The sequence below is a fragment of the Dendropsophus ebraccatus genome, chromosome 2 (genome assembly GCF_027789765.1).
Source record: "Dendropsophus ebraccatus isolate aDenEbr1 chromosome 2, aDenEbr1.pat, whole genome shotgun sequence".
Classification (NCBI taxonomy): Eukaryota; Metazoa; Chordata; class Amphibia; order Anura; family Hylidae; genus Dendropsophus; species Dendropsophus ebraccatus.
In genome coordinates this window covers 16,538,012-16,682,190 of record NC_091455.1, presented here as the reverse complement: position 1 = coordinate 16,682,190, position 144,179 = coordinate 16,538,012, and positions in this window count along the sequence as shown.

The window sequence follows — 144,179 nt, the reverse complement described above, 5'->3', positions numbered from 1 at the left end:
ACCTCAGTCAAATAGGTTCTTAATATATACAACTATACATCACACCCAAGCCCTGGTGCCATAGGGGAAAAGGTGCAAAGGCAGCAGTCACACCTACACCCTGGTAACATAGGGGGATAGGTGCAAAGGCAGCCTTCACATCAAAGCCCTGGTGCCATAGGGGGAAAGGTGCAAAGGGAGCAGTCACACCCAAGCCCTGGTGCCATAGGGGGATAGGTGCAAAGGCAGCCTTCACATCAAAGCCCTGGTGCCATAGGGGGATAGGTGCAAAGGTAGCAGTCATACCCAAGCCCTGGTGCCATAGGGGGAAAGGTGCAAAGGCAGCAGTCATACCCAAGCCCTGGTGTAATAGGGGGAAAGGTGCAAAGGCAGCAGTCATACCCAAGCCCTGGTGCCATAGGGAGATAGGTGCAAAGGCAGCAATCATACCCAAGCCCTGGTGTCATTGGGGGACGAATACAAAGAGCAGCAGTCACACCCAAGCCCTGGTGTCATAGGGGGATGAATCCAAAGGCAGCATTCACATCCAAGCCCTGGTGCCATAGGGGGATAGGTGCAAAGGCAACGGTCACACCCAAGCCCTGATGTCATATAGATGGACCCGGTTATATCTGTGACAATAGATATGACAAGAATGCAGAGAATGTTTCTATATATCTCGATGCCGTTTCCTGTGTGATTCACTATGAGTCAGCCCTCTTACCTTCTAGGAAACATCATTTAAGCTAAAAGCCGACTATCAAAACTGTCATCCCCCCGGGACTGCGCTCGGCATCCTGCAGCACTTTTGGGATAATATCCAGAACATGTTTAACAATCTGAAGCTCAGTCATGACGTCTACCTTTATATTGTTATTCTATGAGACATTAGGCTAAAAGTTTACAAAGACGAGCTGGTAGGTGTACAAACACAATGGCCCAGGAGACGTTTTCTGCAATCTACGCCTTCTACGCGCTCTTAGAGGGAATGCATCATCATCGGAAGATTACCTACTATAGCAGGATTTCATTACAAAGATTCGGAATATCACGGTGAGCGTTAGAGTAATCACAGTACCCTGACACTTCCTGTAATCTGTAGCTCACTTGTAAGCTTAGCTGTGTAGACTGTGACATGATAAACAGGAAATGCATCATGAGAAGTTTACCTACTATAGCAGGATTATATTGCAAAAGTTTAGGAATTTTGCAGTGATAACGAGACTTATCACAGTACCCTGACTCTTCATGCTATCTGTAGCTCACTTGTAAGCTTAGCTGTGTAGACTGTGACATGATAAACAGAAAATACATCATCAGAATATCAAAGCTCCCAACTGTCCCCGATCCCGCGGGACAGTCCCGATTTCGGGGTGCTGTCAAGCCGTCTCGGAACAGTACTCATAATTCTTAATTATGCCAGCAAATCTGTCCATGAACTGAACCTAAAGAGAATGTGGGTCATACAACGACCCTAAGGGCACAAATCATTCTACCATAGAATGGGCAAAAAAGAGTAACATTAAAGTTTCAAATTGAGCAAGCCAACATCCTTATCTTAAAGGGGCACTCCAGTGAAAATCTTTTTGTTTCAAATCAACTGGTTTAAGAAAACTGCATACATTTGTAATTCAGTTCATTTTAAAATTCTCCAGTCTTCCAGTACTTATCAGCTGCTGAATGTCCTGTCTGACACAGTGCTCTCTGCTGCCACCTCTGTCCATGTCAGGGACTGTACAGAGCAAGAAAGGTTTTCTATGGGGATTGCTGCTGCTCTGGACACTTCCTTATATGGACAGAGGTGGCAGCAGAGAGCACTGTGTATGACTGGAAAGAATACACCACTTCCTGCAGGACATACAGCAGCTAATAAGTACTGGAAGACTGGACATTTTTAAATATAAGTAAATTACAGATTTATATAACTTTCTGAAACCAGTTAATTTAAAAGAAAAAGATTTTCGCCGGAGTACCCCTTTAATCCCATAGAAATTTAATGGAAGGATCTGAAATGAGCAGTCCATGGGAGGAAACCCCTCAATGTAACAGAGATGAAGCCGTCCTATGTGGTGGAATGGGATACAATTCCTCTGAGCTGACATTGCATTGGGATATTGCAGCTTGAAGTTTCAGATTGGGTCAAAATTTCTCCATAACCAGAAATAACACTCCAGAAGAGCGGAGATATCTGGAGAGCCATCAGTTGTTCATATGAAAGTTTTTAGTGGGAAAAAAAAGGAAATTTATGTCAAGACTGCTAATAAATTATTTCACTTGGAAAACAGGACAAAAAAAAACCCTTTAAATTTAAGTGAGATGTGTCATTGAGTCTGAAGCACAGCAATTAACTGGGACTATATTTGGAAAACTGAGCATCTGCTTGAAGATTGCCACCTGCAGCATTTAGCAGCTTCATACTGATCCTACATTTACATTGCAGAGAGAAAATCACCGCTAACGACTCTTCATGTAGGACAATCTGACGCAAGAGGTAGAGGAAGAACTCCGCCTAAAGTAAACACTTGTGACTCCACCCGCGATGGATCAGCAGAACACTGCGAGACGTCTCAACCTGTAACTACACAGTGGAGTCATGTTATTAGGACCGACAGATAATAAATTCAGAATGTGCGGCCCGGAGAGCAGCTAGACGGGTCCGGAGTGACTGTATAAGGTCCCGATAGGTGTGACGGGTATCTGGACCATGCTGACTCCATCCCACAACTGCTGGAGGGTCTGTAGATTGGATATGACCATTGAGGTGGTTCCATAGATGACTAATTGGGTTCAGGTCTGGGAAATTAGGGGGCCAGGGTAGTACTGGGAAGTCTGTGAATGTCGGAAAGATCTAGCCATGTCACATTGTCTTGCTGGAAGATCCCATGCGCTCTAGAGAAGACCATCACACCAATGGATTCATATCAAGATCGGCCTCCACATGGATGAGAACATCTTCAGGCCATAATGCTGTCACCATCAGCTTATGTTCTTTCAGCCATGATTACAGGGTATTTGTTCTCTGATGTCTCCTGACACGTCAGTGTCCATGTGTATGAAACCAAGACTCATCAGAGAAGAGAACCCTTTACTAGTTATTGTAGAAGACAACCCTTTTAAATAAACCTTCTACTATGTCACTATCCTCACCTACCAAATATTCTCCTATGTCACTATCCTTACCTACCAAACCTTCTCCTATGTCACTTACCTACCAAACCTTTTCCTATGCCACTATCCCTACCTACCAAACCTTCTCCTATGTCACTATCCTTACCTACCAAACCTTCTCCTATGTCACTATCCTTACCTACCAAACCTTCCCCTATGTCACTATCCTTACCTACCAAACCTTCTCCTATGTCACTATCCTTATTTACCAACCCTTCCCCTATGTCACTATCCTTACCTACCAAACCTTCTCCTATGTCACTATCCTTACCTACCAACCCTTCTCCTGTCACCATCTACCTACCAAACCTTCTCCTGTCACTATCCTTACCTACCAAACCTTCTCCTATGTCACTATCCTTACCTACCAAACCTTCTCCTATATCACTATCCTTACCTACCAAACCTTCTCCTATGTCACTATCCTTTGCTACCAAACCTTCCCCTTTGACACTATCCTTACCTACCAAACCTTCCCCTATGTCACTATCCTTACCTACCAAACCTTCTCCTATGTCACTATCCTTACCCACCAAACCTTCTCCTATGTCACTATCCTTACCTACCAAACCTTCTCCTATGTCACTATCCTTACCTACCAACCCTTCCCCTATGTCACTATCCTTACCTACCAAACCTTCTCCTATGTCACTATCCTTACCTACCAACCCTTCTCCTGTCACCATCTACCTACCAAACCTTCTCCTGTCACTATCCTTACCTACCAAACCTTCTCCTATGTCACTATCCTTACCTACCAAACCTTCTCCTATGTCACTATCCTTACCTACCAAACCTTCTCCTATATCACTATCCTTACCTACCAAACCTTCTCCTATATCACTATCCTTACCTACCAAACCTTCTCCTATGTCACTATCCTTACCTACCAAATCTTCTCCTATGTCACTATCCTTACCTACCAAACCTTCTCCTATGTCACTATCCTTACCTACCAAATCTTCTCCTATGTCACTATCCTTGCCTACCAAACCTATCTATAGCGATCGTGGCATTTAAGGTACTCAGTGACAGGACAAGCTGCGGGGGGCACGATTGAATGTACCAACAGCGGGGTTAAGTCACTTACCTCCTTCCTGTTGGCTTGCTCTCAGACAGGCTCTATGCATAGATCACCGATAACACTGATCTATGCTGTGCTATGGCATATGGCAGATCAGTACATTATGGCAGATCAGCAATTAAGGATGGTCAGAACCTGCCGAGGTTCGGGTTCGTATGAACCTGGACTCTCAGCAATGATTCCCGCTGTCTTAAACCTCCGTGGAGAGGGTGGATAAAGCGGGAAGACCGCCTAGAAAACTGGGATACAGCCTATGCTTGTATCCCGGTTTTCTAGTCGGTCCTCCCACTGTATCCACCCTCGGCAGGTTCGGACCATCCCTACATGCAATCTAATGATTGCATGTTTTACAGTGAAAAAAAAGTGTTAAAAAAATTGTCATAAAAAAAAAGTTTTTAAAAGTATTTAAAAAAAAACACCTTACAAACCCCGCCCAATAAAGGTTTAAAATACCCCTTGCCTATTATAAAATTAAAAATATAAAAGAAATAAATAAATAAACATATTATATATCGTAGCATGTGTAATTGTCTGATCTATGAAAATATGACATTATTTTTCTTGCACGGTGAACGGCGTAAACGGAAAAAAAAAACACTGAGATTGCTTGGTGAAAAAAATTAATAAAAAGCGATCAAAATGGTTTTGCTACACCAATATGATATTAATAAAACTAGAGATCATGGAGCAAAGCATGACCCCAACCAGCCCTGTAGGTGGAAAAATAAAAGCACAATGGCTCTTAGAAGGCGAGGAGGAACATTGCATTAATTTGACCCGGACATCCTTGCATCAATGGGCTCGGTCTTGAAGGGGTTAAAAAAACAGGACCTAGAACAGACCCTTGTGGCCGCAACTTCTAACCAGTCTCTGCTCGGAATACACACCATTACCAACAACCCTCTAATATCTATCCTTCACCAACCACAAATCCACTGATTCATCCAGGAATGATGTCTAATAATAAAGTAATGTCTCTATCATCTCTCTATGGGGAACTGTATTAGGGTCTTTGCTGAAGTCCAGATAGGTGATATCCATGGCACCTTTATCCAGCACTAATGTGACATAATCCTAATCCTGAGATTAGTCCGAAGCGTTTTAATAATTTTTAATCCTACAGATGTTAAGCTAACTGGCCTGTAGTCACTGGGCTTCTCTCTTCTCCCCTTCTTGTGGATGGGTATAATATTGGTCGTTCTCCAATTATCAGGAACATCTCTGGTTAGAGTGATTGGTTATACAGATCCTTCGGCAGGGCAGGAATCACAGATCCGAGCTCTTCAATAACCCTCGGGTGGAAACCATCTGGACCCATTGCTGTATTCAGTTTTAAATTGGCCGCAACTTCAGCCTCTAAAAACACTGGGTCTAAACCCATACACCTGCCCTCCATACCTCTCCCTCCTGCTTGTCTTTTCAAACTTGTAATATATTTTTGGTGAGTGCCTCAATTTTTTTCTTATATTTTGAGATTGTATTAATTATATTGTTCTAAATAGAAGGCAGTATAATAGCAGTATAACCGCATTATCAAGCACTTTTATGAGATACTCAGCAGCCAGTGAGAAGGAACACAAGAGAGACAAGAGATGTTGAATTCTTATAGAAGGATACTTTAATATTAATCACTTGTATTTCCGACCGTCTTTAGATGTCTGTATGATATAATTGCGCAATTATTAGCATTGATGTGAATATTAATGGCGATAGAATCTTTCTGTCTCTATAGCAGACCGTTCTCCGATTGTACAATTCGGCAATTAATATGGGCGAAATCTGGAATGGAAATTTTAAAAGGGAATTCTAAAATTCAGCCCCCCCCCCCAAGTCCCAGAGCAAGTTCAATAGGTCCCCACACGTCCGGATCTCTGGAGTCACTTTCTAAAGCCTAGAACCCAATTTGGAGAAAATAAAGGAAGCATAAATTGTAAAAAAAAAAAAATCTACTTATGAGCAGATAAGCATCATTACTGATAACAGATAAATCCCGCTGTTAGACGTATATACAGGGAATGAGATCGTCGAGAAAAGGTAATTGAGTGGAAACACATCTCCACAGTAACCGCTCAGAAATATCTCCAGGTGAAATTACTAAATGGAAACGAAATATTCCAGACAGTATAAATGAGACTAATAATAATGACGATAATGATAATTAATAAAATAGCAATTCAAATTGTATAAAAAAAAAATGTAATGTGCTAATAGAAGTGACTAATTAGGAGAATGAGATATTATTTGTTTCTAAATCTATAAAGCGGAAATTCAATATTTCATTCTATGTAATTGAATATAAAAAAAATAATCTTTTGTAATGGGAAATTTACATCTTTCTTATGTTACATTGTTACCAACAATGGTGTGAAATCTGCCTTGATGCCGCCCTCAACCCTTAGGCACCCCTCCAAAATACACACTTAGTAGAGTCTACATACCCCCCCCCCCCCCCTTAGGTACCCAGTACATTGTTTTTTCCCAGTTATAGAGAAGGGAAAAGATTTGCACCAAATCAAATTTGTTTCTAGTTTTTTAAAAAAAATCTTATTTCTCCAAATCCACTTCTTTTTCCTATGACTTTGATTCCAGTAGCGAAATAAAAGTCAGACGTCCCTGCTCCTGTATGCACTGTATCTGGCCACTGGTCACGTTTGCTGGGCCAGTTTAGGCCTCCCAGAGGTGAGCGATGATGCTGTATGCATGTGTGCTCTCTCAATGAATACAGTGTATGCCTCCCCTCTCAGGACCTATAATACAGGAGCAGGGACACCTGATTTTTTTTTTCTTTACAGGAGTCCCTGCTCCTGTATACAGGCCCAGACATGAGAAGCTGGCCAAATCTGGATTTGGAACAACCATGTCAGCAGCCATTCTTTGACAGTAGTAATCTCGAAGGAGGAGGGAAATATTATACTATTTGAACTCCGTTCCGATAAAGCCCTTAACCATCCCAAACACACATAGAAACCTCACCAAAATGCCCACTTTTTGCCAGAGTTTACATAACCCCCCCACCACCTTTGTGACCCAGTTTAAGGGTTTTTCCTAGTTATAGATAAGACTAGAGATGAGTGACGATTCCGTGACACTTGTGGTCTCTGATGAGGACAACTGCTGTCTAAAATGTTGGTGATGGGGGGGGGGGGGTATTTTATTTGGACACATATTACTTATAAATTTATCATATGGGGCGACGCAATTCAAAATGTCAATATACTACTACATTAGTATGCAGAGCCCAGGCTCTTACAGCTAAGCTGGTTGCTGCCTCTATAGCACCTTCTATTCATGCCGCTGCACATGCTTTATAACTAGTGATGAGCGAGTACTAAAATGCTTGTTTCAATGAATATCTCCCGATGAGATGAATATCTCCTGATACTCGAGTGCTCGTTTCGAGTAACGAACCCCATTGAAGTCAATGGGAAACTCGTGCATTTTTGCAGGGGACCCAAGATCGGTAGAGGGAAGGTCGTGTGAAAACCTGTCAACCTCAGAAAATGATGGAAACACAACGGAGAGGGACAGGAAACAGCAGGGGCAGCATGTGTGGATGCCTCTGAGGCTGCCTACTGGCACCATTATGCCTAATTCTGGGCAACAGATGTCCCCTTTCTGCCAGCAGCCGATCACCAGTGTGCTGCTGAAATCATGGTAGCTGCACTGCAAGTCCCAGCCAGCAGTCTGTAGTTATACAATTTAAAAACGATTTGAAGCCCTTACAAGGGCTGTTTGGTTGTTTCGCTAGTATTCCCTGCCTACTGGAACGCTAATTCCCTCCCTAACGCTCTCCCTGACCAGCAGCAGCTCTGTTCCTAATCTCTTCCAGCATACATTTGAAGCGAGCCCTTTTTTTTTTTTTTTTTTTTATTGCACGCAAAAACTTGGTCAATCACATTTTTGTGTACGTTAAAAAAATGGATCTGTTTTGATCTGTTTTTTGATTTTTTTTTGGGGGGGGGGGGAATAGAACTCAAGGAAAAAAATGGATCAAATGCATCTTTTTTTTTTTTTTTTTTGACTGACTGCAAAAAATTTAGTGTGAACCCAGCCTAAGACTGATCAATGAATATATATATATATCTATATATATATATATATATATATATATATATATATATATATATATATATGTGTATATATATATATATATATATATATATATACACACATATATATATATATATATATATATATATATATATTCATTGATCAGTCTTATATATGGGGTTAAGCTGCATCTGCATCCTGTGAAATAGCTTAGGGCATAAAATGCAGCATCCAGGAAGAATGCAGTTACCCAGGTTATCTGGGCCAGAGCGCCCCCTTCAGTCTGATGATTGTAAGGGCTGCATGCCCCTAAGACCAGTATAGAGACCCTATAGCAGCCATATATGCCTGTGTCCTATGATATGGGATGTAGTCCTGTCCTACAGCTCTGCCCTCTATGATAAGATGCTATTGCAGATATTTTTGTGACCGTCCCTCTCCAGTCTGACACAGTGCTCTCTGCTGCCACCTCTGTCCATGACAGGTGATGCGACATGGAGAGAAGGGAGCTACACCCATGACTGATACTAATGCCGCTTGGCTAATTTTAAAAACCAACGCCAGGATGTTGGTATATAATTTGATCAAACCATACTGCCCCTTGTACCTGTCCATGTCAGGAACTGTCCAGAACAGTAGCAATTTTCTATAGAAAACCTCTCCTGCTCTGGACAGTTCCTGACATGGACAGAGGTGGCAGCAGAGAGCACTGTGTCAGACCGGAAAGAATACACCACTTCCTGCAGGACATACAGCAGCTGATAAGTACTGGAAGACTGGAGATTTTTTTTTAAATAGGAGTAATATACAAACCTATATAACTTTTTAAAAACTGTTGATTTGAATTATTATTATTTTTTTGCTGGAGTACCCCTTTAAAAATTATATTGTTCCTATATTATCGCCGTATAGCAGAGCTGGGTTTATAATGATGACATGACAGTGATCACAGTGTACTGACAAAGTGAACTGCTCCTTTCTGGATGTGGCTACCTGGCGGTGTGTTTCGGAGAAGAAGGGTGCGGTGGATGGCGGCCATTATGGCAATCTCCGGAGTAATAGGATGTGACACGTAATGAGGACTGTCTGAATAAATGAATGTTGTGTTATTTGTGAGCAGAGATGATTCAGTGCTTTGCAATGTTGCGGAGCAGATGTATAAATGCTAATGACATTACTCTGCACCCAGCCATGGCACATTGTGCCTTGTTACCGCGCCGGCCGGCCTCATTGTGCTGCCGCCGTGTCAGCTCCGCTCAGCACGCTGTCACATTTCTGTCTGTCCGACGACAACTTTGCCCTAATTTCCTCTGTAACATTTGAGTCGCTCGGAAAATGTGACATAATAGAGAGTGACCTGGAGGGGAGAGAATCGGACCGTGTTTATGATTGTATCACCGGCGATATCCCTCAGTGTCATCACCATCAACGTGTGAACAAGAGGGCAAAACCCCGAGACATCATGGGAAATAATCAGCCAGGAGATAATGACGGCTGAAGACATGGGGAATAATTATACCGGCCTACAGACCTGTGCCGGGGTCTGAGAGGGTCAGCATTACCATGGATGGCGCCCTGTACTGCCCCCTCCGCTATATGGTGAAGTGGGCAAAGACCATATGTGATACAGTGCTAATGCTGTATCACATATGGGATAAAAAATACCGCTATGCAGCACTGAAATAATACTAACATATAATAACCAAATAATAACAATATACAGTTCTCAAGTCATTTCATTATACAGTGATTAAATAATACCAACATACAGTGACCAAATACCAATATACAGTGACCACATAATACCAATATACAGTGACCATATAATACCAATAAAGTGACCATATAATACCGATATACAGTGACCACATACCAACATACAGTGACCATATAATACCAATATTCAGTGACCACATAATACCAATATATAGTGACCAAATAATACCAACATACTGTACAGTGACCACATAATACCAATATACAGTGACCACATAATCCCAAAATACAGTGCTCAAATAATACCAACATACAGTGACCACAAAATCCCAATATACAGTGCTCAAATAATACCAACATACAGTGACCACATAATACCAACATACAGTGACCACATAATACCAATATACAGTGACCACATAATACCAATATACAGTGACCACATATTACCAATATACAGTGACCATATAATACCAATATACAGTGACCACATAATACCAATATACAGTGACCACATAATACCAATATACAGTGACCACATATTACCAATATACAGTGACCATATAATACCAATATTCAGTGACCACATAATACCAACATACAGTGATGACATAATACCAATATACAGCGACCAAATACCAATATACAGTGACGACATAATACCAACATATAGTGACCACACAATACCAATATACAGCGACCAAATACCAATATACAGTGACCACATAATACCAATATACAGTGATCAAATACCAACATACAGTGACCACAAAATACCAATATACAGTGATGACATAATACAATATACAGTGACCACATAATACCAATATACAGTGACCACATAATACCAATATACAGTGACCATATAATACCAATATACAGTGATCAAATACCAACATACAGTGACCACATAATACCAACATACAGTGACCACATAATACCAACATACAGTGACCACATAATACCAATATACAGTGATCAAATAACAACATACAGTGACCACATAATACCAACATACAGTGACCACATAATACCAACATACAGTGACCACATAATACCAATATACAGTGAGCAAAATTTTCCACCATAAGTGAACAGAGAGGAGAGATCTTTGAGCACATTCCGGCGGGTCCAAGCATTTGATTAGCGGTGGCTGAAGCAGTCGGATGCTCTCTCATAGATTAGCAGGATGATGCGTCTGTGTACTGCTGCTATGTGACCATATAGGAACACCCTAGGGCGGTATTATTATTTATAGTGTGGGTCATTATCTTCTCCCTCTGCTCAGTCCCTATGCTGTGGTACGACTTGGATATAGCGGTATTATTCAGGAACAGTATGGTAGTATTCAGAAAACATGTATAGTAATAAGTTACCTCGGTGTAGAGGAATTATTTGCTCCATGATCCTGAGATTAAAGAGCTTTAGTGTTTTACCAGGAAGGGAAAGGGGGCAACTAACAGAGTTAAAGGGCTAATTCAGCAACACTTTTTTTTTCTTTCAAATCAATTGGTGCCAGAAAGTGCCAGAGATTTGTAATTTACTTTTATTAAATAATCTCAAGTCTTCCAATACTTATCAGCTGCTGTATGTCCTAAAGGAAGTTTTATTATTTCCAGTCTGGAGAGCAGGAGAGGTTTTCTATGGAGATTTGCTGCTACTCTGGACAGTTCCTGACATGGACAGAGGTGGCAGCAGAGAGTACTTCAGACTGAAAGAATACACCACTTCCTGCAGGACATCCAGCAGCTGATAAGTACTGGTAGACTGGATATTTTTTAATAGAAGTAAATTACAAATTTCTGGCACTTTTTGGCACTTCATATACTAAGATACAAATATATCTGTATTAGGACATTTAGGGAGAGTGGGGTGTGAGTACAGCATGCTGCCTGGTGATGAATGACGCTACAGAAAGAGCAGACTAGGAATTGAATACAGTAGGTGCTGCAACCTCACTGTCTGCTGTGAAATTGGAACTGGCTGGAGTGCTGGGGGAGATGAGTAGGCAGGGTGGGAGGACTGTGACGTGCAATACCAGGTGCAACCACTGCTCATTGAATGGCGCTGTGCCTAAGAAACTGTGAATGGGAGTGGAGTTCAAGTCAAGCATCTGATTGGTGGTGGTGGTGGGGGGGGTCTTGGGTTTAAGAGTTGAAGAAACCCTTTAAAACATGAAGCCGCTATTTGGCAGCTACCCCAGTCCTCCAGGTTTCTTCTTGATGTGAACAGGTGTCTCATTCATTGATGCAGGTCTGGGTCAGTATTATTTGGGGGATCACAATATGGCGGCCATTACTTCTGCCTGACATAGCCGTCGTCTTTGTATGCAGATGCCGCTGTCTTGTACAATGACTTGGTAAGAGAGAAGATTTTCTCCATCACTTCTCCACCCGCTGAGCGGCGTCTTGTGAAGTCAGCTGCTATTTTTGTTGCTTTCGGTCCTGTATATATTAACTGTTCATTTGCAAATGCAAAGGTGTTTTTCTTTAAATACACGTGAAGTATTGTACACAGCGGCGCTAAAAATAAGGATCGCAAATGTTAACCCCGTAGGGACTGGAATCCTTTGAGTCGCTGCTGGAGGACGGCCTGAGCAGGAAAGCATACCTCCCAACCGTCCCGCATTCCGTGGGACAGTCCCGTTTTCGGGGTGCTGTCCCGCGGTCCCGGAACGGCCCCCAGTGTCCCGCATTATATGTGGCCCCAGCAAAAAAAAACAATAAGCCAGTAACTCACCTGTCCTCCGGTCCCAGCAGCTCCTCTCCCGGCAGAGCGCGCACTCCCATCATCCTCCGGGGCGGGCAGCGGGGTATACAGACACTGACTGTACCGGAAGTGACCTGCAGCCTCTATCATGAATCACTTCCGGTACAATCAGTGACTCTGTACCCCGCTGCCCGCCCCAGAGGATGACGGGAGTGCGCGCTCTGCCGGGAGAGGAGCTGCTGGGACCGGAGGACAGGTGAGTTACTGGTTTATTGTTTTTTTCGCTGGGGCCACACTAATGGGGGGGTTGGCTACTATGTGAGGCACTATATGGGGGGCATTGGCTACTATGGGGGGCACTATATGGGGGCATTGGCTACTATGTGGGGCACTATATGGGGGCATTGGCTACTATGGGGGGCACTATATTGGGATTGGCTACTATGTGGGGCACTATATGGGGGCATAGGCTACTATGTGGGGCACTATATGGGGGCATTGGCTACTATGTGGGGCACTATATGGGGGCATTGGCTACTATGTGGGGCACTATATGGGGCATTGGATACTATGTGGGCACTTTATGGGGGCATTGGCTACTATGTGGGGCATATATGGGGCATTGGCTACTATGTGGGGCACTATATGGGGGCATTGGCTACTATGTGGGGCATATATGGGGGATTGGCTACTATGTGGGGCATATATGGGGGCATTGGCTACTATGTGGGCACTATATGGGGATTGGCTACTATGTGGGGCACTCTATGGGGCATTGGCTACTATGTGGGCACTATATGGGGATTGGCTACTATGTGGGACACTCTATGGGGGATTGGCTACTATGTGGTCACTATATGGGGCATTGGCTACTATGTGGGCACTATATGGGGGATTGGCTACTATGTGGGGCATATATGGGGATTGGATAATACGTGGGCACTATATGGGGAATTGGCTACCATGTGAGGCACTATATGGGGGCATTGGCTACTATGTGGGGCACTATATGGGGGGATTGGCTACTATGTGGGGCACTATATGGGGCATTGGCTACTATGTGGGGCACTATATGGGGATTGGCTACTATGTGGGGCACTATATGGGGGCATCGGCTACTATGTGGGGCACTATATGGGGATTGGCTACTATGTGGTCACTATATGGGGATTGGCTACTATGTGGGCACTATATGGGGGATTGGCTACTATGTGGGCACTATATGGGGGATTGGCTACTATGTGGGGCACTCTATGGGGGATTGGCTACTATGTGGGGCACTATATGGGGGGCATAGGCTACTATGTGGGGCATATATGGGGGGATTGGATACTATGTGGGGCACTATAATGGGGGACTGGATACTATATAGGACATTTTTGGGGGGTTGGATACTGTATAGGGCACTATTCAGTCAGCAGCATGTGGTGACTATATGGGAGTGGCTATGGAGGGTTGCTATGGGGGCGTGGCTATGGAGTGTTGCTTTGGGGGCGTGGCTATGGGGCGTGGCTATGGGGATCGCGGCGCACATGTCCCTCTTTGCTCTTTGCAAAAGTTGGGAGGTATGGGAAAGAGTTCTGCTAAAAGATGAGATTTACTGATGTAGCAGAGCTGAATGTGTAATGTGAATGGGGCTGAGCTGCAGTAGCACTCTCAGCCCACAAGAGTGGCGCCATCACAGGATCAGAGCCTGTACCATATACAGATGTGTCCATCTTCTTTGAATTTGTAATACTCTGTCAGGAGTTCTTTATGCTATATGGGGGAGATTTATCAAACATGGTGTAAAGTGAAACTGTCTCAGTTGCCCCTAGCAACCAATCAGATTCCACCTTTCATTCCTCACAGAAAGGTGGAAGGTGGAAAATGAAAGGTGGAATCTGATTGGTTGCTAGGGGCAACTGAGCTAGTTTCACTTTACACCATGTTTGATAAATCTACCCCCTTGTGTGTGTATCTGTGGTCACCTACTGGTTGCAGTGTGAATAACAACTAGATGAGGAAAAAGGCCCTAACCATTTAATTTTCCAGCAGCGCCACCACAGGGGAAATATGGTATTACATAGTGTCTATTAAAGTCAACGGGTTGTCTGCGTAATTCAGGACAGGTCCTCCAAAGCGAGAGACGCTCTTTGTATTTCTGCTCTGGCCAAGAGAAGAGGGTCATAAACAGGGCAGTCTCCTCTAGGATTTTTATAAATGAGACAATCCCTTTAAGTCATTTGATGTCGGATGACCTAGACATAATATTGTATAATGAGTTGATAGCTCTACCCAAGCTTTTAAAGTGTCACTGTCGTATTGTTTTTTTTTTTGTTGTTGTTTTTTTTGCAGAAATCAATATTACAGGTGATTTTAATCAACTTTGTAATTGGGTTTATTAAGCAAATATGCCATTATCTGCATTGAAAAAGACTTTCCCCGTGTCCCCCTCCCCCCTCCCTCCTCTCTCTCCTCCACTGCTCTTTATCAGGAAATCTCGACTGGTTTACATCAGTCGAGCCCTGTGTAACCTATGGAGAGGGGAGGGGTAAGGAGGGGGAGATTAGTCGCCAACAGAGAGCAGAGAACAAAGGATTACACAGCGGGAACTGTGTGAAAGCCAGTATTCAGAGGTCAGATAGGTCAGTGCTGACTGTCAGAGGAGATTGCCCAGTGATGTAGCTGTAAATTAACTCTTTGTTGTCCTGTTTTGGTGCCTCATCTCCCTCCACCCCTCCCCTCTCCATAGAGAACCATGAAGACAGGGGGGAGAGCTTCAAACTGCTTTTTCATGATAAAAATGCATTTTTCGGCTAATAAACCCAATTACAAAGTTTCCTAAAATTGCCTGTACTATTGATTTCTGCTAAATAAATTTAAACGACAGTGACACTTTAAGGACTTGTCGAGGTGTTCGGGAACATTCTCTTAACCCCAACACTTGGCATTTGACTCCTGGTGTCTGGAGACATTGGATGTTGGCCTAGGGCAGTGTTTCCCAACCGGGGTGCCGTGGCACACTGGGGTGCCGGGAGAATCCGCCAGGGGTGCCGCGGGATCCCGGTGGGAAATGTGACACTGTCTCTTTAAGCATCCCGAGAAGCTGCGGCCGCTTTTCGGGATGCACAGATCGCTTTGATGTTCCGCCCGCACAGTGAGCACAGTGAGCGGGCGGAACATTAAAGCGATCAGAATACAGGAGCAGGACCTGTCAGCGTCCTCCTCCTGTATTCTCTCCCATAGGCTGCCGGCACTTCATACCAGCAGCCTATGGGAGGCCGGGCCGTGACCTCTCCGGCAGGCGTGATCATGTGACGTCATCACGCCTGCCGGAAGTCCCGTCCCTGCGGCTCGCAAGATGGAGCCCGAAGAGGAGGAAGAGCTGCTGCCTGCAGCCACAGCGCGGATTAGGTGAGTAGGATGTTTTTTTTTTTTTAGGGGCACCTCTGGGGGCATTATTAGTTCATGGGGGCACCTCTGGGGGCATTATTAGTATATGGGGGCACCTCTGGGGGCATTATTAGTATATGGGGGCACCTCTGGGGGCATTATTAGTATATGGGGGCACCTCTGGGGGCATTATTAGTGTATGGGGGCACCTCTGGGGGCATTATTAGCTCATGGGGGCCACCTCTGGGGGCATTATTTGTGTATGGGGGGCACCTCTGGGGGCATTATTAGTTCATGGGGGAACCTCTGGGGGCATTATTAGTTCATAGGGGGCACCTCTGGGGGCATTATTAGTTCATAGGGGGCACCTCTGGGGGCATTATTAGTTCATGGGGGCACCTCTGGGGGCATTATTAGTTCATGGGGGCACCTCTGGGGGCATTATTAGTTCATAGGGGACACCTCTGGGGGCATTATTAGTTCATAGGGGACACCTCTGGGGGCATTATTAGTTCATGGGGCCTACCTCTGGGGGCATTATTAGCTTATGGGGGCACCTCTGGGGGCATTATTAGTTCATGGGGGAACCTCTGGGGGCATTATTAGTTCATGGGGGCACCTCTGGGGGCATTATTAGTATATGGGGGCACCTCTGGGGGCATTATTAGTATATGGGGGCACCTCTGGGGGCATTATTAGCTCATGGGGGCCACCTCTGGGGGCATTATTAGTTCATAGGGGACACCTCTGGGGGCATTATTAGTTCATGGGGCCTACCTCTGGGGGCATTATTAGCTTATGGGGGCACCTCTGGGGGCATTATTAGTTCATGGGGCCTACCTCTGGGGGCATTATTAGCTTATGGGGGCACCTCTGGGGGCATTATTAGTTCATGGGGGAACCTCTGGGGGCATTATTAGTTCATGGGGGCACCTCTGGGGGCATTATTAGTTCATGGGGGCACCTCTGGGGGCATTATTAGCTCATGGGGGTACCTCTGGGGGCATTATTAGCTCATGGAGGCACCTCTAGGGTCATTATTAGTTCATGGGGGCACCTCTGGGGGCATTATTAGCTCATGGGGGCACCTCTGGGGGCATTATTAGCTCATGGGGGCACCTCTGGGGTCATTATTAGTTCATGGGGGCACCTCTGGGGGCATTATTAGCTCATGGGGGCACCTCTGGGGGCATTATTAGCTCATGGGGGCACCTCTGGGGCATTATTAGTTCATGGGGGCACAGTGGGGGATCCTACATACAGGGGGCACAGCAGGGGATCCTACATACAGGGGGCACAGCAGGGGATCCTACATATAGGGGGCATCCCACATTCCTAGTCGCTTTACTGCACATAACAGCAAACAGCGCAGTTACTTTGGGAGCCTACAGGAGGGAGGAAGGAAAGGAAGTTGCTAGAAATGTGCGGAGCCTAAATTGTTTGTCTCGCAGGTTCTGAAAAGATGAAACATATCTGGAAGGAATCATCATGGAGGTCTGGGCCGGATGGAGGGGAAAAGGGAAAGTGACGCCTCAGATCAAAGAAGACGCCACCTGTGAGTCCCTGTATGACGGTTTTCTTATTTTGTAGAACATTATTTAGTAGGGATGCCCAAGGTAATTTTTTTTCCCAAGGGGTGCCCCGAGGTGGAAAAGGTTGGGAAGCACTGGCCTAGGCAGTCCTTAAAAACATGGATATAGGCCATAGGCCATAGGCTGTATCCATGTTTTCCTGGCAGCCATAAGGCGGCATCCAACTTCTCCAGCCACCGGTAATCCAATGCTGAGCATTCGCGTTCAGCCCAATACCTCATTGTAACAATTCAACATTGAATGCTAATAAATGATTCTTCTATATTGCGTCCTTATGGAACCATAGGGCCATGGAGCTCCAGACGACTATACGTGACATACACAATAGAGAGGATAATGCGAGATTACTATTCCTAAACCATGGCAAGATGAATGTAAAAGAAAAAAAATCCCATCAGTGTGGAGTGTTTAGCAGACAGGACTCGTGCTCCATAAATGACTTACAAGCAGAGGAATCGATAATCCTATGGCCCAGCATCCCGAACCATGTGGTTTCGATTCCACTCGCTTCTTCCTCCTCTAAACTTCAATTCTTGCTATTCCTGTCATGTTTACCATCTGTTTACCTAGATCCTTTGATTTAATTATCCCACTCTGTGCATACCAATGTGTTCCTATGAAGCCGGAATGCCAATTGAATTCTGTTGCTAGGTTCACGACAATGGTAAAGCTCGATTCCTATGTAAGAGCCAAACATGGAGCTGTTCCGGGAATCATAGGGACTACCAGGGGATAGCCTGTAAAAATGGAACTGCGTCAAAGAGCCACAAATTATAGTATATAATAAAAGTAGAGTTCACATGAACTTTTCAGGATATTTTTTTTAATAATTAACATGATGACTGAAGTTAAAGGGGTTATCCGGGCTCAGAAAAACATGCTAAACATGGATATTTAAATTTTTCCCCAATGTAACACTAGATGACAAAGTTATATAACTTTGTCATGTGATGCTATTACATTATCGGCTGGATTTACCATTTTCCGATCCTCTACCCCCCCCCCCCCCCAAACAGAAGTCCAGGCCCCATTGTGTAATCCCATGGCTATTTGGTAACAATGCAAAACACAATATTTGCAAAGTCTGGCATAGCCTCTGTCCCCTAGTAGGGCCAGTCCCCAGCTCTGTGTCTTCAAAAGACCAGGCTCCGATTAGTTATTAGGTGCAGTGGATGTGTACATAGAGGTACCAGTTGGGTGCGCAACCATGGGGATTGTAGACCACACTGCCGATACCACAAAAGACCGGGATGGACGTTCTCCAACCATTAAAAACAGAGGAATTGGGCTTCTAGTCTTAAAAAGGAGTGACGGTAAGAAAATATTTCAACATTGCTCCGACAATGCCAAAAAGAGTCACTTCCCATTTCCATTCTCCCGATAGCATGGTCATACAGAACAGCTTGAACCCCGCGGACTGTTGTTTCAGCTTCTTATTTACGGCAAGGAATGTGGCCCAAGTCATTGGGTCACCAGATTATACTTCTCTTGAATGTGACACACGTCAATTCCACAGAGAACTTGTGACACCTTTCTTGTGACCAGTAGAGGTCATAGTGGTCAGCTCCCCACCCATCGGAGACTTATAATTTACCCTATAGATAAGTATAACTATTGTAAATTCACCATTACCCCCGACTACCCCCGAAACTTCTTCCATTTTCTTCTACTTTATCTTCAAATTACTTTCCATAAACCTTAAAGGGGTTATCCAGCGCTACAAAAACATGGCCACTTTCCCCCTCTCTTGTCTCCAGTTTGGGTGGGGTTTTGAAACTCAGTTCCATTGAAGTAAATGGAGCTTAACTGCAAACCGCACCTGAACTGGAGACAACAGTAGGGGGAAAAGTGGCCATGTTTTTGGAGCGCAGGATGACCTCTTAAAAGGAGACCTGTCACCCCCCCCCCCCCGGCCAGGGTGAAGGCCGCCTGACCCCCTGCTAGAGACCCTTATACTTACCCCTTATCTCCAAGTCCTGCGTCTGGAGCCGGGACGGAAATATCCCTTCGGAAGCCTGGTGCGTGTGCTCCTGAGATGGACCCAGGTTGTACTCATCTAAGGAGCACACACGCACGGCTTCCGACGGGGATATCTCCGTCTCAGGACCGACTCCAGGCGCAGGACTTGAAGAAAAAGGGGAAAGTATAAGGGTCGCTAGCGGGGGGGGGGGGGGGGGGGGGGGTAGGGGGGGGGGGTAAAGGTTCCCTTTAAAAAGAATTTTCACAATCATACAGATCCCAGCTGATCATCACTACCTGACCTCCCTTCCAATGGAGGTTACTAAGCCTGAACAAAGTTATTATACTGAGGCTACGACTAGTGTTGAGCAGAGTTGCAAAACAGTTCAGGTTTGGCAACATTCTCCGAACCCGAACACTCGGCATTTGACTCCTAGGGCTCAGTGAAGTTAGATGCCACCCTAGGGGGGAGTCTTGGAAAACATGGATACAGCCACAGGCCATAGGCAGTGTCCATGTTTTTCTGGCAACCCTAGTGCGGCATCTAACTTCTCCAGACGCCGGGAGTCAAATGTCAGCGCTTGAGTTCAGAGAACATTGCCGAACCTGAACTGTTTGGCAACTCCGCTCAACACTATTTGGGAGAAGTTTTGTGTCCACTTCTGTAGATGATCTTATTCTCCAGAATCTTCTCCGGAATGCCCAAACTGCATAAAGAAGCCACAAAAAAGAAGTGTTTGTAACTTTCCATAAATGATAAGGCATCCAGGTTCAGCCATCCTTACCCTAAGTCCTTCTTATTTTTAGCTTCAAAAATGACTTTTATCTGTCACTGTAGCCAAGTGTTTCCTAGGCAACAACCCAATACCGCGTCTAAGATTAAGGGACCTCTGAAAGTGTTAACAAACACCTACATTATACACCGTACAACCAAAAGATGCTAAAAAGATTTACAAAAAGTTTCTAAGCATAAGCAAATAGTCTACTTTAAAGGGGTATTTCAGCTGAAGTTTTTCAACTAGTGTCAGGAAGTTATACAAATTCATAAATTACTTTAAAAAAAAATAAATCGCTAGTCTTCCCATACTTATCAGCTGCTGTATGTCCTGCAGGAAGTGATGTATTCTTTCCAGTCTGACACAGTGCTTTTAGACAGTTATTTAGATCAGATCTCCTGTGGATCCTCAGCAGAAAGTCCACTGCGACATGGTGTGTGTGAAGCTACCCTCAAGGGGTATTCCACTCAAACATACCTTTTGATACATTGCTGCCCATGGTAAAGCTAACAATTCCTTCCATACTTGTTATTATCTATTCAGTCTCCTTCCTCCAGTTCTGAGATGCTGCTTTCTGCTGAAGACACAAAAATCCGTGTGTGAGCTTTTCTTTCTGTCTCCCCCTCCTCCCCCCTCCCTTCTGAGACAGCTGATGTAAACAAGTCCCTGGCTGACTTTATATGCAACATTGTAGATTCTTTGTAATGCTGGGAGGAATAATCATAGTTTATCAGCAACTTAACCTCGGATTAACTCCCCCCCCCCCCCTCACCCCAGATGCAGATAAAGCAAGTCAGGATTTTGTTTACATCAGCCGTCTCAGAAGGGAGGGGGGAGGAGGGGGAGACAGAGAGAAAAGTTCACACCTAGATTTTTGTGTCTCAGCAGAAAGCAGCAGCTCAGAACTGGGGAAAGGAACTGAAAAGGTAATAACAAGTATGGAAGGAATTGTTAGTTTCACCATGGGCAGCAACATATCACAAGTTATGCTTGAGTGGAATACTCCTTTATGGTGCGTTCACACCTACAGGATCTGCAGCTGATTTTCTGCAGCAGATTTCATTTAAATAACTGAACACAGCATCAAATCTGCTGCATATCCTGTAGGTGTGAACGCACCCTTAAGAGGACTATACGGACCTGCTTTTTCTTAGTGCATGAATGAATGTGCATCTAGGGAAGTGGTGAGAACCTCGACCAATAAGAACATCTCCTTCTGCGCTGCTCTCCACATCTGCAGGAGAGCCGAGCTGGCAACGGCCTTTTAATTCATAGACAGTTCTTAGGAAATAAAATGCATTCATTAGTATTATCTTTCTTTCCAAGTGAGTAATTGACAAATAGCTGAGGGGTTCTCGGAGCTAATTATCCCATTTATATATAGAACACAATATGCATTTTCCTAACTAGAAGGTTATAAACTGACAATAACCAATTAGCTAACACAGCAACAGAAGATTCCGCGCAGTAAGAGCATTACTAAAATATTCCTCATACAGAAAAAAAAAGCGGAATATAAATGCAGGCGGCACGTGACAGGTTTGGGAAGGGAAGCAGCAGATTTTCCGGCCTTCTCCTCTCAAATTTCCCCTGCATTCAGACATTGATCGGATCGAGGTCTCAGCTACAAGAACCATCAAATTACGGGATCAAATCCCATAACATCACTTGATATTTGAAACATTGTATTACAAATATAGGGAATGTATTCTCTAATGTATATTGATTACAAGCAGGTACAGTGTACATATTGTTTTCCTTTTCTCTTTTTACCTTCTGATTGTATTTTTTTTTGTATTCTTTTGTATTTTTCACAGCAATTAGAGATGCTTTACAGCAGCCACATGGAGCTTTAGGCTATGTTCACACAACGTACAAATGCGGCCGTAGTTCTCGCCGCAGAACTACAGCAGTAGTTTTGCGGGGTGGAACAATGCCTATTGATGAATGGGATCCCGGCCGGAGCGTACACACATCGTATGCGCTCCGGCCGGGAGCCCATGCGGGGCCGCAAAAAACTGACATGTCAGTTTTCTGCGGCCGGAATTCAATGAAAAGACCTGTCAGTTCACACAGTGAAGCAAGTGGCTCCGGCCGCTCCTTCACTGTGTGCTATGGAAAGCTCTGATGTGGGCGCGCGCTGATGCGCCCGCATCAGAGTTCCGCGGCCGGACGGATCATCCGGCCGGCACTTAAGTACCGGCCAGGATGATCCGGGCAGAGACCGGCCGTTCCGTCTTTAACGGTCTTTAACGGTGTTTAACGGTGTGTGAACATAGCCTTAGTCTGAAAGTGATTCATTGTCTTCTATGGGAGAGTGTTGTAACAGTAACTTGGGGATGCTAGGTGGGGATCCTTGGGGTGTACCAACTAGGCACTTGTCACTATGCCCACCCCCGAATATACTAACAGTGGCTTTTTAAAGGTAGAACCAGGTGTGCAGGTGCAAAATGACCACAGAGTCCAGCACTTAAACAGGACGGGTTCAGTGCAATACAACATGTACAATTGGGGATAAGGTGCAATAAGTAGAATAGTCCTAGTGGAGTAGTTAGCTATTAGCTTGGGTGCTTGAGGTATCTGTAGTAAGCTGTTACTTATGTAGAATAAGGATAAGGGTCTGTCTTGGGGCCTTGTTTAATAATGCAGTATAAGTTAGTGACTTGCTTGAAGACTCTTGTAGAACAGACATATACTGCCTTCTGCCAGAAGAGCCCACAGAGTGTCAGGTCTGGTAGTACAAGTCCCAGGCTTGAACAACCAGGTGAAGCTAACCTCTCAAGGTTTCCCGAGAAGGTCAAGCCCGAATCAATGGAGTTCGTCGGCTTGCTTGCATTTTGCTCCACTGCTGACAGATCCTTTGTAAACGGATAGTCCTAAGCTGAAGAGGTTACCTCTGGTGTAGACAAGGTTTCCCAGGTGAGAGTTACCCCACCTGTGGGTTTAGCACTGCATACTTTTTATCACAGAATTCCAACAACTAATCTTCTCCCTTCAATTCCAACTAAAAGAAGACCCTCCCACCAGGAGCTAGGGGACTTAAATAGGGGAGACTGGGACCAACCTCCTATTGGTGGGGAAAGTGCCGGAAGGAATCAATGTCAGTGCCTGATAGGTGGTGTAGTTTAAGGCACCGAAGCTATTGATTGGCTATCAAAACATAGAACAGTGAACATAGTTAACCCTTTAAAAGCTCCTTAAGCTCTGCGGGTGAATAGGGGAGAGTGAGACACCAGTGGTGAAAGTGCGAAACAGCAGCGTTTAGCCCAGAGTGTGACACCTGACAGAAGTACCTTGCCATAGGTGGGATACAAACGTCATGGCACACCTGTTCTGGGACACAATATAGTGGGAATACCCTGTAGACTGTGAAAAGGCTACTGGGCAAGAAGGGGGAGAAAAGGAGTGGTGACCATCACCTATTTGCAATGGCTGTTCCCCTCTTCTCTATTATACTAGTGTCCCCTTTCACTGGAATCCTGTTAGGTCACTAATGAGAGGTTGTTTCTACAGAGCAGGAAGTGCCAGCCTATTGTTAGGTTTAGTGGCCAGAGTGAATACTTCTAAACTACAGAATTAGTGATGCGGAAAATGTCAGGATTCTTTTCTTTAAAAGTTTTGATGTGTAAAATTAAAAAATACTACCATAAATTCTTACTATTACAGGAAGTGCCTATTGTTAGGTTTAGTGGCCAGAGTGAATACTTCTAAACTACAGAATTAGTGATGCGGAAAATGTCAGGAATCTTTTCTTTAAAAGTTTTGATGTGTAAAATTAAAAAATACTACCATAAATTCTTACTATTACAGGAAGTGCCTATTGTTAGGTTTAGTGGCCAGAGTGAAAACTTCTAAACTACAGAATAAGTGAGGTGGAAAATTTTAGGATTCTTTTCTTTAAACGTTTTGACGGTAAAATTTAAAAATACTACCATAAATTCTTACCATTACAGGAAGTGTCAGCTTATTATTAGGCTTAGTGGCAAGAGTGAACGTTTGAAAATGTCAGCATTATTATTTTTTTTTAAGAAGTAGTGATAAGTCCTGTAAAACACCAATGAAAACCACTGTGCCAAACTATATAGGGGATCAACTACCAATATTTTCAAACAGGATTACATTGGGTCAAGGGAGTTGTCCTTAGGATCATTCTTCCACATAGGAAGAAGATAACTGGGGTCTAGGTTCCATTTAGCGAGTATTATTTAATTTAGTTGTCCGTCTCTATGTGTAAATTCCTGGAATCTTTTCCTTCAGTTGGATCATGTGATCTCATGGTGACCCCCCCTGGAAATAACACGTGTTTCTGTGCTATGCAGATTTCGAAGGAAGAGAATGTAATTTAAAATCTGAAATTCGAGATTCTGGTTTAAGTCACATGACCCAGATACAGTTATGAAGCATATGGATGCAGCAGAGCTGGGATGAAACAATTGACATTATAGGAATAGTAGTGATCAGTGATCAGTCATTATACGGGCAGCAAAAACAATTCTGGGAGAGCAACTTCAACATGGCACATCTAGCATTGTAAAAAGACGGCATAACCCTCCCCCACCATACCATAATCCCACTGGTCATCCTGCCCAGATGACCTAAAATAAATCCCAGATGGGCACATTGTCTCGGAGTCTGGTTTTATATTGGGTGACACATGTATTTACACAGAACGCAGCGATTACATTCATTGTCACAACTGTTTTCCTTTCTCCCATTTAAAGGGCAATTACTGTCATCTTCTGCCATCTCACATTAATTTCCCGCTTGGAGCCGCCACTTTAATAGTAATTAATTTTTAACCTTGTGGACTTAATTCAGTGCGGGATATTCTTTACAGTATAGAATATACAGAAAATCCAGCTCAAAGGAGATGAAGCGACCAATGTTCAATGAGCATTGAAGGATCAGAATATTCTGACACCTACAGATTTATCCAGTGGCAGCTTGATAGTTGGTGCGCTATATTTATCGTAAACCAGCCAAAAGACTGTAACACACTGGCCGGCCACTAAATGACAGAACTGGGCTTCATGTTTGGGTTTTTCCCAACCGTACCTAGAACAAACTACATTAAAACAGGTATACAATTTTAGGCATTTTAGTGTGGTTCAAAATATTCGGTCATGTATACTTACCTGTCCCTGCTCCTCCGGTGTCCTTCTTCTCCAATGTCACCCTCATCCGCCAAGATCCCATTCAGTGAACCACTGACCACATCATCTCAGACAGCCAGTGATTGGCTGAGCAGGCAATCTTGAGAGTGACACCCCTTTCAGCCAATTGTGGCTTCTTTGCTTGTGATCCCCGGGGATGTTATGTCGGAGAATCGTCCGTTCACTTGCTAGATGGTAATGTGTGACGCCACACCAGTGGTGGTTGGCCAAGATACAGCCGGACCTTAAGATGTTACACACGTCCACAGATGGTGGCACACCTGCTTTTATTTTAGGAGGCCGTTTGTACCCTTTTCCCTTGAGGACAGTGTCCTGCTAGGCTGCTACGGGTCCCTTGGTTAGTGTAGTCACGGATGGCCGGAGTGGTGTAGTGACCCTCCCGGACTATCGGAACTGCCACCCACAGAAAGGGGAAATGTCCCAAGGCTGTAGTGTATGCTGTGTCGGTGTAGGGTGAAAAATCACAGAGTCTCTTTATCATAAATAAGCTTGGTTTTACTTGAGGTACTTTTGTGCAGCAAGTTATACAGCTTTACTTTGACAAGATAAGTTACACTTGATAATTCCCTTGATAAAGCACTTGATAAGACACTTGATAGCACAATAACCAGATCTGCGACAGGAATAGAATGAGGAGTACAATTGTGTTGACTGTGTAGCATGTTGAAGGATACAAAGAAGAAGAGTAGCAGAGAGGAGGATGTCATGAGAGTCTCAACCCAAGTAGTACTGTGCTCTGCCGGGATGTTGGAGGATGCGGTAGAAGAATATTTAGAAGAATAAGAATACTTGTGCCCATGTATTGACTTGTTAGTCTTCACACCACTTTATGCCCACTAGATTTGGGGGACCCGTCCTAGAGGGTGACACAAGGCCCGCGCTGTGAAATAGAGTTCCTGGGCTTTTAGCAACTTTGCTCTATCCGGATCAGTTCCTAACTTACTGCTGTCTGTGGATACTGTCCTGCTCTGTGACTCTCCAAGTCCAAGGTGGGTTGAGGTTGTCTCTGACTTCCTCTCTTGAAAGGTTTTAACACTGCATAGTGTTGTGTAGCATCACTAAGAAGAAAACTGTTAGCTGTGTCCTGTCTTGCTTCCTATCAATTCACTTAGTTGTTTCTACAGTATGTGTAAATTCCTAGACTCCTTTCCTTCATGTTATCTTATGGTGACCCCCTAAAAATGATATGTGTTTCTGTGCTATGCAGATTTGAAAATCAAGGTAATTTAATTTGAAATCTGAAAGTCAAGATACAGTAATGAAAGGTTATGGATGCAGCAGAACCTAACAACAATGACAATACATATATAAATCCAGTATCTAAAGCCTTGGTGCTATCTCTATAGACTCACATGACTCTTGATAGCAGAACCATATATGTACAATACCAGGAATGGTTATAAAAGCATCAATGCAGTGGCGGAGGGAGCTGAAGAAAGTACGCAGGATCCTTTAGCTTCGAGGGATTGTAATGCACAGCGGCAGAAGTTGAAGGAACTCATCTAAGAGAGGTCAGGAGTAAAAAATTATTTTGTAAAATATCTTGTAGTTCATATAAATTTAATGGGATCCACAGAATCTCTATAAAACATGAGAAGGGAAAAGACAAACAACAGAAACCCAATGTATTATATATAAGGTCTTCTCACTGAGTAAATTTTACAAGGTAACAAATACTATCTGGACTCTGGATTTGTTTGGCCACTTCTCATCCACTGGGGATTGAGATACTTTTGTTGGCTCTGTATAGGAAGGACGGGGGAGTGCGCTGCCATTAATATTTTATTAACTATCTGTTAAACAACCTTTACCATGACATTCACAGTTATAGATGGTGTGTACTATGCCAGGGTAATCTTCGGTAAGGGAATTTCTCATGAATGTAATTTTTGCTGTAATATTTGTTGCCTTTGTGTATGTTATAGCCCTAGGGTGGCCATATTAGAGGCAAATACATCTTTAAAATTCTAGCATTGCCTGAATATACAGTACAGTATGGTGTGTGAGGATTTATGGCAGATGGGAAAGAAAACTGTGTGAACTGCTCCACCTCTAAAGACCAGGGAGTGACAAGGTAGATACATACAGAGTATTATATTTCAGTATAATGTTCCTATGCTTCCTTAACTAGATCTACATAAGACTTGTAATCCAATTAAATCTACATCTCCCCTGTAAAGACAATGAAGTGACTGTACTGACCCCCTCCTAGTCTACACAGTCTATACCTTGTGTCTGTCTATTATATGTAAATTGCAGTGAGAGCTACAGATGTGTCCACCCTCATCCTTTTCATAAACTGGTGCATTTATTTATATATGCCATGGGATAACTTGCAACAACTTGATGTCATGACTTCCTCTTACAATATTATGTTAGTCTGTTATCCAAATGAGGCCTTTTGGGATGTTGTAGTAGAAGGTTGTCATGGAAATATTCATTTCCTTAAATTATCTAAGAGAAAGGTGAGACTGGACACATATGTATATACTGAGACATTGCCATACGTTTGACCCATTTTTAGGTGTGACAATAATATCTTGGAATTATTGGTTACAAGCAGTTACAATATTGAAGCCATACTGTTACACTTCATAGAGGACTGGACTGATTTTAGTACAGTTCCACTTACCTGGGTCTGTGTTCAGCTAAAGGTAAATATGAACAATAAAGATGTATTAAAAGTTCCTAAAATTTGTAGAAACATTTATTTACATCAATATTTTTTATTATTTATTACTGGATAAACAATATCCATAAATTAATTTCGACCAGGCTCCAATTGAGACCCTTGACCCCTAAACTCATTCAAACTCCAATTTGGATGCCTTAACTTATTTGCATTTTCGATCTGACAAAAAACTAATTCGGACCACCGAACATCCATAAAATGAATTCAGACACTTATCCAGACAGACAAATTATTTTAGACTCCAGAACAGAACCCTAAAGTAATCAGACCTAAACCAGCCACTAAAATTACTTCAGACACCAAGCCAAACCCCTAAAATTAAAAAGTTATTAGATTTGCCTCTAGAAAGGATTCTGACCCCAAAAGTTCTCCAAACCTTGTTCACGTCCTAGATAAGACCTCAAAACTAATTCATACTACCAAACCACTCTCTTAAGATCCATTCAGACCCTAAACCAGACCTGAAAAATTAATCATAAAAAATTGTTTCAGTCCTCCAAACCAGACCCTGAAATGTGTTCACATCCCAGATCAGACCTTAAAACTATTCTAGATTCTAGGCCCCAGACCAGACCTCTAATATTAATTCAGGCCCCAGACCTGACAACAATGCGATCTCTCTGCAACTTAAAGGCCATCAAACACTCTAAATCTTTCCTCTACCTATCCGAATTATTGATTTACTCACTTGGACCTTACCAACATTGTGGTTTTCCATACTAAAAGTGTCTTGAGAAGCTGTCTGATTCTTGTGTGTGACCCATGTCTGATTTCCTGATTTTGTATCTATCTGATCTTTACGTACCTTCTCTCCTCTTCCTAATCTGACCTTGAACCTGTGCCAAATCTCTTGCCTGTACATAATTTTGCTACCTTGCCACCTACCCACGACTCATACCCAGACCTTGACTGTCTTCTCTAAGCCTTAGGTGCCATGCACTGGTGTCTCATTGTCCGCTGGATCCGCCAACACTGGTACCCCTCCTGGAAAACCACCTGCAGTTTAGTTGAGTTTCCAAATGCTGGAGTGGTATAAAGGGTTAAAACCTAGAAGATATTCACATTTCACTCCTGAGGTTGTCCCAAAGTCAAACTATTTGTGGAACACAAGGGTCTACACCCATTGTTTGTTACAAGACCCCGAACAAGACCACTAAAATAAATCAATCCCGGACGAGCCCCCAAAATTATTATGACCTTGGATCAGGTCCTAAAAATAAGACCTCAGGTTAGTCAAAAAAGTTTATCCTTCCAAATTATCTTCACCTTTATAGCTAAATGTGTCCGGCCTGAAGACCCCATGTGTCAGGCTCTTGCAGTAGTTTATTCATGATGGCAGGCCACCAATCTAGGGTAGCAGGTCTGTCTGGGATGGCGGGTCTGTCGCTCCATTAGACTCTTCGTCTTTGTAGGTTGTTTCCTTAATTCTTTGCAGCCTTTTAAGTACAGATCATTTGATCTTCAAGTTGTTTGGGAAATTTTATGACAACTATCAAAAATACAAAATCGAGGTTAAGTCTAAGCCCGACTCCCGGTGTGGCTGCTGTTCCTTTCCATAACACTTTTTTTAGATTCCAACTTGCGTTGTGAAACAGAAAACTATTAAAAGACTCCTTTTGATCCTTAATGAAATTCGTCGCCATGGAAACCTCAGTCAGTTAACGCCTTTTTCTCACACAAAGATTCAAATGTAACGTTATTATTTCAGTTGAAAACGAAATTAGCAATTATTCCGTCCACAATGACATCAAAGATAGCGACGCGGATACAGTACACCGCATAAATAATTTGTGAATCGCACATAAACCTGCGCGGGATTGCTGTAATGTGGTGGCGGTGGTGGAATAAAGCAGGACCATCGGATTTAGCAGCTCAAACTTCTATTTACCAAAAGAAAGTTCTTATTAACCGGGGATGCAAATCCGTCGATATCTGATCAAAATTGGATGGATTTAAAGGAATTAAAGGACTTTATTAGATTTCTCTTGTTAATTAAAAAAAGATGAAGAAGAAAAAAAACATGGCGTGATGTCAAATATATGAGATGTCCATCCCAGTGCATGCTGGGTAACAATGGTCTCCATACAAATAACTAGCAGAGAACACATTGAATACTGGGGCTGATTTAGGCTTTGTTCACACGATGTCAAAATGACGTCCGTTTTTTATTGGACGTCCGTCATTTAACGGTATAAATAACAGCTATTTGACGTTCAATGGCGGCCGTCCAATAGAAACAGCTGTTATTGTGACGATGTGTGAACATAACCTAGCTAAGATTGTCTGGTTTTCAAGTTTGAGTTTCCCTAAGGTTGGGCAGACATTGGGCCCTGTATTATATTGGCATAGATTTATTAATAGATTGATTATCCTGTATTGTATTATAGAGAAGAGTTATGGTACTGTAAAATACTAAGGGATGATTGTTCAAAGTGCCCTTAGTCTTTCTGGGAACCGAAACTTGTGGCTTAAAGTGATCCTGTCCCCCCCTTTCTGGATGAGGACTTCTCTACACAGCTGTAAAGACTAAATCCTGCAGTTTTCATAACTTACTTTATAATAGATTTCTTGGTGCCTGGTCCAGTGAAAAATGCTTTTTATCGTTGGTGGATTGTGCCACCTGGGCGGGGCTTCTAGACCACTGTGCCACCTCGCCCTTCTCACACAGTCCCTTCAGGCCCGCCCCTCATTGGTGTCATCTAGGTCCATCCCCTCAATGGTCATTGAAATGGGTCAACCTAGAGGGGGTGTGGCCTAGACATCTAGGCCGGCCTATTCCAACGGCAGCCAAGGGGGCAGGGCCTAGACGTCTGGACCTACAGCACTGATGTGGTCGGGGTAAATTGGCACATCAGTCATGAAGCTCCACCCAGATGACAAAATCCACCATCAATAAAAAGCATTTTTCACTGGACCAAGCACCAAGAAATCTATTATAAAGTGATGTATGAAAACTGCAGAATTTAGGCTTTACAGCTGTGTAGAGAAGTCCTCACACAGAAAGGGGGTGACAGTATCACTTTAAGGCCTGGCCCACATACCCCTAAAAGCCCCCCATGGCACTGGGATGTGTCTCAGTACCTATTCTACCACTGTAGGGTGACTCCACATACACCACCAAGACTTCAGTACCAGCAGTGACCCGTCTATGGCTGTTGGCTATTTTAAGAGAGTTACGGTATTAGAGAACTGTTCGTGTTATGAACCTTAAAGCATAACTGTCATGTTTTTTTTTATTGCAGAAATCAGCAGTATAAGCGATTTTAAGAAACTCTGTAACAGGTTTTATCAGCCAAAAAAGCCTCCTTCTGTACTCAAGAAGCAATCTCCCAGCCTCCCCCCTGACTTCTTATCTGTGCATTATCAGGCAAACACGTCTTCATTACAGAGAAGCCAGTGAAGACGGGTTCTGCTCTCTCCATTGTAAGCCTATGGAGGGGGGAGGGGCTGAGGGAGATGAGGGAGCAGGAAGAGGTGACATGAAGGTCAGCTGTTTGTAGACTCTCTGGGCACCTAAAACGCAGGATTCTGGGGTCAGAAAGGTCAGTGCTTATCTATGAACTTACTGAGAGAAGATTGCAGGATGTTGTGCTCTGCAGGACTGCTCCGTGCTCAGTCACTCCTAACAGCCCCTCCCCTCTCCATAGCCACATAATGGAGACAGAAATCCTGCTTCATCTGATGTGAGGGGGGAGGCTGGGAGATTGCTTTTTCACTACAGAAGGAAACTCTTTTAGTACATAAAACCTATGACAGAGTTTCTTAACCCCTTAAGGACAGATTTTATGAATATGACCTGTGTCACTTTAGTCATTAATAACTTCGGCATGCTTTTACCTATCCGGCTGGTTCTGAGATTGTTTTCTCGTGACATATTGTACTTTACATTTCTGGTAAACTGGAGTCGATATTTATAACGAATATTTATGAAAAAACTCCAAATAATGTGAAAAATTGTGAAAAAATGCATTTTGCACTTTGAAACTTTTTTGCTTATACAGAAAGTGGTTATACCACATAAATTATATATTAAATAGCATTAGCAACATGTCTACTTTATGTTGGCGGCATTTATTAAACGATCTTTCATTTTTTTTTAGACAATAGGAAGCTTAAAACATAAGCAGCAAATTTCCAAATTTCAGTAAAATTTCAAAATCAGATATTTTTAGGGAACTGTTCAGGTTTAAAGTGTATTTGAGGGGACTGTGTGTTAGAAAGCCCCACAAAGCACCCCATTTCAGAAACTGCACCCCCCAAACTCTGCAAAAGCATATCCAGAAAGTGTTTTAACCCTTTAGGGGAGTCATAGAAATAAAAGCTAAGTGTGTAAGAAATTTGAAAATTTTAATTTTCTGTGCAGAGATTTTATTGTAATCCAATATTTTTCATAATATAATATATTGGTGCAGCTCACAATTATCGCTGTATAGGTCGAGGTTAAACTAAAAAATGCCCTTACCTAGAAAGGAGCGAGTGAGGAAATTGGAAGTACATAAAGTTTTTTTAGTCCTCTAAACCACAACAGTCCTATCTTACCAGTTGAAATGGTTACCTGTACAGGTCGTAATCATATACTAATCTGGCCAAGATTTGGACAGTAATAAATTAATTTAATATAATCATAAATAGCGCATGATATAAATATTCATCAACAGAAGATAAAAACATATATACGCATTCCTATAGTTATCAAAAATGAGGATTAATACATGGAACATTAAATAAATGCACATAAAGGTTCAATACACAGATAAATAAATAAATAGAAATAAAAAATAAAAAATAAACAATAGAAAAATGAGTCAAAAAAAAAAAAAAAAAAAAGTCTCTTTAAAATGAGCGGTACCGCTGGGTGCCGGCCGGTTGCGAAGTAATATTGCTTATACCTTTAATTGTAAGCTACTAATTCCACTCTAGTTGCAGTTCAGTTTAGAGGGTGGTCTTGGACTTGTAGTCCTTCCAGGTACATATCAAGACTCGGACTGATAGTCTTTTTTAACGTGTTTTACAGACACCCTTTTAGACTAATAGTCCTCCCGAGTCATCAAAGTATGGTCTGCTTTGTTAGATCAGTAATGATATTTTACGCAAACAGTGATATCAGACACAAACTTATGGCGTTTGTAGCGCCTCTCACCCGTCCCGAGGTGGCTGGTGGTATCGCTTCTTCCCTCTCTGCTATCAGCTCGCAACGGCCGAATGAGGTTAGCGGCTAGTGTAGCGATCCCGCAGCGCGTCCTCGTGGTTCTGAGGATACCTTCGCGCGCGATGGTACAGCCTCGATCTCGTCACAGATGACTCCGTCCGGGACAGGGTGGTAAAGATGGTTGTGGTATTCCAAATGGCAAGTGTCCAGATGGTACAATACAATCGGGGGGCCCCCCAGAGGGACAATGGGTCAAGAGTAGGTCCCAAAAAAAGTGAAAAGAAAAGAAAAATAAAAAATAATAATAATTAAAAAAAATAAAAAAAAATGAGAAAAAATAATGTTCGGTTTAAAATCACAATAACTAATCTGATGTAGCATTAGTCTGTATAATTGCCATACGCGTTTCAAGGTTCTCAATGTTTAACCTCTTCGTCAGTGGCGATGATGCTAGTCTTTGCAGGCCCATTTAGTGGGATATTTGTAGTCAGTTACTGATTGATCATGTGATCATGTGATTGATCATGTGATTGATCATGTGATATCCAGAAGAAACTCAGGACTGGATTTGGGTATTTCAGACCATCAGTTACTGATTGATCATGTGATATCCAGAAGAAACTCAGGACTGGATTTGGGTATTTCAGACCATCTTTTGCGATCTGCATAGAAACCCATTTTCCGTATATTCTATGCATACTCAAGAGTTCTTCTGACATATATTCTTATGAACGTTGTAAACTGCAGGTTACAAGGGTGCAATGGTAAAACACTCAACAGCGTCTGGTTGTATTGTTATTATTGCTGTATTAATACATTCTAGAAAACGCATTACAAACGCAGCATGTGTGAACAGGGGCTAAACACAAAAAACACGAAAAAGGAGAGATACAAAAGGTAAAAGATCGGGGTATAGGGATAAATATACAAAAGAGAAAGATTTGAGGTAAAAGACCGATTAAGTGAATGAGAGTATGCAATATTGTTATGCTGTAGAGAGTAACTAACCCATGCAATGTTTACCAAAATTTTCTGATATAAGTATCCTCATCCTCGCATAACGTGGGCAAGTTAGACCACTACATGTGACCGTAAATCATAATAAATAGATTTACTCATAAATACCCACTCCATAGGGTATATCCCATATATCGTGAATAGTAATCAGTGACCCGGGTATCTCAGGATCCGTGGCCCAAGTGGCAGGGACGGCTCCGGCGCCGTGAAAAACGGCCTGGCACGTAGCCGGCCATGACACAGAGGCCGCCAGGACAGGGACACCGGTCACAAAGGGATGGAAGGGGACAATCACACAACACCAGTCACAGAAAACCAAAGAGCTCCATTTCTGCATTCAAGCCTCTGGGTTCAAGGCTATCAAACTCAAATATCCTTTGTGATTCTATTCTAGACATCTTACTTATATGGTCACCCCCTCTCCAATCTTTTCTAACACTTTGGATTGCTGTGAAGGATAGTTGGGAGGGGTCACAATTATGGTCCTCTTTAAAATGGGATGATAGAGGGTGAGTCAGTTCTCCTTTTTTGATGTTTCTGATGTGCTCGGTGATCCTGGTCTTCAACTGTCTTTTCGTGCGACCTATATATTGCTTCGGGCAGTTACACTGAATAATGTAGATGACACCCCTAGAGTTACAGGTCAGAAGTTCTTTAATATCAACTCCAAATTCATTCGAAGTGGAGTTGACTCTCAAAGTATGTCTGGGAGTATTAGTAATTTTACAACCCAAACAGGTGCCACATTTATGAAATCCCGGGGTTTCCAACCAAGTTCTGCTAGATGTTGTTTGAGATGCTGTCCTGGATACGGTTGGTGCCACCTGAATCCCTAGGTTCGGGGCTCTAGTGTAAACTAGTAGCGATACCACCAGCCACCTCGGGACGGGTGAGAGGCGCTACAAACGCCATAAGTTTGTGTCTGATATTACTGTTTGCGTAAAATATCATTACTGATCTAACAAAGCAGACCATACTTTGATGACTCGGGAGGACTATTAGTCTAAAAGGGTGTCTGTAAAACACGTTAAAAAAGACTATCAGTCCGAGTCTTGATATGTACCTGGAAGGACTACAAGTCCAAGACCACCCTCTAAACTGAACTGCAACTAGAGTGGAATTAGTAGCTTACAATTAAAGGTATAAGCAATATTACTTCGCAACCGGCCGGCACCCAGCGGTACCGCTCATTTTAAAGAGACTTTTTTTTTTTTTTTTTTTGACTCATTTTTCTATTGTTTATTTTTTATTTCTATTTATTTATTTATCTGTGTATTGAACCTTTATGTGCATTTATTTAATGTTCCATGTATTAATCCTCATTTTTGATAACTATAGGAATGCGTATATATGTTTTTTATCTTCTGTTGATGAATATTTATATCATGCGCTATTTATGATTATATTAAATTAATTTATTACTGTCCAAATCTTGGCCAGATTAGTATATGATTACGACCTGTACAGGTAACCATTTCAACTGGTAAGATAGGACTGTTGTGGTTTAGAGGACTAAAAAAACTTTATGTACTTCCAATATTTTTCATATTTATAAACTTATTACTAGAGAAATTCACCCCTATATTGATTGCCCCGTTTCTGCAGTTTATAGAAATACCCCATATGTGGCCCTAATGCATTGTTTGACGCAACCACAAGCCTCAGATATAAAGGAGCGCCTAGTGCATTTCAACGGCTCCGTTATATTTGGTCATTTCTGACTGTACCACTTCAGGTTGGCAGAGGCTCTGGGGTGCCAAAACCTAAAAAACACCCCTAAAGGGACACCATTTAGAAAACTACACCCCTCAAGGAATGTAACAAGGGGTGCGGTAAGGATCTGGACCCCACAGGTGCTTCACAGATTTTCAGAACAATGTGGCGTGAAAAAAGAAAAATGTATTGTCAGGATGGTATCTTTGCGGAGCGTCATGCGTCCCTCTGCTCATGCTGTGCGGCCGAGAAGGTGCTGATTTTCTTGCATTCTGTTTCTGTGTTTTGTTTTGTAGTGTGTGAACACTGGTTATTTGCTCACCTTGAGAGACACACCCGACTTTACCTGCTGAGTTCTGTCTGGCCATGTCAGGGTTAATCTGTGTTTTGGTTCTGCTGTGACTGACAGGTCTTCCTGCCAGTGATCTGTTTTGTTCTCAGCTGTCTGTGCTTGGAGTTCAGGGGGATGGTCCAATTATGTTCTGGATCAGAACCCTGGCCTCAGGGCCGGGACAAAGGGTAGGCCAAGGTAGGCGATGGCCTAGGGCGCCATCTAGTGGTAATATACAGGGGGCGCAATTGTGGTCTCTGAATTTTTTTTTTAACTACTGGCTACTGTATTCTGTCTCCTGGTGGCTGCTGAGCGCTGCCCCTGCGCGCTCACATATCACCAGCGCCCTCATATCCCCCTCACCTGCAGCAGCATCAGCTCTGAAGCTGCTGTGGGGCTCACATGCCAATGGGCAGGCCGGGATCCGGCCGCCAGCAGCGCCCTCTGCAGGACACAAGATCTAACCCCCACACACACACACCTCACATGTGCGGGGGGAGCAGGCTCTAGTCCCGCGGCGGCAGTCATAGCCGCTCCTCCTCCTGACTACTACTCCGGATCCGGAGAAGGAAGACGCTGGGGAGGAAGGTGAATATGCTGCTGGGCCTCCTCACCACTTACTGCCTGGCTGGACTGACAGGCTGCCTAACCCTGCCATCTGGGGTCCTGCTCCCTCCACATCACATGTTTCCTGCTCTGCTCTCATACACAGACAGACAGGCACACAGAGGAGGTGGGGGGAGGGGCGGAAGAACCCGGTGCCGGCTCCAGGAAGGAGATGGAAGCAGGAGGAAGCAAGGAGCTGCTGAAAGTAGTTTCCTTATGATAAGTGTGTGTGTGTTTGAGCTGTGTGTGTGTGTGTTTGTGTGTGTGTGAGAGAGAGAGCTGTGTGTGTGAGAGCTGTGTGTGTGTTTGAGCTGTGTGTGTGTGTGTGTGTGTGTGTGTGTGTGTGTGTGTGTGAGAGAGAGAGCTGTGTGTGAGAGCTGTGTGTGAGAGCTGTGTGTGTGAGAGCTGTGTGTGTGTGAGAGAGAGCTGTGTGTGTGAGAGCTGTGTGTGAGAGCTGTGTGTGTGAGAGCTGTGTGTGTGTGAGAGAGAGCTGTGTGTGTGAGAGCTGTGTGTGAGAGCTGTGTGTGTGAGAGCTGTGTGTGTGTGTGAGAGAGAGAGCTGTGTGTGTGAACTGTGTGTGTGAGAGCTGTGTGTGTGAGAGCTGTGTGTGTGTGTGTGTGTGAGCTGTGTGTGTGAACTGTGTGTGTGAGCTGTGTGTTTGTGTGTGAGCTGTGTGTGTGTGTGAACTGTGTGTGTGAGCTGTGTGTGTGTGTGAGCTGTGTGTGTGAACTGTGTGTGTGAGCTGTGTGTGTGTGTGAGCTGTGAGTGTGAACTGTGTGTGTGAGCTGTGTGTTTGTGTGTGAGCTGTGTGTGTGTGTGAGCTGTGTGTGTGTGTGAGCTGTGTGTGTGTGAGCTGTGTGTGTGAACTGTGTGTGTGAGCTGTGTGTTTGTGTGTGAGCTGTGTGTGTGTGTGAGCTGTGTGTGTGAACTGTGTGTGTGAGCTGTGTGTTTGTGTGTGAGCTGTGTGTGTGTGTGTGTGAGAGCTGTGTGTGTGAGAGCTGTGTGTGTGAACTGTGTGTGTGTGTGTGAGCTGTGTGTGTGAACTGTGTGTGAGCTGTGTGTGTGTGTGTGAACTGTGTGTGAGCTGTATGTGTGTGTGAGCTGTGTGTGTGTGAACTGTGTGTGAGCTGTGTGTGTGTGTGAGCTGTGTGTGTGTGTGTGTGAGCTGTGTTTGTGAGCTGTGTGTGTGAGCTGTGTGTGTGTGTGTGTGTGTGTGCCTGTCAGTCTGTGTATGAGAATTGTGGATGTAAATATGACTACTACAACCACCATCATCTCCCTGGTAGCTGAAGTGTGTTACATGACTACAATCCCCATCATCCTCTTATAGCTGGTGTTCCATGACTACAACCCCCATCATGTCCCTAATAGTTGGTGTGTGTGTTTCATGACTACAATCCCCATCATCCCCCTGATAGCAGTGTGTGTTACATGACTACAGTCGTCATCATCCCATTGATAGCTGAAGTGTATTACATGACTACAATCCCCATCGTCCCCCTGATATCTGAAGTGTTATTGTCCATACTACAAAATGATCACCTTTCTGATCACGCACGGTAAACAGAGCAAGCACAGAAACCCAACAAATTTAGTACAGAGGGGACTATATTACTATATATGTGTTGGAGCAAGGATCCTAAAGTGTCTCTCTGGCAGATTCTGCAAAGAGGAATCGTGGCTCAGGGTGAGTGGAAAAGAAAAAGAATAATGAACAACTGTGATCAGAGAAGACGTCAACTGTGAGTCACTATTCCAAACACTAACTGGAATGAACAACAAAACCTGTATACACATAAGCATACATATGTACACTATATAAATAACGTCAGTGCAGAGATCTCTCCCATCATCCACTTATAGCAACTCAGAGGGTCTGTGCCCCGGATGTTTTAGGACCCTAGCAGCAGAAGGGATGCTGAGAGTTGTAATGCACAAAGAGGTATGCTGGGAGTTGTTGTGTCGGGAGGTTGCTGCTGCACAACTACAACTCCCAGCATACCTTCTTGTGCACAAATAGGTATGCTGGAGGTTGTAGTGCACAAGAAGGTATGTTGGGAGTTGTAGGGCGCTGTATTAAGTATCGAAATGGTATTGAGTATCAAAAGTTATGAAGCACTTTATTGATGTCGAAGATACCTCTTATTGTTTGCACTAGCTACAGGGGAAAAAACTATTTACATTAATTTATGATCATGCCATACTAAGTGGGGGGGGGGGGGGCGTCATTTGCCTTCTCTGCCTAGGGCACCAAAACTCCTTGTCCCGGCCCTGCCTGGCCTCCTATATAACCTCCTCAGTCTGGGATATCTTGGCCGGTTATTGAGCTTGTCTCTGCCTGGTTCTGTTTCTCTTGCTCTGTTTATTCTGACTCTTTTGCTTTGTATTTCTGACCATCCCTGCTAGCTGCCTGCCCCTGACCATATTGCCTGTTTATAGACCTTGCTTCTTGGATTGTGTTTTTGTACTGTGCTGCCAGACTGTTGTGACCCGGATTCCTGACAATTCTCATTGTGTTTTGTCTGTCTGTCTTGTCTTTTTGTCCCACCAAGCCAGTACAGGGACCGCCGCCCAGTTGCTGCCCTGGGGTTTAGCCTAGGGGGGCAAGTAGGTAGAGTCAGTGGGCGGGGCTGAGCTTAGGGTGCACTGTCTCTGTGTGTCTGGTGTCACCGGTTCCTGACATGTATTTTTTACACTATAACGTTGTTCTAGCCTTCAATTTTTCATTTTCATAATGGGATAAAAGGAAGAAAAAAACACAAAGCGTGTAGCGCAGTTTCTCCCGAGTACGGAAATACCCCACATGTGGACATAAAGTGCCAAGCGGGCGCAGGACGAGCCTCCAAAGGGAAGGAGCGCCAATTGGCTTTTGCAAGCTGGATTTTACTGGAATGGATTTCAAGGGTCATGTCGCATTTACAGAGCCCTCGTGCTGCCAAAACACTGGAAACCCCCCACAAGTGACCCCATTCTGGAAACTACACCCCTCAAGGAATCTAACAAGGGGTGCAGTGAGCATATGCACCCCACTGGTGACGGGCACAAATGTGGAACAATGTGACGTGAAAGGGAAAATTTTCATTTTTTCACTTTCACGGCACAAATGTGGCCGTCATCAAGGGGTCCATATCCTCACTGCACCCCTTGTTAGATTCCTTGAGGGGTGTAGTTTCCAGAATGGGGTCACTTGTGGGGGGTTTCCAGTGTTTTGGCAGCATGAGGGCTCTGTAAATGCGACATGGCGTTCATCATCCATTCTGGCCACATCCAGCCTTCAAAATCCAAATGGCGCTCCTTCCCTTCGGAGGCTCGTCCTGCGCCCACATGGCGCTTTATGTCCACATGTGGGGTATTTACGGACTCAGGGGAAATTGCTCTACACATTTTGTATGTTTTTTTCTCATTTAACCTCTTGTGAAAATGAAAAATTTAAGGCTAAACCAACATTATAGTGTAAAAAATGTAATATTTCATTTTCACGCCATATTGTTCCACATTTGTGCCCGTCACCAGTGGGGTTCATATGCTCACTACACCCCTTGTTACATTCCCTGAGGGGTGCAGTTTCCATAATAGGGTCACTTGTGGGGGGGTTCAACTGTCTTGGCAACACAGAGGCCTTTTAAATGCAACATGGCCCCTGGAAATCCATTCCAGCCAAATCCAGCCTCCAAAAACCAAATGGCGCTCCTTCCATTTGGAGGCTTACCCTGCACCCGCATGGCGCTTTATGTCCACATGTGGACAGCGATCGTAAGTTTGCGTTAAAGCCCACCCGGCGGGGGCATATACTTACGCCCGATGTCGTTAAGGGGTTAAAATCGCTTGTACTGTTGATATTTAATGTTTTCAGAAAAATGGCCCTGAAATGACAGTTACGCTTTAACAGCAAGTAAAGTCACTGCTGCGCCTCACTGCCTCCACTTCCTCTTCGTCTTCCTGTTTCTCCTCCCTGCCCTGTGCTAACCCGGCTTCCTGTGTGATTGGGCTCCCTCTAGTGGCAGACGCACACTTGTTCTCCTGTATTTAAAGGGTCAGCACTAGAGATGAGCGAACCGGGTTCGGGTTCGAGTCGATCCGAACCCAAACGTTCGGTATTTGATTAGCTGGGGCTGCTGAACTTGGATAAAGCTCTAAGGTTGTCTGGAAAACATGGATACAGCCAATGACTATATCCATGATTTCCACATAACCTTAGGGCTTTATCCAAGTTCAGCAGCCACCGCTAATCAAATGCCGAAAGTTCGGGTTCGGATGGACTCCAGCATGCTCCAGGTTCGCTCATCTCTAGTCAGCACACAAATTCTAGTTAATCTAATATTCTAGGTCAATCACCTGAGGGTATTTATTGACGTCATCTCCCGACCTTTCTGCTCAGTTGTTGGTGTGGTTTCAGTCAACTATCACATCTGTGCTCCCTGGCTATACACCACCAGTTTTCTCTCTTCCTAGCGACATTCTTGCTGTTTGGATCTTCGCTTCATCTATGGCTCTCTGTTCTGTTCCAGTCTGGTTGACGTCATCTCATAGAAACATAGAAGTCTGACTGCAGAAGAAGAAGAACATCCAGTCCCAGGCTATAGACTTCCTTCATCCTCATCGGTCTGTAGTCACCGGGGCAGGGGCGTAGCTAAAGGCTGATGGGCCCTGGTGCAAAATCTTAGCTTGGGGCCCCCCATCTCACCCGATCAGGCAATGTCCTATCTAACGTTATATCCAATTACTCTAATGTGCCACCATGTTCTAATGCACTGTCACTGCCTCCACCTCATGTAGGCTCCCCCATGAACTAATAATGCCCCCAGAGGTGCCCCCATGAACTAATAATGCCCCCAGAGGGGCCCCCATGAACTAATAATGCCCCCAGAGGTGGCCCCCATGAGCTAATAATGCCCCCAGAGGGACCCCCATGAGCTAATAATGCCCCCAGAGGTGGCCCCATGAGCTAATAATGCCCCCAGAGGTGGCCCCATGAGCTAATAATGCCCCCAGAGGTGCCCCCATGAGCTAATAATGTCCCTTGCTGTGCCCCCTTGAACTAATAATGCCCCCAGAGGTGCCCCCATATACTAATAATGCCCCCAGAGGTGCCCCCATGAACTAATTATGCCCCCAGGAAATAATAATGCCCCCAGAGGTGCCCCCATGAAATAATAATGCCCCCAGAGGTGCCCCCAGGAAATAATAATGCCCCCTAGAGGTGCCCCCATATACTAATAATGCCCCCAGAGGTGCCCCCAGGAAATAATAATGCCCCCAGAGATGCCCCCAGAAAATAATAATGGCCCCAGGAAATAATAATGCCCCCAGAGATGCCCCCAGGAAATAATAATGCCCCCAGAGGTGGCCCCAGGAAATAATAATGCCCCCAGAGGTGCCCCTAAAAAAACAAACATCCTACTCACTTAATCCACGCTGTGTGGCTGCAGGGATCTGCTCTTCCTCCTCTTCTGGCTCCATCTTGCGAGCAGGAGGGACGGGACTTCCGGCAGGCGTGATGACGTTACATCATCACGCCTGCCGGAGAGGTCACGTCCTGGCCTCCCATAGGCTGCTGGTATGAAGCGGCAGCCTATGGGAGGGAATGCAGGAGGAGGACGCTGACAGGTCCTGCTCCTGCATTCTGCTCGCTTTAATGTTCCGCCCGCTCACTGTGCGGGCGGAAGATGAAAGCGATCTGTGCATCCCGAGAAGCTGCGCGGCCGCGTAGGGGCCCGGTCGCCATGGCGACTGCTGCGACCCCTATAGCTACGCCACTGCACCGGGGATCCTCTCTGAGGGTAACGACCTTGGAGTTTCGCGCATAGAAGCCCTTCTTATCTTGTGGTTGACTTTCGTGAAATCCGGCGGCTCCTTGACTCCGCTCCTTGGAGAGGGTACATCCTCAGTAATCCCGGGAATCCACCTCCTCTTGCCTGGTCCATCTGTTATAGCCACTTACACAGTTTGTGGCCCCATCCCACCCACCCAGAAGACCTCACCTTTAATTCCTATTGACGTCGGTATTTCAGTACACCCTCCATCTTGTTACAGTCTTGTTCATTTTAACGTTGCGGAAAGAATCGGTAATAAGAATAAATTGTCTAAATTTGTTTAATCTTAGTGGGAAATTGGGAATTTCCGACAAAAATGAGTTTTTAAGAAAGTTCAAAGCAACTTTCCTGTTGGTTGCTCTTTAAAGGGCTTTTCAATCTTCAAAGGAATTTAATATATTGACTTGTAGATCCCTGCGAGCCATTTGACTTCTTCCTTTACTTTTTCTCTCTTCGCTCCGTGTCTCCCTGACATGACTGGAGATGATATATATGCACAACCTCGCTCAGCCGAGCAGCAGACAGTCCCGGCTATCCCTTTAGGTGCATCCACTACAACCTTGCATCTGATTTTTCTTACTGTAAAGTCTCTGTGTCTGACTTTCATGGCAGAATTAAAGGCGTAAGCGAAATTAATCGTAATACAAAATTAATCAGAGAAAAAAAATATTAGCTATACTTAAATTGGTATGCAAATTTTCATGGGAACCTGACCAATGAGAATCCTGGATTGGGGATGTCCACTCTTCTATTCCTGGTGAAGATGGTGAAGAGGAGGCAATAAATGTGCAATCAACCACTCTCTACTATGGGGAATTGGAGACTGCTCTCTATTATAGGGAATTGGTGACCACCCTCCATTATAGGGAATTGGTGGCCACTCTCTACTATGGGGAATTGGAGACTGCTCTCTATTATAGGGAATTGGTGACCACCCTCTATTATGGGGAATTTGTGACCACTGTCTATTATAGGGAATTTTTGACCACTCTCTACTACAGGGAATTGGTGACCACTCTCCATTATGGGGAATTGGTGACCACTCTCTACTACAGGGAATTGGTGACCACTCTTTACTATAGGGAATTGGTGACCACCCTCCATTATAGGGAATTGGTGACCACTCTCTATTATGGTGAATTGGTGATCACTCTATATTATGGGGAATTGGTGACCACTCTATATTATGGGGAATTGGTGACCACTCTATATTATGGGGAATTGGTGACCACTCTATATTATGGGGAATTGGTGACCACTCTATATTATAGGGAATTGGTGACCACTTTATATTATGGGGAATTGGTGACCACTCTCTACTATAGGGAATTGGTGACCACTCTATATTATAGGGAATTGGTGACCACTCTATATTATAGGGAATTGGTGACCACTCTATATTATAGGGAATTGGTGACCACTCTATATTATGGGGAATTGGTGACCACTCTATATTATAGGGAATTGGTGACCACTCTATATTATAGGGAATTGGTGACCACTCTATATTATAGGGAATTGGTGACCACTCTATATTATGGGGAATTGGTGACCACTCTATATTATAGGGAATTGGTGACCACTCTATATTATGGGGAATTGGTGACCACTCTCTACTATAGGGAATTGGTGACCACTCTATATTATAGGGAATTGGTGACCACTTTATATTATGGGGAATTGGTGACCACTCTCTACTATAGGGATATGGTGACCACTCTATATTATAAGGAATTGATGACCACTCTCTATCATAGATAACTGATGACCACTCTCTATCATAGAGAACTGATGACCACTCTCTATCATAGAGAACTGATGACCACTCTCCACTATAGTGTCAGAGTGGAAAGAATACACCACTTCCTGCAGAACCAACAGCAGATAATAAGTACTGGAAGATTGGAAATTGTTAAATAGAAGTAATTTACAAATTAATATAACTTTCTGACACCAGTTGATCTGAATTTTTTTTTTTTACTCCCGAGTAACCCTTTATCCCTTTATCGGCGCGTTTTTATTTACAGCCATACTGCGGAGTCCTATAGGAGGTCAGGAAGGTCGTGTAATTACACGGTATTGAAGGGACCATTACAAGGTAACAGCAGAGGCATGACCAGCAACGCACCGCAGCCTCAGCGCAGGAATCTTAATTATCCCTCTCATCTATCTCGCTCTGTCTGCTCCCAATATCACTCATCATCTGCTCTGTGGCGCTGGATCACATGCCGTCTATCATTTACTACGCTGCCATTCATAGCTGTCTGTGCAGCTTCCTTCTCCCAGGCCATGTGCAGAAAATCAGCAGCCGCAGCATTACTACAATCTCCAGTAATACAAGATATGGCTGCAAGGTCTAACATAGATAACAGCGTAAATTCACTGTACTAACCCCGTAGTCACAGCTATAGATAATGTATGTACACAGCGACCCCATCAGCAGAATAGTGAGTGCAGCTCTGGAGTATAATACAGGATGTAACTCAGGATCAGTAATGTATTTACACAGTGACCCCACCAGCAGAATAGTGAGTGCGGCTCTGGAGTATAATACAGGATGTAACTCAGGATCAGTACAGGATCAGTAATATAATGTATGTACACAGTGACCTCACCAGCAGAATAGTGAGTGCAGCTCTGGAGTATAATACAGGATGTAACTGTCCACTTTTTATTTCAATTAACTGGATTTGAAGTTGATTCAGATAAAGCAAGGAAGAGAGTTCTAGTAGAAAGAAGTGCAGGATGAAGTTATTATAATGGTGGATGACTATATTTTATTAGACGTCCCTTGTGGGCGAGATCCAACCTGATATCTAGGTATCCACCTTCTCTACCTGTAAGCGTCTCTCTCTCCTCTCTTTTTGCTCTTTCCAGCTGATGGGTCCTGTTGGGCTCTTCTCTCTCTCTGGATGGAGCGGTCAGGTTGACGTACAGCGCTGGAGACAGTTCACTGGTCTGGAATAGAGCACATATTTTGTTAGTTTTTTTTTGCGTGTTGGGAATCAAAATAGCCCATAGGTTTCAATTCATCTGCATTATTCTGCTGCCGGCAGTGGAGTTAAGTCAGCGCTTGTTATAAATAGCTATCGTCTTCCTGTAGAACGTGTCATGTTACCAGGCTCTGTAGATTCGCCGGGTAACGCTTATGACAGCCGCGTTGCTTAGCACTTAGCTCCATGCTCGGGAAGATCGCTGTTAATTGGTGAAATGATCTATTTTGAAGCCACAAATGAACATATTTTCTGCATGTTTTTTTTTTTTTTTCCCCATGGTGGGCCTGCCAGACCCTATAATCCGAGTGTGGCCATGCGCAAAGCGACGGATAATGGAATGTGACAAATGGAAGGCGAAATGTGAAATCTCTATTTATTGTCAAAGTTTGTGCGTCCTCGCTGGATGACTGCTAAATCGCTGCATCGTTCTAGTGGGTGATGTATACTTTAGGTTAGCCCACCTTCTGGCTATAAAGGTCCCCCTGATGAAAAACTGATCTCAGGGAAATCCGTTGATCGGCTGTAATCTGTGGAGGATAAATACTTGTTCAGTTTCTCTGCAGTGCCGCCGCAGGACAAATAAGGAATTACACAATTCCTATTGATATCACTGTCTGGATAATGCATGCTGGGTCCTCCAGAGCTGGAGACACTCTGTAGCCTCTGTTCTCTCTCTCTCTCTCTAATGGATGCGGATTTATATTGTTATACTTTGGTAAAGGAGATCATGTTAAATGGGACTTCTAAATTCCTTGAATTTATCACCTGGTCAGGTATGGCTGTATACTTTGGTCGTTTAGCAGAACACAATTCCTGGGCCTAGAATGGCACCTGTTTACCAACTGTTTGGTATACTGTATGCAAACTGTATTATGTTTTCTCTGTTCCAGTGTAACTGGCAGGCATGGAGTGGGTTACATTGCCTCACTACATACGGTACACTACACTGTTAGGCAACAGTGACACCCTCAGTCTTAGTGAGTACTGCTTTAGGTAGTGTAGAAGTTCCAGCTCTCTGTAGAACTTGCAAGAAAAATGCTAATAGGCTCCACACAGTATAGCATGCTAATAGGCTAATAGGCTCCCATGAAAAAGGAAGTGAAGTTCAGTCTTCTGTTCAGTTCTTCGGAAACAAAGGAGGAGGACAAGCTAAACAGCAGAAGGAGAAGAGCTTGGAGAGTTCTTCAGGAGTACTTTCTACAGAAACAAAAAGGTACCTCTACTGTTAGTCGGAATCCTCAGGGAAGAAACCCTAAGCAAGTGGTTTTGAATATATTGGGTAGCAGAGTTCCTTAGGCCTCTGTACCATATTTTTCAGGGTTCAAAGGGAAAGTTGAACAAGGACCTTTGGAAAATTCTATGAATCGTAAAGTAGTAGCTTTTGTCTCAGCCTAGATAAGCAGAAATCCCTAGCTGACAAGGAGGGAAAGACTCAAGCTCCATTGGGAAAGCCAGAATCCCAGAATCCGTGTGCCCACCAGTGAGTGTCCCCTTCGTAGAGACAGACCATGGTTTTAGAAAGTACTGCTTCCATGTTTTTTCCTGTTAATATTACAGCACAGATAGTACTGCTTCCATGTCTCTTCCTGTTTATATTATAGCACAGATAGTACTGCTTCCATGTCTCTTTCTGTGAATATTATAGCACAGATACTACTGCTTCCATGTCTCTTTCTGTGGATATTATAGCACAGATAGTACTGCTTCAATGTCTCTTCCTGTTAATATTATAGCACAGATAGTACTGCTTCAATGTCTCTTCCTGTTAATATTATAGCACAGATAGTACTATTCCATGTTTTTCCTATTAATATTATAGCACAGATAGTACTGCTTCATTTTCTCTTCCTGTAATATTATAGCACAGATAGTACTGCTTCCATGTTTTTCCTAATAATATTATAGCACAGATAGTACTGCTTCCATGTTTTTCCTAATAATATTATAGCACAGATAGTACTGCTTCATTTTCTCTTCCTGTTAATATTATAGCACAGATAGTACTGCTCCATGTTTTTCCTATTAATATTATAGCACAGATAGTACTGCTCCATGTTTTTCCTATTAATATTATAGCACAGATAGTACTGTTTCCATGTCTCTTCCTGTAATATAGCACAGATAGTGTTAGTATCAGCGGATGTGAGCCCACTGTGTCCCATGCCCATCTATCCCTAAGGGCGTTGTCTAATCCTATGTTTTTCACAAGATACTCCTAATGTTGAAGCTAAACTTTCCCAGAGGATGTCAGGTCGCTACCTCCTAAAATAGACAAAGCACGTATAGCACAGATAGTACTGCTTCATTGTTTCTTCCTGTAATATTATAGCACAGATAGTACAGCTTCCATGTCCTTTTTATGTGGGTGACGGTCACAGAATGATAGTAAAGGGGTAAAACAAATATCTTGTCTCTCCTGGAAAGACCTGGTAACATAATAGGGGCCCCCGTTTGATCTTGGCCATAGGACCCCTCTATTCTGTGTAGAATCTTTTAGCTGTTCCTCTTTTGTTCTCCTTGGTTCAGGACATTTCTGCTCCTCTCATTTTAGACATAACAGAAAATCTTTGGTCTTTCGAAGATAAATGTGTTTTCAGCTGGTTTCATAAATGGACGTCAAAGAACAAAAAAAAAATGTAGTAAAAGGAACACTTGGAAACTAGGTTGATGTATGTTTTTGCCTGGCAGGCATATGGAGCTCTGCTGTACTGGGACCACTTGAGGTGGAAGCAATATCATCCAGATTACCTGGAACAAGAGGAAGAGGTTTAGATTAAAAGTTTGAAACTTCCCTTTTGAGTGGTAAAACAAAGTGATATTTAGCTATATAGATGTAGCAGAGCTGAGTTTGTCTGTGCGACAACATTATCTGTGTTCTAAGATCACAATGTGTTCTCTGTGGGTTATGTATGACTGCAGGTAAATCTACAGTGAGGGAGGCATTTATTAAGTCCGGCGTTTTTTACGCCGCAGCTCCGGCGGTACGGGGATTTATGTAGAGGCGGACTGCCTGTACATAAATCCTGTGCGCGCCGGTGCGCACCGCCGAAAAACTACGCCAGCTGAGGACTGGAGTAGGTTTTCGGCGTACATTTGGGTGGAACGGATGATAAATCGCGCGGACTCTGAGTCCGCGCCCTCCGCTCCGCCCAACTCCCGCCTACTTTCCGCCCCCTTTCCGCCCCCTGGCGTACTCGGCGGAAAGTGCCGATTTGCGATTATTTTATTCGCAAATCGGCCATTTGCGTATAAAATAATACGCAAATCGGCACTTTCCGCCAAAAATCATCCGTCCGCCGGATGATAAATGTGGCCCTATGTGTTTTGCTCAATCACTTTGCTAACAATTAATATATTTCAAGTCCCAAACAGTCAGAGAAGTAACTTAGCTGTTTGCATCAGTGTTGAAGCCATATATTGATCCGCCACCCACTCCCACCCATCATTCCTACCCCATCAATCCACCATATCATATCCCACTCATTCCATCACACTGTGGTATCTGCACACAGCTGTATAGTGGCACACAGTATGTCTGTAGCTCTGTACTCCCTGTAGCTCCATACTCCCATGGCGTCATATGCTCTAAGGCTCTGTACTCCCTGTAGCTCCACACTCCCATGGCATCATATGCTCTAAGGCTCTGTACTCCCTGTAGCTCCATACTCCCATGGCTTCATGCTCTCTGTGGCTCTGTACTCCCTGTAGCTCCATACTCCCATGGCTTCATGTGCTCTATGGCTCTGTACTCCCTGTAGCTCCCTACTCCCATGGCTTCATATGCTCTAAGGCTCTGTACTCCCTGTAGCTCCATACTCCCATGGCTTCATATGCTCTATGGCTCTGTACTCCCTGTAGCTCCATACTTCCATGGCTTCATGCTCTCTGTGGCTCTGTACTCCCTGTAGCTCCATACTCCCATGGCTTCATATGCTCTATGGCTCTGTACTCCCTGTAGCTCCATACTTCCATGGCTTCATGCTCTCTGTGGCTCTGTACTCCCTGTAGCTCCATACTCCCATGGCCTCATATGCTCTATGGCTCTGTACTCCCTGTAGCTCCATACTCCCATGGCTTGATACTCTCTATGGCTCTGTACTCCCTGTAGCTCCATACTCCCATGGCCTCATATGCTCTATGGCTCTGTACTCCCTGTAGCTCCATACTCCCATGGCTTCATACTCTCTATGGCTCTGTACTCCCTGTAGCTCTATATTCCCATAGTGTCATACTCTCTATGGCTCTGTACTCCCTGTAGCTCTATATTCCCATAGTGTCATACTCTCTATGGCTCTGTACTCCCTGTAGCTCTATATTCCCATAGTGTCATACTCTCTATGGCTCTGTACTCCCTTTAGCTCTATATTCCCATGGCTTTATGGTTTATGGCTCTGTACTCCCTGTAGCTTCATTTTCCTATCGCTTTATGCTCTCTGTGGCTGTGTACTCCCTGTAGCTCCATATTCCTATGGCATCATACTCTCTATGGCTCTGTACTCCCTGTAGCTCCATATTCCCATGGCTTCATGCTCTATTGCTCTGTACTCCATGTAGCTTCATTTTGTTATGGCTTTATGTTCTCTGTGGATGTGTACTACATGTAGCTCCATACTCCCATGGCTTTATACTCTCTATGGCTCGGTACTCCCTGTAGCTCCCTCCTCATACTGCTCTGTACACCCTTTGGCCATGTTTACACAACATAAGTTTTGTACTAATCACGGCTGTTTTTTGCTGCTGTGATTAGAATGGCACTTGTGTTGAGCTGCAGGCTGAGGGAATCCCGGCTGGAGTGTATACACATAGTATACACTCCGGACAGGATCCCTAGCGGCGCAGCAAGAAACTGACATGTCAATGAATAGCGGCCACAGAAAACCCTGTCAGTGCACACTATAGAGCGTGCCGCTCCGGCCGCACGCTCCATAGTGTGCAGTGGGGAGTTCTGATGCAGGCGCACACAGATGCATCTACATCAGTACTTATCGGCGCAAAAGATCATCCGGCTGGTACTGCAGTAACGGCTGGGATGATCTTTTCTGAGACCAGCCATTCCGTGACTGGCCGGTCTTATACTAAATGTGAACATAGCCTTTGACTGTACGCTACCTAACGCTCTAAACTCTCTGTGGCTTTGTTTTATATTGTACACATAGAGCAAATATTCAGGATACTGTATTTTATTATGCACCAATTTATAGAAAGATTACCCAGGTCTCTCAGTCTCTCAGCGAAGCCAAAAATGTTTGTATGTACAGATTTTACCGGTGCAAGAAGCAGACTAAAGAGGAGAGAGGCCTGATGAGAGGAGAAAGGGGACCCCCGCCAGGCTCCGCAATCTCCTGCACGGCCGACTTCATGACTCGGTTGATGGACTGCCTGTTCAGTAAGTCAGTGACTGGTAACGGACACCGCTACGGTCACCGATTGGCTGAGCACATAATCTATCAGCTGGGATGGTCATTTTCCCCCAAGTCGTGATGTCATCGGAACTGTTAGGAAAACGCCTTCCAGCGGGGGTCCTGGAGACGGTGATGCTCGCTTCGTGGGCATGGGGAGAGGTAAGTTATGATTGTTTATTGTGTTCTCCCCTGCTACTGCCAGCTGTGAAACTTTTTAAATTGCGGGAATTTCTCCTTGAAGCTATCCTCGCACATCCAGCGATTACATTCTCCCGTAATATTTGACGGCCCAGCTTGTAATTTTCTGGTTCCCGGTCTCTGTTAGATTGATTTTTTTTTTTTACTTGCTCCCAGACTTGGGTCACAAACCTCACTAACAATAGATTTCCCCTAATCTAGCCTCTCTAATGGAACACTACTCCTGCCCTGACCCCACTGTTAACCCATCAATAGCTTCCTCCGGGATGTAGAACTATTATTAGACTACTTGCTATTGGAGCTATTAGATCTTTTTCACAGCCGGACAGTTTTCACCTCTGTATACAGTTTTTACTCTTTTGACATGTACTCATAAAAACTAAATTATGAATTTAAAAAAATCATATAAAACTACCAAAACCATTGATTTTTTAAAAGAAGATGGCTCATAGTTTAAACATAGAGGCACCATCAGGCAATTTAGCATCAGAGTGGATAAAAAAAAAAAAAATTGTGTAGAGATGTATACAGTTCAATTAAGGTAACTGCTGGAGCTGGGATTTGAGGGTCCCTGTTCTTGACCCAGGGGTCAGACCCCCCACGATCTCTCACTTGAGCCTTATCCTGTGCATACGGTGGATAGGACATAACTTTCCCAGATGAAAGTATCCCTTCAAGTGTTTGCAGAAGAGTCCTTGCACAGCTATATTCCCTCTCCTGTCTTGCCAGTTTTAACTTTCAGAACAGGGACAGAATCTAAACAATTAATTTGTCCTCTCAACATGGACTGGAGGCAGTCACGGGTAAAACCTCCACACAGTACCATAATCACCATAATCTTGACCCATAGCTTTAGCAACTGGAACAGAATTTGAGCTTTTGGAACTTACTTTCTTTCAGGAACTAACTGGGCCTAAACCTTTTATAGAGCTTAGCAAGTAAAGTCTACTCCCATTTCTCTGATCAGGACTAGACTGACTGATCCACCCCCCTGGGGAGAGAGGGTTGAACTTAGGTTTGCAGTGATTGGTTCTAACCTAAGAAAAAAATGGTTGGACCTGAAAGACCATTAGCTGTCTGAGAAGGTCATGTGACCAAGGCATAGTTGCCAACATTTGAATTTTTTTTTCCAGGGACACTTTAGCATTGATAACAAGGGGTGTGGCTTATTGTGGGTGTGGTCTCAGTGGGTGTGGCCTATCATGGGTGCGGTTAACGGTGTGTGTCTTGTCACCAGAATTTTTTAGAATTTTCCAGTTAGAACTTTACAGTCACAACAATACAAAATGAGGAGGGGAGTAGTAGTAGTAGCACAGGAATAGATGAGGGGTGTAGTAGTAGTAGTAGTACAGGAATTGTAGTCTTACAACAGCTGCAGAGCCACAAGTTTGATCCCTCTGCCTTCGTGTATGCAGTAACAGCAGCGACAACCAACATGAATACCAGTTAACGCACAATACTCATACACAGAGGTAGACACTTTGAGAAAGATTCCTCGTCCTCAGCCACACGACAACCTTATGGTTTAGTAGCTGAGATTTGGGTACTAGGACACTGCACTAAGGTGCTAAAAAATCCCAAAAAAGAAGTGAGAAATTAATATGGAATAAAGAAACAACTACTACTCCTAGTTTACTGTAATGCAATATGCTTGAAAACAAGCAATAGATCAATTTCTCATGGTGCATGTTTGCAAACTCAGCTCTGCTACATCTGTATGTAGGTATGTGTATTTAGGTAGCCTCCTGCACTGCATGTTTCCGTAGTCGCTCAATGCTCAGCGCAGCATCCAAGTGCGCCAGCCATATACAGTACGTTCCTATATTCTATTTAAACAACCATTGAACGTAATGAGTTTGTCACAAAGCGCAGATATTTATTGCTCCCGATCCTCGCACATAATTAGTCCTTTTTAGTATTTTTATGTCCAATTACCAAAAAAAAAGGTAAATTCCGCAATCAGTAAATTAGGCACCTCGTGTTGCAGAGACGCCCCATACTGCTGATAGGAAGGAGCTGGGAGTCATGTACAGAGGCTCAGCAATGCCGCGGCTTAGTGCACCGTGCCATAAATACAACAAAAAGTCATAGAATGATAATTACTTCTCATTGTATCCAATCAGGGTTTATTGGGGAAAGTAATGAAAGGACTTTGTAATGAGCGGGTATATTTATAGACCATATGAAAAGCATGTGCTACTTAAAATGGAAATTAGAAATGGACTTTACAAAGCGTGCACGCTGGAAAAACCTTCGAGAGGCTCGGCATGTATAGGAGACGGAAAATAAAATCAGGTTCTTGATGTGAAGATTGTATAGATCTAAGTGCAGAAGGGTACAGCAGCCTCAGGCATAGCAACATCGGCTATTAAAGGGTATGAGATAGAAAAATATTGCTGCGTCGTGCAGAAACAGCACAAGTCTTGTCCAGTGGATGTTTGTGGTATTGCAACCTAGGGGCTGTTGATTTGAATGTAGCCTTATTTTCTTAAAGGGATTATCCTGGAAAAAAAGCTACTTTTTTGCAACAACAGCGCCACCCTTGTGTGTGGCATTGCAATTCAATTCGATACACTTCAATGGAGCTGAGCTGCAAATCGCACCCAACCAAGCATTGCTGTTTCTGGAAGAAAGTGGCCATGTTGTTCTAATCCTGAAAAAAACCCTTTAATATCATTCTACCTACCTCCACATTTTAGGGCATCCCATTCTATACCCATAAACCCATATTATGGAGTTGTTCTTATTTGCAGTTATAACAACTTCTGCTCTTCTGGGGAGACTTTCTATAAGATTCTGGAGGTGTCTGTGGGAATTTTTGCCCGGTCTTCCAGAAGAGCGTTAGTGAGGTCAGACACTGGTGTTGGGGAGAGGCCAGAGAGGTTCAAAATCTTCTAGTTGTTCCTAAAGGTGTTTGATGGGGTTGAGGTCAGGGCTCAGGTTCTTCCTCACCAGACTCCCCTCCACGTCTCTATGGACCTCGCTGTGGGCTCTGGAGGCAGTCATGCTGGACGAGAAAAGGCTGAAGGCTTAAATGGAACCAAAGGGCCTGAGGAGCCCCCATACACAATGGCACATTGCAGTCAGACAGGTAACGGTCTCCTTGCAACCACCACACCCAAACTCTTCCCTCAGATGCCAGATAGAGAAGTGTGGTCCATCACTACACAGAACACGTCTCCTCTGCTGAGTCCAGTGGTGGCGGCTTTACACCCCTCCGTCTGACGCTGGGCATGTGATGTAAGGCTTGCATGCAGCTGCTCAGCCAGGATGGCACAGTGTTTGTGCTGATACCAGATGAGGTTCGGTCTCTGCAGTTATGGAGTCAGCCGGGTGTTGGTGACTTTTCTGCTCTATGCTCCTCAGCACTCGGTGACCCCGCTCTGTAACGTTACATGGTCTCCACCTCATGGCTGAGGTTTTGTGGTTCCTAAAAGCTTTCACCTCTCAATAATAAATCACAGCTGATGGGAGGAGATCCAGGAGGGAAGAAGTCTCAGGATCTGACTTGTTGCAGTATTGCAGCACCGCTCTGGTATCAGTGAACGATATAGACCCATTATATCTCTAATGGTGAGTGCACTGCTCGCTGAATGTTATACACCTGGGGCAATGGGGCTGGATGTATCACTACTCCTGCCCATACAGTGTATATCTCTCAGCAACTTATCACAGCACATCTAATAATAACCCCTTGAAGATTATTTGGGGGCTTAAAGGAGTTTTCTAGACCTTTTCTATTGATGTCAATAGCCTCCTATGGACATGTACGTCAATGCATACACAAAACACGATGTAAGAATAATGTGCACTGTGCAATATACAATGACTGTAATAAATAATACAATGTCGGCTTCCAGATATCATGAATAACATTTCCTCAGGGCTGTCACTAGCTCATTGATGCAGCGCTGTCTTTGTTCATTCATGGTTTTTCCGTCTCTATTGTCTATCAGTTTCCATTCATTTGGGTTTCTGAGCTTTTAGTTCATTGACTGTTTTCTATTTTATACTCTGACACGTTATGTAACATAACTACAGTATACAGCGTACAATAACTTTATTGCTTTGTTTCCATACACTATTGTTAAGTTATATACAATATACAATACCTTAGTATCACACAAAGCTAGCGCTGAGCAAGATGGCAGAGATTCTAGTAGAGAAGCAGGGACTCCTGCCACAGATAGAAGCCCCTGCCCCTGTACTACCCGAGCAGCCAGGCATACACCAGGGGCGTCGGGCACAGCCTTCAGATGATATACTGATCCTGTCCTAAGTACAAACTTAGGGGCCTATTCCACGGAGCGATAATCGGCCAAATCGGCGATTATCATTTGGTGGAATAGAGAAAACGATCAGCCGATGATCGTGTCATCGGCTGATTGTTTATTTAGGCCCAAACCTAAAATCATCGGTCACCCACCGCGCATCACTGCGTGGTATAGCGATGCGCGACGGGCGACCGACGATTCAAGCAGTATACATTACCTGTCCGGGCTTCCCCTCCGCTCTGTCTTCATCCCGGTCCCACGCAGCAGCTTCGGTGCCGCCTGACTGAGCTGTCAGACCGCTCAGCCAATCACAGGCCGGGACCGCCGCGGCCAGTGATTGGCTGAGCGGTCTGACAGCTCAGTCAGGCCGTTCCGGAGTTGATGCTGCGAGCGGGACCTGGATGAAGACGGAGCGGAGGAGAAGCCTGGACAGGTAATTTATGCTGCAAGGACATCGGTAACTATGTCCCTGCAGCCCTCGCTAAATGATCATCGGGCTGTGTAATAGGCCCAGTAAACGAGTGTCAATCTAGCAGATCAGCGCTAGTTTACATTATTGATCGGCCCATGGAATAGGGCCCATAGACTAGACAATTATTAAGGGGGTCCTCCGGCGAAAATCTTTTTCTTTTAAATCAACTGGTTTCAGAAAGTTATATAGATCTAAAATTTACTTCTATTTAAAAATCTCAAGTCTTCCAGTACTTATCAGCTGCTATATGTCCTGCAGGAAGTGGAGTATTCTTTCTAGTCTGACACAGTGTTCTCTGCTGCCACCTCTGTCCATGTCAGGAACTGCACAGAGCAGGAGAGGTTTTCTATGGGGATTTGCTACTGCTCTTCCACTCCCTGCAGGACATACAGCAGCTGATGAGTACTGGAAGACTTGAGACTTTTAAGTAGAAGTAAATTACAAATCTATATAACTTTCTGAAACCAGTTAATTTAAAGGGAACCTGTCACCCCCCGTGCCGGGGTGACAGTCTCCCGAGCCCTCGCTAGAGCCCCCTATACTTACCTGATCGTGCGTTCCTGAGATAAGTCCGCCGCTCATAGAGAATGAATGGAGCATCGGAATCACCATTCATTCTCTAAGTGTCGGACTCATCTGAGGAGCGCGCACGCCGGGCTTCGGGCGCTGAAATCTCCGTCACCGGACTGGTTCAGGAAGCGGGACCAGGCGCTATCAGGTACGTATAAGGTGCTCTAACGGGGGTCGGGAACCTGTCACCCCCTTTTTAAAAGAAAAAGATTTTCGCTGGAGTTAGTTTCACTGCTTCTGAACGGAGAGACTCCAGTGCGTATGGGATTTATGTGGAGGCATGATGGTATCAGTGATTTGGGGGGGGTGGGGGGGGGTGTCAGCGGTGCTTTAAAGGGAAACTATCAGCAGGTTAGACTAATCTAACCTGCTGATATGTCCCTTATGTGTACAGGTGCTGAGACTTGCCTTCATCCTCAATGCCATTTCCTTGTGTTTAGTAGTTATAACCACAGGCTGACCAGGCACTTTGAAGCACTGGGGGTGGGACTACTGCCCCCAGAGCACTGATCCAGCCCACCCACAGACGGCCTGCTCCATTGATATTCAATAGGAGGGGTGGGCTGAATGTGGGTGGATCAGTGCTCTGGGGGTGGTAGTCCCGCCTCCAGTGCTCCAAACCCTCTGATAAGCCTGTGGATATAACTACTAGATGGCGCCAAAGATGGAGGTAAGAGTTTTACCCTCATCCTCGGCGCCCCGTGCACAAAGGGGAGATAACAGCAGGTTAGATTCATTTCACTTTAACAACACTTAGGGCCACATGTATCATCCTGCGAACGGATGATTTTCGGCGGAAAGTGCCGATTTGCATATTTTTTTATACGCAAATGGCCGATTTGTGAATAAAATATTCGCAAATCGGCACTTTCCGCCGAGTACGCCAGGGGGTGGAAAGGGGGCGTGTAGTGGGCGGAACGGAGGGCGCGGACTCAGAGTCCGCGCGATTTACCATCCGTTCCGCCCAAATATACGCCGAAAACCTACTCCAGTCCTCAGCTGGCGTAGGTTTTCGGCGGTGCGCAGTCCGCCTCTACATAAATCTCCGTAGCGCCGGAGCTGCGGGGGCATTTTTAAGTCCGGCGTGAAAAACGCCGGACTTAATAAATGCCCCATATAGTGATACACTTTACTGCAAGCCTCATGGACATAGACATAGACAGGACCCATTCGACTGACATGAATAGGAAACATTACTGATCGTACATGGTGATCTTTAAGGGATAGATTTAATGGGTGAGTTCAATGATCTTCCCAGGACCCCAGTTGTCTCTAAAATTTTCCTAAAATTGTAATGAGTTGAGGCTGGGTTCACACCGTGCGGTTTTTACTGTAGTCCTATCATAGTATTTACAAAGTACGTCGACGAAACTGCAACCAAACCGCAATGTGTGAACGCAGTGTCCCCGCTGGTTATTCCCTGCGCTGATAAACTGTAACAAACACATAAGACGGGAAAAAGATTTATTGTGCTGATTTATTTAGCTCACACAGTATTATCTAGATTAAATACACTGTAACAAACCCCCAGCTGTGATGAAGTCCATGCAGGTTTCAGCACCTAGCTGTATCCGCAAGACAATAGGAAGATACTGAAGTTATATTGTACAATCATTTACATTTATGTAGGAGGAAAAAAAGAACATTGTCCGGACTGAACCCGTTTAGTCACTGACTAGCTCCTTTTTATACACTCTAATGGTTACAGTGACACCTACAGGGCGTAAACAATATAGCATCATATACAGTACACTGATACTATTGATACAGATGTAGCAGAGCTGAGCTGAGCGTCTTCTATTTGTTGTTATAAGATTATATTATTGCCCTAAACTTTGACAGACTTGGCTCTGCTACATGTGTACTTTGCTTCATCATCCTCAGTTGGCTACTTTGTGACAATTATAGCTGTGACTTGCCATTAGTTTCTTTTATAGCTATAAATTGCCATCTCTTTGGCAGTGACATATCAGTCTCTGATGTCTGCCTCCATGAAAAATTAAAGGGTTCGATCGAAAGCAGATGGCTGAGAAGTCAGAACTGCGGACTTGTGGAGAGTCGTACACCACTCCGGTGTCAAGTACATAAAGTTTTACCACTGTATTGAAAAGTTCTATAATTTTTGAAACTGTCACTGGTTTCAAAATCTCTGCTTATTGTTAATAAATTCCAACTGAAGTTTGAAAAATGAATGCATTGCTGCTTACTGTCCCCCTGCTCACTGTGCTGAGCATACTGCAGCAGACCCTGCGAGGAAGGGGTTAAGTGGAGATGCACAGTAGAAACACTTAACCCCCTGGGGCCAGACAGTAAGCAACCAACTATACAGACTACTGCTACTATGGAGGAGTATAACACCTGTCCAAATGATGGGTGTTCTGTTAGGGTCAATTTACACAGAAAGATTACCTGACAGATTATCTGCCAAAGATTTGAAGCCAAAGCCAGGAACAGACTATAAACTGAGATCGGGTCATAAAGGAAAGTGTGAGATTTTCCATTCCTGGCTTTTGCTTCAAAACTTTAGCAGATAATCTGTCAGATAATCTTTTAGTGTAAATGGACCCTTACTCAGCTGGGACTTTGCACCTACTCCTACCCTTCCTGCCTGTGTCCCTGCATCTTCAGCCTTAAGGGACCATCACATGATCACTAGAGGCTACAGTGCAGAGAAAGTCATAGTGCGGAGGGTCATATACCATATGAAAAGGTAGAAAGTGTATCACTGCAGCAGACACTGTGATAGAGAAATGCAGTGGTGATGGTAGAGTTAGATGGTTACACCATTAGGCTCGGTTCACACGTTGTAAGAGTGCGGCTGTATTTGCGGCTGTAATTGTGCGGCGGTATTTTTGATGGTTCGTGTGTATGCTGGGAAGTATAGGATATGCGGCTGCACAGTGCACACTATCTCTGAATCTACGGCCCTATCGTAAACGGACCCGTAAAAAATGAACAAGACCATTGTTTGCGGCTGGACATGCGGCCGTGGATTGACAGGCGGTCCGTACGGAGTACTTCAAAAATAGCCGGCAATGATGCCGAATGCCGATGCCTCTAATAGTTAATATATTAAATTAATCAAAGACATTTTATTTGTAATCAAGACACTTTCGTTGATCAATAATTTATTTCTAACGAATCCATCATTTTGCAATTAAATATACTGTTAAAAAAAATAGATATATAAATAAATGTATATTTATCTATATATTTATTTTTTGACAGTATATTGAATTGCACAATGATGGATTCGTTAGAATTAAATTATTGACCAACGAAACTGAATTTATTTCCAAGAAAATGTGTTTTATTCATTAAATATTAATTAGTACAGGAAGCTCTATAAGCCGGTAATTCATATTGCCGGCAATAGAGCATTCTGTACTAATCATCACTTTACTTTAATGAAAACATCAAATGTTTCTTCTAATTATGTTATCACAATAATATTATTAGAAGAAACATTTAGAATTATATGTGCGCTCAGCTGATTGGCTGTTCGGCTGAGCGCACATATAATAAGCCGGTCCGCAGCACAGTGACTTCATTGTGCTGCGGACCAGCGAAGAGGACACATCGGGGTGAGTATAGAGCTCTCCCCACCCCCTCCCCGGCACTGCACCCCTCCCAGCAAGGAAGGGGGGGTCAGTTAACCCCTTCCTTGCTGGGATGGGTGCAGTCTGACATCAGTCTGGCCCCCCGGGGGTTAAGGGGGATGCAATACATCCTCCCTTAACCCCTTGGGGGCCAGACTGTAAGCAGCGATCTGTAAAGATGCTGCATACTGTAAGGAGCACAACACCGCTCACAATAATGGGTGTTGTGCTCCTGTTTGTGTTTTTTTTGTGTGTTTCTCCCTTTTTGTTTTTCAGATATCGGTATCCTGGGGATTACGTCGGATTCCATGGACTACGTCGATGACCAGCGGTTGTTCTTTGAATTTTTTAAATAAAATGGTCTATGAGGGGTGTGGGGGTGTTTTTATTTGAATAAAAAAAATTTTAAACTTGTGTCTTGTCTTTATTTCTTTACTTTTTAGACTTAGTAGTGGAAGCCATCTAATAGACGGAATCCATTACTAAGTTGGGGCCTAGTGTTAGCCGGTATAAAATGGCTAACACTAACCCCCTATTATTACCCCAGTACCCAATGCCACCAGGGGTACTGGGAAGAGCCGGGTGCCAGTGGTCCCGGGGCGTCAAAATTGGCGCTCCTGGACCGGGCGGCAGCAGGCTGGTAAGATTTAGGCTGGGGAGGGCCTAAACCAATGGCTCTTCCCACCCTGGTGTTACCAGGCTGCTGTCGTTTGGTTTTTAACCCGGCTGGTTATAAAAATAGGGGGGACCCTATGCGTTTTTTTTTAATTATTTATTTATTTAAAAAAAAAAAAACGCATAGGGTCCCCCCTATTTTTATAACCAGCCGGGTTAAAAACCAAACGACAGCAGCCTGGTAACACCAGGGTGGGAAGAGCCATTGGTTTAGGCCCTCCCCAGCCTAAATCTTACCAGCCTGCTGCCGCCCGGTCCAGGAGCGCCAATTTTGACGCTCCGGGACCACTGGCACCCGGCTCTTCCCAGTACCCCTGGTGGCATTGGGTACTGGGGTAATAATAGGGGGTTAGTGTTAGCCATTTTATACCGGCTAACACTAGGCCCCCACTTAGTAATGGATTCCGTCTATTAGACGGCTTCCACTACTAAGTCTAAAAAGTAAAGAAATAAAGACAAGACACAAGTTTAAAATTTTTTTTATTCAAATAAAAACACCCCCACACCCCTCATTGACCATTTTATTTAAAAAATTCAAAGAACAACCGCTGGTCATCGACGTAGTCCATGGAATCCGACGTAATCCCCAGGATACCGATATCTGAAAAACAAAAAGGGAGAAACACACAAAAAACACACAAACAGGAGCACAACACCCATCATTGTGAGCGGTGTTGTGCTCCTTACAGTATGCAGCATCTTTACAGATCGCTGCTTACAGTCTGACCCCCAAGGGGTTAAGGGAGGATGTATTGCATCCCCCTTAACCCCCGGGGGGCCAGACTGATGTCAGACTGCACCCATCCCAGCAAGGAAGGGGTTAACTGACCCCCCTTCCTTGCTGGGAGGGGTGCAGTGCTGGGGAGGGGGTGGGGAGAGCTCTATACTCACCCCGATGTGTCCTCTTCGCTGGTCCGCAGCACAATGAAGTCACTGTGCTGCGGACCGGCTCATTATATGTGCGCTCAGCCGAACAGCCAATCAGCTGAGCGCACATATAATTCTAAATGTTTCTTCTAATTATGTTATCACAACATAATTAGAAGAAACATTTGATGTTTTGAGTAAAGTAAAGTGATGATTAGTACAGAATGCTCTATTACCGGCAATATGAATTAACGGCTTATAGAGCTTCCTGTACTAATTAATATTTAATTAAGAAAACACATTTTCGTTTAAATAAATACAGTTTCTTTGTTCAATAATTTAATTCTAATGAATCCATCATTGTGCAATTCAATATACTGTCAAAAAATAAATATATATATAAATATACATTTATTTATATATATATTTATTTTAACAGTATATTTAATTGCAAAATGATGGAATCGTTTACATTTAATTATTGAACAATAAAAGGGACTTTATTAGACAGAAAATGTGTTTTATTAATTCAATATATTAACCATGAGAGACATCGGCTATAGTGCAGAGGATCGCAAACCCCGGTAATAGCAATTCATGTAAACTGTTTCCCTGCTTTCCCAGATGCATCCAGAGGTGTTTGCATCACTTTCTTAACATTTTATTTGTTATTTTTAGTTGAACCAGATTTCCAAGTAAATGACCGTATGTTTTGAGCCGCATGTCTATTTTTTCCCACGGCCGTAGTTTCACCCGCACATTTACAGCCGCATAAAAAATACAGCCGCACAGTTACAGCGTGTGAATCCAGCCTTTGAGTGTATCCCCTGTCCACAGGATGGGGAATAAATGTATGATTGTGGGGGCCTCTGCTCTCATGGTTTACCATGTGGATAGTAAATCATAGCTGGCAGTAACAATATCTGCTAAGCAGGCTGGAGGTTAGTAAGGCTGACCTAGACGCAGTGTGTTTTGGCATTACGCTTACTATTCCCACACACCAGAGTTTGACACTGCTGTGAAATCTTCCCTGTGCCTCTGATTACAGCATGCTGTCTTCTGATGAATGATGCTACAGAAGGAGCAGACAGGGAGTGAATGTGGCAGGTGCTGTGATCTCACTGTGTATTAGTCTGCAGTGAAGTGCGGTATTCTACGACAGCCTTTGGCAGGGAACTGGCTGGAGTGCTGGGGGAGGGGAGTAGGCAGGGTGGGAGGGCTGAGGGAAAGTAGCACAGAACTAAGAGCCCAAAACATCATGTTAGCTTGGTGTTTATCCGTGGTCACTATGAGCAGATATCTTCACTGTATGAATGGCAGAAGCAGAGGAGATGAATGATATCCTAATCCTTCCCGCTTTAATTTTAATTAAACAAGCCGAAAACGGCGGACGGTAAAGCAGCTGCTGATTTATGGGCGAGGAAGGAAGAAGTGAACATGAATAATGATCAGCCCCACATTGTACAAGTGACACTGGAGCCGCGCCTGGGACCTGCTACAATCTCTCATTACAGCGCATTAGTAATCCCAATTATTTAATATTTAATAAATTGCTCAATTGAGCAATTTGGGAACTTATAAAGGTCACAGAAACCTGAAGTCACCGCTGATGAATGGATGAGAACAGCGACTGGAATCCGTTCTATCCCCTGTGCGGCCTGCGCAGCCATGTTCATTAGCATTAAAATAACACAAGGAACTGACCTTTTGTTCAATGAGAAAATTTGCTGTAATTAGTCCGACGACTATGAAAAGTTATGAAATTATACACAAGGTTACAGTCAAGGGTGCAGGAAAGGCAGAAATAAAGGCCAAAATGAGTAAATCTGCATAAAAAGTTTAGTTACATCGTAAATGCATGACCCCCTGCCCATATCAAGTAACATCCTGTATTATACTCCAGAGCTGCACTCACTATTCTGCTGGTGAGGTCACTGTGTACATACATTACATTACTGATCCTGTCCTGATCCTGAGTTACATCCTGTATTATATTCCAGAGCTGCACTCACTATTCTGCTGGTGGGGTTCCTGTTTTCATACATACGTTGCATTTGATGATTTATCACTAATATGGTTTTAATAGTTTGTTTTACCTAAGAAGCTGCTGGTCCCCTATGACCATGGGCCCCATATTTTTTATACTGTATAGTTAATTCAGCTAGTATTACTTCATTTAGTCTGTCAAAAAATTCCTGGAATTTTTTCCTTGGGCCGTGTGATCTGGTGACCCATAGAAATTTCATGTGTTTCTGTGCTCTCAGTTGTGTCACATCTCAGTCAGCAGAATACTATATAAAGAAGCTGCATGGACTGTTCCACTCAAGCTCAAAGGGATGGGTGGGGCAGAAAGCAGAAAACCATCTACATCTCATCTGATATCAACTAACCACCAATACACCTCCCTCCCTCCCTCTCTAAATAAAGGCTGGATGGTGGATGAACACTTGAGGTACTTGACGTCCTATGGGTGGGAACCTTCTAGAAGTCCCCAGTGATAGTCTGTGGAAGTGTTCACACCCTGGTAATCAAACTCTTATGCTCCCAGTATACCAAAGTACATTAAAGGGGTTATCCAGCGCTACAAAAACATGGCCATTTTCCCCTACTGTTGTCTCCAGATTGGGTGGGGTTTTGAAACTCAGTTCCATTGAAAAAAATGGAGCTTAATTGCAAACTGCACCTGGCCTGGAGACAAGAGTAGGGGGAAAGTGGCCATGTTTTTGTAGTGCTGGATAACCCCTTTAACCTCTTAAAGACGAAGCCAATTTTCATTTTTTGCGTTTTTGCTTTTTCCTTTTTCCTCCTTGTGTATATAAGGCCATACATAGCACTTGCATTTTTTCACCTAGAAACCCACATGAGCCCTTATTTTTTGTGTCACTAATTGTACTTTGCAATGACAGGCTGAATTTTTGCATGAAATATGCTGTAAAACCAGAAAAAAATTATGTGCGCGGTTAAATTGAAAAATAAACGCAATTCTTTTTCTTTGGGGTTTTTTCCTTTTTACGCTGTTTGTCCTCAAGTCGGTACGATTAAAACGATATGCAACTTGCATAACTTTTATATTATTTGATGGTGATTCAAACTTTTATTAGGGGAGGGGGCTTTTTATTAATACAAACTCTTTTTTTCTTTCCCCCCTGGGGTTAGGGTTCTCCCCCCTGGGGTTAGGGTTCTCCCCCCTGGGGTTAGGGTTATTCCCCCTGGGGTTACGGTTCTCCCCCCTGGGGTTAGGGTTATTCCCCCTGGGGTTAGGGTTATTTCCCCCTGGGGTTAGGGTTATTCCCCCTGGGATTAGGGTTATTCCCCCCTGGGGTTAGGGTTATTCCCCCTGGGGTTAGGGTTATTCCCCCTGGGGTTAGGGTTATTCCCCCTGGGGTTAGGGTTATTCCCCTCTGGGGTTAGGGTTATTCCCCCTGGGGTTAGAGTTATTCCCCCTGGGGTTAGGGTTATTCCCCCCTGGGGTTAGGGTTATTCCCCCTGGGGTGAGGGTTATTCCCCCCTGGGGTTAGGGTTATTCCCCCTGGGGTTAGGGTTATTCCCCCTGGGGTTAGGGTTATTCCCCCTGGGGTTAGAGTCAGTTAGATCAGTGTAGCTGTATAACAGAGCACCGATCCATGAGATCGGTGCTCTATTGCTTTATCCTGCTGCAGGCTAATACAATAGAATACCGAGCCGGGATTAGCGTCATTACGTCGCTGAGGCCCGACCCGGTAAGATGAAGGGCACCCCCTTCCGCGATCGCGTGGGGGGGATCCGCCACTAGACACCAGGGATGGGCTGCAAATAACACTGTTAGATGCAGCTGTCATGTTTGACAGCTGCATCCAACGGTGTTAATTAGCTAGAGCGGCGATCGGACCGCTCCCGCTAATAGCCGCGGTCCTGTGCTGCAGATAGCAGTCGGGATCGCGGCAGTTCAGAGCAGGGTCGCGGCGTGGCCCCCCTCTGAACACCTCTTGGGGACATATGACGTACGGGTACGGCATATGTCCCTAAGAGGTTAAAGGGGTACTTCGGCAAAACATTTTTCATTATAAACAACTGGTGTCAGAAAGTGCCAGAGATTTGTAATTTACTTCTATTTGAAAATCTCCAGTCTTCCAGTACTTATCAGCTGCTGTATGTCCTGCAGGAAGTGGTGTATTCTCTCCAGTCTGACACAGTGCTCTCTGCTGCCACCTCTGTCCATGTCAAGAACTGTCCAGAGTAGTAGAAAATCCCCATAGAAAACCTCTTCTGCTCGGAGGGGCGGTAGCCACACCCCCAGTGCTCCTGACGGCCTACCGGGAACAACTAATAGCACAGAAACGGTGCCGAGCATGAAGCTAAGAGACTTACCTTTAGCCTCAGCACCTTGTGCCCACTAGAGAGCTATCCGCAGGTTAGATTAATCTAACCTGCTGAAAGTTCCTCTTTAAAAGAACGAAGATGCTGTTTGAAATCTGAAAGTTGAGAGGTTGTCTGATAAGAGATCACATGACCTAACTACAGTAATGAAATGTATGACTGCTGCAGAGCTGGAAAGAAACAGATGACACAGAGTGCAAAAAAAACCTTGGGGGAGATTTATCAAACAGGGTGTAAAGTGAAACTGGCCCAGTTGCCCCTAGCAACCAATCAGATTCCACCTTTCATTCCTCACAGACTCTTTGGAAAATAAAAGGTGGAATCTGATTGGTTGCTAGGGGCAACTGAGCCAGTTTGAGGCCCACCTTGTCAGCCCACCCACCAGCATACACGGTATACAGTACAGCCCGTAATACAACAACAAAGGGTCTTATAGTCGTACTAAAATACAATCAATCCAATGCAATTGCAGATATCAGGAATGACGACATATACCTTCCATCTAAGTGGAATGGGATGAAGACACAGACAGGCGGCTGCTCCACTTTCCTACCTACTTTCCATAATGCCGGTTTGGCGGGGCGGACAATTTCTCTAAAGACCGCCACCGGGAGATTTAGAGGCGATTTTAATTTCTTTCCGGCATTACCTGTAAATCCACCTATCCCATTGTGTATGTCATCTTGCTGAAAGCCTCCTCTAGTCCGCAGATTATAATCAGATTGTTCAGATCTTCGTAAATCTGCAGTTGTGTAATTTCATTTAACTCTTTCCATGGATTTATTGTTGTGTCTAGTGTATGCACATACACGTGGGGTCGTTCTGGTTATAGTCTTTATGTATGGGGTTTGTATGTATAAGTTATTGGTTGCGTCTAATGATGCAGAGAACCAGCACAATACTGGTATAGAGTAAAGGGAGAGCAGCCCAGGGAATGTACTTGTGAGTGTAAGTGATGCTGCATAGAGCATGACCGCTTATCTGTGTCATGTGTTCAGGAACAGAGACTCCTGTTAAAGAAAGGAGTCCCTGCTCCTGTATGACTGGCTGCTCAGTGAACATTCTTTGGGCCAGATGCAGAGCAAATGTGAGTAAGGGGTGAGCCTTGCAGTGTATAGCCTGCAGCTCAGTGTACAGGAGCAGGGACATAGCTAATTGACAGAGGTCCCTGCTCCAGTAATGATTCACCCAAAGCAAATCTCCTATGTATCAACTGCTTAGCATTTAGGCTCCTTGGCATTTAGACATTGGAGTAGTCTGCCACGCTGTTCCTCTATATGGTAGCCCAATTGTCTAGAATACATTGTACAGGAAGGCGGTCAGTGTGTAGAGAAGAGAGACAATAGAACACCCGACAGAAAGCTGGAACAGTTCTGATGGATAAAGAACAAAGGCTGATGCTGGACAGGTGTACAGAGCAAATGCTAGCTGGGAGAGACAGAGGGAGGCAGGCAGGGTCAGTATTATAGTAGTTATATTCTTGTATATAGGAGCAGTGTTATAGCAGTTATATTCTTGTATATAGGGGCAGTATTATAGTAGTTATATTCTTGTATATAGGAGCAGTATTATAGTAGTTATATTCTTGTATATAGGAGCAGTATTATAGCAGTTGCATTCTTGTATATAGGAGCAGTATTATAGTAGTTATATTCTTGTATATAGGGGGCAGTATTATAGTAGTTATATTCTTGTATATAGGAGCAGTATTATAGTAGTTATATTCCTGTATGTAGGAGCAGTATTATAGTAGTTATATTCTTGTATATAGGGAGTAGTATTATAGTAGTTATATTCTTGTCTATAGGAGCAGTATTATAGTAGTTATATTCTTGTATATAGGAGCAGTATTATAGTAGTTATATTCTTGTATATAGGAGCAGTATTATAGTAGTTATATTCCTGTATATAGGAGCAGTATTATAGTAGTTATATTGCTGTATATAGGAGCAGTATTATAGTAGTTATATTTTTGTATATAGGAGCAGTATTATAGTAGTTATATTCCTGTATATAGGAGCGGTATTATAGTAGGTATATTCCTGTATATAGGAGCAGTATTATAGTAGTTATGATTCAGGGAAGAAAAAGAGAGCTGCACCTCACACCTATGGCTGATACTAGTGCCCCTAGGCTACATAAAAAAACACATCAGAATTTTGTGTATGAATTGATCAAGCCATACTGCCCCATGTACCATCGTGCAGGTATCTGATACACATACAAGTCAACACCGTGTCGGTCAGTGACTGCCAACCCCGCAGGCGTGCACAGCCAGAGAACGGGGGCCATGGGACGGCCCTGCGACCCCCATGTCACAGGACCAGACCCAAAAACACCACACCAGAACCCGGCCAGCACCGCCGGCGGAGAAGGCCGCCCCCAAACAGCACAAGTCTGGATGAGGTATTGCGCTCACCATAGACAGAATGGGAAAAGACAGGAGGGATTAAAACCATGAGCACTCAGGTGTCTCCTGCTAATTGCGGTCATGTGGGTTGCCAGGAGGAGTGCAAAAACACATGTCAGTACCTCCATGTTTTTCCCATCCTGTCTGCAGCAGTTTAGGTGAGTGTAATACCATATCCATACTTGTGTCGTTTGGGGGCAGCCTCCCCCGCCGGTGGTGCTGGCCGGGTTCTGGTGGGGCTGTTTGGGTTTGATCCTGTGACATGGGGTTGCAGGGCCATTCCATGGCCCCCCTTCCCTGCACGTGCACGCTTTGCGGGGGTGGCGGTCGCTGACCGACACGGTGTGGAGTTAGCGTAGGGACCCGTGTGAACCAGAGGACCTGCACGTTGGTACACGGGGCTATTATGGCTTGATCAAATCATATACAGACACTCTGGTGTTGATTTTTAATATAGGCCAGGCAGTATAGGCCAGGCATGATAAGCCGTACGTCAAGCTGAATGGTACAGACATTTACGTGTCAGACTTCATTACATGCCAAAGCACCTTTGTGGTTTATGTTATTTTTTGTCCGTGTATGTTTTTCTATATTGGCAAAACTAAGAGGAAGATGTGGATTCGCTACAAGGAGCACATGTACTCTACCAGGACTGGCAAAGGTGTACCGCGTTTAATCGAGCATATACGCACAGTACACAAAGGAGACACTAACTGCATTAAGTTCATGGGCTTAGAGAGGGTTAAAGTCCCTACAGACGGCACTGATTGGCATAGACGTTTATTGTCCAGAGAGGTATATTGGATCTCAAAGCTCAATGCCGTCGGTCCTCTCGGACTCAATGAGCGTAATGATTACAACAACTGCCTATGATTTTGTGTTTTTATTACTATTTATGTCACTGGTTATTGCTTCTGCTTTTTGGTGAATGAGATTTAAACACTCCCCTCCCTGAGGTCAGGTGATTCCCCGGCAGGAAGAAGCGCCGAGTGGGCGTGAAACGTCGTCCCGGGGGTGTAAGCGCCCGCTATTCCATCTGTCCTCCCTCACCTATGGATTGAAGTCGTATCGTACAATAAACTGAACTTGCAAGTCTGGTGAGTGCCCCAGTCTTTCTTTCTACTTGTTATCATATACGCTATCCTGTTTTCCTGGGAGCACCCCTTTGCATCAGTCAGCTCAGGTCGGATCTCTGTCAGCTCCATAGCGCTAATAGCACCGGCAGTGCCGACCGCACTCTACTTCCACATTATAGTAGTTATATTCTTGTATATAGGAGCAGTATTATAGTAGTTATATTCCTGTATATAGGAGCAGTATTATAGTAGTTATACGAACTGGAGAGAGTGGAACGGCTGCACATCCCATCTATGGCTGACACTATTGCCGCTAGGCCTATATTAAAAATCAACACCAGAGTGTCTGTATATGAATTGATCAAGCCATATTGCCCCGTGTACCACCGCGCAGGTCCTCTGGTCCACACGGGTCCCTACGCTAACTCCACACCGTGTCGGTCAGCGACCGCCAACCCCGCAAAGCGTGCACGTGCAGGGAAGGGAGGCCATGGAACGGCCCTGCAACCCCAATGTCACAGGACCAGACCCAAAAAGCCCCACCAAAACCCAGCCAGCACCACCGGCGGGGAAGGCTGCCCCCAAACGACACAAGTATGGATATGGTATTACACTTACCATTGCTGCTCTCACAGAATGGGGAAGACATAGGGTCCAGACATGTGAGCACAGACATATCCTGCTAATTTTGGTCATGTGGGTCTTATAAAGGAGTGCTAGCTGTTCAGAGAGGGAGAATTGTGAAACACGAACTGGAGAGAGTGGAACGGCTGCACATCCCATCTATGGCTGACACTATTGCCGCTAGGCCTATATTAAAAATCAACACCAGAGTGTCTGTATATGAATTGATCAAGCCATATTGCCCCGTGTACCACCGCGCAGGTCCTCTGGTCCACACGGGTCCCTACGCTAACTCTACACCGTGTCGGTCAGCGACCGCCAACCCCGCAAAGCGTGCACGTGCAGGGAAGGGAGGCCATGGAACGGCCCTGCAACCCCAATGTCACAGGACCAGACCCAAAAAGCCCCACCAAAACCCAGCCAGCACCACCGGCGGGGAAGGCTGCCCCCAAACGACACAAGTATGGATATGGTATTACACTTACCATTGCTGCTCTCACAGAATGGGGAAGACATAGGGTCCAGACATGTGAGCACAGACATATCCTGCTAATTTTGGTCATGTGGGTCTTATAAAGGAGTGCTAGCTGTTCAGAGAGGGAGAATTGTGAAACACGAACTGGAGAGAGTGGAACGGCTGCACATCCCATCTATGGCTGACACTATTGCCGCTAGGCCTATATTAAAAATCAACACCAGAGTGTCTGTATATGAATTGATCAAGCCATATTGCCCCGTGTACCACCGCGCAGGTCCTCTGGTCCACACGGGTCCCTACGCTAACTCCACACCGTGTCGGTCAGCGACCGCCAACCCCGCAAAGCGTGCACGTGCAGGGAAGGGAGTGGACTTAGTGTAGGGACCCATGTGTATCAGATACCGGCACGAGGTACATGGGGCAGTATGGCTTGATCAATTCATACACAAAATTCTGATGTGTTTTTTATTTAGCCTAGCGGCACTAGTATCAGCCATAGGTGTGAGGTGCAGCACTCTGTTTCTTCCCTGAACCGCATATTGTTTCTCTCTTTTCTCCGTGTTTTGCACTCCTCCTGGTGAGACCCACATGACCGCAATTAGCAGGAGACACCTGAGTGCACATGGTTTTAATCCCTCCTGTTTTTTCCCATTCTGTTTGCTGCAGCTATGGTGAGTGTAATATCTTATCCAGACTTGTGCTGCTTGGGGGCGACCTTCTCCGCCGGCGGTGCTGGCCGGGTTCTGGTGTGGTGTTTTTGGGTCTGGTCCTGTGGCATGGGGGTCGCAGGGCCGTCCCATGGCCCCCGTTCCCTGGCTGTGCACGCCTGCGGGGTTGGTGGCCACTGACTGGCACGGTGTGGACTTAGTGTAGGGACCCATGTGTATCAGATACCGGCACGAGGTACATGGGGCAGTATGGCTTGATCAATTCATACACAAAATTCTGATGTGTTTTTTATTTAGCCAAGCGGCACTAGTATCAGCCATAGGTGTGAGGTGCAGCACTCTGTTTCTTCCCTGAACCGCATATTGTTTCTCTCTTTTCTCCGTGTTTTGCACTCCTCCTGGTGAGACCCACATGACCGCAATTAGCAGGAGACACCTGAGTGCACATGGTTTTAATCCCTCCTGTTTTTTCCCATTCTGTTTGCTGCAGCTATGGTGAGTGTAATATCTTATCCAGACTTGTGCTGCTTGGGGGCGACCTTCTCCGCCGGCGGTGCTGGCCGGGTTCTGGTGTGGTGTTTTTGGGTCTGGTCCTGTGGCATGGGGGTCGCAGGGCCGTCCCATGGCCCCCGTTCCCTGGCTGTGCACGCCTGCGGGGTTGGTGGCCACTGACTGGCACGGTGTGGACTTAGTGTAGGGACCCATGTGTATCAGATACCGGCACGAGGTACATGGGGCAGTATGGCTTGATCAATTCATACACAAAATTCTGATGTGTTTTTTATTTAGCCTAGCGGCACTAGTATCAGCCATAGGTGTGAGGTGCAGCACTCTGTTTCTTCCCTGAACCGATTATAGTAGTTATATTCCTGTATATAGGAGCAGTATTATAGTAGTTATATTCCTGTATATAGGAGCAGTAATATAGTAGTTATGGTTCAGGGAGGAACCGCCGGTGGTGCTGGCTGGGTTTTGGTGGGGCTTTTTGGGTCTGGTCCTGTGACATTGGGGTTGCGGGGCCGTTCCATGGCCTCCCTTCCCTGCACGTGCACGCTTTGCGGGGTTGGCGGTCGCTGACCGACACGGTGTGGAGTTAGCGTAGGGACCCGTGTGGACCAGAGGACCTGCGCGGTGGTACACGGGGCAATATGGCTTGATCAATTCATATACAGACACTCTGGTGTTGATTTTTAATATAGGCCTAGCGGCATTAGTATCAGCCATAGATGGGATGTGCAGCCGTTCCATTCTCTCCAGTTCGAATATAGTAGTTATATTCCTGTATATAGGAGCAGTATTATAGTAGTTATATTCCTGTATATAGGGGGCAGTATTATAGTAGTTATATTCCTGTATATAGGAGCAGTATTATAGTAGTTATATTCTTGTATATAGGGGCAGTATTATAGTAGTTATATTCTTGTATATAGGAGCAGTATTATAGTAGTTATATTCCTGTATATAGGAGCAGTATTATAGTAGTTATATTCCTGTATATAGGAGCAGTATTATAGTAGTTATATTCCTGTATATAGGAGCAGTATTATAGTAGTTATATTCTTGTATATAGGGGCAGTATTATAGTAGTTATATTCTTGTATATAGGAGCAGTATTATAGTAGTTATATTCCTGTATATAGGAACAGTATTATAGTAGTTATATTCTTGTATATAGGGGCAGTATTATAGTAGTTATACAGACCTAGAGAAAGAGGAGTGGCTGCACCTCACACCCATGGTTAACACGAATATGCAAAAGAAGAGCTTGTGGAGCCTCATTTAAGAGTCTCGAAACACAGGACTAGCCAAATATCCCTCCTGTAAGGAAACCACCAAAACCACCATATTAAGTGGCCCTATAAGTCAATGTAATGACAAGGGAAAAAAGAGAAAATGATCGCTGATCTCAGGCAGAATAGCCAATGATAACACTGCCAGCTGCTGGTTAAAGCGCTCAATGCAGTGAAATCCTAGGTGCATTGCTCCCTGGGAAACATGAATATGCAAAAAAAGAGCCAGTGGAGCCTCAATTAAGAGTTTTTCTAAGGAAGCAGAGCACAGTTGTCTTGGAGGGAGAGGAGTCAGGAGAGGATAAGTTGTGCAAGGACCTCTCAGCCACAGACTAAACCCGAAGCTTGTAACCTAGCACACCGATGTCTTCCATAGGGCATGGGGCTGCAATTTTTAAATTATTTTTTTATGACAATAACTGCATCACCTGCCGAACCAACCCCAGAACAGATCTTGGATTAAAAGCAGGTACAGAGTCGCTCTGTGGGTACAGAGTCGCTTTAAAGAGTGTGAAAGCTAAGCTGTTGTATTCCTGCTACTAAGAAAAGTTGACTAGTGAAAGGCTAGAGATAGAAAAAGACAGATTTGGACAGATTGGTATACTTGCTTTAGCCTGCCTGTACCCTCTGGTAAAGACTGAGTCCGTTCCTCTTGACAGTGTAAACCTGAGCACCTATCTGTTCTCACCAGAACAGGGCCACAAGGCATCCGATCACTGGCAGTGGGAACAGTATCAGGATGGGGACACAGAGGGGCTTAAATTAAAGGAGTACTCTGGTAAAAATCTTTTTCTTTCAAATCAACTGTTTTCAGAAAGTTGTCCAGAGATTTGTAATTTACTTCTATTTAAAAATATCATGTCTTCACATACTTATCAACTGCTGTATGTCCTGCATGAAGTGGTGTATTCTTTCCAGTCTGACACACTGCTCTCTGCTGCCACCTCTGTCCATGTCAGGAACTGTCCAGAGCAGCAGCAAATCCCCATAGAAAACCTCTCCTTCTCTGGACAGTTCCTGACATGGACAGAGGTGGCAGCAGAGAGCAGTGTGTCAGACTGGAAAGAAAATACTACGTCCTGCAGGACATACAGCACCTGATAAGTACTGGAAGACTGGATATTTTTTTTAATAGAAGTAAATTACAAATCCATATAACTTTCTGACACCAGTTGATTTGAAAGAAAAATATTTTGGACGGCGTACCCCTTTAAGAAATCTTGCTTTTTTTTACCAAGTTATTTTTTTTTTAAAGATTATTAGCTTGTTTTGCAAAACGCTCTCAAACCAAGTTACTTGCAGTTCATGGTTTTACTGTATTTCCACAATACATAATCTTCACAAGTCTTACAGGTATAACTATAGTAGATGAGATGAGAATATCCCTTTGAGTGTAGTAGTATATAGCTGGAGGACACCATAAATAGTCTATCCCATCTTTTCTTAAAAACCAAATGGCTCTATCATTGGAGACACTGATTGGAACAACTGATGATCAATCGCTGCATTCCAATTGATCGGATTGGTCAGAAATTAGGCCAAGCTCTACCTATGACTCGAGCCCAACCCCCTATAAATATGATTGTGTGCTATATAAATCTGTATTGGTAATTAGTCCAAGCTTTCATACAGATTGTGCCGGAGTTAGGATGATTCAATGGTCTTAATCCTGTATTCATTTAGCCCCACCATGGTTGAAAAAAGTTCAGATGCAAAAAAAAAAAAAAAAATAATATTTTCCGAGCTTATCCGAGCACATTTATCTTGTTTCCTATCTTTTAATCTTGATCCTTCTTTCTGCTGGCTTCGCTATAAGCAGGAGGATTATGGGGAGGGGGGAAATGGGAAATAGGCCAGTGAATTCCTATTTCTGTTTGTTTAAAATTTAGAATTATTACTCAGTGAGATTAAACCCATAACCCTGTATTTTACTTAAACAAGGCGTAATTGTGGGTGAAATGCAGGAGAGATGAGTGAGTTGCCATAAATACGACGGGTAATTATATCGCACCTGAAAACTAAATGAGTCTCGGCGGTGCTGAGTAGAATGCAAAAATTATCATTTCCTTAGAGCAAACTGATGTAGGAGCGTGTGTAGAAAGTGAATACTAAATTAATTCTAGAGGATAAAAACCAAGTGACCTCCATCACTACAGCCAAGTGACTTCCATCACTGCAGCCAAGTGACCTTCACTATATCAACCAAGCGACCTCTACCAATTTAACCAAGTAACCTCCATCACTCCAGCCAAGTGACCTTCACTATATCAACCAAGTGACCTCTATCAACTCAACCAAGGGACCTTTACCACTGCAGCCAAGTGATCTTCACCACTCAAGCCAAGTGACCTTCAATACATCAACCAAGTGACCTTCACCAAATCAACCAAGTGATCTTCACCACTGAAGCCAAGTGACCTCCATCACTGCCAGCCAAGTGTCCTTCACTATATAAACCAAACGACCTCTACCAACTTAACCAAGTGACCTTCATCACTGCAGCCAAGTGACTTCCATCACTGCAGCCAAGTGACCTTCACTACATCAACCAAGTGACCTCTACCAACTTAACCAAGTGACCTTCATCACTGCAGCCAAGTGACCTTCACTACATCAACCAAGTGACCTCTACCAACTCAACCAAGTGACCTCCATAACTGCAGCCAAGTGACTTCCATCACTGCAGCCAAGTGACCTTCGCTATATCAACTAAGTGACCTCTATCAACTCAACCAAGGGACCTTTACCACTGCAGCCAAGTGATCTTCACCACTCAAGCCAAGTGACCTCCAGCACTCCAGACAAGTGACCTTTACTACATCAACCAAGCGACCTCTACCAACTCAACCAAGTGACCTTTACCACTGCAGCCAAGTAACCTTCACTTCATCAACTGAGTGACCTACATCAACTCAAACAAGTGACCTCCACCACATCAGCCAAGGGAGCTCCATTACTGCAACCAAATGACTTTTGCAACGTCAACGAAGTGACCAACATCATATTGACCAAGTGACCTCCACCAGATCAATGAAACGACCTTCACCACGGGCGCTAAGTGACCTTTTAAACATTAATCGAGTGGCTTTCCTGACTGCCACCAAGTGACCTTCACAACATCAATTCAAGTGATCTTCCCCACATCAACTAAGAGACAACCATCATATCAACCGAGTGACTACCTCTAAATCAGTGTTTCTCAACTCCAGTCCTCAAGACCCACCAACAGGTCATGTTTTGCGGATATCCCATACAAAGAACAGCTGTGGCAGTTACTGGGGCACTAACTATAATTATATCACCTGTGAAATCCTCAAAACATGACCTGTTGATGGGTCTTGAGGACTGGAGTTGAGAAACACTGCTCTAAATAAATCAAATGACTTTCACCACTGCTACCGAGTGACCTTCCCCACATCAGCCAGGTGACCTTTACCAAATTAACCAAGTGACCTCCACCAAATCAAATGACCTTAACCACTGCCAAGTGACCTTTTACACATTAATTAAGTGGCCTTCGCGACTGACCCCAAGTGGCCTCTCCTATATCAACCAAGTGACCTCCATCGCTGCAGCCAACTGTCACCTAATGAACCAAGTGACCTCCAAAAGTGCAGTCAAGTCACCTTCCCCACATAAACTAAGTGACAACCATCATATCAACCAAGTGACGTCCTCATAATTAATCTAATGACCTTCACCACTGCCAAGAGACCTTTCCCGCCTCAGCCAAGTGACCATCACATCAAATTATCGCTTCCACATGAACTAAGTGATCTGTATCACAGCCGCCAAATGACTACATGACATAAACCATGTGACCTCCAGCCAGATTACCTTGACCACAGCAACCAAATGACTTCTACCTCATTAACAAAGTTAACTCCACCACATCAATCATGTGACTTCTACTTTCTCAATAAAATTAACTCCACCACAGCAACCAAGTGACCACCATCATTTCAATGAAGTGACCTCTACTACATCAGTCAAGTGATTCCTCTAGACTAACCAAGTGACCTCCACTACGTCAACAAAATTAACTCCACTACATCAATCAAGTGATTCTTCCACATTACTCAAGACACGCTGCGCCGAATCACGTGGCGCCTCTGCGGCCGTCCGTCCAATGAATGACGGACGTGCTGGATGACGTGTGCGGGGACACGCTTCTCCAGTGACGTCATCCTGCACGTCCGTCATTCATTGGACGGACGGCCGCAGAGGCGCCACACTCCTCCAGCGCCTCTCTCCCGCCTCTCCTCACCCGGCGGTTCTTCAAGTTCACCCCAGCGGCACCAAGCTTAGATAGTGGGTGAGTACAACCGGAGGGACGGCAGGGGTGGCGGCCGGCCAGTAATGTGTGTGGGGGGACCGCGGCCTGGGCGGGGGATTGGTAGTGTGTCTGTTGTGATGGCGGCCAGGTGCGGTAGTCAGTGCGTGTGGGGTGCGAGGGGGGGGGTTATGTATAGACTGCACAGTACCACTTCCCTCAGTGTCTGTATATATAGACTGCACAGTACCACTTCCCTCAGTGTCTGTATGTATAGACTGCACAGTACCACTTCCCTCAGTGTCTGTATGTATATTTACTGCACAGTACCACTTCCCTCAGTGTCTGTATGTATATTTACTGCACAGTACCACTTCCCTCAGTGTCTGTATGTATATACACTGCACAGTACCACTTCCCTCAGTGTGTGTGTGTATGTATAGACTGCACAGTACCACTTCCCTCAGTGTCTGTATGTATAGACTGCACAGTACCACTTCCCTCAGTGTCTGTATGTATAGACTGCACAGTACCACTTCCCTCAGTGTCTGTATGTATAGACTGCACAGTACCACTTCCCTCAGTGTCTGTATGTATATTTACTGCACAGTACCACTTCCCTCAGTGTCTGTATGTATATACACTGCACAGTACCACTTCCCTCAGTGTGTGTGTGTATGTATACACTGCACAGTACCACTTCCCATATACATTGCCACAGGGGCTATATGTCGGCTGCCGGGGCTATATATATATATATATATATATATATATATATATATATATATATATATATATATAGTAGATCATTGCCGGTAAGATGGCAGCTGGCTGAGGGAACACACCGACAGCAGGGGGGTATATGGTTGTCAAGTTGCAAGTTTCCATGTTGAACGTTTTCAAACTAAGAAAAGAAAGAATCTAAAGGAGGAGGATGCTGCCGTGGCCTCTGCACACAGTAAGTCCCATTTAACATAACATTAATTTTACATGTTTTAAAATGTTGGCGACCAAATATTCTATTTGGCGCCTAAATTTTTCAGGTTAGGAGCCAATGGCTCCTAGGTAATTTTTTTTAGTCTGGAGCCCTGCCATGTGAACTCCACTAAATCAACCAAGTGACATCGACAATATCCATTTAGTGACTTCATCCACAGCAACGTAGTGACCTTGACCACAACCAGTAGTGAACAGAATTCTGAGAGTGTTCCCCAATGCATGTTAAGCTGTAGCCAGAGCCAAAGCTGTGTAGGTTGTGACCTTGTATTTAGCGGTCATTGGTGGTGAATAGAGATGAGCGAATCTCGAGCATGCTCCAGTCCATCCGAACCCGAACTTTCGGCATTTGATTAGCGGTGGCTGCTGAAGTTGGATAAACTAAGGCTATGTGGAAAACATGGATATAGTCATTGGCTGTATCCATGTTTTCCAGACAACCTTAGAGCTTTATCCAACTTCAGCAGCCCCCGCTAATCAAATACCGAACGTTCGGGTTCGGATCAACTCAAACCCGGTTCGCTCATCTGTAGTGGTGAAGACTAGAGAGCAAGGTAGTAGGGTCTGTGGAGCTGTTCAGGTGCTGAAATGGAGCTCACCAGATTCTCCAGTCCTCTGTGTTACATCTCATTTTGTCACTGGGCAGGGTCCTCTCTCCTGTAGAGCGTAAGCTCTTATGGGCAGAGTCCTCTCTCCTGTAGAGTGTAAGCTCTTATGGGCAGGGTCCTCTCTCTCCTGTAGAGTGTAAGCTCTTATGGGCAGGGTCCTCTCTCCTGTACAGAATAAGCTCTTATGGGCAGGGTCCCTCTCCTGTAGAGTGTAAGCTCTTATGGGCAGGGTCCTCTCTCCTGTAGAGTGTAAGCTCTTATGGGCAGGGATCTCTCTCCTGTAGAGTGTAAGCTCTTATGGGCAGGGTCCTCTCATCTGTAGAGTGTAAGCTCTTATGGGCAGGGTCCTCTCTCCTGTAGAGTGTAAGCTCTTATGGGCAGGGTCCTCTCATCTGTAGAGTGTAAGCTCTTATGGGCAGGGTCCTCTCTCTCCTGTAGAGTGTAAGCTCTTATGGGTAGGGTCCTCTCTCCTGTAGAGTGTAAGCTCTTATGGGCAGGGTCCTCTCTCTCCTGTAGAGTGTAAGCTCTTATGGGCAGGGTGCTCTCTCCTGTAGAGTGTAAGCTTTTATGGGCAGGGTGCTCTCTCCTGTACAGTGTAAGCTCTTATGGGCAGGGTCCTCTCTCCTGTAGAGTGTAAGCTCTTATGGGCAGGGACCTCTCTCCTGTAGAGTGTAAGCTCTTATGGGCAGGGACCTCTCTCCTGTAGAGTGTAAGCTCTTATGGGCAGGGTCCTCTCTCCTGTACAGAATAAGCTCTTATGGGCAGGGTCCTCTCTCCCGTAGAGTGTAAGCTCTTATGGGCAGGGTCCTCTCTCCTGTAGAGTGTAAGCTCTTATGGGCAGGGTCCTCTCTCCTGTAGAGTGTAAGCTCTTATGGGCAGGGTCCTCTCTCCTGTAGAGTGTAAGCTCTTATGGGCAGGGTCCTCTCTCCTGTAGAGTGTAAGCTCTTATGGGCAGGGTCCTCTCTCCTTCTGTCTTATTTTGTTACTGCTCTAGAACTGATATGATACACACATACATACATATATACATACATACATATATACATACTATGGCATATACACAGTACACTGATCTGTATGCACACACATCACAACACATTACACAATTGCAAGTTACAACAGATGGAAAGAACCAGACCTTCTGCAATCTCAACTTGACTGTGACGGTTCTAAGTATCTCAGGTTCACCCCTCTTGATATGATTCTCTATACTTAGTGTTAATGTAACATGAAACATATTGCATAAAACACAGTACAGTCAATATTAACCTTTTGTGGACCTGGATACAAAGTGATGCACAAACACAGCAACCAGCACATACTGTACACACAAATACATATTTAAACATGTATATTACCAGAACGCACACAACAGCACTCCATGTGGTCAAACTTGGCATTGCAACATTTATTTAAAATTCACCATCCTGAGCTGGGATCTTCTCTCTATTCAGTGGGAAATAGATGGCAGCCGCTCTCCTATCCAGGGAAAGAGTCATATAAATAGGAATTCAGCCAACCCCGACAGACCCAAAGAAACTTATGGAGACCGCGCCAAACCCTTCCAGCACCTCCCGCAAAATTCTGCTCCCCCCCCCATTTATTATTCACACCTTCTGAGACTGATTTATTCATATTTCTAAGGAAACTGAGCACCGCACCGATATCTCTGTGGGAAGGTAATAATACACATAGAGAGAGAGTGACTCAGTATTTAGTCATATTACCCTGTGGTTATATTTATACTTGGTCTATCTGCAGTGTCCCAGAACATACAGACTACTACTCCTATTATGGCCATGTCTGTTTCTGTGTCAATGCCTGTTCTGGTAAGTGTTTGCACTGCAACTGCTGCTGGTTTTCCCCTAGTATTCTCTGGTAATGTGCATTTTCATGTGTATTGTCATGTATTCCTGTGTATTATTACAGTGTACAGTGGTATGCAAGGCTGTTGATCACGTGACCTGTAACCATGGTTCCTCCAATGGCCGACTAGTTCTGGCCAGGAGCAACCATGTGACCTCCCACTTCCTCCTAACAAGTGAGTCTTCCCCCTGCTTCCAAGCAAGGAGGATGTGTGTCGTCCCTCTCCTGCCTCAGAGGAGTTGGGTTTCTTCTCTGCAGCCTCTTCACCATAAGAAGAGTGACTGATTCTGCTGCTGTATTCAAGTCTTCGGCTGTATCTGCCTGCTCAAGTGACCGGATTCTTCTCTCTCATCTGGGTGTCATTCTGTTATCTCTCCTCATCGCTGCAAGGATTCACAGCAAGTATTATTCTCAAGCTAATCCACCCAGCAACGCTATTCCTCTCATACTCCTACTCCCATCATCCGGCACGTATTCTCACAGCCTATGCAGCACCACTCCTGCTTTATTTGTCAAAGCCTGCTATATACCCGTTGCATCTGGACAGAACTGTTGCTACTAGTTACCTTTTCTATAATAAAACCGCTGTTACTGAACCCTGGCATTGGTGTCCACTAACTGGTGCCCTGACTAAGTGCAGCGAAGAATCGCATGCTCATCATCACCCGCAGATTACACAGACCGGCCCTACAGCTGTGCCGCCCTCAGGCCTATACCGTGACAAGTATAACCCCTGCAGCTGCCCCGGTCATTGCCCGCTCATAACACCAGCACTGCGGAAGTGGCCCCCAGGGGCCAGGGCATCGCATTTGGCGTCACGAACAGGATCTACCCGCCACGCGGTGTACCAGATCTACAGTTTAATATCGTCTCCAGAGACTGTGCTAAAATTGCCATGGGAGTTCTGATAACTGAGTCGCTGCACGGCTGGGACTGTACACAAAATGGCCGCTTCTTGCTGTTATTTCTACCTGCGCCATCCCCCAGTGACGAGGGGGTTAACTGCCATGCGGCCGAGAAGCGGGAATTGCTTGGCGCCATTGATAATGACTGTGTCTCTCCTGATTGGACGGCCGCTTCCACTGACGTCATTGTTGCTGGGCAGACTTTGGAGCCTGATCCTCCAGCCTGGCGCTCCTCCCCTTCCTGCTACAAGTTCCGGCCAGTGGAACGCAAGATGGCGGCCTATGAAGAGCACCTGCCTGCAGCCCCAGCGCTTGTGATGCCTACACTGCCTGAGAGTCTGCCTCTGCTCAATCCTGCGTGCCTGCTAATGCCGCCACCCTCCGACAGCGATATCAGTTGGGGCTCTACACCAGTCTCCAACGGTCCGGAGGAAGAGCCTGTCTCCATCGCCAGCGTCTCACCGGGATCTCGTTGCTCCAGCACTCCCGAGGTTGCCTTCTCCACAGGAGGATCGACCTCGCCAGAAAACGATGGATCCGTGAGTACCGGGGTTCCGGGCGCCCCTCTTCCTGCCTCTAGCCAGGGGGATAACTTTAAGGCCACCTGCTACGCCAGTCCCTGGAGGCTCCCCGGGCCCGAGTCACCATCCCTGCCTCAGTGGGTGTTTGGGGATGACCCGGTTATCAAGAAGTTGGCGGATGAGATCAAGCAGGCCCTAACCTTGCTACCTCCGGTGGCTAAAGCCCCCCTCACCATGGCTACTACGGTGACTTCCCCTACCACTGCCGTGGCTAAAGCTGCGACCACCACCGCTACCTACCATGTGGCCCCTACTGTCTCTCCTGTGACCACCGTGACCCCTAGCCTCGTGGTCACCACCGCAGCAGATGATGCTCCTGCTCCGGCTTCCTCCCGGTATTATCCCTGGGAGAAAAAGAGGGGTGCCACTTGGGGTCCTCCAGGACATTTCTGTTAAATGTCCTCCCAAGGGCTGAGTTCTATGACTGTGTTTTTTTTGTGTGCTGTTTCACCATTCCAGTTCATGCAACGTTCAAGGTTCGTGCCTGGTCCTCCTGACCAAGTTCCCTGTACTAACCAGCCATGAGCTGATGGACACTTACAATAACAAAAGGTTCTCTAGTGCCTGTCCCAGAGCCTTTTACATGGACAATGTTCCAATTGCCTAAAAGAGACTCTACCTAACAGAGACACTTAACCCATTCCTTCCTAATGCACTTTCCTGTGATTGTGTGTTCCACACAGGGTATTATTGCACTTATTTCATTATTGCACTTATTCTACTATTGCATTCCAGTGTTATCGAAGTCTTTGTATTTCCTCCTCTGAGTAAGCAAAAGGTTACATAGATTGCCTCAGAGTAGAGCGCCTCTTTTGTAAAACAGTATATTTTCCAGTGTCTACGTCAGATAGCTCCTCCTCTGAGTAAGAGAAGTCAGCTTACATATACCTCAGAGAAAGCCTAGTTTATGTAGGAGTGTATTTTCTCATCCAGTGTCATTATTGTGTATTATTATCATATTTATAGCTGGAAAGATTTAGTTGAGCCAGTTCGTATTCAGATTTTTCTCAGATTTTCATTCAAATTTCTCTCAGGTTTCATTCAGATTCATGTGAGCCAGTTCTCCTCAAGACCTCGCAGTATTTGTTGTCCCTTGTGTTTCCTTTCCTTTTGTTTCCAGTATTTGTTTACCTCTGTCTTGTCCCAACGCAGTAGTTATCACACATAGTCTTACCTAATATTCACACTGGTCCATACATATTGCACCTTGGATACCCTTTCGTGTGTTTGGCCTATTGAGTAATTGTGTTGTATGATTGACCGGTATGTAAGGGGCCCCCATGTATGTTTGCTTTTATTATTTTGTTCTTTTCTCTTCCAGGTATCCAAGACACTACTCAGACACGCCAAGATAGTACACAGGTCTTCACGTTCTCCTCCAGTAGGGTAACACATTTAACAGAAAACCTACTGTCTAACTGGCTGAGGGTCCCCCGCCAGCAGTTAAGTTGTCCTGGCTTACACGTCAGATGGTTCACGCACTAGCTACCTGGTCACCAGAGTACGTTAGGCACCCCTAGGTGAAGTCCTGCCACTAGGGTTTCTCATCCTCTCTCTCTTCTCACCTGTGCCTTGGGCGTGGGAAACACACACCTCATCACACTCACTCTCATCATTCATTCCTGTTGTTTGATTGTCCAGTCTATTCATGTTTGCTGCCTTCTAGATTCGCCGAGGTCGGCTCGAATTTGCTAGGGAGGTATGCAGTGTCCCAGAACATACAGACTACTACTCCTATTATGGCCATGTCTGTTTCTGTGTCAATGCCTGTTCTGGTAAGTGTTTGCACTGCAACTGCTGCTGGTTTTCCCCTAGTATTCTCTGGTAATGTGCATTTTCATGTGTATTGTCATGTATTCCTGTGTATTATTACAGTGTACAGTGGTATGCAAGGCTGTTGATCACGTGACCTGTAACCATGGTTGCTCCAATGGCCGACTAGTTCTGGCCAGGAGCAACCATGTGACCTCCCACTTCCTCCTAACAAGTTAGTCTTCCCCCTGCTTCCAAGCAAGGAGGATGTGTGTCGTCCCTCTCCTGCCTCACAGGAGTTGGGTTTCTTCTCTGCAGCCTCTTCACCATAAGAAGAGTGACTGATTCTGCTGCTGTATTCAAGTCTTCGGCTGTATCTGCCTGCTCAAGTGACCGGATTCTTTTCTCTCATCTGGGTGTCATTCCGTTATTTCTCCTCATCGCTGCAAGGATTCACAGCAAGTATTATTCTCAAGCTAATCCACCCAGCAACGCTATTTCTTTCATACTCCTACTCCCATCATCCGGCACGTATTCTCACAGCCTATGCAGCACCACTCCTGCCTTATTTGTCAAAGCCTGCTATATACCCGTTGCATCTGGACAGAACTGTTGCTACTAGTTACCTTTTCTATAATAAAACCGCTGTTACTGAACCCTGGCATTGGTGTCCACTAACTGGTGCCCTGACTAAGTGCAGCGAAGAATCGCATGCTCATCATCACCCGCAGATTACACAGACCGGCCCTACAGCTGTGCCGCCCTCAGGCCTATACCGTGACAAGTATAACCCCTGCAGCTGCCCCGGTCATTGCCCGCTCATAACACCAGCACTGCGGAAGTGGCCCCCAGGGGCCAGGGCATCGCATATCTATCTATCTATCTATTTATCTCCTATCTATCTCCTATCTATCTATCTATCTATCTCCTATCTATCTATCTATCTATCTATCTATCTATCTATCTATCTATCTGTTTCCTACATATATACTACAGGATGTAACTCAGGATCAGTACCAGATCAGTAATGTAATGTATGTACACAGTGGCCCCACCAGCAGAATAGTGAGTGCAGCTCTGGAGTATAATATAGGATGTAACTCAGGATCAGTACAGGATCAGTAATGTAATGTATGTACACAGTGACCCCACCAGCAGAATAGTGAGTGCAGCTCTGGAGTATAATATAGGATGTAACTCAGGATCAGTACAGGATCAGTAATGTAATGTATGTACACAGTGATTCCACCATCTTTAAATGAATATATACTGACAGCTCTGATGTCATCACTGGTATCTCCTTCTCTTCCCAATATACGGCCATTTCTGCAAATATCTCATTAGCTGATTAACATCTATATTCCAAAATTTAGCGACATTGCTAATCCTGCGTAATAAGGAGATGTGTTACGGCTCTAATCTCTTTACTCTTGAGTAATTGAACATTCAGTGATTAACCACAGGCCAGATTTACCTCTTCTGTCCTGGAGGAAAGGTGAGAACATACAGTATATACCATCCGTCCCTGCAATACCTGCTACTTAGATTTGAGATAGATAGATAGATAGATAGATAGATAGATAGATAGATAGATAGATAGAAGATAGATAGATAGGAGATAGATAGGAGATAGATAGATAGATAGATAGATAGATAGATAGATAGATAGATAGAAGATAGATAGATAGGAGATAGATAGGAGATAGATAGATGATAGATAGAAGATAGATAGATAGATAGATAAATAGGAGATAGATAGATGATAGATAGAAGATAGATAGATAGATAGATAGATAGATAGATAGATAGATAGGAGATAGATAGATAGATAGATAGATAGATAGATAGATAGATAGATAGAGAGATAGATAGGAGATAGATAGGAGATAGATAGATAGGAGATAGATAGATAGATAGATAGATAGATAGATAGATAGGAGATAGGCAGACTAGTTTAGCTCACCCAAGCCAGTGATAGCGAATACATGGCGGTGAGAACGCTTTCTAGGAGATCCTGTTTGTGCAGCAGAGGTGTCTTTATCCTGCTCTGCATAGACCCTCGAAATTCAATAATCCCAGACGGGGCATTGCCTAGCACTCAACAGCATTCTGAATACAGGGGAACCCCTACCCCACTCTTGTATAAGTTTTAGTCTCCATCATAATGAGCCCTGCTGGGCTTGTAGACACGCTATAAATTGTACGTTCCAAGGGTGAGTATAATGCACTGCATACAGAGCACAAGAGACAGCTATACAAGTAAGTGTCTATTTGAATTGCACCTTGTTCACATTTAGGTTCTACAATTTTATAACTGTATAACAGAGGTTACATTTTAAGCCACTGGGGAAAATGGGGAATATGAGCCAGTTCTCTAGAATTGATCTCACACACAGACACCAGCACACATGTATACAGACACCAGCACACATGTATACAGACACCAGCACACATGTATACAGACATACAGACACCAGCACACATGTATACAGACACCAGCACACATGTATACAGACACCAGCACACATGTATACACACATAGACACCAGCACACATGTATACAGACACCAGCACACCAGGGCACAGTAAAGTTTGAACTTCTGCAACCTGGAGAAATCACCTGCAGTCCTATGTAACACCACATAACACAGTGGTATCTGAGTACAGATAATGTAGTAGATTTCACCTGCAGTCCTATGTAACAGCACAGATAACACAGTGATATCTCTGAGTATAGATCATGTAGTAGATGTCACCTGCAGTCCTATGTAACAGCACAGATAAAACAGTGATATCCCTCTGAGTACAGATAATGTAGTAGTCACCTGCAGTCCTATGTAACAGCACAGATAACACAGTGATATCCCTCTGAGTACAGATAATGTAGATGTCACCTGCAGTCCTATGTAACAGCACAGATAACACAGTGATATCTCTGAGTACAGATAATGTAGTAGTCACCTGCAGTCCTATGTAACAGCACAGATAACACAGTGATATCTCTGAGTACAGATAATGTAGTAGTCACCTGCAGTCCTATGTAACACCAAAGATAACACAGTGATATGTCTGAGTACAGATAATGTACTAGCTGTCACCTGCAGTCCTATGTAACACCACAGATAACACAGTGATATCTCTGAGTACAGATTATGTAGTAGTCACCTGCAGTCCTATGTAACAGCACAGATAACACAGTGATATCTCTGAGTACAGATAATGTAGATGTCACCTGCAGTCCTATGTAACACCACAGATAACACAGTGATATGTCTGAGTACAGATAATGTAGTAGCTGTCACCTCGGGGCACCCCTACTAAATGATGTTCTACAAAATAAGAAAAAAGTGTCATACAGTGACTCACAGGTGACGTCTTCTTTGATCTGAGGCGTCACTTTCCCTTTTCCTCTCCATCCGGCCCAGACCTCCATGATGATTCCTTCCAGATACGTTTCATCCCCTTAGAACCTGCGAGACAAACAATTTAGGCTCCGCACATTTCTAGCAACTTCCTTCCCTTTCTCCCTCCTGTAGGCTCCCATAGTAACTGCGCTGTTTGGTGTAATGTGCAGTAAAGCGACTAGGAATGTGGGATGCCCCCTGTATGTAGGATCCCCTGCTGTGCCCCCTGTATGTAGGATCCCCTGCTGTGCCCCCTGTATGTAGGATCCCCTGCTGTGCCCCCATGAGCTAATAATGCCCCCAGAGGTGGCCCCCATGAGCTAATAATGCCCCTAGAGGTGGCCCCCATGAACTAATAATGCCCCCAGAGGTACCCCCATATACTAATAATGCCCCTAGAGGTACCCCCATACACTAATAATGCCCCCAGAGATGCCCCCATGAGCTAATAATGCCCCCAGAGGTGCCCCCATATACTAATAATGCCCCCAGAGGTGCCCCCATGAACTAATAATGCCCCCAGAGGTGCCCCCATGAACTAATAATGCCCCCAGAGGTGCCCCCATATACTAATAATGCCCCCGGAGGTGCCCCCATATACTAATAATGCCCCCAGAGGTGCCCCCATGAACTAATAATGCCCCCAGAGGTGCCCCCATGAACTAATAATGCCCCCAGAGGTGCCCCCATATACTAATACTGCCCCCAGAGGTGCCCCCATATATTAATAATGCCCCCAGAGGTGCCCCCATACACTAATAATGCCCCCAGAGGTGCCCCATACACTAATAATGCCCCCAGAGGTGCCCCCATACACTAATAATGCCCCCAGAGGTGCCCCCATACACTAATAATGCCCCCAGAGGTGCCCCCATATACTAATAATGCCCCCAGAGGTGCCCCCATACACCAATAATGCCCCCAGAGGTGCCCCTATATACTAATAATGCCCCTAGAGGTGCCCCCATGAACTAATAATGCCCCCAGAGGTGCCCCCATACACTAATAATGCCCCCAGAGGTGCCCCCATATACTAATAATGCCCCCAGAGGTGCCCCCATACACTAATAATGCCCCAGAGGTGCCCCCATATACTAATAATGCCCCCAGAGGTGCCCCCCATGAACTAATAATGCCCCCAGAGGTGCCCCTAAAAAAACAAACATCCTACTCACCTAATCCGCGCTGTGCAGGCAGCAGCTCTTCCTCCTCTTCGGGCTCCATCTTGCGAGCCGCAGGGACGGGACTTCCGGCAGGCGTGATGACATCACATGATCACGCCTGCCGCAGAGGTCACGGCCCGGCCTCCCATAGGCTGCTGGTATGAAGTGCCGGCAGCCTATGGGAGAGAATACAGGAGGAGGATGGTGACAGGTCCTTCTCCTGTATTCTGATCGCTTTAATGTTCCGCCCGCTCAATGTGCGGGCGGAACATCAAAGCGATCAGAGCATCCCGAGAAGCGGCCGCAGCTTCTCGGGATGCTCAGAGACAAGTGGCAGGGGGACCGTGCGGATCCCCCTAGCGTAGCGGACGGGGCGCGGCGGGCCCGGCGGGCCCCCCCCCATGTCTCTTAGGGTCCGGGCCCCATACGGCAGTACCAGTTGTACTGCCCTATCGGCGGCCCTGGATAGATAGATAGGAGATAGATAGATAGATAGATAGATAGATAGATAGATAGATAGATAGATAGATAGATAGATAGGAGATAGATAGATAGATAGACTCTTTCAAAAACGTGCGGCACTCAGGATAAGATGAATGCTGGGTGCCAGCGGTATCATCCTGATCCAAGGGTGTATGTAGACAGCAGAAATGATAAAACTGCAGCACTCCAGTCTTGAGGTGAAAAAAATGGTATATAGTTTATTCCATAAAGAAAAAACACTCAGAACAGTGTGTTCTGAGTGTTTTTTCTTTATGGAATAAACTATATACCATTTTTTTCACCTCAAGACTGGAGTGCTGCAGTTTTATCATTTCTGCTAGATAGATAGATAGATAGATAGATAGATAGACAGATTTTCCTTTTCTTTTTTTCCTTGCACTGCACTTTACCATTGCCGCACTAGCAGAATATAGCAGCCATACCGCACTGTATATTTTCGGAGCGTTGCGGGAGGTGCCAGCACCTGTAAGCCCGACAGCGTACAGATGGGTTGCCATGGCAGCGGGAGGATTAACAACGGCCCCCAGGTCTGCACGGCACATGAGCCTCAGGCAGGGCCTAATAGGCCGCCTGTCACTTCAGCACTGACTGGCAAAACGCCCTGCAATACAAGAGTATTACAGTATAATATAAAAGCAATCATAGGATCAGAGGGTCGAGTTCTATAGTAGGGATAAAATACATGAGTAAAAAAAAAAGTTCAATGAAATTTACAGCTATAAAAATCCTAGTGAAAACAACATATGAGTGTTAGGCAGGGTTCACACCTAGTTTTTGCAAACCGTTTTTTTTCCTTCCATTTTCCCAAAAAACGGATGAGAAATTGTGTATTCGTTGTGTATTCGTACACAACAATGTACATATAAGTTTTGTATGTTTGAACCAACGTTATACATATGGCCACTATGTGTCTCCCTTCCTGTCATACTCTCATGCTTCCTCCATGATATTTGGTCTTTTCTCTGTTCAAAAAAAGAGACCAAACACAGGAAGTCCCCGTCCTTTGTGCGCTGACAGACATGGCTTGGTATTGATTGAAAGCCATTGCTGAGTGCGCGCGGAGCGAGTTGACTTCTTAACAAAAAAAAAAAAATCACATCAGATATGCTTTAAAGGACTATTCACAGAGAGAGTGCAGAACCTACAACAAAACCTGTATAGATATCATACTTATCATCCTAGTCCTCTCCATTAGGAGCGGGAGCCCAGTAGTACTTTATATTCATGAGCACCAGCAAACCCCACCCACCAGCTGCTGATTGGAAGTTATCTATCCATGCTGTGTATAGGCAGTAAACTGTCAATAAACAGATGGAGGACAGAGGGAGGGTTGTAGCACAAATGCCATTGTCCTGCATATTAGACAAAATACTTTAAGTAAAACATTTCTGTCACTAGTTTATGCTGCCATCATTTAAGGCAGCATAAATCTAGCGACAGATGACAATTCAGTATTCGTCTGTCCCAAAATCAGGTAAGGCTTGGCGTTAAAAATATGGTATTTGCCTCCCCCAACGCATTTCACCTGCAAAGTGTCTTCAGGGGAAAATGCATGGTATATGGACATAATGGATCCTGGATCCACATGAGGCCAGAGCAGGATAAATATATGATGACCAGTGACATTATTGTGAGATATCTGCTTGGGTTCATGTAGACAAGATGGGACCTTGAGTTCCCCTCCACGGACGGCACGAGATCTTTTAGGTTTGCGCCAACAAAAGATTTTTCTCTGTTGTTTCCTTGTATGTTTCTCACTTCTAAAAGGTAACAGGTGCTTAATGTCTCAAAGCGGATAGACTAGAAGGAGAATCGGGGAATATATGACACTTATATCAACTCAATAAAGGGAAGAGTTCACCGTTCCGGGATGATGACAATGTGAGTCTGATCGGATTCATGCAATTACCCAGAAAGGGTAAGGTGTGGATCAGCAGCTATCTGTCTGGCATTATACACAATGTATATCCACAAAAGAGAGGTGCCTGCCAGGGCATCAATCAAAGGATTTGCTGAACATTGGAAAGCCTTATAAAATGAGCCCATAGATCATCATTTTTTAAAAGGCAAAGTGACATTTCAAAGTAAGACCAAAACTCACGGCAATCAGAATGACAAAAGACAGTCATAAGGAGACCGAGAAGAATGATCAATTCACTCTTACTTTCTATGGAAATACGAGCGAGGAAGAAAGGAGCGTGCAAAATATACCTGTTTTTTAATAATTCTTGAGAAAGTATAAAGGAAAACATATATTACACTAAGGAAACATCTGTAACTACATCAATAGTATGACGTAATGTATGTATATGTATATATATATATATATATATATATACAATATATATATATATATATATATATATATATATATATATATATACAGTATATATATAATATATATATATACATACACACATGTAGTGTCGCACTACGTGTTTCTTTGTTCTTTACACACCCAGGTAGAAGTGTCTCTATCAGGTGTCACAGTTAGTGCAGTTAGCTGCTGTGCCCTACTCCAACCACTAGGTGTCTCACTCCCCTTTATGCACAGCTGCAGTAAGGTAGGAAGGTTTAGCCAGCTCTACACTCTCACATACAACACACTTTCTGAAGCTAGGGAGGAGGAGCCTGGCTCTAGACCAGTGGGGAGGTGTTCTAGCCTAGCTCTAGACCAGTGGGGAAGTGTTATAGCCTGGCACTACACCAGTGAGGAGGTGTTCTAGCCTGGCTCTAGACCAGTGAGGAGGTTTTCTAGCCTAGCTCTAGACCAGTGAGGAGGTTTTCTAGCCTAGCTCTAGACCAGTGAGGAGGTGTTCTAGCCTGGCTCTAGACCAGTGGCCTCCCTTCCATGCCTGTGCACGCCTGGCGTGGTTGGTGGTCACTGACTGACACAGTGTGGACTTAGTGTAGGGACCCATGTGTATCAGATACCTGCACGCGGTACATGGGGCAGTATGGCTTGATCAATTCATACACAAAATTCAGATGTTTTTTTATATGCAGCCGAGAGGCATTAGTGTCAGCCATAGGTGAGAGGTGCAGCGCTTCTTTCTCTCCTGGACCGTATTATAGTAGTTATATTCTTGTATATAGGAGCAGTATTATAGTAGTTATATTCTTGTATATAGGAGCAGTATTATAGTAGTTATATTCCTGTATATAGGAGCAGTATTATAGTAGTTATATTCTTGTATATAGGAGCAGTATTATAGTAGTTATATTCTTGTATATAGGAGCAGTATTATAGTAGTTATATTCTTGTATATAGGAGGCAGTATTATAGTAGTTATATACTTGTATATAGGAGCAGTATTATAGTAGTTATATTCTTGTATATAGGAGCAGTATTATAGTAGTTATATTCTTGTATATACAGATGTAGCCAGCGTTAACATGATCCCTGACACAACAATTGTGTCAAGGAGCTATGTTAAGTCAATTAGAAAGTTGAGTTAAATGCGTCATTGTGATCAAGTTAACCCTGGCTACATCTGTAGGAGCAGTATTATAGTAGTTATATTCTTGTATATAGGAGCAGTATTATAGTAGTTATGCGGTTCAGGAAAGAAAAATTGCGCTGCACCTCACACCTATGGCTGATACTAGTGCCCCTAGGCTAAATAAAAAACACATCAGAATTTTGTGTATGAATTGTTTAAGCCATACTGCCCCATGTACCTCGTGCCGGTATCTGATACACATGGGTCCATGCCCGGATTGGTAATCTGGCGGACCGGGCAAACGCCCGCTGGGCCGCCAGGGTCACCAATCCGTGGGCTGCCAGTCCTGCTGCATAATTGGACTGGCGGCCCTCTGCAGCTGCCGTGAACAGCGCGGCCGGCTGCCGCGCTGTTCACTCAGCCGCTCTGCCAGCCCCCATGTCAGTCCCCGCAGCCCCCGCACTGACTGAGGGGTTGCTCTGCCCCTTTAAAATCCTGTGTAGTAGACGTGCCGCACGCAGGCACGTCTACTACAGCCAATCCCCGGCGGCTGACGTCACTTCCTGGACGCGCCGCAGAGGATCCTGGAGGGCAGAGGAGAAGAAGCTGCCGGGAGCTGGAACAGGAGGAGTAAGAAGACGCCGCTGCTGCTGGGAACGATGTGACAGGTGAATATGCGCTTTTTTTGTTTTGTCTTTGTTTCACACGGGGGCTGGACAACAAAGGGGGTGGCAAATGGGGATGTTATATATTTTTTATATGGCGATGTAGCAAAGGGGGGAGGCTATTACTAAAGGAGGGGGGAATTTTCTATATAGGGACGTTGCAAAGGGAGGGGAACTATTCTATATGGGAATATTATAAAGTAGGGGGACTTTTTTTGGGGGGAGGGGATGTTACAAAATGGGGGGGGTTGCTATTCTATATGCAGATGTTACAAAAGAGGGGCCTATTTATGGAGATGATACAAAGGTGTGGGGGGGGATATTCTATAAGAGGGGGGCTGATTCTTTATGGAGATGATACAAAGGGGGGGGACTATTCTATACGACTATGTTACGGGGGGGGGGCTGATTCTTTATGGAGATGATACAAAGGGGGGGGGGGGACTATTCTATACGACTATGTTACCGGGGGGTGGGCTGATTCTTTATGGAAATGCTGCAAGCATGCTTAATACGATTTTATAAGGATGTTACAAAGGGAGGGGGCTGATTCTATATGGGGATGTTACAAAGGGGAGGACTACTATTTGGAAGCACAAACTGGGATTAACTGGTTATATGGGGGCACAAAGGAAGCAAAGGTTACTGTGTAAAGCAATACTCTTGGAGAGTTTGAATATAGATGTGGATGATGCTGGAGTAAGGAGCCTAAAATCTTTGTCCGGTAGATCCTGCAAAAAGAAGTCACGGAGAAGTCTTCATGATAGCCAAGCAAGAAAAAGCAACCAACTTCTGCAAAAATACCATTAGCAATTCATGCAGAGAAGACGCCTCCGGTGAGTCACTGGATGAAATTGCACTATAGTCACTCCATTTATAATAATTCTTTTCATTACCAGCTGTAGTGTCACAGCAACAGCCACAGCCTCACCATGTATGTCATTCAGTTAGAGCAGGGAGGGGCGGGGCAGGAGTTGCAGCTGTGGATTGGCTCCTCCTCTTTGACACTTTAGCTGGTAATGAAAAGGAGGATTATAAAAGTTTACACTGGACTAAAGGTCCTGTCACTTATACTGTATTTCCCCCGCACCTGGTATAGACTTCACAGATTCCCTTTAAGGGCACGTACATACCTAATCCACAGTGGATTTAATGCTGCTGTAATACATAAATATGCAACATCAAATCCAAATCAGATTATGTTGTGTCTTAATTTTTATGCGTTGATGATGGGGTTCACATATTTAAGGAAGTTGTGAGGAACATGGCGAATTGAAGCAGAATTCATTACAGCGTATAAAGTATACTGTTATCTATAATATATCAGGGAGGATACGCTATGTGGGCTGCTAGAGTTTGAGTGCCAGGGCTGAATTTTAGTCCCAGTCCGGCCCTGCATGGGTCCCTACACTAAGTCCACACCGTGCCAGTCAGTGGCCACAAACCCCACATGCGTGCACAGTCAGGGAACGGGGGCCATGGGACGGCCCTGCGACCCCCATGCCACAGGACCAGACCCAAAAACACCACACCAGAACCCGGCCAGCACCGCCGGCGGAGAAGGTCGCCCCCAAACAGCGCAAGTCTGGGTGAGGTAAAATTATATTCTTGTATATAGGAGCAGTATTATAGTAGTTATAGTACGTGAAGAGCAAGAGACCTCAGCACAGCCGGTGAGTAAAGTACACACCCAATTGATATGGAGCACGGATATAGGCAGTAGGAGTAACCCCCTGAAAATAAAGGCAGCTTGAGCGGCGGTGCACGGATACTGATAGTAGTGCAGTACAGTCCAACAAGGAAAAAAATGTATTCAGCACTCACCGGTTACTGTAAATCAGGCTTGTATCTTTATTTCACATAGAATGTGCAGGCGGGGAGGAGGAGGGTGCGTGGCGTATCTCAAATGGCGACGGCCGTTTCTGGCCTCTCGGGCCTGTCGTCTAGCCAGGAGCATGCGCCGTGTAACGAAGGGGAGTGTAAAATAGACACAGGTAACACACGTGATCAGTGGTATTAAAAAGATTATCTAGGCAATAAAACGTTACAAAAATACTGTCAGATCATTTCTTTCGTTCAAGCCAAGTGGGCCCGTGGCTTCTAGAGCACGGAGGCGATACCAGGGTTTTAAAGTTTTTAGGTCTAGAGAGGGTTAATCCCAAAGCTCACGGCAGAGACCAGCACCAGACACTACTGAGAAGAGAGTCTCTGTGGATAGCAAGTCTAGAAGCCACGGGCCCACTTGGCTTGAACGAAAGAAATGATCTGACAGTATTTTTGTAACGTTTTATTGCCTAGATAATCTTTTTAATACCACTGATCACGTGTGTTACCTGTGTCTATTTTACACTCCCCTTCGTTACACGGCGCATGCTCCTGGCTAGACGACAGGCCCGAGAGGCCAGAAACGGCCGTCGCCATTTGAGATACGCCACGCACCCTCCTCCTCCCCGCCTGCACATTCTATGTGAAATAAAGATACAAGCCTGATTTACAGTAACCGGTGAGTGCTGAATACATTTTTTTCCTTGTTGGATTATAGTAGTTATATTCTTGTATATAGGGGACAGTATTATAGGAGTTATATTCTTGTATATAGGGGACAGTATTATAGTAGTTATATTCTTGTATATAGGGGACAGTATTATAGTAGTTATTCATATACAGACACTCTGGTGTTGATTTTTAATATAGGCCTAGCGGCATTAGTATCAGCCATAGATGGGATGTGCAGCCGTTCCATTCTCTCCAGTTCGTGTTTCACAGTTCTCCCTCTCTGAACAGCTAGCACTCCTTTATAAGACCCACATGACCAAAATTAGCAGGATATGTCTGTGCTCACATGTCTGGACCCTATGTCTTCCCCATTCTGTGAGAGCAGCAATGGTAAGTGTAATACCATATCCATACTTGTGTCGTTTGGGGGCAGCCTTCCCCGCCGGTGGTGCTGGCTGGGCTTTGGTGGGGCTTTTTGGGTCTGGTCCTGTGACATTGGGGTTGCAGGGCCGTTCCATGGCCTCCCTTCCCTGCACGTGCACGCTTTGCGGGGTTGGCGGTCGCTGACCGACACGGTGTGGAGTTAGCGTAGGGACCCGTGTGGACCAGAGGACCTGCGCGGTGGTACACGGGGCAATATGGCTTGATCAATTCATATACAGACACTCTGGTGTTGATTTTTAATATAGGCCTAGCGGCATTAGTATCAGCCATAGATGGGATGTGCAGCCGTTCCATTCTCTCCAGTTCGTGTTTTATAGTAGTTATATTCCTGTATATAGGAGCAGTATTATAGTAGTTATATTCCTGTATATAGGGAGCAGTATTATAGTAGGTATATTCTTGTATATAGGAGCAGTATTATAGTAGTTATATTCTTGTATATAGGGGCAGTATTAACGTAGTTATATTCTTGTACATATAGAGCAGTATTATAGTGGGTACATTTTTTATCTGAAGAGGTACTATAATATATACTACCAATACTCTTCATACTTCTGTCCATATTTTTCTGTTATTTTTTGTAATTTTTTTAACATTTCTGATGTAACTGGTGTTGTGTAATTATAGTTAATATGAAATGCATGCTGGCATAATGGATGACTGTACTCAGCATGTTCCATATAATGTCACGCCTTCACAACAAGCAGCATTCACAAGGCACCTGTGGTCCTACAGCCAATTATGCAAATATGGAAGAAGACTAATAACATACTCATTGCTGTGATATATAATGTGAGTTACATTTAACTCCACGTTAAGGAGCAATTATCATCTCATTACACCCTCCGTTTACATGCATTAAGCATCAATCTGCTGGGATGACCATCAAAGTGATGCCATTGTGTTTTAGGACCGATGTAATTCTGGAGAGTGGTAGGTGTTATCGTCAGCACTTTAAGGCTAATATTAAACCTATTACCTCAGTCAGATGTCTTTTATGTATTTGCTGCCATCTGTAAATTGTATTCTATAATATATAAAAAAAAATCTTGCAGTTTTCATTCTGGCCACTAGGCCTAATAATAAGCTGATGCTTCTTCTTCTGTAGAGAAAACTTTGCAGCAGTGTCCTCCTTATCATCACAGGCAGGATTACAATGCAAGGTGACACCAGTTTATAGATGAGCTTGGATCAGGCTATTCATGATAGACAATGATCACAGCTTCTCTCCTCCACCTTTCACTTGTTCTTGACTAGTGGTGAGCGGACTTGCCAAACTGTTCAGGTTCGGCAACATTCTCCGTACCCAAAGGCTTGACTCCTAGCAGTGACCTTTCATTGGAATCCTGCCTGTGATGATAAGGAGGACACTTCTGCAAAGTATTCTCTACAGAACAGGAAGCATCAGCCTAGTGGCCAGACTAAAAACTGCAAGATTTTTAGAAATTATATAATATAGTTTACAGGTGGTTGAAAATAGGGGGGTCCTAGAGGTGTAATCTCCACCTCCCTAACATTTATGCTTGTCCTACATATTCAATAAATATAACCCCATTGAGTGGTAAAAGTGGTGAGACAGTCCTGATATCATCACACCCCTCCATTCTAGAAAGTGAGGCCTTTCCGGGTAATAAGAGAGGTTCCTACTACCCCACACCCATGGGTGGAAATATAGCTTCACCTGCTTCCACCTGTTGCATGGCTCTTCTCAATAATATGCATCCCTTGGTTGTGGCAGTAATTAAAGGGTTATTCCCATTTCCCCTTTTTACCTGGCACATAGCATGAAGATTACTGCACTTTCTGGTTTTCTTCACTGTGATTGGTCCTCTTCACCAACAGCACTAGGGCTGCTAGCCTGTGCTCTACTCTTCTGTGCTGAGCTCTGCTGTTCTTTGCTTAGCTCAGCTACACCAACTCTGACAGCTTCTTGGAGCTGGGAGCTCTCAGCCTGTATGTATTACTGCAGAGATAACGTAGCTGGAAGGGGAACCTGTACACACACTGATGCTCGCTTCTGCCAGGCCACTGCTAATAACAGTGGTCAGGAACCTAGACAACCGGCTGTCAACACATCAGAAACATCAGAGGGCCTAGCAGGGAAACAGACTTAAAAAGGTGATAAGAACCAATTGCAACATTTCTTACCTTTTAATTATCTAATCTTTTAGATACATGTGACAAACCACAGCTAGAGTTCGGTCAGGGAAGGGACAGGGTAGACACAGGCAGTGAACCCTGAACTTGTCCCCAGCCACTGTCCCTGTCTACTTGCCAGTCTAGGTGACTGCAGACAACTGGGTGACAGTCCCTAACCTGCATTAAAGTGATACACAAAACAAGGACAAGAAGAACAAACACAAAGATAGTCAAACAGGCCGAGGCCAAAACAAAGCAATGCAATACAAGAACAGAATGCGAGTAGCAAGGTCAGGAAGTACAAAAAGCCAAAGCCAGGTAACCAGTTAAGGAGAATGCAAGGGGAATGCAGATGCAAGGGGAACACTAAGCGCGCTTACAAGTAAGACTAATAGTTAGCATAGAGAACAGGATGCAAGTAGCAAGGTCAGGAAGTACAAAAAGCCAAGGTCAGGTAACTAGGTAAACAGAATGCAAGAGGAAAGCTAAGAATGCAGATGCACAATTACACAATAGATTTATCTAACAGATTTCTGAAACCAAAGCCAGGAATGGATTTGAAAAGAGGAGAAATCTCAACCTTTTCTCTATTACCTGTTTTCTGTTTATAGTTTGTTCCTGGTGTTGGCTGCAAAAAATCTGTCAGACAAATCTGTTGGTGTAATAGGGACCTAAGACTAATAGCTAGCATAGAGAAAAGGGAGGTGAAGTACTTAGAAGAGGTGAGAGATCAGGTCCGGGATGTGATAGGACCAGACACATACAGACAGGCAAAGCAAAAGGTGAGTGAGAAGACCAGATGTCAATCATAAGCAAAACAGAAGTTAACTGTTAAGTGGTCAAAGGAGACTAACAGGGAAGAGATGGGTGTGGTAAGAAATCAATCACCGAAGCAGAAGGAGTAGAGCTGTGTTTACACAGTGCTCAGACAAGTGCAAATAAAACAAAGAATACCAATACAAAACAAGGCTGACGGTGCAGCCTCGCCATATGTGTGTGAAGTGGTGAGATTTCTGACGAAGGTGTCTGAGATCACAGAAACACGTTAGAAGCTTGACCCTTACCAGCCACCATAACCACAAAAGGAGTGACGTCACTTTGTGGACTACAGGCAACACGCTGATTGTTGATTGTAGTGGAGCCGCCGTCTGGGGCTCGCTCCTAACACACTGCTAGCCTACTCTGGATCTGAAAGGACGGAGAAACAAACAAGCCTCTGACTTCATCAAAAATACTAAGGTATCGGAGCACGTCCATAGAGGCAAATAATAGGATACACTATTGTGGGGATCAGTGCACAACTCATTGTATACTAATATACAATATAAGAGGTTTACAATGTGTTGCCCATAGACATGCATATATGAATAAGTATATACAGATTTAAGGGGGTGTATATCACCTTGACATGGCCCTGCTGATAATTAGCAGAAGATAAGTCACCTAATAATGAATGCTGCAGTATCGTGCCCTAGAGAGCTGCTGTAGCCGTGCCCATTGTAGTGCCAAGGATTAATTGCACACCCAATTAGTGTTTTTTGCTCAGTATATAGCTTACAAAGCTGGGCTTAACCTGGTAAAGTTTTCATAGTTAAAATCAACTATGTGGCATCATACAGATGTAGCAGAGTGGAGTTTGTATTACATAGGACTGCTGGTAAGTAGTCACAATGCATATTCAGCTCTATTACTGTATATAAGACATATTATTTAGGTTATGTATTCAGTACTTACCCATCATTATCATTAGTTTTCTAGTAATCAGGACGTTTCATTTTCTATGGAGCAACTGATAAATTACGGACCTAATCTCCACCTATCGCCTCCTCCATAATGAGGGAAATTCGTCTAATGCCGTCCCAGTTATACCCTACCTGCCTGCAGTCCCGAATTGTGTGGGATTGTGTGATGATCTGGATCACAAAGGAGGTGGTGTTTGTCCATATTTGCATGTAAAGGAACAGTGAACAGGGGCAGGGATTACAACTGCCCCATCTTGGAATCCAATTCTTGAAAATTTAGTTTTTAAAGGGGTACTCCGGCGAATTTTCTTTCTTTTAAAATCAACTGGTTTAAGAAAGTTAAATAGATTTTTAATTTAGTTCTATTTAAAAATCCACAGTCTTCCAGTACTTATCAGCTGCTGCATTTCCCGCGAGAAGTGGTATATTCTTTCCAGTATGAAACAGCGCTCTCTGCTGCCACCTCTGTCCATGTCAGGTACTGTCCAGAACAGGAGAGGTTTTCTATGGGGATTTGCTGCTGCTCTGGACAGTTCCTGACATGGACAGAGGTGGCAGCAGAGAGCACTGTGTCAGACTGGAGAGAAAAGACCACTTCCTGCAGGACATACAGCAGCTGATAAGTACTGGAAGGCTGGAGATTTTTAAATAGAAGTTAATTACAAATCTATATAACTTTCTGACACCAGTTGATTTAAAAGAAAAAGATAACCCCTTTAAATCTATAGAAGGTCTTCTTGGACCTCGGTACTTTCGGAAACCAGTTGATTAGAAAGAAAAAAAATCACCAGAGTACCTTTTTAAGGTCTTATATCTAATCTTTCTCAGCTTAGCAGTGACAACTGGGCGACATACCCTTCACTAGGTAAGAGAAACACATAATGAGTTAGGAAAGACAAACACTATAAAGAATAGTCAGGCAGATACAGGTCAAACCAAAGATAGCAGAATGGTATACGAACAGCAGGCAAAAAGAGGTCAGAACACCAAGCAATCTAATGCAATATAAAACGCCAGTTCTAGCTACAAGAGACTTTGACAAGCAAAGTCCCAGAGCACAAGTAGACTTCTATGAGATGTCTAAGTCCTGGTTCAGAGAGCGATTGGACCAGCCCTCTGACATCGAGACCATGCAGAACACTAACTGGCAGGGAATGGAGATACATGGTAAAGGCAACCGTCCATAACTACTCAGCCTAAACTAACTGCAGCCCAGGACTAAGGGCCCTATTCCACCGGACAATTATCATTCAGATTATCGTTAAATCGTTCGAATCTAAACGATAATCGTTCAGTTGAAATGCAGTTAACGATTAACGACCGAACGAGAAATCGTTGATCGCTTTATAAGACCTGGACCTGCTTTTACCGTTGCTCGTTCGCAAAACGTTTGCAAATCGTTCGCATTGAATAAGACGTTGTTCGGTTGTTCGCAGTAGATCCGAACGCAATAGCGAAGAAAAAACATTCGCAAATACGATCATAAGTAACGATTATCGTTCCATGGAAATGAGTGAACGTTTTCAGGTCCTTCGCAATAGCGGTCGTTTGAGATCGTTAATTGTTAACAATTATGCGAACAATAATCGTCCCGTGGAATAGGGCCCTAAAGCTGGCAAAGGAAACCAGACGGGTGTGGAGAAACTGTCAATCACCACTAGAAGTACTAGAATGAGACTGGTGATAAGAGTTTAAACTAGTATCATGGCCAAAAGTGAAGTCTCGTCCCCACTTTACGGGCAGTGCATCGCACTGAGGTCTGAACATGTGCGGACATAACAGTGTACTTGACCAAGATCAGTATATCTGACCACAGTGTCACCCGTACAATGCAGTATTATGACATCATAGCTGATGTTAATTTTCAGTGGGTGCAGAGATTCTGAGCAGTTCTAGATGATGTCATATGGTTTAGAGGGAAAGAGTTACCTGGTTAGTCAAGAAGGAGGTTTTTTTTTGTTTTCTTAACCCCTTAACGACATCGGGCGTAAACTTACGCCCTCGCGCCCTGGTACTTGGCGCATCAGGGCGTAAATTTACGCCCGATTTTTCCCCGATCGCTGCGTGTTCACACACAGCGGTCGGGGAAGATGGCCTGCTATAAATCATAGCAGGCCATCATAGCTTCTCGGCACGGGGGGTGGTTAACACCCCCCGTGCTTACGATCGCTGCTATAGGCTGATCAATTCAGATCAGCCAATAGCGGCGATCGGAACCTTTCCGGGTCATCGGTGACCCGATGACCCGGAAAAAAATGGCGGTCGGTGCTGTCCGAGGACGGCACCGACCGCCATTACTGTAAAAAGTAATGGTGATCGCCGTGCCACCGGCCCGATCGCCGTGAACGGCCGGCCGTTCACGGCGATCGGGCCGGTGGCACGGCGATCAGAGTCCAGCAAAATAATAAATACCTGCCCTGGACCCCTCAGCTAGGTAGCCGAGGGGTCCAGAGCAGGTATTTGTACATTACTCACCTGTCCCGGGCTCCTGATCGGCGTCTTCCGGGTTTGCGGCGTCCTCCGTCATTCCGTTCGGTCTTCGGGTCTTTCCGGCGGTCCCCGTCGTCTTCTTTCGGCTATTTTCGGCTCCAGCCTCGTCATTTTCCGGATTTTGCGCTCTGCTGCCCCCTAGCGGCTGATATGTGTAATACACTTATCAGCAGCTATAGGGATATTCAGAATATAGAAAAAGGTTTTTTTTTTTTTTTTCCAAATTTTTTTTTTTCTATTTTCCGCACCCTATCGCCGCTGAGTGTTGATCAGCATCGCACGAAAGTGCGCTGCTAATCAGCAACTCCTCCTTTTTGGCGTAGGGTGTTTTTTTTCTATATTCTACTGCCACGGTCTGCTTATAAGTGCCGGACATAAGTGCGGCATTTATCAGCAACTCCTTTGTTGGCGTAGGTTTTTTTTTTATACTTACTGTAAAAAAACACGTAAAAAACACTACATTACACCACACTACATTGAATAAAGTTCGACACTACACCACTACATACCCCATATACTAGTCCCCGTATAAAGATGGCCCCCAGGGTGTTTTCAGCGTCAGAGGGATACGTTATTATTGCCTCCGACACCGAAACAGCCAGTGAGGATGAATGGGGGGGATCCTTCTTTCCTCCATTCATCCTCATCATCCTCATCATCCAGTGACGTATCTGGGGGTAGCGTAGCGTACGCTGCCCCCCAGACACGTCTTTTCCGCCAGTACCGTCCCAATAAGAGATCACGGTATGGTGTGAAATTCTACAAACTCTGTGAGAATACCTCTGGGTACACTTACAGATTTGGGGTACGTGCACACTGCGGAATGGCGAAGGATAACCCTTTGTGCATTCCGCAGCTGGCACCCACCGGCGGACTGATGGAGGCGCGTGTCTCTACCCGTGTCATAGACTCCATTCTATGCACGGGCGGAATCCGTCGTCCATCCAAAGAATGAACACATTGGACGGAGAGCGGAATCCGCCCGTGCATAGAATGGAGTCTATGACACGTGTGGAGATGTGCGCCTGCATCAGTCCGCCGGTGGGTGCCAGCTGTGGAATGCACGAAGGGTTATCTGTCGCGATTCCGCAGTGTGCATGTACCCTTAGAGTGTATGTAGGAAGGGACACCCGAATGCAGCCCCCAGATGCCCCCTCCCCCCCCATCCTCGGAGTTAGTGGGAAGATCGTCCGGGAACTGATCTTCCCACTGCTGGATAAAGGTCACCACCTGTACGGGGATAACTTTTATACCAGCACCCCCCTCTTTTGGTCCCTCGCTGCCCGAGCTACTGTAGCTTGCGGCACGATCCGAACATATCAGAAGCAGTAATAGAGCCCTAATATTTAGCAGCCATGGAGCGGACCCAGCGCTTCTGGATATGAAGGACCCCGTATCGCACCAGGACAACATTTTCCAGGTGACGTCCCCCACACTGGAAAACAGGAGACCCCAGAAGAAGTGCAGAGTGTGGCGTAACAGGGGAATCAGGAAGGACACCATTTTCCAGTGTGACACCTGTCCTGATCCCCCCGGCCTCTGCATACTAGATCGCTCCAAGGCGCACCACACGTCACTGGGGTTCTACATTATCTAAATTCTGTCCGTTATTCCTATTTCGGGGATTCTGATCGCCATTATGGAGTCGGGAAGGAATTTTTCCCCTGTGATGAGGCTACTGTCGTCTGCCTTATGAGGGTTTTTTTTTGCCTTCCTCTGGATCAACACAGGTTGAATTTGATGGACACCTGTCATTTCCAACCTTATAAACTAATAATTGGCCTAATACCCCCAAAATAAATTAGAATTGTCCCTTTTCCCCAGCTAAGTAGGTATGGCCGCCATTCCCATTAGAGGATGCCATGATGCAATTACAAAGCCTCTGTGCGGCCAGGACAGTAGAAACCCCCCACAAGTGACCCCATTCTGGAAACTACACCCCATAAGGAATCTAACAAGTGGGGCAGCGGGGATATGGCCCCCTGGTGACGGCCACATTTGGGACGTGAAAATGAAAAAAATTGTATTTTTTATTTTCTTGGCACATGTTCTACGTAAGTGCCCGTCACCAGTGGGGTCCATATGCTCACTGCACCCCTTGTTAGATTCCTTATGGGGTGTAGTTTCCAGAATGGGGTCACTTGTCGGGGGTTTCTACTGTCCTGGCAGCACAGGAGCTTTGTAATTGCGACATGGCCTCCATCCTCCATTCCAGCCTCTAAATGGCGCTCTGTCCCTTTGGTGACTTGCCCTGTGCCCATATGGCACATTATGCCCACATGTGGGGTATTTTCGTACTCAGGGGAAACTACCCTACACGTTTTGTGTTCATTTTCTTTTTTAACCCCTTGTGGAAATGGAAAAAAATCAAGGCTAGACCAACATTTAGTGTAATTTTTGTAAAATTTTTACTCTAAATCATTAATCTTGTCATGTTTTTTCATTTTCACAAGGGGCTAAAAGATAAAAAAAACATTTAATGTGTAGAGCAATTTCCCCTGAGTACGGAAATACCCCACATGTGGACATAAAGCGCCATGCGGGTGCAGGGTAAGCCTCCGAAGGGAAGAAGCGCCATTTGGTTTTTGAAGGCTGGATTTGGATGGAATGGATTTCGAGGGGCCATGTTGCATTCAAAAGGCCCCTGTGTTGCCAAGACAGTTGAAACCCCCCACAAGTGACCCCATTATGGAAACTGCACCCCTCAAGGAATGTAACAAGGGGTGTAGTGAGCATATGGACCCCACTGGTGACGGACACAAATGTGGAACAATGTGGCGTGAAAATGAAATATTACATTTTTTACACTATAATGTTGGTTTAGCCTTGAATATATCATTTTCACAAGGGGTTAAAAGAGGGGAAAAAAACAAAATGTGTAGCGCAATTTCCCCCAAGTCCGTAAATACCCCACATGTGGACATAAAGCACCATGCGGGTGCAGGGTAAGCCTCCGAAGGGAAGGAGCACCATTTCGTTTTTGAAGGCTGGATTTGGATGGAATGGATTTTGAGGGGCCATGTTGCATTCAAAAGGCCTCTGTGTTGCCAAGACAGTTGAAACCCCCCACAAGTGACCCCATTATGGAAACTACACCCCTCAAGGAATGTAACAAGGGGTGTAGTGAGCATATGGACCCCACTGGTGACGGGCACAAATGTGGAACAATGTGGCGTGAAAATGAAATATTACATTTTTTACACTATAATGTTGGTTTAGCCTTGAATTTATCATTTTCACAAGGGGTTAAAAGAGAAAAAAAACACACAATATGTGTAGAGCAATTTTCCCCGAGTCCGTAAATACCCCACATGTGGACATAAAGCGCCATGTGGGCGCAGGGCAAGCCTCCGAAGGGAAGGAGCGCCATTTGGATTTTGGAGGTTGGATTTGGCTAGAATGGATGATGAACGCCATGTCGCATTTACAGAGCCCTCGTGCTGCCAAAACACTGGAAACCCCCCACAAGTGACCCCATTCTGGAAACTGCAGCCCTCAGGGAATCTAACAAGGGGTGCAGTGAGGATATGAACCCCTTGATGACGGGCACATTTGTGCCGTAAAAGTGAAAAAATGAAATTTTTCCCTTTCACGTCACATTATTCCACATTTGTGCCCGTCACCAGTGGGGTCCATATGCTCACTGCACCCCTTGTTAGATTCCTTGAGGGGTGTAGTTTCCAGAATGGAATCACTTGTGGGGGGTTTCCAGTGTCTTGGCAGCACGAGGGCTCTGTAAATGCGACATGGCCCTTGAAATCCTTTTCAGTGAAATCCAGCTTCCAAAAGCCAATTGGCGCTCCTTCCCTTTGGAGGCTCGTCCTGCGCCCCCTTGGCACTCTATCGCCACATGTGGGGTATTTCTGTACTCGGGAGAAACTGCGCTACACATTTTTTGTCTTTTTTTGCCTCTTATCCCTTTAAGAAAATGAAAAATTGAAGGCTAGAACAACGTTTTAGTGTAAAAAATAAATTTTTCTTTTTTCACGCCATATTGTTCGGAAAATCTGTGAAGCACCTGTGGGGTCCAGATGCTCACCGCACCCCTTGTTACATTCCTTGAGGGGTGTAGTTTTCTAAATGGTGTCCCTTTAGGGGTGTTTTTTAGGTTTTGACACCCCAGAGCCTCTGCCAACCTGAAGTGGTACAGTCAAAAATGACCAAATATAACGGAGGCGTTGAAATTCACTAGGCGCTCCCTTATATCTGAGGCTTGTGGTTGCGTCAAGTAGCGCAATAGGGCCACATATGGGGTATTTCTATAAACTGCAGAAACGGGGCAATAATTATTGGGGTGCATTTCTCTGGTAATAGGTTTATAATTGTGAAAAATATTGGATTACAATAAAATCTCTGCAGAGAAAATTAAAATTTTCAAATTCCTTACACACTTAGCTTTTATTTCTGTGACTCCCCTAAAGGGTTAAAACACTTTCTGGATGTGCTTTTGCAGAGTTTGGGGGGTGCAGTTTCTGAAATTGGGTGCTTTGTGGGGCTTTCTAACATACAGGCCCCTCAAATACACTTGTAAACCTGAACAGGTCCCTAAAAATATCTGATTTTGAAATTTTACTGAAAATTTGGAAAGTTGCTGCTAATGTTTTAAGCTTCCTATCGTCTAAAAAAAATGAAAGATAGTTTAATAAATGCCGCCAACATAAAGTAGACATGTTGCTAATGCTATTTAATATATAATTTATGTGGTATAACCACTTTCTGTATACGCAAAAAAGTTTCAAAGTTGGAAAAATGCATTTTTTCACATTTTTTCACATTATTTGGGTTTTTTTCATAAAGATTTGTTATGAGTATCGACTCCAATTTACCAGAAATGTAAAGTACAATATGTCACGAGAAAACAATCTCAGAATCAGCCGGATAGGTAAAAGCATCCCGAAGCTATTAATGAATAAAGTGACACTGGTCATATTCATAAAATTTGTCTCTGTCATTAAGGCCATTTCAGGCTCTGTCCTTAAGGGGTTAATATTACATTTGTTTATTATCATTACAGATTTACGGAACACATCTAATGTATATGGCGACCGTTGCGTAAGGGGGCAGCGCAGTAGGATTTGTCGTTCCTGACCGTTATCAGTAAACACTGAAGTTGTTTTGCAGCGATCCTGTAGCAGTAAAAACTGTACAGCTGATACAACGGACAGTAATTGTATCTAATGAAACTAAAACAATTACGAGCCGCAGCCGTCCTGGCTTATTCCCAATGTCACTTTGCTTGGGAAAATGTCACCACTCTCCTGTACCGCCAGATGTTTAGCAGAAAACCGTGTTTGCTCTCGTACAATCTAAATGATCAATTTTCCCTGGTGTCTGAGAGTGGAAAGATAGTGCCTGCTCTTTGTATTCTGGTGACATTTCCGAGATAGTCCGGGCTCCCTGAAGGACACAATTCTAATTAAAAAGGGAATATTGACCAAGGGAAATTTAGTGAACACATACCGTAAGCTGCAAAGGAGAAAAGGTGAACAAAAAACTTTTTGCTGATAGTGTTTTTTTTTTTTACAGAAAAAATTGATTAAAAACAACACGGTGATTCTCATTTCTAATTGTATTTTTTCTTCTTAGGTTTTAAAATTTCCAACTTTTTTCTTTTCATTGACGCAATGTCAGCCACGCACCTGTAGGCAGCAAACACACGACTGATGGTAGAAAGGGACCTCAGGCCGGGCTGAATCGAGAGGAATACAGGAGAATTCTTACCCCCTATTACTGTAAATCGGGAGGCTGACCACCGGTGTAATAGCCAGAACTAATGCTGCGTTTACATGGAACGATTATCGTTCGAATTTTCGCAATAACGATCGCATTTGAGCGATAATCGTTCCGTGTAAACACAGAAAATGATCAAGCGATGAGCTAAAGATCGTTCATCTTGATCTTTCAACATGTTCTCAAATCATCGTTCATCGTTCGCTAAAAATTTGCAGATCGTTTTGTGTAAACACTCTATTACACATCATAAGGATCTGTGATGTTGAGCCACAACAGGTGTACTCGGGATGGGTTGCTCAAGTGTTCTTTACCACAGTTGTGTTGATGGGTGGAAGGCCCACTTTCTAGGAACCTATCGGGGTCCCAGTGGGCATACCACCCACAAACCCAATATTTATCCCCTATTTTATATGTACCCTGAGCCTTAAAGTGAATCTGTAGGCTCCCCTGATCATCTCCAAACTGCTGGTACAGCTCCATTGCCATGGTCATTCCATGTGCTGTCCTGGGGTCCAAGCACTGGCGGAACTATCGCCGTAGCAGCCGTAGCGGCTGCTACGGGGCCCCGCCGCATCAGGGGCCCGTGACGCGGGCCCCTGGAGCTTACATATCCTGCAGCACCCGGCGGCTGAGCATGCCTCCCGGTTGCTGTAGCCGGGGGCCGGTACCGTGCTCCTCCCGACCCGGAGACTCCTTTCCCCAACCATAGGGAAAAGGAGTCACTGGGCCAGGAGGAGCACGGGTCCGGTCCACAGCGCTCCTGTCACCCCCTGTCTGATGCGCGGCTGCCGTCTGATGCCGCGTCCTAGCCCCGGCAGCGCGCGTATCATAGAGTTCTGTGTGGGCTTGTGCTGCGGTTCGACTTCCGGCACAGAGACGTGTGCCGGAAGTCGCGGCCACAGGCCCACACAGAACTCTATGATACGCGCGCGGCATCAGACGGCAGCCGCGCATCAGACAGGGGGTGACAGGAAAAAGGCTCGACGGGGGAGCGTGTTGTTAGGTGAGTTTTTTTCTTTTTTTTAAACTTGCTTTCCTCGGAAGGGGGCATCTATAAGGAAGGGGAGGGAGGAGAGAAGGGGGCATCTATAAGGAAGGGGGGGGGGGGAGAGAAGGGGGCATCTATAAGGAAGGGGAGGGAGGAGAGAAGGGGGCATCTATAAGGAAGGGGAGGGAGGAGAGAAGGGGGCATCTATAAGGAAGGGGGGGGAGAGAAGGGGGCATCTATAAGAAAGGGGAGGGAGGAGAGAAGGGGGCATCTATAAGGAAGGGGGGGGGGGGAGAAGGGGGCATCTATAAGGAAGGGGGGAGAAGAGAAGGGGGCATCTATAAGGAAGGGGGCATCTATAAGGAAGGGGGGGAGAAGAGGAGGGGGCATCTATAAAGAAGGGGGGGGAGAGAAGGGGGCATCTACAAGGAAGGGGGGGGGAGAGAAGGGGGCATCTATAAGGAAGGGGGGGGGAGAGAAGGGGGCATCTATAAGGAAGGGGGGGAGAAGAGGAGGGGGCATCTATAAGGAAGGGGGGAGAAGAGAAGGGGGCATCTATAAGGAAGGGGGGGAAGAGAAGGGGGCATCTATAAGGAAGGGGGGGAGAGAGGGGGGCATCTATAAGGAAGGGGGCATCTATATGGAAGGGGGGAAGAGAAGGGGGCATCTATAAGGAAGGGGGGGAGAAGAGGAGGGGGCATCTATAAGGAAGGGGGGAGAGAGAAGGGGGCATCTATAAGGAAGGGGGGGAGAAGAGGAGGGGGCATCAATAAGGAAGGGGGGAGAAGAAAAGGGGGCATCTATAAGGAAGGGGGGGAGAAGGGGGCATCTATAAGGAAGGGGGGGGAGAAGGGGGCATCTATAAGGAAGGGGGGGGAGAAGGGGGCATATATAAGGAAGGGGGGGAGAAGAGAAGGGGGCATCTATAAAGAAGGGGGGAGAAGGGGGCATATATAAGAAAGGGGGGGAGAAGGGGGCATCTATAAGGAAGGGGGGGAGAAGAGAAGGGGGCATCTATAAGGAAGGGGGGGGAGAGAAGGGGGCATCTATAAGGAAGGGGGGGAGAGAAGGGGGCATCTATAAGGAAGGGGGGGGAGAGAAGGGGGCATCTATAAGGAAGGGGGGAGAAGAGAAGGGGGCATCTATAAGGAAGGGGGCATCTATAAGGAAGGGGAGGGAGAAGAGGAGGGGGCATCTATAAAGAAGGGGGGGAGAGAAGGGGGCATCTATAAGGAAGGGGGGGAGAGAAGGGGGCATCTATAAGGAAGGGGGGGGAGAAGAGAAGGGGGCATCTATAAGGAAGGGGGGGGAAGAGGAGGGGGCATCTATAAGGAATGGGGGGAGAAGAGAAGGGGGCATCTATAAGGAAGGGGGGGAGAGGGGGGCATCTATAAGGGAGGGGGGAGAGAGGGACCATCTATAAGGAAGGGAGGGAGGGGGACACCATAGGGGGAGAGCAGGCCATCTATAAGGGGAGAACATAGGGGGAGAGGGGGATATAAACGTACAACATTGGGGGAGAGGGGAACATCTTTAAGGGGACAATAAAGGGGGCCATCTATAAGGGGACAATATAGGGGAAGAGGGGGCCATCTATAGGGGGGGCAACATAGGGGACCATCTATAAGGGGACAACATGGGGGGGCATCTATAAGGGGGACAGCGGGGGGGGGGGGGGCAACATAAGGAAGCTATCTATAAGGAGGGGCGACAGAGAGGAGGGCCATATACTAAAATGGGATCACATAGAGTCAGCCTACCCACTAAATGTGGGTGTAAAGGGGCCAATACAGATGTACAGTTGGTAGAGATGAGGATGGTGACAGAGTGAGGAGCCTAATATGTCTGTCTGGGAGATTCTGTGGATTCGTGGCCCGGAAAGGTTCTCATAACGGCCCAGGGCAGATGGAAAAGAAAATGAAAAGGGAAGAACTCCGATCAGAGAAGACGTCTCCTGTAAGTCACCTGATGTAACTGTACTGTAATTTATATGGTGTACAGGACCTGTGTAGAGCTGAGTGTGTTGATGGCATAGTGGTCGATCGAGAGGGGGTGGGGCCCCAATCAAAAGTTTGCTATGGGGCCCAGCCATTTCTAGTTACGCCCCTGGGTCCAAGTAGCATCTGGTGCCGTCCATTTCATAAAAATAATCTGTTAAATCAGAAGATCTGTGTCAAGGAGGCGGAGCCTAGAGCGTCCGCACCCTAGGCCTCCAGGGCTTCTTCTTGCTGCCCGCTCTGCCTGCCCCACTGTCAGTTTAGGGGGTGGCACGTGGCAACTTTAACTTAGTAGCAGGTTGGATCTCCTTTGGCTTTCAGAACCACAGGTGATGAAATTGTTCTACAGGAATATTGGCCCATGTGGACAAGATGGCTTTTCACAGTGGTTGCACCTCAGATGGAGGTTCTGACATGTTTTGTATAGCTAGTTCTACCTCATCCTAGATAAATATATGGAAACTGTAAAAGAAAACAGAAAAACTGGTCCTGGGAAGAATCCATGTCCATATGACTCTTGTGGATTGTGCATTGTCCTGCTGACTGTCTCCTTCTGCCATAACCTTGGTCACCAGAATACCTACTAAATCCTACTGTCCAAATGTCCTTCTACAGGTAACAGAGGACCACGGGTCCACAAGCCTGAACTGTTTATATCTTATAGAGAGGTCTCATCAATGCTGCTTTTGCCAAATTCTGACCCTCTGTAGTGTTCCAGAGCAGGTGTGCCCCTATGTCCTAGCACCACCTGTCGTCAGGTATTTCTGTTATGTTTCACACTCTGAGGTTACAGAGGTCCAGAGGTCAGGGGTCTACGTCAGGGGTGACACCAAGTCAGGATGGACCAAAAGTCATAGGGATTTTTCTGCAGCAGAGCAATATGCAAGTAAAGCCGACGTACTCCCTTGATATCTGCTCGGCCTACTTTGGAAACCTAGAGGGGCTAGCTTCTTCTGATTATGCAAGCCCTGGTTTCGTACTACTAGATCTGGCACTAACTGAGCTGGAGGTAGTATAATCTGAGCCCGGCAGTATGAGCCCGGCAGAGTTCTCTTCTATTAGACTCCTGGGCAGCCCCTTTAGTCTTTCTACACAAACCCAGATGTACAACCAAACCAAGTACCCTGGCTAACTATTCTGTGTTGTCCATCAGGAGAAAGGACTGTTCAATTTTTGTTGTACTTTACATCTTGCTGCAAAGTACATTCATAGTATTACATTGAAAATTTCATTAGTAAACTGTTCCTGGTTAACTTCTGGCCTACGTGGTTACTTTGCACCTGCACCTACACCTGTTGTAACCTTACAAAGCCTAGTGCTAGCATACCCCAGGGTGGGCATACCACTCCTGCCCGCCGTGCCTAGTCGGTAAACCCAAACACCTAGCCTACTGCTAATAACACCTAGCAATCCCAGGTTATGGCATCTTCAACTCCACCTTAGAATAATTTCTGACCTTCTCCATTTGACTTCTTTGTGGAGTTGTTTCTGACCATAGAATCCCCTTTCATTGCATGTTTGTTTTTCCAATCACTCTATACTCTCTATAATCTCCACATGGTGACAAGAGAAAACCCCCAGCCCCCTAGGCCTGAGAAGAGATTAGTGTAATGTAAGAGAGCCCTCCTTAAGCAGTTATTCAATTCTTGATAATAACAGGACTCCTTCATGGAGCAGCAGACTGAAGAAATCAAACCTTTATCCTGACACTGTGAACTGGTAACTGTGCACCGACTTGCAGTAGCTTGACTAGTACTGGATCAGGTTCAGAGGCACTGATAAGGCATAAACTTCTCTTTTTTTGGCTGGATCTTCAAATAAGTTCTTCAGGAACACTGTAGACTTCGAAAAGGTTAATGCACTACAGTACCTGACTAACAATTGGCTAGTAGGTAACATGTGACCAATCACTCATCATCATCACTCATTTTTACAGTAAATATGCACATGCTAACCCTTACCCTTGTGTATGCAACAAATGTAATGTAATATGCATGGACAGTTTAGCAGGTAGACTTACAGTACCCCATACATGTTAGAAAGGGTTTAGTTCAACCACACAACAATGTGTTGATGGTTGGTAGCTGGATCAGTTGTACTAGGACACCACACACTCAGAGTTGCTCTGAATTTTCCCACAGAAAACTGATAGTTGGATAGTTGGTCTAATCTACATGCAGAAAAAACACCAGACAGGAAAGGGGAGCTCTACTTAGAGAGGCCATTCTGTGTAGGTGATAAATGTTATAGCTTGTTATACCCCTTTAAGAAAAAAATTTAAAATGTATTCAGGAAAAATAAACATGCAAAACAGCATAGAAAAGATGCTTCCGCATTGTCACAAATATTTTTTGGGCAATGCAGTGAAAGGGTAAAAAATATTTGCAGAACAATTTGGCTTCATTTACACAACGTCAAAAAAAAAGAGAAAAGGCGTCTTCTTTTCTATTTAAAAGGACGTCTGTTATTGTCGCGATTTAATAGATTTCAATGCAACGTCAAAATAATGATCATGTTTATTTTTAGATGTCTATTGCAAACAGCGGACATTATTTTTATTTTAGTTTTTCACCGTTCTTTCACTGTAGCAAAAAAACTGTATAGGGCCCATGACTCCTGTACGCCCACCCTCGCCACACTAAAGTATCATGCCCACAATCCAATCGACCCATGACCTCAATACAATGTACGGCCGTGAGCACGGCCATACATTGTGTGAAAAGACTGTGAACAATGGCTGTTGTTCACAGTCTGCCAGACGAATATTATTGGCAAGTCAATTATTTTCACAGCCTTAGGGGAACAGCGGCCGTTGTGCAATTCATTGTGTTCCCCATAGGATTCTTTTTTCACAAGAACGTCAGTTGTTATAATTTTTCACAACAATGGCCATTCTTGTAAAAAAAAAAAAAAAAAAAAAAAAGAATATACTGTGTGAACATAGCCTAAAGGTGAATAAATTAGGATTATTCTGCAATGGAGGGATTCCGTACAGTTTGTGACCGAAATAAGAAGTAATTATCTATTTTATAATTGCACGAGTTTGGAAAGATGCCATGGCTATAGACACTTGGGCTGACTAGCCTCTTTGCTTTTAGGCAGTGCCCCAAATGTTAGATTGAAGTCTATCTACAATACACAACATAAAGCTACAAGAGTTCAGTTTCATCCAACCCAATTAAACGACTGTAAGAAACAATAAAACCTTGCTGTTAGCAACGCCGGGTCCCCTGACCGCGCAGCACTGAGCACACAGATCACTCTACCGCTTTACTGATACTGATACCATAGCAACACAGAAGGGAGAAGCTTGGGTTCCTACAGCATGACCACAGCATAGGAAAGGTCACCTTGTCATCCATCCCCATCCAGCTTATAATGTGGAGTTTCGGCTCCTCTCCTCACACACCGTTCCCTTCAGTAGGAAACAGGCTCAGACCAATGAGGCACTAGGGCTTTGTAGTAGCATTCCCACTAGGTGGCACTATTATTTTTTTGTTAAACATATTTAAGAGTTTTTGTAATGTTTTTTTCTTATTTTTGATTTTTCGGTCTATATTATAAAAATACTCCTGATTTCTTGCAGTTTTCATTTTCACCACTGGGGCTAAAACTAAGCTGAGACTTCATGTTGTGTCTGTGGTGGTAAGAGGAGGCTGCTGTAAAGCGATCTGTACGGCATTGCAGCGTCATGTGACACCAGTAGATCATAGAGTGCGCTCCATAATGTTTTACATCCATCTCAAGGAGACAGACTGTGTATTGTCATCTATGTCCATAAGCCAGGCTGTAAAGCGTGTCATTAAATGCTGTTAAAAACAGCCCAAGCGAGATGTCAGCCGCCATAACAATGTAAAAATAGTGAAATTAAAAAGAAAAAGTCAGAAAATAGAAACAGATTAGAATAAAAAAAAAACAAGTTTTAGTATCTGACTCAAATTAGTAAAAGAAAATTTAGGCGACACATTCCCTTTAAATTTGAATCAGGTTCCTGTGCTATTCACAGGAGCCCCTCCCTGATGTGTGTTGCATCACACAGGCCTGCCGCCAATTTCTCGGTTTCTGTCATCTGACTGGTGACTACTGTCTTTTACCGCACCCCAATATATCACCAAACCCTACTCTTGAGGGCTATGACGCCACTAGGCTACACTGAGGCCTACCTCCAATTTTTTTTTCCCATTCACAACTTTTGATGTCACACTTATTTAGACCACACTTACCATCCTTTTCATTCTATACCAAGCCTAGCCCTCTACATCTAGGACTCTCTCAGTCGGCCTACACACCACAGTCTAGGCCTACGTGTCCAGGGCACTAAACAGTCTCACAGGGTAACCAAATATACCTGAAGCTGCTCAACCACCAAGACTAGAGACTCCCACTTAGTTACATATTCAGCCCCTTCTCCCTGGCGTACACCTGCCGTATCCCCCTCACTCACCGGGGGGGTGTAGCAATGCGGAGAGGAGGCATGGTCTAGATTTGTTGTGCGCAGCCTGCACCAGGCACAGGGCTGGCCGAGTTTACTAAGAGGCGTGCGCCTCTTAGTAAATCCAGCCGTGAAAGGGGGTGCGGGGCTATTTGGGCTTTGGGTTTATAAATGTCCCCCTTTGTGTTGACTTTCATGGCTTTTTAGAAAAATTGAGTAAAGATGAGCACAACTCTAGCATGCTTGAGTCTTGAGTTTCTCATTTGGATACCGGTGGCTGAAGAAGTTGGATGCAGCCCTAGAAAGTCCTTGTGGACATAGCCTATGGCCTATACATCCCAGAGCGAACCACGTTTTCCAGGACTCCATAGAGTTGTGCTCATCACTATTATTGACATATAATACTATGGCAAATGTGCCGGAATTCTGCTGCAATTTGTACCAAGAAAAAAACGTTTTACATCTGTTAGGCTAGGTTCACATTTTGTTTTTGCAATCCTATTTTGCAATCTGTTTTAAAAAAAAAAACGGATAAAAAAACAGATGCAACTGTGTGCATCCGTTTTTTTCCATTGACTTGGATTATAAAAAAAAAAAACGGATCCGTTTTTTTTTTTACAAACACAAAATTTGGTCGATCTCATTTTTCTGTCTGTCAAAAAACTGTTGTTAAACTGATTGCAAAAACGTAGTGTGAACCCAGCCTTACACTACATTTATGACAAGTAGCAGATACTTTTTGGGTACTTTTCCATAGGGACCAAAAAGGGGTCAAAGCCTCAAAAAAAGGGGTGTGACCTGAATGCACTAAACATTCACCAAAATACTGACGCTCAGATATAGACTGATATAAGCCATCTAATAGTTGATCTCTACGGCTATGTTCACACAAAGTAAGTGTCATATTAATCACGGCCGTTGTTGCCGATTTGCAACAACGGCCGTGATTAATATGACACTTATGGTCCTTTTACACGGAACGATTATTGTTGGAATTTGCACGATAACGATCGAATTAGAACGATAATTGTTCCGTGTAAACACAGCGAACGATCAAACGGCGAGCGAGAAATCGTTCTTTTGATCTTTCAACATGTTCTCAAATCATCATTGGTCGTTCGCAAAAAAATCGCAGATCGTACCGTGTAAACAGTCTTTCACCAATTTAACCTATGTGCGAGATAGGCTTAAGCGATCGCAAAACGATTTTTCTGTACGATATATGATCGTTATAAAAAAAAAAAACTGTTACTTCGAAATAGTTAATCGTGCGTTTGGGCGAATTATCGCTCTGTGTAAAAGTACCATAACTTTGTGCTGCCCTCTATGGAATCCCGGGCAGAGTGTATACACATAGGGGGAGATTTATCACACATGGTGTAAAGTTAAACTGGCTCAGTTGCCCCTAGCAACCAATCAGATTCCACCTTTCATTCCTCACAGACTCTTTGGAAAATGAAAGGTGGAATCTGATTGGTTGCTAGGGGCGACTGAGCCAGTTTCACTTTACACTATGGGGGAGATTTATCAAACATGGTGTAAAGTGAAACTGGCTCAGTCGCCCCTAGCAACCAATCAGATTCCACCTTTCATTTTCCAAAGAGTCTGTGAGGAATGAAAAGTGGAATCTGATTGGTTGCTAGGGGCAACTGAGCCAGTTTCACTTTACACCATGTTTGATAGATCTCCCCCATAGTATACACTCCGGCTGGGATTGCTAGCAGCGCCACGAAAAACTGAACCTGTCCGTGCACACAATTGAGCGTGCGTCCGGAGCCATTGTGTGCAGCGGGGAATTCGGATGGACATTTAGCTTTGGCTGTCCAGGCATGATGGGAGTTGTAGTTTGCAACAGCTGGAGAGCCAAGGTTCCCTACCCCTGCTATATGCAATCTCCATACAACGCTGCGGCATATGTCGTGCCATATAAGCAACTAGAAAAATGCATTGTTTTGATAATATTAAAAGATCTAAAAATCCTGAGTATCCATCTGTACGTGATATGTGCCAGTGGACCTGGTGAAATTCAGCCCAGACCATCGCACCGCTCGCCGATATGGGAGAAACATAGTTGTCATGGAAACAAAAAGTTAATCTACAAAATAAATGTCCGGACTTCGAAAGAACAGTGGAGCTCCTTATGGGTGCGTTCACACGTACAGGATCTGCAGCAGATTTGAAGCTGCAGATTCAAAGCAAATCAATTCTGGGCCATCAAATCTGCAGATCCTGTACGTGTGAACTCACCCTATATGAAGATTTAGGCTATGTTCACACTACGTATCAGACCGGCCGTTCCGTCACCCCGGCCGGGTCACGGAATGGCCGGTCTGTGCCCTTATCATCGCGGCCAGTACCTAAGTACCTGCCGGATGATCTGTCTGGCCGCAGAGCTCTGATGCGGGCGCATCAGCGCGCCCGCATCAGAGCTTCCCATAGCGCACAGTGAAGCGAGAGGCCGGAACCACTCGCTCCACTGTGTGAACTGACAGGGCTTTCACTGAATTCCAGCCGCAGAAAACTGACATGTCAGTTATTTGCAGCCCCGCATGGGATCCCGGCCGGAGCGTATACGATGTGTATACGCTCCGGCCGGGATGCCATAAAGAAATATGCATTGTTCCACCGCGCCAAAAGTACGGCCGTTGTTGCCATCGGCAACAATGGCCGTACTTTTACGTAGTGTGAACATAGCCTTAGACTGTATCTGGAAGAATGTCTGCTATACGTATATATAGATACAAAAATCTATAACTTTTTCTTTCAAATGAATTGGTGCCAGAAAGTGCCAGAGATTTATCATTTACTTCTATAAAAAAAAAAAAATCTCCAGTCTTTCAGTACTTATTAGCTGCTGTATGTCCTGCAGGAAGTGGTGTATTCTTTCCAGTCTGACACAGTGCCCTCTGCTGCCACCTCTGTCCATGTCAGGAACAATACCTCCAGGAGAAGTGCGCTCTACTCCTGAGCCGACAGGGACATCTGACTAGTTTATTCCATAGAGTAGATGTGTTTGACAGGCGGGAAGAGAAGCTTGCTGCAGCACACCCCTCCCCACTGTATTGCAGCATGGCAGGGGGTCTCAGGAGTGAAAGCTGGTGTGATCAGTAAGTCCAAAGTTGCTGGAAATAGAAGTAACGTTTTAAGTAGTGCGTGCCCCATAGTAATTCTGGTGCCCCTTTGGCGGTCACTAACAGAAATCTTTGTCTAAATGATATTACATTTGTTGGGACCTTGCTCCTACCCCCCAAAACTATACACACTTTTTTGAAAAGTTTTCAGAGAAAGGTGGAATGTTTAAAAAACAAAAAGTGCTACTTCTTCAGCCAAAATTGTGATAGAAATTCCATAGTAATGTAATTCATTAAGATCAATGGAAACTGATGTTATTATTTTTAAGAAAGAAGCTATTTGTCCGGTATCAGGAAAACAGAGAAGGGGTTGTCCAGGATTAGGAAAACATGGCAGCCGTCTTCCAGACTCCTGTCCTCAGTTTGGGTGTGGATTTTGCAGTTCTATTGAAGTGAATGGAGCATAAATTGTAATACCACACATAACCTGAGAACAGGGATGGCGCTGTTTTTGCAAGAAAGTAGCTGTGCTTTTTCTAATTCTGGATAACCCCTTTATGGTTATGTTCACACCATTTTGGGTCCTAACCCAAAAATGTCCATTTTGATTCTCAACTCTTTAACTCATTGGTAAAAGGTTCCTTAAAGGGAACCTGTCACCCCCCTGTGCCGGGGTGACAGGCTCCCGACCCCCCGTTAGAGCCCCCTATACTCACCTAATCCCGCCGGGTCCCGCTTCTGGAGGTGGTCGGGTGATGAAGATCTCAGCCGCTGCAGCCCGGCGCGCGCGTTGAGAGATGAGTCCAACACCCATAGAGAATGACAGGAGAGTCCAGCGCTCCGTCATTCTCTATGAGCGTTGGACTCATCTCTCAGCGCACGCGTCAGGCTGCAGCGGCTGAGATCTCCGTCACCCGACCACCTCCAGAAGCGGGACCCGGCGGGATTAGGTGAGTATAGGGGGCTCTAACGGGGGGTCGGGAGCCTGTCACCCCGGCACAGGGGGTGACAGGTTCCCTTTAAGGCTATGTTCACACAACGTGAGAGACCAGCCGTTCCTTGACCCCGGCCGGGTCATGGAACGGCCGATCTCTGCACAGATCATTCCGGCTGCCGGGGTTCTGATGCGCGCGCCCGCGTCAGAACCTCCCATAGCGCACAGTGAAGCAAGCGGACGGAGCCGCTCGCTTCATTGTGTGAACCGACAGGATTTCCTACGGCCACAATTCATTGAATTGTGGCAGCAGAAAACTGACATGTCAGTTGTTTGCGGGTCCGCACGGGATCCCAGCCAGAGTGTATACGATGTGTATACGCTCCGGCCGGGATCCCATAGAAGCAGAGGCAGTGTTCCACAATGTGAAAAGTACATCCGTTGTTGCCGATAGCATGTAGTGTGAACATAGCCTAAAGGTGTTATCAATTATCTTTAGTCACTTAAATGGAACTGAGTTACGTTTACACAGAGATTTATCTGACAGATCTTTGAAGCCAAAGCCAGGATCAGACTATAAACAGAGAACAGGTCATAAAGGAAAGACTGAGATTTCTTCCCTTTAAAATCTATTCCTGTCTTTGGCTTAAAAAATCTGTCAGATAAATCTCTCTGTGTAAATGCACCATTACAAAACCTGCACCCAAACTGGAGACAAGAGTGGTGCTGTCTCAGGAAGAAAGTGCTGGAGAACCCCTTTAATTCACACACTGATAATCCCTCTAACAATGTGTGGCTAATGTGAGAACACAGCCTTAGGGTGGTATTACACGGGCCGAGCAGGGCCCAATAACAACTGTAAATGAGCGCCGATCTGCTAGATCTGCACTCGTTTACTGGGCCTATTACACGGCCCGATAATCGTTTAACAAGGGCTGCAGGGATATCGTTACCGATGTCCTTGCAGCCCTTGCTTAGATGGTATACATTACCTATCCACCCTCCAGGGACCGCCGCGGCCTGCGATTATTTTTTTTAACCTAAAAATCGAATTATTGATACACTTTCTTGTTCTAGACCAGGGGAGTCAAACTGCGGGTGCAAAGACTGCTTTACTTTTGGCTGTCCAAGCATGATGGGAATTGTAGTTTTAGAACAACTGGAGAGCCACATTTTGACCCTTCTCCTAGACTTCCACTATGACCCCCTCCACCATCCTACCCTGTAAAGGGGGGTACACACAATGGAATCTGCGCGGATAAGTTCCGCCCAAAGAACTGACATTTCGATTCTTTCGGCGGACAGCCTGGCTATAGAATGGTGTCTATGGAGCCAGCAGATATGCGCGCAGCCATGAGCGGGTACGTGCCGGAACCCTAAGGCTATGTTCACACTATGTATGTGTGCAGCTGTATTTTTTATGCGGCTGGAAATGTGCGGCTGAAACTACAGCCGTGGGAAAAAATAGACATGCGGCTGAAAACATACGGTCATTTACTTGGAAATCTGGTTCAACTAAAAATAACAAATAAAATCTTAAGAAAGTGATGCAAACACCTCTGGATGCATCTGGGAAAGCAGGAAAACAGTTTACATGAATCACTATTACCGGGGTTTGCGATCCTCTGCACTAATGCCGATGTCTCTCATGGTTAATCTATTTAATTAATAAAACACATTTTCTTTGTAATAAAGTCCCTTTCATTGTTCAATAATTAAATTTAAACGAATCCATCATTTTGCAATTAAATATACTGTTAAAATAAATATATATATAAATAAATGTATAAATTTATTTTTTGTATATTTAATTGCACAATGATGGATTTGTTTAAATTAAATTATTGAACAACGAAACTGATTTTATTACAACGAAAATGTGTTTTATTAATTAAATATTAATTAGTACAGGAAGCTCCATTAAGCTGTTAATTCATATTGCCGGCAATAGAGCTTTCTGTACTAATCATCACTTTACTTTAATTAAAACATCAAATGTTTCTTCTAATTATGTTATCACAATAGCATTATTAGAAGAAACATTTAGAATTATATGTGCGCTCAGCTGATTGGCTGATCGGCTGAGCGCACATATAATTAGCGGGTCCGCAGTACAGTGACTTCATTGTGCTGCGGACCAGCGAAGAGGCAACATCGGGGTGAGTATAGAGCTCTCCCCACCCCCTCCCCAGCACTGCACCCCTCCCAGCAAGGAAGGGGGGTCAGTTAACCCCTTCCTTGCTGGGATGGGTGCAGTCTGACATCAGTCTGGCCCCCAAGGGGTTAAGGGGGATGCAGTACATCCTCCCTTAACCCCTTGGGGGTCAGACTGTAAGCAGCGATCTGTAAAGATGCTGCATACTGTAAGGAGCACAACACCGCTCACAATGATGGGTGTTGTGCTCCTGTTTGTGTGTTTTTTGTGTGTTTCTCCCTTTTTGTTTTTCAGATATCGGTATCCTGTGGATTACGTCGGATTCCGTGGACTACGTCGATGACCAGCGGTTGTTTGGTGGTTTTTTTAATAAAATGGTCAATGAGGGGTGTGGGGGTGTTTTTATTTGAATAAAAAAAAAATTTCACTTGTGTCTTGTCTTTATTTCTTTACTTTATAGACTTAGTAGTGGAAGCCGTCTAATAGACGGAATCCATTACTAAGTTGGGGCCTAGTGTTAGCCTAAGTTGGCTAACACTAACCCCCTATTATTACCCCAGTACCCAATGCCACCAGGGGTACTGGGAGAAGCCGGGTGCCAGTGGTCCCGAAGCGTCAAAATTGGCGCTCCTGGACCGGGCGGCAGCAGGCTGGTAAGATTTAGGCTGGGGAGGGCCTAAACCAATGGCTCTTCCCACCCTGGTGTTACCAGGCTGCTGTTGTTTGGTTTTTAACCCGGCTGGTTATAAAATTAGGGGGGACCCTATGCGTTTTTTTAAAAATAAATAAATAATAAATAAAAAACGCATAGTGTCCCCCCTATTTTTATAACCAGCCGGGTTAAAAACCAAGCGACAGCAGCCTTGTAACACCAGGGTGGGAAGAGCCATTGGTTTAGGCCCTCCCCAGCCTAAATCTTACCAGCCTGCTGCCGCCCCCGTCCAGGAGCGCCAATTTTGACGCTCCGGGACCACTGGCACCCGGCTCTTCCCAGTAGCCCTGGTGGCATTGGGTACTGGGGTAATAATAGGGGGTTAGTGTTAGCCATTTTATACCGGCTAACACTAGGCCCCAACTTAGTAATGGATTCCGTCTATTAGACGGCTTCCACTACTAAGTCTATAAAGTAAAGAAATAAAGACAAGACACAAGTTAAAAAATTTTTTTATTCAAATAAAAACACCCCCACACCCCTCATTGACCATTTTATTAAAAAAAACACCAAACAGCTGGTCATCGACGTAGTCCACGGAATCCGACGTAATCCCCAGGATACCGATATCTGAAAAACAAAAAGGGAGAAACACACAAACAGGAGCACAACACCCCTCATTGTGAATGGTGTTGTGCTCCTTACAGTATGCAGCATCTTTACAGATCGCTGCTTACAGTCTGGCCCCAAAGGGGTTAAGGGAGGATGTATTGTATCCCCCTTAACCCCTTGGGGGCCAGACTGATGTCAGACTGCACCCATCCCAGCAAGGAAGGGGTTAACTGACCCCCCTTCCTTGCTGGGAGGGGTGCAGTGCTGGGGAGGGGGTGGGGAGAGCTCTATACTCACCCCAATGTTGTCTCTTCGCTGGTCTGCAGCACAATGAAGTCACTGTACTGCGGACCGGCTCATTATATGTGCGCTCAGCCGATCAGCCAATCAGCTGAGCACACATATAATTCTAAATGTTTCTTCTAATAATGCTATTGTGATAACATAATTAGAAGAAACATTTGATGTTTTAATTAAAGTAAAGTGATGATTAGTACAGAATGCTCTATTACCGGCAATATGAATTAATGGCTTATGGAGCTTCCTGTACTAATTAATATTTAATTAATAAAACACATTTTCGTTGAAATAAAATCAGTTTTGTTGTTCAATAATTTAATTTAAACAAATCCATCATTGTGCAATTAAATATACTGTCAAAAAATAAATATATATATATAAATATACATTTATTTATATATATATATATATATATATATATATATATATATATTTATTTTAACAGTATATTTAATTGCACAATGATGGATTCGTTAGAATTAAATTATTGAACAACGAAAGGGACTTTATTACAAAGAAAATGTGTTTTATTAATTTAATATATTAACTATTAGAGGCATCGGCATTCGGCATCATTGCCGGCTATTTTTGAAGTACTCCGTACGCACCGCCTGTCAATCCACGGCCGCATTTCCAGCCGCAAACAATGGTCTTGTTAATTTTTTACGGGTCCGTTTACGATAGGGCCGTAGATTTATACATAGTGTGCACTGTGCAGCCGTATATCGTATACTTTCCAGCGTACGCATGAACCGGAAAAATCCGGCCGATGATTTACCGCCCGCAATACAGCCACACAGATACATAGTGTGAACCTAGCCTTAGGGTGTACGCACAGAACTTTCAAGCGATGTCTCCTTGAAGTTTCACCTTTTCCATAGACTCAATGATATTCTGAAGCTCGTTCCGCCGTCCGCCCAAAGAATTGACATGTATGCCGCAGTGCGCACATACCCTAATTTTTGTAATATTACCCATGCCACCGCCCCAGGCCCCAGCAGTGTTATACAGTAACTCATAGCTACTCTAGACCACCATGGATAATGGATACCAATATGATTCTCTTATCACTCTAGAACAGCAGAGGTACTGGGTATAAACCACTGAGCTCCTCTATAGAAACACTATCACATCCTCCATATACTCCCGGTATGGTGTCTGTACTTGTACGCTTCACGCTCGCTCTCTGCAGCCGTATTCTCTGCTGACACTTCTCTGCCCAATCTTGCTATGCTGCTCCTAGCTCCCACTAGTCCTGTCTGTCAGATACTAATGCTGGGACCCAGGGGCATAGCTAGGATTCACGGGGCCCCATAGCAGAAATTTTTAGGGGCTCCCCACCCCTATGTACAACTCAAAGCACTGCGTATGTGTGTATATATATATATATATATATATATATATATATATGTATGTATATATATGTTGCAGCACAGTAAGTAAACATTGGGTCGCTTACACACTGCAGTACATAAGGGGTTAAGCAGAAGGACACACGCTCTTACCTTCTCCCCCGGGCCCCCCTCCTGCACAGGCCCCATAGCAACTGCCTACTCTGCCTCTATGGTAGCTGCGCCACTGCTGGGACCTCAAGTGCATGTTCTGGTTCCTGGTAGTGATGAGCGAAGATCCCCATGTTTGGTTTAGAATCCAAACATAAAAAAATAATCACAGTAGGTTCGTGTTCGCCGAACATTTACAAACAAATAAAGAACGTACAGTAGAATGTATAACGTTGTGACACCGGTTGATTTAAAAACGACTTTTTCTTTCTCTGGATTACCCCTTTAATTCTTCAGTATCACATATTGGCTGTAATGGGATCATACAGCACAGTCCTGGAGGTCTATACTGGTGCAAAGTGGTCTCCCTTCACACCAACAAGCCCCTGCCATTGTTGACAACCCATTTTAGAACAGACCTCCTCTTCTTTATGATGCTGTGATCACCATTGACTGGTTTATTATAAGACTTCCCTGCTAATCTCTTCCATTAGTGATCATACAATCCCAGCACTGTATGTCTATGGGCCAATCACTAACTTCAAGGGTTAAAGTATAATGAAGCAGCATGGATGGGCGGAAGCCTTCCATATAGACTGCAGTGTGGGGTTATTAAAGGCACAGTACACCCTATATGCTGCGGAGGTCACATCCTCTGCGTGGTGGAGACTGAAGGATATATATATATATACATATATACTATCATATTGTGTGTATATATATATATATATATATATATATATATATATATATATTATATACACACACACACCAGGCAGGGAATATACATAGATGGTGCCGGGAGCTGGTGGAGGAAAGATTTGCAGATGTAGTTATCTATTTTTGAACATTTGGACGTCATGGCAACCGCGGAATGCCAGGGGGTGAAATGTCACAAGCCGCGGATCCTTCTAAGCGACGGCGGCGCACGCAGCAATTAAAACTTAGATATCAGGTTATTTGTATGATGAAGAAACTCTGCTGAGATAGCAGAAAATATATAAAAGGAAAGAAAATGAAGATTGAAGTACTGAAGGAGAGAAATGACTTGATTTAAAGATGGCGGGGGGGCGGGGGGGGGGGGGAGAGTGGGGGCCTAAATGTGCGCAAATGTCTCTACTCTTTCTTAGTACGATTCATTGAGGTAGATGCCCAGAGAAGTCATCATTAATCCTTTCAGCACCCTAGACCACCAGGGATGTTACTAGTAACCCCTCTCCTGCTATAGACGGATACTATTAACCTCTTCAGCACCCTAGAATCCCAGAAATATTGCCATCAGTCATCTGTTTGCAGTAGACTGCCAGAGATGAGGCCATAAATCTCCAGGGACGATAACAATAACCATGTTTCTACTATAAGAAGATGATTCCAGTAACCCCTGCAGCACCCTAGACCACCAGGGATATTGTTATCCCTTTACTGCCATAGGTCAGTCTCTTTAATCCCTTCTGTGCCCAGAACCACTAGAAACGTTACCAATAACCCCTTAATATCCTTAGAGAGATGATACCAGTAACTCTTTCAGCATCCTAGACCACCAGGAATATTGTCATCTATCCCTTTATTACAGTAGACTACCAGCGATGTTGTTATTGATCCATTCTATGCACTGAACCACCAGGAATGTTACCAGTAACCTATTCCTGCTATAGATCGATAATACAATTAAGCCATTTCAGCACCCTAGACCAACTGGGATATTGTCATCTATCCCTTCATTATTGTAGTCTGCCAGAGATGTGACCTTCATTGTCCCCATAACACTAGAAATATTAGCAATAACCTCTTTACTGTGCTAGGAAGACACCATTAAAGGAGAAGTCCGGCAAAAATTTTATTAAAGTATTGTATTGTCCCCCAAAAGTTATACAAATCCCCAATATACACTTATTACGGGAAAAAGCTAATAAAGTGTTTTTTTCCCTGCACTTACTACTGCATCAAGGCTTCACTTCCTGGATAACATGGGGATGTCCCTTCCTGGATAACATGGTGATGTCACTTCCTGGATAACATGCTGATGTCACTTCCTGGATAACATGGGGATGTCACTTCCTGGATAACATGGTGATGTCACTTACCGGATAACATGGTGATGTAACTTCCTGGATAACATGGTGATGTTATCCAGGAATTGGTGCAAACGGATGACGGGATCCATCTGACGATCGGTTGGTCACCCGAGGAATTACTGGAAGGGTCGTTATGGGAGATGAATTAACAAAAAAATTTTTTATATACATCTGTGAAGGACATCACAAGGAGTGTCTCCGGGCATGTCTATCCATGGGGCACGAGAGTACCGATATGGACTCACCGCCAGGATTAGAGGAATCGAGAAGCCTTATCACTTACCTGATCTGTGCGACTCTGTTCCCACTCGGAGTGACACCCAAGTTTGGGACTTGTTCACACTGAAGTAATCCAAGGCGGAGCTTGAAGGTTGGAGAAGACAAGCCGGGTCGGAGATTTGATTACTCCGTTAGTGGTCCTCTCACTGGTAAACTCAGCACACTCCCCTGGACACGACCCAAGGTCAACATATGCTAATGAGTAATTTCCACAAAGGTTGTTTTATCCTCGAAGGGTGTATCACCGAACGTACAAATTGGATCCTGACATCTATAAATAGGAGAGAAAATATATGTTATTACGCAATTGATGCTACCGACCTGTACGCATTTTTTCAGAGCGATTTTTTTCAAAAAAAAAAAAAATTTTAAAAAATTTTTTTTGATCTGAACTAGCAAAAAAATTTTTTGGGACTCTAATTTATTTTTCACTAATGAATTCACAGTATATGACTTTATACACAGTACATTCTTTGTTACTTTAATAATGTCACATTTAAAATAGATAAAAAAAAGTTTTCTTATGTTTGCACTAGATGTGTATTGATCACGTTTGTAGGGTGGACACACCCCCTAATCTTGATAATCTTGAGAACACTTGTGAAGGAGTGTATATATTTGTATCACAGTCACATGTTTGTATGCTTGAAAAAGACCGCGAGAGGCGGTTGAAACGTCGCACTTTATATGGAATAAACTACACCTTATTTGAACTTTACGTGAACGGAGTGCTGCTGGTTTATCCTTGAATATATTGCAGAGGACCCGAGTCCAAGGTCCAACCCGCTGGCACCGCATGCAACCTAAGTAGTGCTGCTCCCATCTTTTGATTTCCTGGATAACATGGTGATGTCACTTACCGGATAACATGGTGATGTAACTTCCTGGATAACATGGTGATGTCACTTACCGGATAACATGGTGATGTCACTTCCTGGATAACATGGGGATGTCACTTCCTGGATAACATGGTGATGTCACTTACCGGATAACATGGTGATGTAACTTCCTGGATAACATGGTGATGTCACTTACCGGATAACATGGTGATGTAACTTCCTGGATAACATGGCGATGTCACTTCCTGGATAACATGGTGATGTCACTTCCTGGATAACATGGCGATGTCACTTCCTGGATAACATGGTGATGTCACTTCCTGGATAACATGGTGATGTAACTTCCTGGATAACATGGTGATGTCACTTCCTGGATAACATGGTGATGTCACTTTCCGGATAACTTGGTGAGGTCACTTCCTGGATAACATGGTGAGGTCACTTCCTGGATAACATGGTGATGTCACTTCCTGGATAACATGGGGATGTCACTTCCTGGATAACATGGGGATGTCACTTCCTGGATAACATGGTGATGTCACTTCCTGGATAACATGGTGATGTCACTTCCTGGATAACATGGTGATGGAACAACCCGACTCCCAGAGCTGTGCGGGCTGTAGCTGCTGGAGAGGATGATGGCAGGGGGACACTGAGGGACATAGGGCACTGAAGGGACACTGAGCATCCCCCTTCCATCATACTCTCCAGCAGCCACAGCCCGCACAGCTCTGGGAGTCGGGTCGTGACATCATCATGTTATTCAGGAAGTGACATCACCATGTTATCCAGGAAGTGACATCATCATGTTATCCGTGAAGTACCATCACCATGTTATCCGGGAAGTGACATCACCATGTTATCCAGGAAGTGACATCACCATCTTAATCAGGATGTGACATCACCATGTTATCCAGGAAGTGACATCACCATGTTATCCGTGAAGTGCCATCACCATGTTATCCAGGAAGTGACATCACCATGTTATCCAGGAAGGGACATCACCATGTTATCCGGAAAGTGACATCACCATGTTATCCAGGAAGTGACATCACCATGTTATCCGGAACGTGCCATCACCATGTTATCCAGGAAGTGACATCACCATGTTATCCAAGAAGTGACATCACCATGTTATCCAAGAAGTGACATCACCATGTTATCCAAGAAGTGACATTACCATGTTATCCAAGAAGTGACATCACCATGTTATCCAGGAAGTGACATCACCATATTATCTAGGAAGTGACATCACCATGTTATCTAGGAAGTGAAGCCTTGATGCAGTAGTAAGTTCAGGGAAAAAAGGACTTTATAAGCATTTCCCATAATAAGTGCATATTGGTGATTTGTATAACTTTTGGGGGACAATACAATACTTTAATAAGGGTACAAACCCACTTGACGTATTTGCTGCGTGAATCAGTCTTAAAAATAAGCAGGCAAAACGCAGGTTGGCTTTATACAATTGTTCTGCATTAAAATACGCAATTGCGTATTTTTGAAGCGTGAAGCTTGTTGTTAGCAAAGCATCAGTTGTTAACAACCTGTGCAAAAAACGCATGTAGCTTCACGCTTCAAAAATACGCAATTGCGTATTTTAACAACTGATGCTTTGCTAACAACAAGCTTCACGCTTCAAAAATACGCAATTGCGTATTTTAATGCAGAACAATTGTATAAAGCCAACCTGCGTTTTGCCTGCTTATTTTTAAGACTGATTCACGCAGCAAATACGTCAAGTGGGTTTGTACCCTAAAACATTTTTGCCAGACTTCTCCTTTAACCCATCCTATACCCTTGACCACCAAGAATAATGTCATCAATTCCTTACTTGCGGTAGACTGCGAACTATGTTATAAGGGTCCTATTACATGGAGCGATTTTTAACAATTAACGACTAACGATAAACGATCGCAAACTAGATTGTTTATCAGTAACCTGAAATCGTTCGCCATATTACACAGAACGATAGTTGTTAGATATGATCGTTATTACGATCGCTTATTCTTTCTGATCTCAGGAAAACAATGGGCAATATGCTATTACACTGAACGATTAGTAAAAAAGTGCGGAACTTGAGCGAACGATCGTGGAATGACAGCGAAGGATTAGCGAACGATTAACGATAATTTTAGGTTTAGATGTAAATCAACGACATATGGACGTTTTTTCGATCGTTACCTGCAATTACACAGAACGATTATCGTTTCAATTCGAACGATTTAACGATTTTTCGCACGATAATCGTCCCGTGTAATAGCACCCTATCCCTTCACTGCCCTTAACCACCAGGAATGCTACCAATAGCCTATTGTCTGTTCTAGAGGGATAATACTATTAACCCCTATAGTACCCTAGACCACCAGAGACAATATCATTAATTACTGTAGACTTCTAGTGGACCCTTCAGTGCCCTGAACCACAAGGAATGTTACCAGTAACCCTGTCCTTGCTCCAAACCAGTAGAGAGGTAAATAGAATCCCTGTTATCACCCTAGATCACCAAGGATGTTACACTTAACCCCTTCAAGACTGAGCCCATTGATGCCTGGATGTCCAGGTTAAATTAATGCAATGTTCCTCCCCACCTTCTAAGAGCCATTGTGCTTTTATTTACCTATCACCTACAAGGCTGGTCGGGGTGCCATTTTTTGCACCATGATCTCTAGTTTTTATTAATATCGTAATGGTGTAACAGAAAAATTTTGATCGCTTTTTTTTTTTTTTTTTCTTATAATTAAAAATAAATCTGCAATCCTGTTTTTCTTTAATAGATTTTAATAGATCGGACAATTCCACACACTACAATGTATAATATGTTTATTTATATATTTTAAATATTTTTATTTTATAATCGGCAAGGGGGGTATTTTAAACTTTTATTGAGGGGGGTATAAGTTTTTTTTTTTAATACTTTTAAAACCTTTTTTTTTTACACTTACTTTCACTTTAAAACATGCAATCAATAGTTTGCCTATACTTATCTATCAGATGAGTGTTATCGGCGATCTATGCATAGAGCCTGCCTGAGAGCAGACTGTATCTATAGATGGCTGAACCGATAGGACGGAGGTAAGTGGATTACCACTGCCCATCGGCACAGGCAATTGGGACCTCCGCAGCATGGTTTCTCCTGTCACTGAGTACCTTAAACACCGCAATCGCTACAGATCACAGTGTTTAAGAAGTTAATGGCAAGCAGCTGCGGGATCGGAGCTGCCTCTCATTACCTCCGGCCCCAAACGCACTGATGTGTGCGGGATCGCTCTCACGGCAGCGGTCCTGCACACATCTACAGCCCCTTCAGTCAGGAACGTATATACGGATTGCTGACGTGAAGGGGTTAAAGGGGGTACTCCAGTGGAAAAAAATATTTCAAATTAACTGGTTTTAGAAAGTTATACAGATTTGTAATTTACCTCTGTTTAAAAATCTCAAGTCTTTCAGTACTTATCAGCTGCTGTGTGTCCTGCAGGAATTTGTGTATTCTCTCCAGTCTGACACAGTGCTCTCTGCTGCCACCTCTATCAGGAACTGTCCAGAGCCGGAGAGGTTTTCTATGGGGATTTGCTGCTGCTCTGGATAGTTCCTGACATGGTCAGAGGTGGCAGCAGAGAGCACTGTTTCAGACTGGAAAGAATACACCACTTCCTGTAGGACATACAGCAGCTGATAAGTACTGGAAGACAGTTTTAAACAGAAGTAAATTACAAATCTGTATAACTGTCTGAAACCAGTTAATATGAAAAAAAAAAAATTCACCGGAGCACCCCTTTAAAACCTGGAGGATTAGGACTATCCTGTTGTTTTCTGAACAAATAGTAAAAACGATCGGTCTAGTGATTATTCATTTTATCTAGAGGAAGGTATAAGTTGCTGCTGGAACGGGGCTCCCAGGCATTATCCGCTCCTGGCCGCATACAGATTTCAATTAAACCCCCCTAGTAAGTGATGCCGTTCCCCTCGAAACGCAGCGGAGTCCCCCCTGAATATATCATGTGGAACGCTTATTAAAAATCGCTTTTGTCCTTTGGAAGGAAATGATTGCCCTATAAAAGTCTAAACCTCTGACAAACAGCGACAAGATGATTTCTCTGTCCTTATCATTATTAATAGAACACCAAAGTGACACGGCCAACGCAAATAATTAAAAGAGGTTCAGAACTTTATTAAAATGTCAAGTGACGAGGCCCTGCCAATCAGATTTCTATTCCGGCTGTCACCGGGCTGTCACACTCCGCTCTGCTAGCTGTCCAATCAGCAATAATCTATGCATGGTATTCAGGACTGATAGTGAGGCGAGCGGGGGGCTTATGTACAGACCCCCGACCCCGGGAACCCAGGATTATTATACAATTACTCTCCAATTAAAAGGATAATCACTGGCGGATAAAAAACATCATCACATTACCGGCCAATCTGCAAAATATATTAGGTGCTTGGAAACAGTAATCATACATACATAGAAATACATACAGTATACAGTAATCATACATACATAGAAACACATACAGTACACAGTAATCATTCATACATACATACATACATACATACATAGAGCACACAGTAGTCATACATATATACATGCATAGAAACACATACAGTATACAGTAATCATACATAGAAACACATACAGTATACAGTAATCATACATACATAGAAACACATACAGTATACAGTAATCATACAGCCATAGAAACACATAGAGTACACAGTAATCATACATACATAGAAACACATACAGTAATCATACATACATAGAAACACATACAGTAATCATACATACATAGAAACACATACAGTAATCATACATACAGCCATAGAAACACAAAGGGGAGATTTATCAAACATGGTGTAAAGTAGAACTGGCTAAGTTGTCCCTAGCAACCAATCAGATTCCACCTTTCATTCCTCACAAATCCTTTAGAAAATCAAAGGTAGAATCTGATTGGTTGCTAGGGGCAACTGAGATAATTCTACTTCACACCAGTTTGATAAATCTCCCCCATAGGGTTAGTTTTATCAAACATGGTGTAAAGTGAAACTGGCTCAGTTGCCCCTAGCAACCAATCAGATTCTACATTTCATTTTACAAAGAATGTGTGAGGAATGAAAATTGGAATCTGATTGGTTGCTAGGGGCAACTAAGACAATCTTACTTTCCACCAGCTTGATAAATCTCCCCCATAACGGGGAGATTTATTAAACATGGTGTAAAGTGAAACTGGCTCAGTTGCCCCTAGCAACCAATCAGATTCCACCTTTCATTCCTCACAGACTCTTTTGGAAATGAAAGGTGGAATCTGATTGGTTGCTAGGGGCAACTGAGCCAGTTTCACTTTACACCATGTTTGATAAATCTCCCCCATAGTATACAGTAATTATACAGCTATATTGTATACATGTATACATATACAGTATACAGTAATCATACAGCTATATTATATCCTATACAGTATACAGTAATCATACAGCTATATTATGTAATATATAGTATACAGTAATCATACAGCTATATTACATACATGTATACATATATAGCATACAGTATACAGTAATACAAGGTGACTGCACTGTATATAAGGGTATGTTCACACTGAGCAAATACTGCGGAATCCTGCTCTAGGCTCTTACCCTCGGCTATTTTACTGTCGACCTCCTCTCCAGTCACATAGGGTGGGCACGGGACGCCTGTTCTCATGGTAGGGGGCCCATCCGATAGGTGGTGACTGGTGAGGTGTAACCTTGGGATCATTACATTTATACGGGCAGAATATTGGACCTAACATGGTGATAAAATGTTCCCGTTCTGGCTCTTTTTGCCGCTCGGTTGTCTGGTAGATTTCTCACAGTCCTGTTACCCACACACAACATGTCACCTCTCTACTCTCCTCAGCCTCTTGTGATGAAGCTGCGGCCCCTGTCATTAGACTGCGTTCACACCTTCCCTCCTAGAATGATAGTACAATTTACATTACATTTTCTCGCACATTACGGCGTGCCGCCAATTTGTTACAGGAAACAGAATCCGCCTGCGGGCCGCGGGGAATAAGACATTTTCCTTTGCTTTATTTTATGTCGTCCTGATTAGAATCAGTCTGAAAATGAACCTGAAAAAAAATCAGTTTGTACAAAGCCAAAGGAACCCTGAGAGAGTTCACATCGAGTTCAGCCTGAAGTACGAGATTCTGGTCGGATCAGTTCTGGGGAAACGTCGGGATTTCTGCAAACCGTACGTTTTATTCATGTAACTACTGAGGAAATAAGAGACCATGATAGGAAATACCCTCATTTAAAAAAAAAAAAAAAAAAATAGACAAGGCATCTACTGCATCATACTTCACATAATATGTAATTGAAGGGCATTTTAGAATTAAAAAAAAAATATATATAAATATCATAAATCTGGTAAATTGCACAAAAAAATGCCCCTGTGTGTACATATTGTTAGAAACCTATTATGGCGCCCTCTGGAGTTCTTCAGGTTCCCATTCTGTATGTCCATCTAATGCGTCAATTACTGGTGGTCACACATGCTCAGTAGCTCAGCCCCGCCCACTGCCATACACAGGACTGACCAGCCAGTAAGAATAAGCATACTAGAAGCTTCTTTTTTACGTCTGTACTGGACACAGTAGGTGGATATTCTGAGAGGGAATCAAAATACCAGCAGGGGGCGCCATAATAAGGATGTAGCAGCAATAGCTAGACATGGAAGCATTTTTTTAAATAGTTCCAATTGATTGATTTAAAAGTTGGCAAGGCTGGAGCAAAATGTAAATTAAGAGGGTGTTGGTAATTTAGGCGACTTCTTTACTCATTCATGTTAGTAAAGGCAGGGGGCAATGCCATCAAGTGGGTAGGACTCAAATAGCTTGTAGCCAATCAGATCACAGAAGTGTCATCAGCAGATGGAGAGGAGTGTGACGATTTTGTCGGAGGTGGTGACTTGTTCACTCATTTGATTTTATTATGGAGTTTTATGTGATATAGGCAGAGCCATTAAAGGGGTATCCCGGTCAGATAAAATAAACAATGAATTGTCCCCTTTCCTGAAGACTAACAATTCCTTCCATACCATGCTTTTTGCTGAAGACACAGAAAACTGTGTGTGAGCTGTTCACTCCATCTCTGCTCTGAACGTTCTCCTCCTCCTTTCCTTCTGAAACAGACATGGGTTCCTGGCCAGCTGTCACTGCACTCTGTAATGCCAGGAGTGTTATTCCTAGTGAGGTCACCAGCAACTTGACCTCAGATTAACCCCAGCATTACAGAGTGCAGAGACAGACATACAGGAATGCTGCTTTCATAAGCTGTCTCAGAAGAAAGAGGGGAGAGGGAGAGAAAAGCTCAAACACAGTTTCCTGTGTCTTCAGCAGAAAGCAGCAGCTCAGAACTGGGGGAAGGAGACTGAAAAGGTAATAAGTATGGAAGGAATTGTAAGTCTCTAGGAGGGGAGTTATTCAACATGTATTTTATCTTACCATACAAGGAATTGCAAGACTATCTTTCCTTTTGTGCCTCCATTTTACTTATTCTACTTATACTGCTAGGACTTCATGTCTGGTGATGTCCAGTAGGAGATGATCCCCAGGTTGCTGGAGGCTGCTGCACAGTACCATGATCTGACATGAAGCATGAACACACAAATCCATTCCTTGCATGTAATACAGGAGGAAATCACCTAGCAGAAAGCATTAGACATCACCTGGAGACACGGACCCCCATTAAGGCCGCATCACTCCCCCGCACTGAAGAACCGCTCATCTAGAAGGACGAGGGGCTCTCTTGTTAGTTCATGGAACGTCTGAACTTTGTCTTTTGCCAGGACTTGTTAGTTTCAATGGATAAACAGCCAAAGCTTCACATATATATAAAAAGCCAATGAAGTAGATGAGGATGGAGTTCAGAGTGAATAGTGCACAGCCCAGTGAGTTTACAGATCCTGGTGATTGACGGGGTGAATGACAGGCCGTCACTTATGAGAGCCGCAGTATTTCCTATTCCAGGTAAGATATACTATTAATAACATCAGCTTTTCATCTGTATTCATTCTGAGCTCAGCAACATATATGGGGATGATCTCAGGAGGAGAAGAGTGTGCAGTGACCTATTCGCTCATAGAGTTATGTTATAGAGGGCAAGGGGTATTTGTGATAGGGGTATACATATAAAATGGGTTGATGCAGAACACCCTATATGTAATAAATCATGGGAATGTTGAATTGATTGTTAAAGGATTTGATCACCAACCAACCAGCAGGAATTCTGGCTCCCACAGACCTGTTATTTTCTCTATAAGAAGTTCCTCCTACTCTGTGCTCATTACCTGGATTAATTGCACCTGTTTGATCTTGTTATCTGTATAAAACACCTGTCATCACACTCCAACCTCTCTACCATGGCCAAGACCAAAGAGCTGTCTAAGGACAGCTTGGACAAAATTGTAGACCTGCACAAGGCTGGGATGGGCTACAGGACAATAGGTAAGCTGCTTGGTGAGAAGGCAATAACTGTTGGCGCAATTATTAGAAAATGGAAGAAACACAAGATGACTGTCAATCTTCCTCGGCCATCTGGGGCTCCATGGAAGATCTCACCTTCTGGGGTAAAGAGGATTCTGAAAGGAGTGATGTTGATAGGAGGGGACTTTAATTTTACATTAGACCCCCGGATGGATAACTCTACAGGCTCTAGTTGTATATCTGCCAAGCATCTCTCACAGATACAGTATACCTTGAATAAACATTGGTTGGTAGACATATGGCATATTCTTAATCCTAGAGTAACATACTTTACCTATTTCTCTCCACTACATCAGTCATATATTGGGCTTGACTATTTTTTGGTTAGCCACCAAGTACTGACCTGGAACCCTAGGGTGTCAATTGAGTCGGCACTGTGGTCTGACCATTCCCCGTGTGTCTCTCTGTGGAGGTGCCAGGTACCCAGGTCGGCCAGCGGTCATGGCGTCTTAATGACCATCTGTTGGCGGACACAGAATGTGTAACGGAAATACAATCTATTGTGCAGGAATTCTTCTCTGTTCACTCATCAGATCCAACCCCTATGGCAATACAGTGGGAGGCTTTTAAGTGTGTCATCCGGGGCGTGTTTGTAAAGCACGGATCGAGGAGGAAAAAAGAAAGTGAATTGAAGACCTCTGTTCTGTTGGAGAGAATCTATTCTCTTGAACAGGAAGATAAGCGTACATTGGCTCAATCCACATATCATGATCTCCTTACTACCCGAGAGGAATTAAGAGCATTACTTGACCAAAGATACCTATATTATCGGGACCAGCAGAAGAGATTTTTCTATGAACACTCTAACAAGTGTGGCCGGCCATTGGCTAGACTTCTACACCCGCGACCTGCGGGGTCTTTCATATCATGGATAGTGGACTTGGGCGGCGTGCTAGAGCAAGACCCTTCTAAGATCTCAGAAGTTTTTCGTTCTTATCAGGATCTTTATAACATACGAGGCCACTTCTCTGACATGCCTCCTGAGTCACTTCAGGCGAAGATAGGGTCATATGTGCAGGAAACTGCTCTGCACATTATCCCAGAGGAGGGTAGGTCATCTCTAGAAGATGACTTTACAGAACAAGAAGTGGAACAAGTATTGAAGTCCACCCCAGCTGGGAAGGCACCTGGGCCAGATGGGTTCTCGTCCCGCTTTTTTAAGCGGTCCAGGGATATATTAATACCATTTTTAACTAAGGTGTATAACAATATTTCACTGTCTTCTTCTTTTGCTTGCCAGTCTCTGGGAGCCAACATCGTAGTCATCCCTAAAGAGGGGAAGGACCCCTCTTTGTGTGCAAACTATCGTCCTATCTCCCTAATTAACGTGGACATCAAGATGTTCTCTAAGTTGCTGGCAAATCGTTTGAATCCACTTCTGTCATCAATCATACACTGGGACCAGGTGGGATTCATACGAGGTAGAGGAGCTAGAGACAATATTAACAAGACATTACTCCTGATCTCAGAAGCTAAGGCTAGGGGTCTCCCTTTATGTCTTCTTTTAGTCAACACTGAAAAGGCGTTTGACCGTGTACATTGGGATTTTCTGAGAGCCTCATTGGAGCAAATTGGAATTGGTCCAAAATTTAGAGATAAAATTATGTCACTGTACACTGATCCCACGGCCCAGGTTAGAGTAAATAGTTTCCTTTCAAGGGCATTCTCAATAAGAAATGGAACTAGACAAGGGTGCCCACTCTCTCCTTTTTTATATGCTACTGTGATGGAACATCTCACGATTGCCCTGCGGAGGAACCCCAATGTACACGGTATGCGCATAGGATCTTCTCACGTGAAGACCTCTCTATACGCAGACGACCTGCTCATATATGTCTCTCAGCCTCGTGTGTCTCTTCCCTCCATGTTACGTGAATTTGATAGGTATGGGCATTTATCTAATTTTAAGGTGAATCTTTCTAAAACAGAGGCACTTGATATCAGTTTAACAAACGGGGAAGCTCAGCAGTTGGCAAGGGTGTTCCAGTTTGAGTGGAAGGCACAGGCAATTAAATATTCTACAATCCAGATTTTCCTCCTGCATGGAGGGAGAATAATTTTATGTTTTGGTCTAAGACAGATGATGTTAGATTCCATAACATACTTAAGGGTTCGTCTTTACCACCTCTGGATACGATACGTCTAGAACATCCTGTTAAACATATTTCGTGGTTGGCATACAGTAAACTGACATCTTTTGTTAATAAGCTACCCAACCGAGATAGTCTCAGAGCTCCTCCAACTAAACTGGAGAAAATCTTCCTTCAGAGTAATTCTCCAACCTATGTTTTATCTCTTTTTTTATGTTCTTCTGCTAGAATCCTCTACTCCGAGGATGCCTCCGTTTGTAACTACATGGGAAAGAGAAATCCAGGAACCTATAACTACTGAGGAATGGCAGACTGCCTTTAGATACTCCCATAAATTGCCATTGGCATGTGCAGCAAAGGAAAGGAACTATAAACTCCTTGCCAGATGATACAGGTGCCCAGATCGGTTACACCGGATCATTCCCTCGGTTCTTGAGACTTGTTGGCGCTGCGGAGCAGGAAGGGGCACGATGTTGCACATTTGGTGGGAATGCCCAGCGCTCCAACCATTTTGGCAGAACATCTTCTTGGCCGATGAAATGATTTCAGGCACTTCCATCGCAACCCTCCCCTAAAGTTGCCTTGTTATCTATTATCTCATTCCTCTACTAAAAGGGCTTGTTGGGTCATATGTTAGTGGCTGCTAGAGCAGTCATCCCAAGGCATTGGAAAAAGAGCGATCCTTCTACGATGGTGGAATGGGCTCATGAGGTCAATCAAATTAAGAGGATGGAAGAACTAGTTATTGAAAAGAAGGGAGATTTCATGGGTTCTGATCAAGGTTGGGAGCCATGGATACATTTTATGGATTCACAGGGGTTTCGGTCAATGGCGGAATAGGTGTAATTAGCTAGCGTGAATGGCCATTATGTTTCTAAGTATTTTACTATGTTTATCTCGAGCTCCTTTCTCTCATTTTTTTTTTCATCTGTCGTGCAGTGTGTGGTACATACTGTGCAACAGACAAGTATACAATATGTATGTACAATAAGTAAGATATCGGCAGAGTATAGAACATAGAGGGGAAGGGTACTGGGATCCTGAATTATTAGGAGACCAGGGCAGGGAATGGATTTATCTTAGGGACTACGTAATGCCCCTTGCAGTAAGTGAATGTGGACTTCCTGCGCCCTTTTTTTTTTCTCTCTTATTTTATTTCATTATTATTTATTTATATATTTATTTATTTATTATTTATTATTTTGAGTTGGGGTGGGGGGGCTGGGTTTGTGCCTTTGTATTCAATTGTCTATTAGAGGTGTGTTATTTGTTTGTTTTGTGTAATATGTGTATTTCTTAAAGTGTTAAAGATTGGATAAATAAAGTTAAAAAAAAAAAATGATTCTGAAAAAGAACATGAATCAGCCAAGAACTACATGTGAGGACCTGGTAAATGACCTGACAAGAGCTAGGACCACAGTCTCACAGATTACCATTAGTAATACACTATGCCATCATGGATAAATATTGTGCCGGGAATAGAAGGTCCCCCTGCTCATTCCAGCACATGTCCAGGCCATGTGACTTCACCAATGACCATCTGGGTGATCCAGAGGACGCATAGGAGAAGGTCATGTGATGAGATGAGAATAGAACTTTATGGTATCACCTCCACTCGCTGTGTTTGGAGGAAGAAGGAGGATCAGTACACTCCAAGAACACAGTCCCAACCGTGAAGCATGGCGGTACGGGACACATCATACTTTGGTGGGTGGTGGCTTTTCTGCAAAGGGGGCAGGACGTCTGCAGCATATTAAAGGGAGGATGGATGGGGCCATATATTGCGAGATTTTATCCAACAACTTCCTTCCCTCAGTAAAAGCAGTGAAGATGGGTGGTGGCTGGGTCTTCCAGCAGACAATGACCCCAAACACACAGCCAGGACAACTAAGGAGGAAACATGCAGCCAGGACAACTAAGGAGGAAACCCACAGCCGGGACAACTAAGGAGGAAACATACAGCCGGGACAACTAAGGAGGAAACACACAGCCGGGACAACTAAGGAGGAAACAGACAGCCGGGACAACTAAGGAGGAAACACACAGCCGGGACAACTAAGGAGGAAACAGACAGCCGGGACAACTAAGGAGGAAACACACAGCCAGAACAACTAAGGAGGAAACACACAGCCGGGACAACTAAGGAGGAAACATACAGCCAGGACAACTAAGGAGGAAACCCACAGCCAGGACAACTAAGGAGGAGACACACAGCCGGGACAACTAAGGAGGAAACATACAGCCGGGACAACTAAGGAGGAAACACACAGCCGGGACAACTAAGGAGGAAACAGACAGCCGGGACAACTAAGGAGGAAACACACAGCCAGAACAACTAAGGAGGAAACACACAGCCGGGACAACTAAGGAGGAAACATACAGCCAGGACAACTAAGGAGGAAACCCACAGCCAGGACAACTAAGGAGGAGACACACAGCCGGGACAACTAAGGAGGAAACATACAGCCCAGACAACTAGGGAGGAAACACACAGCTGGGACAACTAAGGAGGAGACCCCCAGCCGGGACAACTAAGGAAGAAACACACAGCCGGGACAACTAAGGAGGAGACACACAGCCAGGACAACTAAGGAGGAAACACCCAACTGGGACAACTAAGGAGGAAACACCCAGCCGGGACAACTAAGGAGGAAACACACAGCCGGGACAACTAAGGAGGAAACCCACAGCCGGGACAACTTATATTTATTATTTATTTGTATAGTGCCAACAGATTCCGCAGCGCTACTAAGGAGGAAACACCCAGCCGGGACAAATAAGGAGGAGACACACAGCCGGGACAACTAAGGAGGAAACACACAGCCGGGACAACTAAGGAGGAAACACACAGCTGGGACAACTAAGGAGGAAACACCCAGCCGGGACAACTTATATTTATTATTTATTTGTATAGCGCCAACAGATTCCGCAGCACTACTAAGGAGGAAACACACAGCAGGGACAACTAAGGAGGAAACACACAGCAGGGACAACTAAGGAGGAAACACACAGCCGGGACAACTAAGAAGGAAACACACAGCCGGGACAACTAAGAAGGAAACACACAGCTGGGACAACTAAGGAAAAAAACACAGCCAGGACAACTAAAGAGGAGACACACAGCCGGGACAACTAAGGAGGAAACACCCAGCCGGGACAACTAAGGAGGAAACACACAGGCGGGACAACTAAGGAGGAAACACACAGCCGGGACAACTAAGGAGAAAACACCCAGCCCGGACAACTAAGGAGGAGACACCCAGCCGGGACAACTAAGGAGGAAACATACAGCCGGGACAACTAAGGAGGAGACACACAACCGGGACAACTAAGGAGGAAACACATAGCCGGGACAACTAACGAGGAAACACACAGCCGGGACAACTAAGGAGGAAACACATAGCCGGGACAACTAAGGAGTAAACACACAGCCGGGACAACTAAGGAGGAAACACACAGCCGGGACAACTAAGGAGGAAACACACAGCCGGGACAACTAAGAAGAAAACACCCAGCCCGGAAAACTTAGGAGGAGACACACAGGCGGGACAATTAAGGAGGAAACCCACAGCCGGGACAACTAAGGAGGAAACATACAGCCGGGACAAATAAGGAGGAGACACACAACCGGGACAACTAAGGAGGAAACACATAGCCGGGACAACTAAGGAGGAAACACAGAGCCGGAACAACTAAGGAGGAAACACATAGCCGGGACAACTAAGGAGTAAACACACAGCCGGGACAACTAAGGAGGAAACACAGAGCCGGGACAACTAAGGAGGAAACACATAGCCGGGACAACTAAGGAGTAAACACACAGCAGGGACAACTAAGGAGGAAACACACAGCCGGGACAATTAAGGAGGAGACACACAGCCGGGACAACTAATATTTATTATTTATTTGTATAGCGCCAACAGATTCCGCAGCGCTACTAAGGAGGAAACACCCAGCAGGGACAACTAAGGAGGAAACACACAGCAGGGACAACTAAGGAGGAAACACACAGCCGGGACAACTAAGAAGGAAACACACAGCCAGGACAACTAAGGAGGAGACACACAGCCGGGACAACTAAGGAGGAAACACACAGCCGGGACAACTAAGGAGGAAACACACAGCTGGGACAACTAAGGAGGAAACCCACAGCCGGGACAACTAAGGAGGAAACACACAGCCGGGACAACTAAGGAGGAGACACACAGCCGGGACAACTAAGGAGGAAACACAGAGTCGGGACAACTAAGGAGGAAACACTCAGCCGGGACAACCAAGGAAAAAACCCACAGCCGGGACAACTAAGGAGGAAACCCAGAGCCGGGACAACTAAGGAGGAAACCCACAGCCGGGACAACTAAGGAGGAGATACACAGCCAGGACAACTAAGGAGGAAACATACAGCCCGGACAACTAAGGAGGAAACACACAGACGGGACAACTAAGGAGGAAACTCACAGCCGGAACAACTAAGGAGGAAACATACAGCCAGGACAACTAAGGAGGAGACACACAACCGGGACAACTAAGGAGGAAACACAGAGCCGGGACAACTAAGGAGGAAACACACAGCCGGGACAACTAAGGAGGAAACACACAGCCGGGACAACTAAGGAGTAAACACACAGCCGGGACAACTAAGGAGTAAACACACAGCCGGGACAACTAAGGAGCGGCTCTGTAGAAAGCATTTCAGGGTCCTGGAGCGGCCACCAGTCTCTACACCTGAGACATATAGAAAATCTTTGGTGGAAGCTGGAACTCAGTGTTACCTCCAGTGACAGCCCCGAAACCTGAAAGATGTGGAGAAGATGTGTATGGAGGAGGGGGACAAAATCCCTGCTGCAGGGTCTGCAAACCTGGTCAGGACCTTCAGGAAACGTCCGACCTCTGTAACTGCAAACAAAGGTTTCTACACCAAATAGGAACTTCTCTTCTTTTATTGGATCAAATCCTTATTTCACGTAATAAAATGCAGAATAATTATATATAAATCCTACAATGTGATTATCCTTAATTTTCTATAGATTCTGTTTCTCACAGGTGAAGTTACTGACCAGAAATATTACACATCTCTCCATTCTTTATAGGTGGGGAACCTTGCAAATTCGGCAGTGTATCAAATCCTTATTCCCCCACTGTGTATGATAAGGGTAAGGGATG